At 43.9% G+C, this 144,179-nt stretch overlaps 3 protein-coding genes and 1 long non-coding RNA gene across 13 annotated transcripts; 3 read left to right on the plus strand and 1 right to left on the minus strand.

Moving 5' to 3' along the window:
- The first annotated feature begins 5,343 nt into the window (after window positions 1-5,343).
- creb3l1 (cAMP responsive element binding protein 3-like 1) lies at window positions 5,344-60,508 on the plus strand. 2 transcript variants are annotated; one of them, XM_068309034.1, is made up of 13 exons: window positions 5,344-5,613; window positions 14,263-14,395; window positions 15,389-15,475; window positions 36,031-36,164; window positions 36,245-36,326; window positions 36,429-36,622; window positions 37,296-37,442; window positions 38,477-38,535; window positions 53,175-53,243; window positions 54,535-54,637; window positions 56,442-56,583; window positions 57,506-57,671; window positions 57,801-60,508. In XM_068309034.1, the coding sequence occupies exons 1-13, from the start codon at window positions 5,380-5,382 to the stop codon at window positions 57,835-57,837; spliced, it is 1,587 nt and encodes a 528-aa protein (XP_068165135.1). In that variant the 5' UTR covers window positions 5,344-5,379; the 3' UTR covers window positions 57,838-60,508. The 2 variants fall into 2 exon arrangements, with proteins under 2 accessions (XP_068165135.1, XP_068165134.1); XM_068309033.1 differs by having other exon boundaries at window positions 36,245-36,622.
- Window positions 27,274-32,012, plus strand: LOC137591201 (uncharacterized). The gene is made up of 3 exons (XR_011034627.1): window positions 27,274-30,687; window positions 30,784-30,935; window positions 31,287-32,012. It is a non-coding gene; the product is annotated as an uncharacterized lncRNA (long non-coding RNA).
- Window positions 60,509-61,217: 709 nt separating the features above from the next.
- Window positions 61,218-75,626, minus strand: harbi1 (harbinger transposase derived 1). Of its 3 annotated transcripts, XM_068309041.1 has the most exons (7): window positions 75,494-75,626; window positions 74,856-75,021; window positions 74,583-74,785; window positions 73,152-73,239; window positions 72,866-73,073; window positions 72,428-72,603; window positions 61,218-61,695 (listed from the first exon to the last, which is right to left on the minus strand). In XM_068309041.1, exons 2-7 carry the CDS (start codon window positions 75,018-75,020, stop codon window positions 61,495-61,497), a joined length of 1,041 nt encoding a protein of 346 aa, XP_068165142.1. In that variant the 5' UTR covers window position 75,021; window positions 75,494-75,626; the 3' UTR covers window positions 61,218-61,494. The 3 variants fall into 3 exon arrangements, with proteins under 3 accessions (XP_068165142.1, XP_068165141.1, XP_068165143.1); XM_068309040.1 differs by having other exon boundaries at window positions 72,866-73,239; XM_068309042.1 differs by lacking the exon at window positions 75,494-75,626 and having other exon boundaries at window positions 72,866-73,239; window positions 74,854-74,986.
- Window positions 75,237-90,924, plus strand: atg13 (ATG13 autophagy related 13 homolog (S. cerevisiae)). Of its 7 annotated transcripts, none has more exons than XR_011034626.1 (20): window positions 75,237-75,356; window positions 75,799-76,026; window positions 76,481-76,561; window positions 76,675-76,755; window positions 76,936-77,055; window positions 77,596-77,642; window positions 78,284-78,424; window positions 78,579-78,619; window positions 78,740-78,836; window positions 79,020-79,127; window positions 83,889-83,982; window positions 84,133-84,231; window positions 84,382-84,453; window positions 84,821-84,930; window positions 87,582-87,708; window positions 87,791-87,868; window positions 87,977-88,084; window positions 88,186-88,320; window positions 88,396-88,526; window positions 90,767-90,924. XR_011034626.1 is itself a non-coding variant. In XM_068309035.1 (19 exons), the coding sequence occupies exons 3-19, from the start codon at window positions 76,493-76,495 to the stop codon at window positions 88,471-88,473; spliced, it is 1,605 nt and encodes a 534-aa protein (XP_068165136.1). In that variant the 5' UTR covers window positions 75,237-75,356; window positions 75,799-76,026; window positions 76,481-76,492; the 3' UTR covers window positions 88,474-90,702. The 7 variants fall into 7 exon arrangements, 5 of the variants coding, with proteins under 5 accessions (XP_068165136.1, XP_068165139.1, XP_068165138.1 ...); XR_011034625.1 differs by lacking the exon at window positions 90,767-90,924 and adding an exon at window positions 88,770-90,705; XM_068309035.1 differs by lacking the exon at window positions 90,767-90,924 and having other exon boundaries at window positions 88,396-90,702.
- The last annotated feature ends 53,255 nt before the right edge of the window (window positions 90,925-144,179 follow it).

The raw sequence follows: 144,179 nt of genomic DNA on the forward strand, positions 1-144,179 counted from the left end.
CATGAGTTTATATTCATTAACATGAGTGGATGTTCCAATGAATACACTAAAGTCTGTTAGCTGCGTCTGCTCAGCAAGTGAGAAACAGATTAAATGAGGACTTAACAGTCTCGTAGAACTCATCACTGGCTGAGGTAAACATAAAATGAGTAAATATAAAATCAGTCAATCAGTGAGGTAAATATAAAATCAGTAAATATAAAATCACTGTTCCTCCAATAAACCAGAACCAAAACTAAATATGTAGGGAGGAGTTAATGACATCACAGCTGTCGCCAGGGAGACAAAAGGCCAAAACCTCAAGTCATCTGTCTCAAAATAGATGATGAGTCATACATGCAGCATCACAACAAACAGCTAATCAGAGAGCTGCATGCATCATATATGTATATCCAATGAGAAGAGACAAAATCAAAAATAAAACTGAAAAAAATAGATCAGTATAGATGTATTTCAAATAAATTACAAACCAAATCTAATGCCCCCCCCCTTTTTTTTAAATAAATACTGTTTTTGCATCCTGCTCCCATCCCTGCTGAGAGAGGGACCTGTTAGATATCCTGGTGACGGTCAGCTGGGTCGCACACTCCTCCACAACCAGCCCCCGGACACCATCAGGGTCCATTGCCTTTTCATGTTCACTGCTCTCAGTTCTTTAAACGTCATGCTCTTCGAGTGTGTGTGTGTGTGTGTGTGTGTGTGTGTGTGTGTGTATGTGTGTGTGTGTGTGTGTGTGTGTGTGTGTGTGTGTGTGTGTGTGTGTGTGTGTGTTAGCATGTGTGTGTGTGTGTGTGGGGGGGCACAGACGTCTACCTCTCAAACCAGCTGTAGGAGTGCACAGGAGAGAGGTTGCCATCTGCCCAGGGGCTGCAGGGCTTGTAGTTGGTGATCACCTTAATCCCCTGCCATGCCTTCCTGGTGTCTTTACTTCTGAGGAAGTTCTGAATCTTGTTCCTGTGTGCAATCTCTCTTTATTCCTCTCCTCAGCTTGGCTCTGGCTGACCTGTAAAGTTCCTGGCCCCCTGACATGAAGGCAGTCTCTTCTCCTCAGTAAGCCCTGCACCTCCTCTGTCATCCAGGGAGAACTAAATGAAGAATGGAGAATTAAAATGTAACTTCCACTCCCAAGTTGGACACTAGCCTCCATTCCATCCAAAGCAGTGGTTCCCAAAGAGTTCCAAAATCAGGAATCCTAAAGCAACACATAAAATTAGACCATGGACCCCATCTGACACAAATTTGTGAGGTTCAATTAAGAATGTATTTTACTGCTATTTCCCTAAAACTAGGTGGACAAAGGTTTATCCAGGTCATATTTTACTGAAAGCATTTTCTATAAATATAAATTCTATACATTGATAACTGGTGTAGATTCCTATTCTTTCCAGCCATGGTAACCCTTCAAAGTTGAATTTGAAGCAGGGTCAGATTGAAACCTAAACAGAAGCGCCATTTTACATATTTTACATATCTTCTTCGGCACAGTGTGACCTCTTTAGATAGTGGTTGGACTGATCCACAGTCCAACCACTATTGATAAACTCCCAGGAGTACATTTAAAGTGTGATTAGGTTCCGGAGATGATAGTTGTCATGAATAAAAGGTTCCCATGGTTACACCAATGTGTCTGAGAAAGCAGAAACGCTCTGTCCCTTGGGGTTGGACACCCTCGTAAGCTGATACCTGGATGAAGAAAGGAGGCAGAGAGAAGAGGATGGGTGGAGAAAGAAAGACGAGAAAGCCTTCAGGAAAAAGCAGGTAAAAGAAGGAGAAAAGGAAATATAAAAAAGGTGGAAAGACGCCACAAGTACAAGCTACAGGAGATCATTATGTAACAGTGACTACTGTATGAAAAAGAACAGAATACACAATAAGAAGGGTGAGGCAGGTCCACTTCACCAATGAAGGCCTGAGGACAAAGGCTGATCAACTCTTCATGAAACTAACGTCGGTTTTGCTGCCTATGATCCTGTAGGACATTTTCAAATTTGTTGAGACAGCCCAAATGTCTCGATATATTAAGAGCAGGGATTTGCAGACATAAGTTTCTAAGCCTCCAATCAAACATTAAATACAAGGGCAGAACAATCTGCTGGAGACAGAAAACACTGGTTACAACCACAGACAACACACAGGACAGATGGATGACGAATCTATCAGACAGAGAACTCACCCAAACAGAGAAGGACGTCCTCACCAAAGGATTGAACTTTGCCATCACCCTACAAGCACGTACCAGTTGTGGACCTCATTACTGCTACAGAATCAGCCATTAAAAAGAGCAACCTTTCAGCAATAGAAGCACAGGGACTAAGGCTAAAGGTAACAGCATCCCTCTCCGAAGCTAACTTCTCCACCCAGGAACGGAAGCCGGTGACCGCGCTGAGTAAGGACCAGAACATCACCATCCTTCCAGCAGATAAAGTAAGATGCATGGTGCTCCTGAACACAACATTATTACCACAGCAAGGTAATGTCTCTACTCTGTGATGGCAGCACTTATGAGACCTTGAGGCAGAAACAAGGATGTGTCATGGGCTCGCCGGTGTCTGCCATTCTGGCCAATTTCGACTATTTACAATCAGATCCTTTCGAAACTCCCCAAAAGAACAACTCAGCAGTTTAACCCAGGTGATGTGTCTCATGCTAATGACTCTCATTAGTATACAAAGGCTCGGTGAAACACGCATTTCAATGACCACCCTTTGACACCCCCATCAACCACTGTTGAGGAGCCAGGCGGGTCTCGACAATGGTTGTTGGAATGTTGATAGCATTGACCACACCCCACAGGGTTAATAAACTGGAACTAGATCAGCCACCACCAGAACTGGAGAAGCCTCTAGAATTAGAGGAGAAACTTCTTCAAGAAACTTTCTGAAAGTCCAATGGATTGATTTAAACAACTTATGAGAACCATGACCTGGATTACTGAAAACCTACACAGAAACTCGATACATGCTTTACATGCATGACACTGCTGCGGTCTATGTGTTTCTGCTCGACAGGTGGGGAACAAGTACAGAAGATTGAAAATTCAAAGGCCTGAAAATCTCCCCTACTTCAGCAGCTAGAGCTCAACTATGACTGCAATTCCATCTGACCTATATGCCACTCTCTGTCTCTTTTCCTTGCCCTGTCTCTATCCCTGGTATATTTCCTGTCCCACCCAACCAGTCAAGGTGGATGACTGCCCTCGAGAGTCTGGCTCCGCCCTCCAGAGTCTGGGCCCTGCCCGGAGTTTCTTCCTAAATGAAGGAGTTTCTCCCCACTGCTCTTCTACTCTGGAGGCTTCTGTTGGGTTTCTCTGTCTGTTAAAGCACTTCAAAATGTCTGCTGATGTGATTAAGAGCTATACAAATAAAAGTTGATTGATTGATTGATTGATTGATTGATTGATTGAAGGGACTAGTACTACTGATTCTCTGCTCAGACCTCATTCAGGGCCAGATTGTAGAGACTCGTTCTACTCAACAGGATTCTTGGATGTCCTTGTGATTTTTGCTTGCTTGTCCTTTTTTGGACTGATTTTCTGACCGGCTGTTGTTGGATTTTCTTATTTTTTCTTAAAGCTGAATGTGGACTTCTCTCTACTTCTGTACTATTTTTGGGTCAGTGCTCCTCGACTTCAGGAAGAATAGGAGCACACCACAACCACTACACATCCTGTAAGAGGTTGTAGAAGAGGTCGGAGGACTATAAGTGCCTGGGTGTGAAGATCAACAACAGACTAGATAGATAGATACTAGACTGGAAATCCAATGTCGACGCTGTCTACAAAAAGGGGGTGAGTAGACTCTATTTCCTGAGGAAGCTGGGATCCTACACTGTATGCAGCAAGATGTTGAAGATTTTCTATCAGTCTGTTGTATCCAGCATACTCTTCTTTGCCGTGGTCTGCTGGGGGAGCAGCATCAGAGCCAGCAATACCAACAGACTTAACTAGCTAATAAAGAAGGCTGGCTCTGTGATTGGCTGTAGTCCGGACACTGTGGAGGCTGTGGTGGAGAGGAGGACTCTGAACAAACTGTTATCCATCATGGATGATCCCGCTCACCCTCTCAACCACACAGCGGAGCTCCTTCTCCAACAGAATGCTACAGCTCCGCTGTCAAAAGGACAGGTACAGGACATCATTACTGTCACAAGCAATCGCTCTATACAACAGTCTGAAATATCAGATAGAGTTCCACCAGTCTGAGCTTTTAGATATGACTTTCATTAGGTCCTGTGTATGGCCACAGAGTGCCACACTTAATTATAACTTAATGCTTGCCATGCTTGGGTACTATTATTATTATTGTTGTTAATACTTTTAATATTATATTATTATTCCATTTCCCTATTGTCTTAATTCTACTGTATCTATCTATCTATCTATCTATCTATCTATCTATCTATCTATCTATCTATCTATCTATCTATCTATCTATCACACCTGTGGACAGAAGGTGTGGTAATTTTGGGACTATATGGGCATCTTAGCAAAAGACAAGCTGTTTTCTGGTGTGTGTTCGTGTGTGTGTTTTCGGACTGAAGATCTATTTGTTCTGTTTTTGAGAATGTTGAGGACAACCAGGAGGCTATGGAGCAGATGATTCTTTGAATATTTGCCATAAGGAGGAGGTGGGGGGCAGATGAATGGTTGTCTGATGTGTGGAAATGATTCACAACCTCGGGATCTTACCATCCCGAGGTACGTATACGCACATGTATTAAGGACGTACGTGTTATACGTACACATATATGTCGGGTAAATGGAGCTTATTGTCATGCTCTACAGACTGTTAGCATTAGGCCAAATACCTTTGCCGTGTCGGTGTCTGTGGGCCTGAGACCTGATTAGGACATCTTTATCTTCTTCACCATCTTCATCTCCTTATCGTGGCCAGCACAGAAAATTAAATGTTTCATATCTTTTAAAGTTTGAGACGGACAGAGAAATCGAAAAATTCACATTAATATGAATTTAAATTATTTTAATGTTCAGCTGTTTTTAATGTAGATTCATGGGGCCTACAGCTGATCCAAAAAAGTCAGCCTGTTAATAGTTTTTTTAATGATTAGGTAAAACTCATTCCCTCCTCTTGTTTGTTTGTTTGTTTGTTTGTTTGTTTGTGACCCCATGGAACCGTGGCAGAGGCGCCTTCCTGTGCGGTACGGTTTGAACCTCTGCGCACAGCGGCGGTGCGCAGCGCAACTTGCTCCAATACGTCCGCAAAACTTTTTCGCACCGTTCGTTCACTTTAAACGTGGTAACAGAAGTAAATGACTACGTTACCCCACCATACGGGGTCTGGGCGCGTCATCTGACGCCGCGGGGCGGTTCTTCGCTGGATACGGAGAGACGTAGACACGGAGCCGCACGCGCACAGCTGGATGGTCGGGAACGTCTCCGGTTCGCAGGAGGAGGAATCGCCTCTGAGAGGAAGCAGCAGCGGACTTCACCGGCTAACCGGTTTGAATGCGGTGAGGACCGGATCGGCGCTGGTCGCGACAGACGCGATGGAGTCTCTCCTGGACAGCCTGGCAGCGGAGCGGCTCTACGCTCCCGACGGAACCAACCTGTTGGACCTGGAGGAGTTCAGCGACGGAGACTTCCTGTCCAATGAGGTGAGTCCTCTCACCCGCGCCGCTGACGTGTGAGTGAGATTAGGATGGTCACGTGACTGATCCCCTTTAGGGTGTTCGCGTGCGCGTCCGCATGACGTTCACGAGCATCCAGCGGGAAGCGCGTTCCGGCCGGAGCCGGACCTCAACGGGGGGGCGTATAGATCCTGACTGACATCCTGTGTGTGTGTGTGTGTGTGTGTGTGTGTGTGTGTGTGTGTGTGTGTGTGTGTGTGTGTGTGTGTGTGTGTGTGTCTGTTGGGTTGGGGTTGGGGTTAGGGTCCGTTGGTGACTCTACTAAGGCCAAATGAGTCTCTACTGTATTTTGAATATAATCTCAAGCTGCATCAGTGTTTAATGTTAAAGATGTTTAAAACAGCATTTGAAGTTTCGTTTCAAAATGCGTCATTCCTGCCACCAACCTTTGTACTAAATGTTTGAAGTTTCATTCACATCTCAAGTAAACAAAGCAGTCAGTGGGCACAGTATCCCGATGGATGGGTGGCTGTGAAGGTGTGTTTGAACAGTTAGTTCGTAGAATCCTGGATCATCCTGCTCACATTTATTTCAGGTAGTTCATGATTGGTCATAATCGACTTCAGTTTCATATTGTGTGTTTGGTTGTAGAGACAAGTTGGTTTTGGGTACCTATATGTACATGACGTCTTTTTTTCAGCCACCTCACTATCATAAATTGTGCATGATAAGTTTCTGGTGCCCTTAGTAAAACCTTAATGTGACATAAATGCAGACAACCCGCCTCGTGTTGTCATACAGGAAATGATCTGTGGAACATCACCTTCAGTAGATCCATATAAGTGTCTTTATTTCAGTAGAGGAAGAGTTATTGCTGTAATGATGATAGAAAGTGGCAGCACTGAGTCCATCATGGTTATCAATAGGATCAATATATTGATTAATGAATAAAAGGCATGCAACATGTTTCCAGTTGTTTTTCTTCCCAGTTTCTACCAGTGAAGGGCGAGGGCTTCTGACACTGAAGTCTTGCCTTTATGCGTTTTTCTTTTATAACAGACCTCTATTCTCGTCAGTGAGTCAGCCGCAGTCTGCTTGTGGTTTTAACCCCCCCATCTTACCCCCCCATCCTGTTCTAAATACAGTTTCTGCTCTGCTCTGAAGCAGCTCAGCTGGGAAAGGATGGAAGATCGACTCATACTGACTGGAGCTGATGTTCCTCCCCCCTCAGACACAGAAGTGTTAAGACCACGCCCACAGGTTACTGGAGTGGGAGGGGCGTGGGGGGTGGGGTGTTGGGGTGGTGGAAGAGCTGATGATGAGGAGCTGATGATGAAGAGCTGATAATGAAGAGCTGACGATGAGGAGCTGACGATGAGGAGCTGATGACGAAGAGCTGATGATGAGTAGCTGATGATGAAGAGCTGATGATGAGGAGCTGACAATGAAGGTGAAGGTGTGTCGCTGTCCTGGTGGAGCATGGACGTCCACAGAGAACACCTGAACAGGTTCACGTCTCTGGGAAACGGGATGAGACTGAAGCCCAGAGGCAAAGTTTATCTTTCCTGACTGAAGTCCGTCCATCCATTTCCTTGACAACAAAATGAGTGTAGTCCAATCCCAACAGTGTACAGATAGACGCCCATGGGTCCAGGTGTTAATGGTTCCAATCTCAGCGGGCTACGGGCAGAAGCCGGGGAGACATACAGAATTCCCACAACCTTCCTGCTATGAGGCGACAGGAAGGAGGTGTAACTTTAAGTGGAAGTGAAGACTCCACCCTAAAGCATCAACACAATGAAATATGGGTATCACTGTAGCGCCACCTAGTGGTAACAGGAAATATCACAATTCACCTTTTGGAAGACTGATACGGAACACATTGCCCGGAAATTCACAAAGGACAGTGGAACAAGTTAGTGATAAAAAGTGTTGTTTGGTTGTTTTTTTTTGTTTTTTGTATTTAAACGTTAAGATGTTTAAACAGTTAAAGGTAAGAAAGGATGAAGCACAACAATCACGCTGATGCTCTATGGGTCCAAAAAGCTGACAGTAACATCAGTTTTGCTTCATTATGACTCTTTCATGAGGCACATTTTCATAGTTAATGTAGAATCTATATTAATCAGAATATCTATGTTATAGATGTTCTGATTTCATCAATACGACTCAGTTTATTATTATTAATAATATTAATTATCCTTTATTGTCCCACTGTAGAATATGGACAGGGTTCAATTAGGGATGCGAACACTAAGGATATATTCCGGCCAGAGAATCCTTTTATCAGCTTTATTGTGAGCAGCAGGTATATCTGTGTGTGTGTGTTTGTGTGCGTGTGTGTGTGTGTGTAGTCTAAACAGAAACAGAAGGAGAAAAAGCGATAATACAATGAGTATAACAGTCATATAAAACTAACAGTAACATTTGTAATAAAGATGTAAAACAATAGCATTACTGTACCTATAAACACATTAAAGATGTAAACAATGCAGTAAATACCCAATGAACAGTAAATGCACAACGTGTATGCACAGTTACATATAAACACAACGAGAGCATAACTCTAATTATACACGTTACAAGTCATGAACAACAGGTTACAGCATTTAACTGCACCAACTAGTCACACAGGCCCACACAGAGAAACTACTTAAGGTTAACACACATACACTGAAAAAATCTCGATTATACATTATGTAACTGTAGCAATGAACTTACTCAGTGTCCATAAAACGCACACAAAACTAAGAACGAGAGTTCTCCGTGTCTGCTTTCATCATCTCCAAGCATGAACACATTAGCAGCGCGTTGCATCCGCTGTTCACGTGATGGGGCGTTCCAAGCGCATCTTGTAAATACTAGCGCTGAGCGAATAGGCTTACAAGACACCCACAGTGGGTAAATTTGTGTGATTGTGGCAGCGGGGGTGGGGGGGTGTCATACATAAATACTTAAATAATATACATACATATTAACATATGCAACATATGAAATATACGTATTCACATATTGTAAACATATTAACATATATCATATTATCAGAAATTTACAATTATATTTACAAAACTATACACTACAGACTACAGAACTGCAGATTATACTGGTCATCCGGATTTAGAATGTTTTGTTCTCTGAGTTCTTTGAGTGGTCTGCTGGGAGGATTTCTGGTTATACAGTGTGACGGCCGTGGGCAGGAAGGACCTGCAATAGCGTTCCTTCACGCATCTTTGGTGAAGCAACCTATCGCTGAAGGAGCTCTCTAGTGATCTTAGTGTGCCCTGCAGAGGGTGAGAGTGGTTCTTCATCATCGATGACAGCTTGGCTGTCATCCTCCTCTCCACCACCACCTCCACTGAGTCCAGGGAGCATCCTAGGACAGAACTTGCCTTCCTAATCAGCCTGTCCAGTCTCTTCCTATCGGCCGCAGTGATGCTGCTGCCCCAGCAGACCACCCCATGAAAAATAGCTGAGAGAGTCTGCTCTGACCCTTTTTATAAAGTTAGTGACTGTTGGTACTCCAGTCCAGTTTATTGTTCAGGTTAACACCCAGGTACTTGAAAGAGGACACCACCTCGATGTCCGTACCCTGGATATTCACCGGTGTAACTGGGTAGAATGATCGCCTGCGGAAATCCACCACCAGCTGCTTGGTTTTACCTTCGTCCATCTGGCGGTTCCGCACCAGTCCACAAAGTCCAGCATCAGTTCTCTGTACTCTCTGTCGTCCCCATCGGTGATGAGGCCGATGATTGCAGTGTCATCAGAGAACTTCTGCAGGTGACATGTGGGGGAGTTGTAGGAGAAGTCTGCAGTGTACAGGGTGAACAGGAACGGAGCCAGAACCGTTCCCTGTGGTGCCCCCGTGCTGCAGACAACCGTGTTTGACACACAGTCCCGGGTCCTCAAGAACTGCAGGCGATTGGTCAAGTAGTCCAATATCGAGTCCGTGAGGTGATGGTCCAACCCGGTGATCTCCAGTTTGTCCCTCAACAGTGCCGGTTGTATCGTATTGAAAGCACTGGAGAGATCAAAAAACATGCTCCCAGGCTTCTCCAGGTGAGACAGTGCTCGATCATGAAGGAAAATGACTGCATCATCCACCCCGATGGCAGGCTGGTAAGCGAACTGGAGTGGGTCCAGTGATGGGCTCACCGGGGGCGGAGATGATAGAGGACCAGACGCCCCAGGGTCTTCATAAGATGGGATTTTAGCACCACCGGCCTGTAGCTGTTTAGGTCCTTGGGGTGCGGGGTCTTGGGCACGGGAACCAAGCAGGACGTTTTCCACAGCTGTGGAACGAACCCTTCTCAGCTTCAGGCTCATGTTGACCATGTGTCCAACAATCCCACACAGCACAATTTACCTAGTTCATACTAAAATATATATAAATGTAAAAGCTGGAAAACCTGTTGTGCTCTGCAAAAGTGTGAACTAATCATTTTTGAACTGTTAAGCCCTGTGGACTTGGGTTAAAGTGGGCAGGTTTGAGGAGCTTTTTTTCTGTTTTGAAACTAGTCCTCATCTTATCCAGCTTTTTATTTTACAGTGTCAATACAGGAATACCTCACAGTTCCAGAAACATCATCTCAGAATTGTTCGATGGATAATGACTTGTAGGTGAAATGCCTTTTGAGGGGGTTTTCTCTGCTTCCTTCACAAGCAGAGACTTGATTTCCAGAGCTGAAAGCTGCAGCAGTGGAATGATGGAGCATCATGAGCGTGTTCAGTTCCTCTGCAACGTTCCATTGCGGAAGACACAAACTCCAGTGTGATATTAAATGACTTTGCTCAGAGTGAAAACAGTTTAATTAGTTACAACAGTTAAACCACAGTTAAAGCAGTTCTAACACAGTTATTACACAGTTATAACCAGTCACCCTGCAGCAACAGGAAGAATGTTACCAAGTTCATTTGATCCAGAGAGAAGCTGCAGGTCTGAGGAAGTTAGAGCTGTGGTGATGTCATAGCTGTAGGACTAATCCTGTGATTCTACTGGTGTGTAGCTGTAGGACTAACCTATTCTCCCTGGCAGTTCTTTGAATGTTATAACTTGTTTCATATTGTCTCATTTCAACATGAATTTATTTCAACATAATTTCTGTTTGGTTAAATAACAGTCATCTCCAGTCACACACACACGCATGCACGCACGCACACACACACACACACACACACGTACACGGTGAGGCCAGGAGAGCTTGATTCATTCCTACTGTCCTCTAGTCTTTTTACCCAGAAACAGAAACCTGATGAATTATTACTAATAATTATTGATAATTACATCTTTATAGTAATAAACCCATTGGTTTGTCTTCATGTTCATATTCAGTTCCTTTTCTTCTGCGTCCCTCTTCTACTTCAGTGTTCTCTCCGTTCAGACCCTGTACTCCAGTTTTAGAAAGACACACCCGTCTCATTTGCATTCTTGTCACCGATTGGCCACTGCTACCAAATGGAATCTGAGCCGGCATGTGTATGTGTGTGTGTGTGTGTGAGAGTCAAAGACACAGAAATTGAGACAGCACTAGTTTTTGATTGAAGGATAAATATGACTACTTCCTAAACAAACACACACACACACACACACACACCACACACACACACACACACACACACACACACACACCACACACACACACACACACACACACACCACACACACACACACACACACACACACACACACACACACACACACACACACACACACACACACACACACACACACACACAAAACAACATAAGCTTTTCACATGTGCCTTCTTTTCCACACTGAAAACATGAACTATTCCCATCTGTCAGGTAGTTTTGTTTGGAAGTGAATGTCTGCCAATGCATATATAATATTTCCCCTTTTTTTAGCCAATAACAGTTTTTCTTAAAATTAAAACATAAAACCTTTGGGTTAGGGTTAATGCCATATTTACTATAAAACTGTGAATCAACTCATATTAAATGAATTTCTGAGGATGTTAATGTCGCTCAGGATTATTTTCTAGAGTAATCTTTTTCTTTATAAATTGTGTAAAAAGTCAATTTTCTGTGCTTCACTCTTATCTTTTTTCAATCTACTGGGTCACTGCCACAGTTTATATTCAGCTTTGTGGAATATTATAAGAAGTGATTATTCTGAATCAGTGTGATATGCTAATGGGTGCTAATGGCGTATGGCTGGAGGCCCGGGGACATGTGGTTAGGGTTAGACTGTCTCAGGCTGCTGTTAGTGAGTTATTGTTGCATCAATGGTGAAACCTGCCAGAGATAGAAGTCACTCTCATTTTTTGTCCATTTTAGCCCTGAGACCCCTGACCTATTTTGGCCGTTTTTTGGTACATTGATATTTGTCTCTATATACCACATTAAAAATGATTTAACATACCCATGCTTGGTATGTTTATCTTCAATACAACTTCAGCTATGTGAAGAGAGAGAATTATTTCCCTAAAACTTACTATATTGACATATTGGGGCAAAATGGACCAGTCATATTCGAAAATGTAAAAGCTGTATTTTATTGCACATAAAAACCAAAAACATGCTCATCAATTTGATTTTGAACTCCAAAAAGTTTGCCAAAGGCTTCGAACATAACCACATACAGTGTTTCACTTGTGCCACTCCACAAAGGAGTTTTTTAAAATAAGACACAGTGCCACATAAAGTGCATGAATTGGGCGGCATTTTTGCATCACATGACAGAATGCACCAATCACGAGACATGTTCGAATCACGTGAATACATGCATCACCGCTTTTACGATGGCGACTATATGGACATAAATACAGCTCCTGCCATCTGATTATAAGAATCCATTTGAACTGCTTGTCTTAGATCAAATGTAAACAATCATATCTTCGGTTTTACGTATGCAGAGACTGAACCTACTTTAATTACCACCAACAAGTGTCCTGTTTTCAGCTCTTTCCCAAACATTGTCACTAAAAATATTGAGCGATGTCTCACGTTAATAGTAATAATAATCAGATTTTTAAAGTGCCTTTCATGAGCTCAGACACTGTCCAGACAGTAAAAGCAAAGGAGAGGCAGGTGAAATGGGTGGAGCAGCTTAATGGAGGTTAAAATCTAGTTAAAACAGGTAAGTTTTTTTACCTGTTTCTTGAAATAAGATAGTGAGTTGGAGGTCTGGATGTGTGAGGGGAGGGTATATGAGAGAGTGTGGCCGCTATAGCAAAGTGAGGAGGTTGGAGTCAGACTGTGGTGGGGTGAGAAGCCTCTGCAGGGGTTTGTCTCTGTGCTCTAATTGATGAACTCATGGATGAATTGACCACCTAGAATGAGACCAATTCCTTAGATGAACTGATTGCCTTACCACTTCATTGAGACGCGAGGCTAAGTGAGAGACAGAGGGATAGACTTGGTAGGATGAGGATGAACCCTTTGACTCATACCTCATCCTCCTGCTCAGTGTGTTATTGACTGGTCGTGAAGATCCTTCTTCTGTGCCCCCTGGTTACCATGACTCTAGCATGTTTTTTGTGAGGAAAAGGCCCTCTCTCTTACTTCCACACCAAGCTTACGATTGTGCTACTGACCTAATCCCTGGTGCCAGTAGTAGACTATATAACCTCTCCAAGCTTGAAAAGGAAGCTTTGGATAGTTTCATTTCCAATTCTCTGGTACCACTAGGGGTACCCACCCCTTCCTCTTTGTCAACAAGAAAGATGGAATGCTCGGACCGTGTCTAAACATTGCTTTTGCATACAAATTGCAGCTGAATTTTCATCAGATCTTTAGTTCTTATAGATGACTGTAATGTGATATCTGTCGAGTTCAACATTTTCGGATTGCAAGTTCACCAGCAGCAAATACAGACTTCCAAAACAAATTGTGTATTAGTAAAATTGCCAAAGATACACTATTGCATGATTACAGTATATTTAGATGAAGTAGTAACCAAGTGAACTCAGGCCCCATCCACACGTAGCCGGATCTCTCCAAAAATGCAAGCTTTTTGTTGCTGTTATGCCTTCCATTCACACAGCAACGCAGATATCCGGGAAGAAAACGCAATTTTTTGAAAACGCTGGCCAAATTAGAGTTTTTGAAAATGCCGGGTCTGCTTTGTCGTGTGGACTTTGTAACCGAAACCTTTTCTATCCAGGGGGTGTGTTCCTGCGACAAAAAACTATCAGGTGTGTGTGACACATGTCTACATGTACACACAGAATGGACGGAGTTATTTACTGACGTATAACAGCTCCAAACAAGCTTGACAATTGAATATTTGTTCGTCTGTTTCCTTCTTTATATATATGTATAATTTATTTATTCATTCATTCACGTTCCTCGCCAAAGACGCAAACACCAGTTCTGGGTCAGACCAGGATGTGCTGCTCCCTGGTGGAGAACTGTGTGAAGGAGGTCGTCCTCCAGGAGGAACGACTTGAATTTCCACATGTCCGGGTCCTCTCTCCTGTTGTTCTCAGAGTTGTTACGGAGTTGTTCTGCTTATTAACGTGTTGATCAATGCACTTAAGCGGTTACGTGTCTACAGAGATTTTTTTCATAAACGCTGTCGTGTGGACACAAATTTTTTTCTATTCGGGCAAAAAAAGTTGCGGTTTCAAAAAGATCCGGCACCGTGTGGACATGGTCTCAATCTCTCAATGATAATCATTCCTGAATTATCTGTTTCTGTCTCCGTGTTTTCAGACTTTCCCAGGAGATCAGATGGAGGACTTCAGCAGTGAATTATTCAACAGTTTCTTCGATGACCATCTATTAGAGCGACCCCAACTGGCAGAGAGACCTTCATTCTTATACATGGAGATAGACAGCAGTCCAGGTCAGCTCCTCCTTTATTTATAAGAAAAATGAAAAATGCCATTCAACATGCCTGTGCATGTACTTCACATGAGCCTACACGGAAATCATGGATTTGTGGTTGAATTGAAAGGAAGACCATGTCAGCTTTGGCATACAATGCCAGAAATTACTGTTGTAGTTTTGACCTTGACTATTCATTCACATCAGGTGCTGTAAAGTTGATAAGGCATCAGTATATATGGTAACATAACTAATATGTCATCAGCTAACAAGGAACTGGCTGGGCTTTATGTTTTCACTTTATGTATTTTCAAATGTTGGGTTCAACAAATATTTTTAGTTGTCAAAGCAGACCAGCTTACACTAACAGTCAAAAGGTTGGACACACCTTCTCATCTGATGGTTTACTACATTTCCATGAGTATTTAATTGTAGATTCTCACTAAAGGCATTGCACTACGAATGAAAACGTAAGGAATAATGTAGTGAACAAAACTGTGGAATAACCCAAATCTTGTTTTATACTTGGACAGCAGTAGCTCAGTCAACCAGGTTTTGGCTCAAGACCAGCGTGCAACAAAAAGTTTGGAGTGTGAACTAGTACCTGGAGAAGTGTCACTTCTCCTTCTGAGCACTGCCAAGGTGGCCTTGAGCAATAAAAGTCTAAGATTAAGATTATCCATGGATCTTAGCATGGAAAATGTTTTTGAGAATGTTTTTGAGAATTCATAGTCTCACAAAAGAAAATGTGAGGCTATTGAATTGTATTGATGTGATATACCTATACATAATCTTTATCACTATTACTGTGCAGGCGTGATGATGCTCACACCCTCTAACTATTTACTATTTACGACCAATGTGTCTTTCAGTCCTATCATGTACGACTAAAGGGGAGAACAGTTATACAGTGAACACCTGCAGCATGTCTGAACGACTGAACAAGATTTTGTCAGACAGATGAAAGGTAGAAGTGTTTCATTCTGTATTTGTGGCTTTTTAAATCGCACAGATATTCAAGCAGAGCACAGCTACTCTTTGAGTGAAGAGTCCGCCCCCCAGAGCCCGGCCTTGTCAGTCAAAATGGACCAGGAGTCTGGTATGTCAATGTGGTCTTCAGTCTGTTTCAGTATGTTTCCTGGTCCCAAGTTTAGTTTGGCTCTTAGTCATGCTGGCTGTGCTCCTTTATCTCTCTTGTATAATATTTGGTAAGCAGTCAGGCTGTCTGCTGAATTGGGTTAGGGTTAGAGGTTAGGGGTTAGAGGTTAGGAGTTTGGGGTTAGGGTTAGAGGTTAAGGGTTAGGGATAGGGGTTAGGGTTAGAGGTTAAGGGTTTAGGGTCAGAGGTTAAGGGTTAGGGGTTGGGGTATGGTTAGGGGTTAGGGTTAGAGGTTAATGGTTAGGGGTTAGGAATGAACAGCCTGTTGAGGAGTACGAAGTGCAATTAGCTGTATCCAAGTTTAATGGTCGGTCTGGAATTCATAACTGTGATTTTCAGATCCAGGCCTTTTTCTTTCTGACAAATCATTCTCATAATCTGCCCCTCTTCCTTGTCTGTCTCCGCCCATCCTCTGCTGTCACTGTCTGTACCTGTCTGTTCTTTCTCTGCTCTCCATTTGTCCTTTGGATCCTGCTGCTTAGACAGTAGGATCTTAGTCTGAACAGTTCTCCTCCAGTTAAGCCCTGCCCACCTAACTCTCTCTCTGTCTCTCTGTCTGTCTCTCTCTCTCTCTCTCTCTCTCTCTCTCTCTCTCTCTCTCTCTCTCTCTCTCTCTCTCTCTCTCTCTCTCTCTCTCTCTCTGTCTCTTTCTCTCTCTCACTCTCTCTCTCTCTGTCTCTCTCTCTCTCTCTCTCTCTCTGTCTCCCTCTGTCTGTCTCTCTCTCTGTCTCTCTGTCTCTCTGTCTATCTATCTCTCTCTGTCTCACTGTAATCACTGTAAGTCTCTCTCCCTCTCAGCATATGGTTTTGAGCTGGCAGCTTTAGTCGAAGCAAGTGAAAATCTGCGTTTTTGAATTTCTCTCGCTCTCTCTCTCTCTCTCTCTCTCTCTCTCTCTCTCTGTCCTGTTTTCTATCTGTTTCTCTTAATCAGGTTAAATTCACATTATTGGTCTGGATATCAGATTTCCAAAATACCAAAATGACCATAAAGGTCCAGTTCAAATGAAAAGCAGCTGCAGGGATTTTATTCTTTAAGGCATTGAAAAAAATCATCATGAATTAATGAGTGTCAGAGTCACCATCACATCCAATCCAAACATGTTTGCTATAGTTGGAGGAAGTTGGAATGCAAACATGAACCAATGCCAAAGCAAATAATCTAGTTCTAAACAGTACTCACCAAAATGTATAACTTCTGGAGGAACATATCAAATTGACAATAACATTCATTTTAAATATATATAATAACAGAATTTTGTTCGTCCCACTGTGGGGAAACTTTCATGATTGCGGCAGCAGGATCCAGAGAGAACGAAACAATAAGATAGATGGCAATAGGATAGAGTGGTACCAGCACGTCTGGTCTGCTCTTATCAGCTGCATTTATGCCGCTCCACCGGCAGACCACCGCATTAAAAATAACTGAGGCCACCACTGTGTCGTAAAATTTCTTCAGGACTGCCCCCAGGATTCCGAAAGACCTTAGCCTTCTGAGCAGATACAGTCTGCTCTGACCCCGTTTGTACAGTGCATTGATGTCCACAAAGTCCTGGATCAGTTCTCTGTACTCCCTTTCATCCCGTCAGTGATGAAGTCGACAATTGCAGAGTCGTTAGAGAACTTCTGCAGGTGACAAGTGGGGGAGTTGTAGGAGAAGTCTGCAGTGTAGAGGGTGAATAGGAATGGAGCCAGGACTGTTCCCTGTGAGACTACCTGCTGCAGACTGCCATGTTCGACACACAATACAGGGGTCCTCACAAAGTGTTTGCGGTTGGTTAGATAATCAAAGATCCAGTCCGTGAGGTGATGGTCCAACCCGCTGTTCTTCAGCTTGTCCTTCAGCAGTACTGGTTGAATTGTGTCGCAAGGGCTGGGGAAATCAAACATGATCCTCACAGTGCTCCCAGGCTTCTCCAGGTGAGACAGAGCTTGTTGTTGGAGAAAGATGACAGCGTCGTCCACCCCAATGGCAGACGCTCCAACTCACTTGAATAGGTGTCCAAAGATCCTACTCAGCTGGTCTGTGCAGGATTTCAGGAGTCTGGAGCTGATGTTGTCTGGACCTGCAGCCTTCCTCACCTTCAGCCTCCAGAGGTCTCTCAGGCCTCTCCAAACCCCGTTGACATTCTGCTGCAGCTGGTCCACAATTTTACTCCTGTAGTCGTTCTTCCACTCGCTGATCTTCCTCCTCAGCTCCCTCTGGACAGCCCTCAGCTCATCCTTGTTTTGTGACTTAAAGGCCCTTTTGTTCTCCTTAAGGCAGACCTTAATGTCAGGGGTGATCCATGAGACTAGCATCCTCCCCGTGAGAATCACAGAATACATCCTCCTCTGTTCTGTGGAAACAGTCCTTCAAAACCTCGTCAGCCTCGTCAGACCATCTCCTCACTGTGTGGAACTCATCTGATTGCCTGTGTACGACTGGTTTGTAGACAGGCAGATAAACCAGGCTGTGGTCCAGTCTTTTACTGTCTCTGGTGCAAGCGTGTCACACACTGGGTGAAGGTGGGCGGAGCGGAGGACCGGGAGGCATGATAGAAATCCCCAGAGATGAGGACTGGGGGGGGGCAAACACAATAACATGCGAAAGTTCCCATGGCAGTTAATATGGCCACACGTTGACCACTAACAGTTCATAGTCCCTACAGCATTGCTGCTTCTTAACAGTGATGAACCCAGGGTTCCACCACCTATCGTCCAGGGTTCCACCATCTATAGTCTAGGGTTCCACCACCTATAGACCAGGGTTCCACGAACACTGCCACCCCTCCTTCTTTCCTCTTCCCATTTTCCCTTGTCCTGTCTGCCCACACCAGATTATTTCTGTCCGGTGTAGCGGACGTACCTGGAGTCATCCTTGTCAGCCATTCTTCCGTAAAGATCATGACGCTGCACTCTCACTTATCCATCTTATTGGGGAGGGGTCGTAAATTCCCCCATTATGATGGACGGGAGGACAGGTCTGAGTTATGAGTTAAGACCTTGTGGTATGAGGTTAGGGTTGGGGGTTAGGGTTAGAGGTTAGGATTAGGGATTAGGTTTAGGAGCTAGGGTTAGAGCAGGGGAGGGCAACCTTAAATGTTCAAAGAGCCAAATTGGACCAAAAAAACTAAAATCAAACCTGTCGGGAGCCGCAAACTCTAAGAGTCTATATTAGCCTACTATCAAGTTGATTAAGTAGTCTACAAATGAATGATGAGATTCATTATTTATTTTCCATGCAACGCATCCTGGATAGAATGACGCACCACGTGACTACTCTGTTGTACCATATTTGGTGCTTTAAGTTTACCTTCCATTACTATATTACTGTATTATGATTTGTTGCATTGATGAACACATTAAATGTGCTCCCAAATGCAGCTCACATATCGATGATCGCTCCTAAATACAGTAATACCCATTCAGTGTGTGATGGTGATGGTGTCTCTGGACTCTTTCAGGGAGGGGAGGTGAGAGAGCCTCACTGTCCATCCGTGATGAATACAGTCAGCTTGAGCTCCAATGACAAAACAGTGTTTCCGCTCCTGGAGACTTTTATTGAGCATGTTTAGGTAACGTGTTCTAAACAAGCAGTGCTATTAATTCCATCATTTCTTCTTGCGGAGTTTACATACTTTGCACAAAAGCGCTGTCTGTTCAACATCGATCACATCACAGGACTCATCACGTTTGATTGGTAATGCTGGAGTTGAATTAATGTCCTTGATTTGCTGATTGGTGATGTTGCGTGTTCTTTCCTTCACTATCTTTGCGGAGAGAAGCATGCCTTACTTTCTGTATTATCTCTGCTTTGTTTTCATTATTTTAATGAATGACTCCTTTGTGTAATCACCAATCATCTATTGGCGATATAGATGATTGGTGAGAGCAGGCACCACACAGGGCACAGTTGATTTCTGGCATTCAATCAATAACTTGTAGCATTACAGAACATAATTTCGTGCACAACTTGGTTTTGTAGTTCAGTGTGCTCTCCAGAATCACTTCCATCTAATGGATGCGTCCTCCTTCAACAGAGCAACAGGCACTTCTCTGGTCCTGAACCCGGTCCCAAGTTCACCCTTTATCAACAAAACCTGACTTGCAGACAAGGCCATACACACATAGTATTACACATAATAAGGTTGAACAAACCAAAACAGGAACACACTTGTTTTTGGTTAATGATAATAACTAAAGTATTCACATTGCGATTATTAACAGTGCAATTAGCAGTCGGAATGGCTGGCGCGATTCATGTGACCAGCACAAATAGCATGGCTAACAGAACCATCCTCACTAGCGCAGCTAGCATGTTTAGCGTGGGTAGCGCAATTAGCACGGCTAGCACGTCTTTCAATTCCCATCTAATCTGTATGAACTCACATACAGTATATGCACATACAGTATATGTGTACTGACAAGCAGTGGACCTTGTTCACTGAGTGGTCGCTGCGCTGCTGTCCTTTGTTAAAGAGAATGTGGAATCCTCGTGGCTCTCTCACAACTTGACACGGACCGGCAGCTTGCCCTCCAGGACAACATAGTAGTGACGCGGCTGACGGCAAGGAGTAGACCCAACCTCAGGTGGCCAAGGATGACGGGAGTTTCACCCGATTAGTCCAATCGAGTGATGTGGCGGGTGATGAGTTCAAATGAGTCCCTCATCACCCGCCCACTGTGCTGCAAACCAAATACCACTGCTTTCTAAAGCCAGGGCTACAATCGCCTAGGACTATACAGCGTATCTGAGCTGTCCTAAAAGGTGGTTGACTAAATTTTTAAACATCGCGATAACATCGATAACGTAACAAAATGTATAAACAACTTATTTACAACAATAAGTTCTGTTCTTTAAAATTTTTAGCTATGATTAGAATATCTGTCTATTTTTTTCTTTTAAGTATTATTTTTTTATTTTTGTGATTAATCTCCAGGGAACCGCAAGGGAGGCGCTAAAGAGCAGCATTCGGCCCTGGAGCCGTAGGTTGCCATCCCCTGGATTAGGGGTTAGGGTTAGGGGTTCAGGTTAGGGTTTTCCTCACAGTGTCTGGGCACTGATGGTGAGGAGTGGAGTGACTTCCTGACAGAAATATCAGATGCATAAAGATCGTGACAGGTGTTCAGGTGTCATGGACTAATGTTGTGAAGGGATGTAGGTCAGTTCTAGACGTTACTGAACTGACATGAAGGTAAATGACACAAGTGCAAGACAGACCATATTTGCAGTTCAACAACTTGAAAATGATTGGCTAACACAAAAAGCAGACAGGCTGAGTAAGAGGAGAATGAGGCATTTAAAAGTTGAAGAGTTAATAGAGGATGAGTGCAAACTGGTTTCCACTCATCTTCAGCTGTCACACAGCTACGCTGCTATCGACCTACCATTTTACCGTTTGGCAGGTCTGCAGCTGAGAGGTTCATTATGCCTCATAGTAGCGGCTTAAAAATGGCAAATCGCTGTTTGCCAGGACAAACACAGGGAGGTCTGTCTTCTTCAAACCTCCGCCTCCTTCAATGAGGTTTGAAGAAGAAAGCTATACATGAATATATCGTCACAGATGTAGGAACCTCAGGAGGTTCTGGTTCTCAAAGATACTGCGACATGAGGACCTAGTGCTCAACCCAGATCTCCAGAGAAGCATAGCACATGCTTGGTAGGATCTTTGTGCATGCTGCATGTTTCTGAGCATTTTCACAGGCGTTCAGGAAAATGTTTGACCATTCAGCTTTGGCTTGTCCTGAATTTTTGTATGAGTGTGTGCTCTTAAAAAATATTGGTGGAAATGAAAGTCCTCCCAGAGGTAAACGTGGATGGATGATTGCCCATTTGCGAGTTTGCCCGAAATATTTGTTGACAACGTCAAAGTCAGATTTCTACTTCAGCATAAAAGTACAGTAGTGCCTCTACTTACAAAATGAATTGGTTCCGGAAGAAATTCTGTAAGTAGAAAATTACGTAAGTAGAGACGCGTTTTCCATGCAAATACCCCTAATCCGTTCCAAGCCCACAAAAATTCCGACAAAAATGTTTTATAAAGCATAAAAATGCATCAAAACATGTAACAAACACACGATTACATTATTACACAATAAATGAGAGTTGTGCATAACGTAAAAAACAAAGGATAAAGAATAATAATGATGGTCATTCCCTTTTAACTGCTGTCCTCATTGTTTTTTGCCCTCTTTGGTTCATGCGCTCCTATCTCACGATGCCGAACAACAGAGTGAATTCCAGTCCTCCTTATGAACTTCTCCAATCACCCACGCAATGCCTTAAAAACCCCTTGAACTTCCTTTTGTTTTAATAACGTGGCGAATGTAGATGCATTTCGGCCATATTATTTGGCGAGATCAACCAAACGCATCCCTTTTTCATGCTTTTCTGTTATCTCTTGCTTTGTTTGTGTGGAAAAAAAACTCTTCTTCATCTTTTCTTTTCCTCTTTTCTCTGTCACTTTCTTGGGGTCCATAGCAAATATGTACTCAAAAAGTCATTATATTTGCACAAAACTATCTGAACACCTCACGGGTCGAGTGCTGAATGCCGAAGACACTCCATATTCCATAAGCACCGATCTAGCTCCACACAGAGGTGGAGTGGCATCCCTCTTAGCCAATGGGATGCCAGGAAGATACGTAATAGGTAATAGCCAATGGCAGAGCAGCTATGAGAATGTTGCGTTCAGGAACCTGTGGGAGATTCGAGTATCAGATGCTTGTTTTTACATCACGTAAGTCGGAATTTCTTTCGTAAGTAGAGCAATATTTTCCTGCTGAGAAATTTCCTATGTGGAAAATTTCGTAAGTAGAGACATTCGTAAGTAGAGGTATCACTGTACCAAATGAAATCCCAAAATGTTTGAAGAAATCAAACCCCTTCCAAGCAACACATGACAATGAATACTTAGGAAAGTTACCGATATAATAATAATAATAATAATAATAAACCGTTATTGTCCCATAGTGGGGAAATTTGTGCCATCGTGGCAGCGGGGGGGGGGGGGGGGTGTCATACATCCGTCCATCCATCCATCTTCCACCGCTTATCCGGAATCGGGTCGCGGGGGCAGCAGCTTCAACAGGGAGCCCCAAACTTCCCTTTCCCCGGCCACATCCACCAGCTCTGACTGGGGGATCCCAAGGCGTTCCCAGGCCAGTGTTGAGATATAATCCCTCCACCTGGTCCTGGGTCTGCCCCGAGGTCTCCTACCAGCTGGACGTGCCAGAAACACCTCCCTAGGGAGGCGTCCCGGAGGCATCCGCACCAGATGCCCAAACCACCTCAACTGACTCCTTTCCACGCGAAGGAGGAGCGGCTCTACTCTGAGCCCCTCGCGAACAGCAGTGTTTCTCACCTTATCTCTAAGGGAGACACCAGCTATCCGCCTGAGAAAGCCCATTTCAGCCGCTTGTATCAGCGATCTCGTTCTTTCGGTCATGACCCATCGCTCATGACCATGAGCGATGGGTCATGCGATGGGTAGGAACGAAGATTGAACGGTAGATGGAGAGCTTTGCCTCTCGGCTTAGCTCCCTCTTTGTGACAACAGTGCGGTAAAGCGACTGCAATACCGCTCCTGCTGCCCCAATTCTCCGTCCAATCTCACGCTCCATTGTTCCCTCACTCGTGAACAGGACCCCAAGATACTTAAACTCCTTCACTTGTGGAAGGACCTCATTCTCCACTTGGAGAAGGCATTCCACCGGTTTCCTGCTGAGGACCATGGCCTCAGATTTGGAGGTGCTAATCCTCACCCCCGCCGCTTCACACTCGGCTGCAAACCGGACCAGTGAGCGCTGCAGGTCACAGGCTGATGACGCAAACAGGACCACATCATCTGCAAAAAGCAGTGATGCAATCTTCAGGCCACCAAACTGTAAAGCCTCCTCACCACGACTACGCCTCGATATCCTGTCCATGAAAATCACAAACAGAATTGGTGATAAAGCGCAGCCCTGGCGAAGGCCAACAGCTACTCGGAACAAGTTCGACTTACTGCCGAGAACCCGAACGCAGCTCTCACTTTGGGCGTACAGGGATTGGATGGCCCTGAGGAGAGGCCCCCTCACCCCATACTCCCGCAGTACTTCCCACAGTATATCCTTGGGGACACGATCATATGCCTTCTCCAAGTCTACAAAACACATGTAGACTGGATGGGCATACTCCCAAGCCCCCTCTAGGATCCCTGTGAGAGTAAAAAGCTGGTCCGTTATTCCAAAACCAGGACGGAACCCACATTGTTCCTCCTCAATCTGAGGCTCGACAATCGGCCGGACCCTCCTTTCCAGCACCTTGGAGTAAACTTTCCCAGGGAGGCTGAGGAGTGTGATGCCCCTGTAATTGGCACACACCCTCTGGTCCCCCTTTTTAAAAAGAGGAACCACCACCCCAGTCTGCCACTCTTTCGACACTGTCCCAGATTTCCACGCAATGTTAAAGAGGTGTGTCATCCACGGCAGCCCCTCAACACCCAGAGCCTTCAGCATTTCTGGGCGAATCTCATCAACACCCGGGGCTTTGCCACCGTGCAGTTGTTTAACTACCTCTGTGACTTCGCCCCGAGAGATTGACTCTGATCCCCCATCATCCTCCAGCTCTGCCTCTGCAACAGAGGACGGGTCAGTTGGGGTAGTTGGATTCAGGAGTTCCTCAAAGTGTTCCTTCCACCGACCGACAACCTCCTCAGTTGAAGTCAACAGTGTCCCATCTTTGCTGTATACAGCTTGGATGGTTCCCCGTTTCCCCCTCCTGAGGTGTCGGACAGTCCTCCAGAACAACTTTGGTGCCGTCCGATAGTCCTTCTCCATGGCCTCTCCGAACTCCTCCCACACCCTCTGTTTTGCCTCCATCACAGCCGAGGCTGCAGTCCTTTTGGCCCGTCGGTACCCTGCAACTGCTTCAGGAGTCCCCAGGGACAACATGCCCCTGAAGGCCTCCTTCTTCAGTCGGACGGCTTCCCTGACCACCGGGGTCCACCACGGTGTTCGAGGGTTACCGCCCCTTGAGGCACCCAAGACCTTGAGACCACAGCTCTCAGCTGCAGCTTCAGCAATGGAAGTTTTGAACATCGACCATTCAGGTTCAATGCCCCCAGCCTCCACAGGGATGCACGAGAAGCTCCTTCGGAGGTGTGAATAGAAGGCCTCACAGACAGAGTCCTCCTCCAGACGTTCCCAGTTCACCCGCACTACCCGTTTGGGCTTACCAGGTCTATCAAAAGGTTTCCTCCGCCAACGGACCCAACTCACCACCAGGTGGTGATCAGTTGACAGCTCTGCCCCTGTCTTCACCCGAGTGTCCAAAACACACGGTCGAAGATCAGATGATACGATCACAAGATCAATAATTGACCTCCGACCCAGGGTGCTCTGGTACCAGGTACACTTATGAACATCCTTGTGTTCGAACATGGTGTTAGTTGTGAACAATCCGTGACTAGCACAGAAGTCCAACAACATAACACCGCTCGGGTTCAGATCAGGGAGGCCATTCCTCCCAATCACGCCCCTCCAAGTGTCTCCATCATTGCCGACGTGTGCGTTGAAGTCCCCCAGGAGAACAACAGAGTCCCCTGCAGGGATCCCTTCAAGGACCCCATTTAGGGACCCCAAGAAGGCCGAATACTGTGAACTGATATTTGGTGCATATGCACAAACAACAGTCAGCGTCCCCCCCCACAGCCTTAAGGCGTAGGGAAGCGACTCTCTCATCCACCGGGGTAAACTCCAATACAGCGGCGCTCAGCCGGGGGCTTGTGAGTATCCCCACACCCGCCCTGCGCCTCACGCCTGACGCATCTCCGTAATAAAACAAGGTCCAACCCCTATCCAGGAGTTTGGATCCAGAACCGAGGCTATGCGTGGAGGTAAGCCCCACCAGATCCAACTGGTAACGCTCCACCTCCAACACAAGTTCCGGCTCCTTCCCCGCCAGTGAGGTGGCATTCCACGTCCCCAAAGCCAACTTCTGCCGCCCGGGTCTGGTCCGTCGTGACCCCCTGTCGTCACTGCCACCCATATGGCAGCGCACCCGACCCCATCGGTCTGCCCTGCGGGTGGTGGGTCCACAGGGGTCATACATAAATACTTAAATAATATACATACATATTAACATTTATAACATATGAATTTGACATATTCACATATTGTAAACATATATCATATTATCAGGAATTTACAGTTATATTTACACATCAAAAACATACACTAAAGACTGGAGATTACATTGTGAATCCAGACAATGTTTTGTTCTTTGAGTTCTGTGAGTTCTTTGAGTTCTTTGAGTGGTCTGCTGGGAGGATTGCTGGTTGTAGACTCTGACGGCCGTGGGCAGGAAGGACCTGTGATAGCGTTCCTTCACGCATCTTGGGTGACGCAACCTATCATTGTAATATGATATAATATCAAAGTTACCAATATCAATGAATATTTTTTAGCAATTTAACACTCTAACAATGATCTAAATTAACTGAACACTACCAGTTCTAGGCTCTTCATCATGTAGGGCGAATACTGAAACACAAAGTCTGTCTGTCTGTCTGTCTGTCTGTCTGTCTGTCTGTCTGTCTGTCTGTCTGTCTGTCTGTCTGTCTGTCTGTCTGTCTGTCTGTCTGTCTGTCTGTCTGTCTGTCTGTCTGTCTGTCTGTCTGTCTGTCTGTCTGTCTGTCCGTCCGTCCGTCCGTCCGTCCGTCCGTCCGTCCGTCCGTCCGTCCGTCCGTCCGTCCGTCCGTCCGTCCGTCCGTCCGTCCGTCCGTCCGTCCGTCCGTCCACTCGTTCCTCTTCCTGTACCAACTGGCTCAGTCAACAGGTGTGTGTATTCTTTCTCTGACAGGAAACTGTGATGTGAAATACATTCCTTCCATTCTTCCTGTACACATCAGCCAAACAGTGCTTTCTAGGATTGTGGGAGGTCATCCGTCGCCATTGTGTTGCTCAGTTTATGTCAGTAGATTATGGGTCTTTGAATGCACCACAGTATTTGAACACGTTTTTCTTGATGTGTGCGATGTGTTGTTGTGCATTTACAGTTTAGCATATGTCTGTCATTTTGCTTTTTCCAGGTACCACCTCTTGTAACACTTTGGAGAGCAAAAGCATGGTTCATAAGAGTAGTGACAAATATGGCCTTGGTGTTATTTACATGTAGCATGTTGTTTCTAATGAATATTAATGTGTGTGCTTGGACTCTGTGGTAGAAGCTTAACACATTCTGGTCAGTCATGGGAAGGAAAACCCTCCTAGTTCCCTAAACACGATGTGCTTTTTGTGATCTTGCTGAAACCCTTATCCTACAGACATCTGTTTCTCTGAGGCCTTCTGATGATTTTTGTTTCACTCAGCTCTGGCTGTGCTGTTCCATCTATAGCTTTATGCCCTCGATGTCTCACTGAGAACAAACACAGCCATCACCTAACCACCGGCAAATCCCTCCATGATGACTGCTGGGAGCGTCCGGTCATTAGTCGTTACTATATGGATGACTTTGTGGTCTTTAGTAGCTATAAAGAGATGCCATGAAGTGTGAAAGGCTAGGATGAGGTTTTATTGCCTTCATCTCAGCGTCTTTACATTTATGTAACAATGAACACAGCAAAAATACACCAGCTTTAATTATTTGTGGTGTGTGTGTGTGTGTGTGTGTGTGTGTGTGTGTGTGTGTGTGTGTGTGTGTGTGTGTGTGTGTGTGTGTGTGTGTGTGTGTGTGTGTGTGTGTGTGTGTGTGTGTGTGTGTGTGTGTGTTAGTGCCTAGCCAATGCCTCTTGGTACTGTGTATTTCATGTACGTATTGCATTGTTCTATATCTTTTTTAGAACATTTTTTCTTTCATTTTAATAAAGTCATCATTGGAAAAAATACAGGTAAACAATCAGCAGCTTCTGGATTTTATTAAAAACGTGGTGAAGGAATTCCTGTCAAGCCGTGCTTTAACAAGGATGCAGGTCCTAATGAGGTCCAGGCCAGTGGCAGCAGGGGTCTCATTAGAGGACTTTCTAAGGGTTTTCCTTGTAATGGAAGGGATCCACCCTGTGGACACGCCCCTCCTGACGTCTTTTCATTTAGAGCCAGTGAATAAAGACTCCTGCTTGGATACTCGTGATGCTGAAGTCATTTTTACATTTGACTGTTGAACATTTTGGTCATGGTTACTCTAAGCATGAGTAGCCGGTCTGGCCCAACTTGTCCATTAATGTATCTGTGTTGTGTAATGAAGGCGATATAATTCTTGTCCTCTTCAGCCATGGGGACGTTGTAAAAACCAGATGTCAAGTCCATCGTGCTGAAATATGTGTTCCCTCCCAAGGCTGCTAAAGCGGTCTGATTGGTGTGGCAGCAAGTGGGCATCTTTGATTGTTCTCGCAAGTAACCGCCGAAAATCACTACAAATCCTCAGACATCAATCTTTTTTTCATATCACCAATGGTGATGCATACTCACTCACATATTTCCGTATGATCCCTTGCTCCTCCATTTCTGTCAATACTTGTCATAACTTCTGGTAGAGAGCAGGTGGTACTCTGGGGTAAGGAAGACGAAACGGACAATCATCTGTGGGTCGAATGTGATGGACAAAACCTTTTGCCTCACCACAGTCCAGAGCATGCTTGGAGAACACATCATTGTAATGTTCAAGAAGCTGGACTAGTTTTTCTTTTCCCGCACGATGAACATTGGAGGAGCTTACTGAATGTCTACATCGCCAAGACTCACGTCTCGCAGTCTTTGTTCAAGGTTGGAATAATTCGTTGGTGTGGAATGCCCCTCTAAAACTGAGTTGTCTACCTGGCTTGAGCTTGAAAAACCTCAAAATCTTCTACAGCTAGACAGAGCGAAACATCAGCCAACTTAAATTTTCTCCTCAGTGTGACAGGCTTGTCATACATGTTGGTGATCTTCATGAGGACCCACCTGTCACCCCACAGAGGTGTAACAATGCGACTAACCATGACATTCCGTGGCATAGACTTAGATGAAGTATGTTCCACTATCACCGTGCTTCCAGGTGACACAGGACAATCACTTGGTAGCTTACCCCAAACAAAGTGTTGTTGCCTAGCTAGAAGAGTTACTGACTGTTTGAGTTTGACTGTGCCAATTTTGTCTGGTGATACTTCACCTCTTCACCGTGATGTACTGGCCATCAAATCCAAAAACTGCTCACACTCAGGAGACACTAACAGATTGCAAATGGAGATAAGCTGCCAATAGTCATCACTGGTTTTCAACTGTCGCATGAGAAACTTGATCACGTTTGTGCCGGTGATAAAATCATTTCTCTGACCTGGCACAACAAGGACTGGAAGGATGCAACGCTGCCCATAAACTTTTAGTTCAACATTGTACATACATTTTGGTTTTGTGAGTTTCCCTCCACATCCTACTAAGACCACATCCTTTGTCATCACCTTGGGTTCTGATAACACATTTACTTCGAGCATTCTCTTCTCTGCTTCTTCACTGAAAGTACAGACCATGGATCCTGAATCAAGCATTCCTCGCATCTGATATTTATCATTAACACTAACTGGAGCATAGAACAGTTCATAGTAAGGCTCGATTCTCTGCGTGTTCTGTACCTTAGCACCTACTGGAACGTCCTTATACATGTTCAAATAACGCTGTTTAAGCTCACTTTCACTTTTGAGGGTTTGCTTATCGTCACACACATGTCCCCTCCTCAAATGTAGGCCAATTAGTTTAAACCCCGCTGCTCTTGAGATGACTGCTCTGCCTGGTGGCCTTGTCTGGAATCAATGTCTGGACAGTTTCTCTTAATATGACCAGGTTGAAACAAGACAAGCACAGATACTCCTGTCTGCAGTGTGCGAGAGTGGAGTGCTCTATGGATTTACACACCTTGCAGGGCTTCCTCTGCACAGATGGATGCTGTCTGCGGACTGCTTGGTTGTTTTGGCCAAAGATGCAGTCAAGCAAGCTAATCAGGGTCTTGATAAAATTATCGTCAGACTGAGGAAGGGGGCTGACAGTCATCTCTACTTGATCAGTAGGTGGCACAATATGGCTATTAGGAATTGACTCTTCAGATGCAGGTGTCTGAACATGAGCCTTCACCTGTCTGGCTAAACTGGGGTGACTTTGTTTGGTGAGTAATTGCTCCTTCATTTCAACCTAATAACAGTCAACATGCTCCTGTATTTAACATGCTAGCCACTGCAGCAAGAGAGGCATCGTGACAATATTTTACAAACATCATGGTTCCCGACTGGGATCATCAATGTCTCTTTAAAGGTCCCATATTATGTATTTTTAACTTAATGTCATTCAGCTTCCAGATGTCCAACTAGACTGTATTCCAAATATTTTGACCTAAAGTGATCTGTGGTCCTAAATATCAGCTTTTCAAAATCGCTTGTCGGAGCTACTCACAAAATGCGTCGTTTCACGCTGTAGTATGCTAATGAGCTCCGCTGGTCAACGCCTCCTTCACCTGGGTCACGCCCCTCTGAAAGAGAGCGTTCGGACACTGACCAGTATTACATTTGTTATCATTATGGTGTTCGGAGGCCCCATCGTGTCGCCGTACATTTATGACCCTGAGTCGGACCCAGAAACGGGGGCTCCTGAAGAAACACCAACTGTGCGGCTGCAGCAGGACGTTTCTGAATGGTTAGTACGTGTGAACGTTACTTAGTTGGTTCTGTTTTGCTTTGTTTTGTAACCTACGTCATCACAGGACCGGAGCATCTTCCGGTAGCTACTTTTTTTTTCTACTCCCGCCTCTTATCGCAAAGTAATAATATCTGTCTTATTATGTATGTTGTATATATAAGGACGTGTTGACTGCTAAAATGTTGCTGTACTTCTCTAAGTGACAGTAAAGTCTGATGGTGGTTCTGATAGTTATTACCATGTGGCTAATGCTAACTTCTGCTCACAGTTAAGTTACTTTATTTTTATATCACATTGATTTAACCCGTTACTAAGCTGCAAAATATTTGACGCAGTCCTGTGACAAGACACACGGAGCTAACACTTGCCACCATCCCACCAGGTTAATGGTGAATTGATGTAGCCATATTGCAGTGATGCCTTTATCTACTCTATTTTGAGATGTCTTCATCTTCTGTTTATTTTACAGGTGTTCCTGTGGACACTGAACGAATGCCAACAGAAGCAGAAAACATCTGTTTGGAGATACCATAAGTAGCAAGCTCACAGCTAAACCACAAAGTTATGCCTCTATTTGGCTACTTTTACAATTATAAATTCAAATGACCTCTACCATGTTTTTCACTGTAGGTTAGGAGCCGTCTGCATGAGGTTGATGAGGTTCCATGCATGACTTACCATTTTGGGTTCCAGCCTGTGTGCCTAAACGTGTAAACCCTACAAATGGCCGGTCACGTACTGAGGGCTGAGTACGGCCCTTCACATCTGAGACGAATACATCGGTAAGTCGTTCTTTGAAAAATGTCAGAATGAAAACTACAGTTATGTCTTATTTTACTTCATCAGGCATACCTTCATTAATGCAGTAACACATGACAAATATAGGTATAACAAAGTCTAATATATTGTATTTGCGACACCTTGATTTCTGTCTGATTAAAAGACATGTTGAACATTTTTTGGTATTCACGATACATTTCTGTTGACATATACAAGCATTTATTTACATAAAACAATACATCCAATAATAATAATGAGAACACGGAGCCATCCAATCAGGAAATCAACAACAGTTGTAATTCTCAGGATTCGAAACATTGTGAAATAAATAATTTTATGTCCTTTTTCTGTAGACGTTGCAGACTTCTGGCCTATCGCACCTTTGTTGGCTGGTGCTGGGGCTACTTAGGACGCAGAATCCGGGTTGTCATTCAAGCCTGTGTGGTCCTTCGCATACGCCGAGAGTTTCATGAAGACAAAGGCCACTACCCTGGATTTAGACTGAGTCTCGGTTGAACCTGGTCATGTAGCTGGCAATGACCTCCTCCTTGTCAGGACGCTCATACTGGGCAGACAGATTCTTGGGGACAGGAATGGCCAAAATCTCATTTGTGTACCAAGACTACAGTATGTAAAATATGAGGTCCAACATGTCAGCTACAAAACCTGTTTAATAAAACACCAAAGATATATCTTTACTGTTATTGATATTGTTTGATTCATTTCTTTGTTTAGACAAATTGAGTTCAAAATACCTCCTGGTACTTGCTACTAATTTATTTATTTGCATGATTACTTTTTACTGTATTTTGTTGTGAGCAATTACCAACAGAATTTCAAAAACATGTTTGTTTGAAATATTAAAATATTGCTAACAGAATGTTGGCTCTGTCTTGTGAGGTTTGACTCTGCATTGTCCCTTCAAAAGCCTTTGGAAAGCGGATCTTGTAGAGGGGTACACCAAACGTAACAAAATAAGGTGCCAAAACAATATCATATGACATACATGAATCTGTCTCAAAAAATTTTTTATGCTAAACTCTTCACTTCACTTACTGTCTTGCTGGAATATTCTAATACACAACACTTTTATTTTTTACTGAACTACTATCAACACATGTGCACTCATTAACACCTGTAGACAACAATATTTAGAAAATTAGTGTATTTAACCAATTTTATTAAAACATATTGTATGGAATATGACTTGCATATACCTTTATTTCTATAGTGGGAATGAAGAGTCCTGAAGGACAGCTGTGTACCAACAGTCAGGGTATCCACTGGGTCAGTTTGGCACGCCACCTCCTTTGACGCTGTAGGATGAATGGGTGCACAAGGAAGAGGGACACTAATTTCAGGACACCAATGTTCTTATTTTGGATAAGAAGGACAGACCTATGTGCCTTGTTGCTATGACGCCGAACAAACAATCACATGCGTGCGCACACACAATACGAAACAAAGCACAACTCCCTACTTAGCCTAGCATAAATTAACTATATTTATGCTGACAGATAATAGGATAGAAAATATGAGACCAGCTTACGTGTGCTTTAGCTTTATACTGTAATGTGGGTGAGATTAACCATGAAATGACGGACTCTGAAGCAGGGAATCTGATCAACGAAGGCCATTGACTTTTATACGCGTTAATCACATTCGCAGTGGAGTCTCATGAAAACAGAAGTACATGTCATTCATGATGCAGCTCCCAGATAAATGTGGTGAAACTTACCTGTAACCAGGGTGCAGTTCCTTGGTCTTGTATGGTTGGGAGTGATCCTTGAATGAGGATCAGTCTCAGGCAAAGCCACTTCTGTACTGACCCTCATTGCTAAAACAGGCTGGAGTGAAGTGGTTCCACACACAAACAAACGTGCAGGAGATGTAGCTGCACATTGCCATTAAAAATGAAATGCAACCACGCTGTCCTCTGTTCTTCTTTGGATGGGATTAAAAATAAACACTGGTGTTGATTTGTACAATCAACAACTGAGCAAATATCATGTCTCCTTCTCACGGGCTCCATTTCAACAGACTGCTGCCTCACATCCGACGCAAAGAACTCCGTCTTGGGGATGGCCACACCCTTGAGCATGTCAACCAATCCATATAGTCCAATATTCTGTCCAATAGCGCAGAATGCATAGTCTGACGTCAAGAATACCTATTCTAGCACTATATGATCCAGATTCTAGGAGTTGGCCGGTTTAGGGAGGACCACTATGTATGTGTAGAGACCTGAAAAAGTGTGATTATCATAATAGGGCCCCTTTAAGCCTTCCTCAGCTGCCTCAATAGCCTTATTAAGACGGAGCCAATACTCAATAGGATTTTCTGCGACTACAGGTACGGTATTATAAAAGTCCGCGAGAGGCATGGTTTAACATGCCACTTCACTGAAATGTTGTTTCAAAATGTCCATAATGATTTTTGGGTTCTCATGGTGTTTCAGCAACAAATTGCTGCAGAGTGTTATCTTCACTATGTCTCTGGCTCTACCCATTAACTTAGATAATATTTTCTGGTATTGATGCCCGAGCGGTATGTGTCCATAAGCTCCTCCCACTCATGTACTGAAAACTTGTCTGACCCATTACCCGTAAATAGCTAAGTTAACCAGCTAAGTTAAGTGGGGTATCAGTTACTGACAGGCCTGCACCTGGATTCTTGATATGTGCATCTTTGCCGTCATCTGCTTTAACCTCCCCTTTTAACTGAGCTGATATGGTCTGTCCTACCTGCTGGGCAATTTGTGTAATGAGGTGACTTAAAGCTGGATCATTCACGTCAGGAGTGATTGAGAACATGTTAGAAGATCTGTGGGTTGAAGGTGGATACATAGGTATGTAGGTGGAGCTAAAAACGACATTGCCTGGAGCTCAAGCTAGAGTTTTACAAACCTCCTTCAAAAACCTTCCCCTCCCAAAACCAAAGCTGGTACTAACATGAGAAACATCCTCTCCCTTTCCAAAATGGGATGCCATGCTTTGCTGTTTCTCACTAAAATAAGTGTTGCAACAATCAAAATAGAAATTCTCTTTTCACAGTGGAGAAAGTCTTCTCTTTAAAAAAGGTCTTGTGACAACAAACATAAAGGAAAAATTAAATTCAAGTAACAATCACGTATAAAACAGTGGACTTGAAAACGAAACTCAAATCACACTCTGACTTTGTTATAATGTCACTTTGACGTGACTGCCTACAGAAAACCCTGCGTTGATAGCCAGCAACCTCCTGTGATCAAGCTGAGGTCGATTCACGAGGAATCCGGGTCACGGCCCCAATGTAGCCGGTCTGGCCCAACTTGTCCATTAATGTATCTGAGTTGTGTAATGAAGGACCCTGGATGTGATGGTTTGAGCTGAAGAGCTGGCATATTTATTCTGCACAAAATGAAGTGACATGGTCACAAACTGTGCACATAAAGCGGGACAGAGCACAGCAACCTTCCTCATTCACGTTCCGGCGATGACAGTTTTCATATATCATCTGGAGCTGTCACTCAGAAGAAGGGATGGATATATGGATGAATGGATGGATGGAATGTCAGAAAAACAAAAAAATCCAAATGATAATTGCTTTTCAGTTGATGCTTCTATTTATTATGAGTGAGTTGCATTTGAACATGCGTGTACACGCATCAGCCTTGTCACATGACTCCTGTGCTGTTTCCATACACAGCAGGAGGCTGCTGGTCTGTGTGGGAAATAGTTAGTCAGTGAAACTTACTGTGTCTTTATTCACTAAAACCAGGAGCTATTTGTCCTCTGCTGTTTGTGAGCACACCATTCAAGCCACTACATCTGATGGTGGACTGTAACTCCTAGTTACAGAAAGGAGGTCAACTATCAGTTCATTTATGACCAAATACAGCCTTCCTAACCCAACCAACTCCTAGAAGCTGTAAAACAAACGCTTCCTGCATTAATAAATCAAAGCTTTGTGTGTTTTCTATGATGCTACAGAAAACAGTTAATAAGATAAGTTAATAGATAAGCTGCTATAGGCCTACAAGGCTGAGGGTATTTTCTCTGTCTCTTTAATTACTTTAGGAGCTTCTGTTGCTTCTCTTTCTTTGCTTTTCTTGATGATATTACGATATGCTTTTCTTGATGATATTAAATTAGACCTTTCAAATGCTTGCAAGATACTGCTGCTGCCTTTATGCTTCTGCTAGACAGGTGGGGAACAAGAATAGAAGACAGGAAATCCAAAGGCCTGGAAAACCCGCCCCCGCCCTGCTCCACTTCAGCAGCAACAGCACAATGTGGACATGAAAATTCAATCTGGCCTTTCTGCCACTCTCTATCTCTGTCTCTCACTCTCTTGACCTGTCTCTATCCCCAGTGTATTTCTATTTCTTTTATTTTCAACCGGTCAGTGTGGATGACTGCCCTCCAGAGCCTGGGTCCTGCCTGGAGTTTCTTCCTCAATGAGGGAATTTTTTCCTGTCGGTGTCTCTCGTGGTCTGGAGGGTTCTGTTGGTTTTCTGTCTGTTGTAGTGTTTTGAAATGTCTGCTGATGTGATTAAGCGCTGTGTAAATAAAAGTTGATTGATTGATGATTGTTAGGCTAACGCTGTGAGGTTAACGCTGTGAGGCTAACGCTTTGAGGCTAACGCTGTTAGTCCAGTGGGTCAGGACCATGATAAAAACCAGGTCACTGACAACGTGGACAAAGACTCACCCACCTGTCAGACGCGTGGCACTCTGTCAAAGACTGGAGGCTGTTTATCTCTCAGCAAGAAAGCTGTTAGTTCAATTCCTTTCTGTGTGGAGTTAGTATGCTCTCCTCGTGGGTTATGTCCGGGTTCTCTGCCTTCCTCCCACCTCCAGGTGTGATCAGTTTACGAGTGTTCTTTGTCTTTCATGTTGGCTTGTGATGAGCTGGCACTTCACCTGGGGTTTACCCCGCCTCTTGCCGTATCCAGAATCTGTGACCTGTAACTTCAGACTGGCGGCGTTAGACGAGAGGATCTTCAGGAAGATGAAAGAGTGTGTGATGAGAAGTGTGTGATAGAGAGTGTAATGAGGATAGTGTGATGAGGGGTGTGTGATGAGTGTGTTGCTTAAAGGCTTTTCCTCTCCTCAGAATTCCAGTGGAACTTCAGTCATGACCTTTCAGCCATCTTGGTGAAACAAGAGGAACCTGACGAATCACAGGGAGACCCGCCTCTCAAAGTAAGCCCTACTCCGCCTTCCAGAGGGTCGCCATGGAGACACACGGTGAGTATCTGAGTTCAGGCCACATGTGATCAGGACGTTCAGTCCTGATTCACTCAACGGCTGCTTGTGTGTTTGTGCAGGAGTGCAGTGAAGGGGAATTTAAGTCAATAGCCATCAAAGACGAGCCCAGTGAGATGGGACAGTATCCCAGCATGCCCAGCGGTACACACCCAACACATCTCACGCACACAAAGTACTTTCACTCCACTGTGATATACTCACCAACAACAGGACAAGCCTCATTAATACCCTCCCCTTCTTTAGAAGATGCCCTCCAACTCCCCCCCACACCCCCTAGCAGTAACCATGGTGACAGCGATGGCTCCCTCCCACCCTCTTCCCCACACCTTCCTCTACCACCATCATCCCCTCCCCCACAGCACAGGCCAGGAGGTCGAATGTCCTCCTCCTCCTCTTCCTTGGCCATCTCCTCTTCACCTCTCCTTACTGCTCCACACGTGAGTAAGACAGCTGTCACTCTGATCTACTCAGCATGTCCTGAATGCCCCTCAAACACAGAACAGCTGGATACTCAGTGCACCAGCTGTAATTCTCTTTAATATCCTCTTATTGACATGTATACAGGGAGACATGCATACAGAAGTGGTTCAGAGAGATTGTAAATCATTATTTATTAAAATCTAATCCATAATGTCTATGTGAGGTCATTTAAATGTCATAAATTACCCCTCATGGCTGCACCACTGTCTCTAATCCATCATGGCTGTCCCTACCACTGCCTCTAATCCATCATGGCTGTCCCTACCACTGCCTCTAATCCATCATAGTTGTCCTCACCACTGTCTCCAATCCATCATGGCTGCCCTCACAACTGTATCTAATCCTTCATGACTGTCCTCACCACTGACACCTGACTCTTTCCTCCACTGTTCCGTCCTGCTTTGCATCCGTTTCTTCTCCTCTACTTCTCGTCTCCAAGTATGTAACATCCTCCACCTTCACTTCTTCTTCTCCCTGTAGCCTCACTCTTCCTTCTCCACTCCTCTCATTCCTCTCATTTATACTCTCTCACACACACACGCACACACACAGACACACACAGACACACACAGACACACACACACACACACACACACACACACACGTATAATTTATTTCATTTTTGTGCAGAAGCTACAGGGTTCAGGTCCCCTTATGCTGACAGAGGAAGAGAAGAGGACCCTAGTTGCCGAGGGTTACCCAGTGCCAAACAAACTTCCTCTCACAAAGAGTGAAGAAAAAGCACTGAAGAGAATCAGACGGAAGATCAAAAACAAGGTAAAGGATTCGGGTCAACACCTGGAGGGGGAGCAGAGCCAAGAGAATGGACTGAGGCCCTGTCCACACGATGCCGGAACTTTTTGAAAAAGCAACTTTTTTTTACCCGGCATCGAAAATGATTCATATCCAGACTACAGCGTTTTCAAAAAAAATCTCCGTCATCAGTGCGTTGATCAACACATGTATAAGCAGAAAAACTCCGAGAACGACAGAAGAGAGGACCGGGATGTGCGGAAATTCACGTTGTGCCTCCTGGAGGACGACCTCCATCACGGAGTTCTCCCAACAGCAGACAGCGTATCCCGGTCTGACCCTGTTCTGGCGTTGGCGTCTTTGGAGAGGAACGTGAATGAATGAATAAATAAATACATATATAAACTTTATGACACGTAAATAAAGAAACAGACGAACAAATATTTAAGTGCAAAGCATGTTTATCAACGCATCTTCGACGTGGAGCTGTTATAGCCTGTCTTAGCTCCATTTGTACATATAGACATGGGTCACATCCATGACGTCACAGCGGTTTTCCTCGCAGGCACACACCCCCCGAACACAAAAAAGTTGCGGATACAGTGTCAACACAACAACGCATACCCAGCGTTTTAAAAAAAATCCACCTTGACCAGCGTTTTCAAAAAGTTGCATTTTTGTTCTGGATATCTGCGCTGTCGTGTGGACAAAAGGCATAAACGCAACAAAAAAGTTGCGTTTTCAAAAAGTTCCTGCATCATGTGGACGGGGCCTGAGCGAAGGCAGTAGTGTTAGGGTTAACACAACTGGAGGGGGTTGGGGTTAGGGTTATGGTTAACACCTGGAGGGGGTGGGAGGAGAGCCAACAGAATGGACTGAGTGAAGGCAGTAGGGTTAGGGTTAGGGTTAACACCTGGAGAGCGTTAGGGTTAGGGCTCCAAATGATGCTGAATTCAAACCAGTTGCATAGGTTGTAAATCAGCTCCATCTGAACAAGTTGGTTCTTATAGTAAATAGGAATAATTCCACAATTATCTGGCCTAAATGTTTCTCTCCAGATCTCGGCTCAGGAGAGTCGGAGGAAGAAGAAGGAGTATGTGGAATGCCTGGAGAAAAAGTAAGTTTCAGAGGACATGTGTTCCAGTTTCCGTAGCTTTTGATTGGCCCGTGGTTTCCACTGTATGTTTTATCTGTTTTCCATCCCACAGTATCAAACTTTAATATACAAGAATATACTAATAAGATTATAATCGTCCAGTCTGAGGTCTCGAATCACATTTTCACTTCATTCAGAACGGGATGTCGTGTGAAATGAAACAGCGTTGTTTAATGTGTTTGGTACAGTTGCTGAGTCCTTTTTTGCTCAGAGAGTTGCCTAAAATTCTATTGTTTTGTATTGTATTCTATTTTATTCTATTCTAGTCAGCTGGAGTAGATGTCATGACATTCCGGCTTCACTACCCATCCACCCACCCACCCATCAACCAGTGGTCCAGCTTATTTAAGCCTATGAAACACAATCAGTCAATAAAAGATGAATTGTTTGATTCCATTTATTTGAACAGTAGAAAAAGAGGTCATTACACATCAGATTACACACAAGACATGTCATAGTGAGGATCAGATTCAAATGACAGTACTGAGTTTTAAATTATATGATACATGAAAAACCTTTATTATTATCATCACATTTTCAAATTTTTATGAATCACACTTTAATATTTATATATATTAACTTGTGATTCAATTTATATATACATATATATGTATATGTAACATATGTATATACAGTATATATACTATACACACGCACACACACACACACACACACACACACACACACACACACACACACACACACATATATATATATATATATATATATATATATATATATATATATATATATATATATATATGCATTCACACACATGGGGCTGCGAGTAGTAGCCCATAATGTATTTTTTTCCTTTCGTATCCTGAAATTTCTTTTCTTTCGTAACAAGAGCAATAGTTTTCGTAACTTGAAAATTTAGTATGAAGAGACGTTCGTTAAGTTGAGGTACCACTGTTTATATACAGTATATATAAATATATATATATTTTTTTTTTTTTTTTTAAATGTCCCTCTCACCCTCATGGGGTGGTATCTGTGTGTCATCCTCAAGCTCGGGTCCTCCACCAGAGGCCTGGGAGTCTGAGGGTTCTGCGCAGTATCTTAGCTGTTCCTAGGACTGCGCTCTTCTGGACTGAGGCTTCAGTTGTTGTTCCAGGAATCTGCTGGAGCCACTCTTCCAGTTTAGGGGTCACTGCCCCAAGTGCTCCTACTACCACGGGGACTACATTAACCTTAACCTTCCACATCTGTTCCAGCTGTTCTTTCAACCCTTGATATTTCTCAATCTTTTCGTGTTCCTTCTTCCTGATGTTGGCATCAGCTGGAATCGCCAGATCTATCACCACTGCTCTCTTCTGCTCTTTGTCCATCACCACAATGTCCGGTTTGTTAGCCAGTAGCTGTTTGTCGGTCTGGAAGCTGGAGTCCCACAGGATCTTAGCCTTGCCGTTCTCAACCACCTTTGGTGGTATGTCCCATTGGGATTTGGGTACTTGTAGTCCATACCGGGTACAGATGTTCCTGTACACTATCACAGCTACTTGGTTGTGCCTTTCCATGTATGCTGAGCTGGCGAGCATCTTACACCCTGCTACCACATGCTGGACTGACTCTGGGGCTTCTTTACATAGCCTGCACCTTGGGTCAGATCTACTGTGGTAGATATTGGCCTCTATTGCCCTTGTACTTAGGGCCTGTTCTTGTGCTGCCATGATCAGTGCCTCTGTGCTGTCTGTCAGTCCAGCTTTATTCAGCCATTGGTAGGTCTTCTTGATATCAGCCACTTCCTCTATCTGACGGTGGTACATGCCGTGTAGGGGCTTGTCCCTCCATGTTGTCTCCTCCTCCTCCTCCTCTTCCTCCTCAGGTTTCTGCTGTCTAAGGCATTCACTGAGCAGTTCATCTGTTGGGGCCATTTTCCTGATGTACTCTTGGATTTTTGATGTCTCATCCTGGACAGTGGCCCTGATGCTCACTAGTCCTCGGCCTCCCTCTTTCCGCTTAGTGTACAGTCTCAGGATCCTGGACTTGGGGTGAAACCCTCCATGCATGGTGAGGAGCTTTCTAGTCTTGATATCTGTGGCTTCTATCTCCTCCTTTGGCCAGCTTATGATCCCAGCGGGGTATGTGATGACCGGCAGTGCATACATGTTGATGGCTCGGACCTTGTTCTTGCCATTCAGCTGACTTCTCAGGACTTGCCTTTCTCTCTGGAGGTATTTGGCTGTGGATGACTTCCTTGCGGCCTCCTCATGGTTGCCATTAGCCTGTGGGATTCCAAGGTATTTGAAGCTGTCCTTGATGTCTTCTATCCTGCCCCCTGGTAGGTTGACCCCTTCAGTTCTGATCATCTTGCCTTGATGGGGTAGATTCCTTCTGTGGGTCTTTCATGATCAGGACTGTCCTGCCTTCAGTCAACCATTCTGGGTGTGTCCCATCCCTTAGCAGCTGGTTCATCTGTGCTGCTAGACGCTCGTGGAGTGCTGTCAGCTTCTTTAGCCAGTATGTATGGATCATATCGGGGCCCGGTGCTGACCAACTCTTCATCTTTGACACTCTTTCTTGGATGTCTGCCATTGAGATGGTTACTGGTTCTTGTTCTGGGAGGCAGCTGTGGTCAGTCCTTAGGTCCACTAGCCACTGGGCATCGGTGTTGTGTGATGCTACTCTTTCCCATATGCCCTTCCAGTATTTCTCCACCTCAGCTCTTGGTGGGTCTGGCCGGATGCTATTTCCCTGCCACTGAGAGTACACCTTTGCTGGTTGAGTGGAGAAGGTCTTGTTTATTCTCCTGGCCTCAATCTCCTTGGTGTATCGCTTCAGTCGGGTAGCCAGAGCTGTTAGTCTCTGTTTGGCAGTTTCGAGTGCTTCAGGTATGGAGAGCTTGCTGTATTTCCTGGGTGCCCCTTTATTCACCATGTTCCCCTTCTGTAGCTCGGCTAGCTGGCTGACTTCTCTCCGTGTCGCCTTTATCTTGGCCTCTAACCGTCTCTTCCATGGAGGGTATGGTTTGTTATGCCCTGTGTTGATCTTGTATCCCAGCATCTCGAGGATTACTGTTGCTGCACTGTGGATCAGCTTGTTGGTCTCAGTTATGTTCCCTGTGGGGATGGTTCTTATTGCAGCATTCACATCTTCTAGCAGATCTTCTGAAGGTACTTGACAACTTAGCTTCGGTATTTGTCGGAGGCTCCAGGTTTCCATTTGGGTCACGATCTTCCTTCGCAGGTCAGCAGCTCTTGTATTGAGGCTGTCTATGTCTCTTGGGGCTTGGTACCCAATCACAGATTGTGGGGGGGGGGGGTGATATCCCCCCGCTGACCTGGCGTCCTGGCTCCCCCTTGCCGTAGCATTGTTGTTGTATTTCATCGATCTGTAGTTGTGACAGCAGTTTTCGGTTACGGATGTTGGAACACTGGGCTAACAGCTGTTTCTTTGTTAGCCTTGATTGTGGGTTTCGAAGCATCCATTGGTCCCACATCCGCCCCATATATCCCCTCTCTCTGGGATTACTTGTGTAGTAGCATTCCAACAACTCCGTATTCTCCGCCCTTGTCCATGTGGGTCTTGTTCCAGTAGCCCATTTGTCATCAGATTGCCCTGGTTCCCTAGCATCTGACGTGGACCTTGTTAACCCGGGCGACGTCCGAGCCGGTATGACTCTGTCCTTATTGTGTTCACTCATGTTTGAGGTAGGCTCGTATAGCATTAAGGGTCTTGCCTATATATATATATATATATATATATATATATATATATATATATATATATATATATATATATATATATATATATATATATATACTGTATATACAGGGCTCGAAATTAACTTTTTTTCTTGGTAGCACTGGTGCTCCAAAATTTAGAAGTTAGTAGCACCAGCAAAGACTTTAGGAGCACCTACCCAAAAGCAAGGCAGTGACGGAGCTATAGAGACCGCTCCGTCCATCTCCGTTCCGCGCACCTCTCTCCCTCGCCCAGGAGAGCAGCTGCAGCTGCGCTCTCAATGTTTCCTGGCAGGACCGCAGGAGCGCAGTCTCACAAAAAAACGCGCACCAGATTTTTTTCCCTAGTCGCACCGGTGCTCCCAAATATATTTAATAGTCGCTGACTGAATATTCAACTGACTTGAATGCAGGAGGTTGTGGGTTCGAATCCAGGTCGGGACAAACACTATCCAGTCAACTTACACATATGCAGAAAGGGGCGTAGTCTGGAATGGGCGTGGTTTCGAACCCCAGACATGGCGGAGACTATCCAGTGAGAGTCCTTAGGCAAGACCCTTAATGCTATACCAGCCTACCTCAAACATGAGTGAACACAATAAAGACAGAGTCATACCAGCTCGGACGTCGCCCGGGTTAACAAGGTCCGTGTCAGATGCTAGGGAACCAGGGCAATCTGATGAGAAATGGGTGACTGGAACAAGGCACACATGAACAAGGGCGGAGAATACGGCATACATGGAAAGGCACAACCAAGTAGCTGTGATAGTGTACAGGAACATCTGTACGCAGTATGGACTAGAAGTACCCAAATCCCAATGGGACATACCACTGAAGGTGGTTGAGAACGACAACGCTAAGATCCTGTGGGATCAGCTGCTGGCTAACAAACCGGAAATAGTGGTGATGGACAAAGAGCAGAAGAGAGCAGTGGTGATAGATGTGGTGATTCCAGCTGATGCCAACATCAGGAAGAAGGAACACGAAAAGATTGAGAAATATCAAGGGTTGAAAGAACAGCTCGAACAGATGTGGAAGGTCAAGGTTAATGTGGTCCCCGTGATAGTAGGAGCACTTGGGGTAGTGACCCCTAAACTGGAAGAGTGGCTCCAGCAGATTCCTGGAACAACAACTGAAGCCTCAGTCCAGAAGAGCGCAGTCCTAGGAACAGCTAAGATACTGCGCAGAACCCTCAGACTCCCAGGCCTCTGGTAGAGGACCCGAGCTTGAGGATGACACACAGATACCACCCTGAAAGGGTGAGAGGGACATTTTATATATATATATATATATATATATATATATATATAAATATATATATATATATATATATATATTTATATATATATATATATATATATATATATATATATATATATATACACACACACATACACACACACACACACACACACACACACACACACACACAAGGTCCTCGTCAGTTGCTAGGGAACCAGGGCAATCTGATGAGAAATGGGTTACTGGAACAAGGCACACATGGACAAGGGCGTAGAATACGGAGTTGTTGAAATGCCCTTACACGAGTAATCCCAGAAAGAGGGGATATATGGGGCGGATGTGGGACCAATGGATACTTAGAAACCCACAATGGGTTGACTGAAGGCAGGATAGTCCTGATCATGAAAGACCCACAGACGGAATCTATCCCATCCAACTACCGGCCAATAAGCTGTCTCAATACAACAAAGCTCCTGTCAGGCATCATGGCGGCTAAGATGAGTAGGTACATGGATCAATACATGAGCGGGGCACAGAAAGGAGTTGGTAGTAACACCAGGGGAGCCAAGCACCAGCTACTGGTGGACAGAGGAGCAGTACACATAGACTGTAAGAATAGGCAAACCAACTTGTGCACCGCCTGGATTGACTACCAGAAAGCCTACGACTCAATGCCACACACATGGATACTGGAATGTCTGGAACTGTATAAGATCAACAGGACACTAAGAGCCTTCATCAAGAACTCAATGGGGAAGTGGAAGACAACCCTGGAGACTAACTCCAAGCCAATTGGAGACTGGGGACTAACTCCAAGCCACTATCACCACTGCTGTTCTGCATAGGCCTGAACCCCTTCAGTCACATCATCACAAAGAGTGGCTAAGGATACTGATTCCGAAGTGGGACAACAATCAGCCATCTCTTCTACATGGATGACATCAAGCTGTATGCCATGAATGAGCGAGAAATTGACTCACTGATCCACACCACCAGGATCTACAGCGATGACATAGGGTTGTTATTCGGATTAGACAAATGTGGCCGGATGGTATCAAGAAGAGGCAAGATGATCAGAATTGAAGAGGTTGACCTACCAGGGGGCAAGATAGAAGACATCAAGGACAGCTACAAATACCTTGGAATCCCACAGGCTAATGGCAACCATGAGGAGGCCGCAAGGAAGTCATCCACAGCCAAATACCTCCAGAGAGTAAGGCAAGTCCTGAGAGGTCAGCTGAATGGCAAGAACAAGGTCCGAGCGATCAACATGTATGCACTGCCGGTCATCAGATACCCTGCTGGGATCATAAGCTGGCCAAAGGAGGAGATAGAAGCCACAGACATCAAGACGAGAAAGCTCCTCACCATGCATGGAGGGTTTCACCCCAAGTCCAGCAGCCTGAGACTGTACACTAAGCAGAAAGAGGGAAGCCGAGGACTACTGAGCATCAGGGCCACTGTCCAGGAGGAGACATCAAAAATCCAAGAGTATATCAGGAAGATGGCCCAAACAGATGAAATGCTCAGTGAATGCCTTAGACAGCAGAAACCTGATGAGGAAGAGGAGGAGGAGGAGACAAAATGGAGGGACAAGCCCCTACACGGCATGTACCACTGTCAGACAGAGGAAGTGACAGGGTGTAAGATGCTCGCCAGCTCAGCATACATGGAAAGGCACAACCAAGTAGCTGTGATAGTGTACAGGAACATCTGTACCCAATGTGGACTAGAAGTACCCAAATCCCAATGGAACATACCACCAAAGGTGGTTGAGAACGACAAGGCTAAGATCCTGTGGGACTACAGCTTCCAGACTGACAAACAGCTACTGGCTAACAAACCGGACATAGTGGTGATGGACAAAGAGCAGAAGAGAGCAGTGGTGATAGATGTGGTGCTTCCAGCTGACGCCAACATCAGGAAGAAGGAACACGAAAAGATTGAGAAGTATCAAGAGTAGAAAGAACAGCTGGAACAGATGTGGAAGGTCAAGGTTAATGTGGTCCCCGTGATAGTAGGAGCACTTGGGGTAGTGACCCCTAAACTGGAAGAGTGGCTCCAGCAGATTCCTGGAACAACAACTGAAGCCTCAGTCCAGAAGAGCGCAGTCCTAGGAACAGCTAAGATACTGCGCAGAACCCTCAGACTCCCAGGCCTCTGGTAGAGGACCCGAGCTTGAGGATGACACACAGATACCACCCAACAAGGGTGAGAGGGACTTTTATATATATATATATTAATTTAGACACACACACACAAACACACACACACACACACACACACACACACACACACACACACACACACACACACACACACAACTTGAACGACTTTACAGGACAACTGGTCTCACCATCCATACAGAATTATACAATAACCATGTCTTAAGTTACAAGGAGGCCATTGCCAACACCAAAACCCAATACTTCACCAATATAATCACAGCCAATAAGGGAAACTCAAAGTCCCTGTTCTCCCTACTCAATAACATCACCAACCTCAGGACTCTCTATTCCCTCACCTGAACAAAACCTCCTTCTGCAACTCCATCATGACATTTTTTGATGACAAAATCACAAATACCCACCTGGATGTTTTTGACAAAATCAAAACCATCCATCAACATCTTGGATCCATCCCTCACCTCCATGTCCCAGCCAACTCTCACACGCCCTTACAACCTTTCTCTTCTTTCCAGTTACTTACTGCCTCAGAAATAACAAAATTCATCAGAAATGGTAAAACATCCATCTGTCAACTGGACCCCTTACCCACACAATTTGTCAAAGCCTGTCTCCCTCCTTGATCCTTCTTATCCATCATTCACTCCTCTCTCACCACTGGAACTGTCCCTACTTCGTTCAAAACTGCTGCCATCACCCCAATAATGAAAAAACCTCGCGCCAACCCCTCTGACTTCAACAACTTCTGTCCCATCTCCAATCTACCTTTCATTTCCAAAATCCTTGAAAGACAGTTGCCTCTCACACAGTAACCTGTATGAACAGTTCCAGTCTGGTTTCCACCCACTCGACAGCACTGAAACTGCCCTCAATAAAATCTCCAATGATCTTATGGCAGCTGATTCTGGACTTCTCACCATCCTCGTCCTCCTTGACCTGAGTGCAGCCTTTGATACCATCTGTCATTCTACCCTTCTTAATAGGCTATCTTCTATTGGCATCACCCACACTCCGCACTCGCCGCACTCAGTGCATTCAACTCAAGTCCGTTAAATCTCCCCCGCCCCTGTCACTTCAGGCGTGCCCCAGGGTCCTGTCCTAGGGCCCCTTCTTTTTATCATATACCTCCTTCCCCTTGGCAATATTTTTCGTACATTCAACATACATTTCCACTGTTATGCTGGTGACTCCCAGCTCTACCTCACCACTAAACCCTCGTCCACTCTTTTGCCCATCTCCCTTACTGATTGCATCTCTGAAATAAAATCTGGGCCACCCCAGACTTTCTTAAGTTAAACAACAATAAAACCAAGGTCCTCCTCACTGGCACCAAATCGACCATTTCCAAAACGAACAGCTTTTCTCTCATCATTGATGATTCCACCATTTCGTTTTCTCCCCAGGTTAAGAGTCTGGGTGTCATCCTTGACAGCACATTATCCTTCCAGTCACGCATCAGCAACATCATCAGGTCTGCCTATTTCCATCAACGCAATATCAATTGTCTCCGCCCCTCCCTCACACCCCACACTACTGCCATTCTTGTCCAAAGTCTTGTCACCTCTCGACTCAACTATTGCAGTTCTCTGCTATTCGGGCTCCCTCACAAATCCCTTCATAAACTATAACTGGTCTAAAATTCAGCTGCCCGCATCATAACTCGAACCCCTTCCATTCACCACATCACTCCTGTCCTTCAACAGCTTCACTGGCTTCCGGTCCAGTTCCGAATCAATTTTAAAATTCTCCTCCTCAATTTCAAGGCCATCCACAACCCTCGAGTGGCATTGTCAATACACAAACTGTTCCCAACACCTTGTAGATGTCTACTGATGTTAATTCTGTCTGACCTTCTTCATGTTACCACTCCCTCCCGCTCCCTCAGATCCTCCTCCTCCTTACAACTGTCTGTCCCTTCAGCCCATCTCATTACCATGGGGTGCAGAGCATTCAGCCGCTCTGCTCCCCGTCTCTGGAACTCACTACCACTCCAACTTAGAAACATCAATTCACTCCCCCACTTCAAAGCACAACTGACAACACATCTGTTTAAGACTGCTTATTCCAGCTGAAATCTATTGCTCTTTGTATTGATTTTATCTTTTTTATTGTTGATTCTGAAATGGAGTTTGTGTAATTCGGTATGGTGTCTTTGAGTGTCAAAAAAAGCGCTTTTTTAAAAAATGTATTATTATTATTATTAGTGCTGTCATGTGATTAAAAAATGTATCTAATTAATTGCAGGATCTGTAATTAATTAATCTAATTAATCGCATTTTATTCTCATACCTGCTTAAGGCCCCCAAATAAAGAATTTGAATTCTAGGACATTACAAAATTGTAGTGCATGACTAATCAATAGAATGCACCATGAAGAGAAGATTTGAAATCCACATTTTTTATTGGTTAAGTGTGCTCTATAAATGACATTCAAAAGAAAAAAGGCCAAGCACATCAGCAAACCAATTAGGCCAGGTGCATTTCTCAAAAAGGCAATACAAATACAGTTAAATAAAATACTTTTCAGAAATAAAATAAGGCTGAGTCTCAAATAGGCACATAAGCAGACTCTCAATCAAATGAATACTAAAGCTGACTCAGTACAGCAATTCAAAATGAATGCATAACATGCCTCTAAATAAGATGCCAACAGGCTTTTCCTTTAAAAGGGTAAGGTAACGTTTAACTGTGTCCTTGACATGTTTTGCATTTAAACGATACGTTAGGCTGGAGCTGCTTCGGTGATATGAAAATTCTCTTTTACAAAAGGTACACATGATAATAATAACAACATTATTATTATTGTTATTATTATTATTATTATTATTATTAATAATAATAATAATAATTATACTAATAACAACAATAATAATAATAATAATAATAATAATAATAATAATGGATTTTAGATTTATATAGTGCTTTTCTGGACACTCAAAGGCGCTCTACATCAGATCCATTATTCATTCACTCCTCATTCATACTTGGTGATGGTAAGCTACGTGTGTAGCCACAGCTGCCCTGGGGCAGACTGGCTGAGGCGTCTACAGCGCAGATTGGTAGCGCAGAATCACTGCATTTTTGTTGATAGTCCCGTCTTTGTTCTCTTTATAAAGGTTGGAGTGGGCTTGACTCACTCTCCTGTGTCGTGTCCATCTCTGTTGTCAGTCAACTTGCTTTTGACTAGTGGCGCAGGTACGAAGTAATTTGCAGCGTAATTAATTAATCTAATTGACGCGTTAAAGAGATAGCCCTAATTATTATTATTATTATGGACAGACAGTCAGGAGTTGACGGTCTGGACACATGGACCACACAGTTATTAAGGGATTAAATTATGAGGAACACAATAGATGGAGCCAGATATTTCTGATATTATCATTCCAACTAGTTGAAGGCCAAGTAAAAGAATGCTGATATTTCTAAAATTGCACATTTTTGGTTTCCAAGATGTGAAGCGACAGGATGTGCATTTTAAACACTGTCCCTTCATCTGGGGCAATAAATGCGAAATCACATGCAAACAATAGTAGATTCAACATGATATTATTTGAGTTCAAGAACACTGGTTGTTAGACTGAAGCGTCTGGTTTGAAATGATAGTTTACCTGCTCTTGGGTCGGGTTGACCTAAACAATGAGCCTGGTTACATCCCGCTTCAAAGCGGTGGTGCATTGCAATTGTCGGTATTTGTGCGGACGAATGTCTAATGGACGAACGTCCATTAGTCCATTCGTCCATCTGTCCGTCTGTTAGTCCACCACATATCTTCGCAACATTTCTAGATAGAAAGATGAAACCAAAAGCACATTACTCAGGCAGCAAAGGGAATGAAAATGAGATGATGACCTTGACCTTGAGAAAAATAGGTCAAGGTCAAATTTGAACTTTTTTACACTCAGGAACCGGGTAAGATAGACAGACGAGGGAGAAGGCCAGTGTGAGTGAGATCATAGATCAAAGCTAGTGTTTTGATCTATGAAAGTAGGTCAGAGCACTAGCTTTGATCTTTGACCTATGCAAGGAGGTGATGATGAGCCATACAATGAAGTTATGGGAGAGAACATTTGAAGCTAGACTAAGGGCAGAAGTGAGCATTTGTGAGCAGCAGTATGGTTTCATGCCAAAAAAGAGTACTACAGATGCCGTATTTGCTTTGAGGATGTTGGTAGAGAAGTACAGAGAAGGCCAGAGGGAGCTGCATTGTGTTTTTGTAGATCTGGAGAAAGCTTATGACAGGGTGCCCAGAGAGAAACTCTAGTACTGTATGAGGACATCTGGAGTGGCCGAGAATTATGTTAGAGCGGTGCAGGACATGTATGAGGACTGTAAGACAGTGGTGAGGTGTTCTGTAGGTGTGACAGAGGAGTTCAAGGTGGAGGTGGGACTGCATCAGGGACCAGCTCTGAGTCCCTTCTTGTTCACTATGGTGATGGACAGGCTGACAGATGAGGTTAGGCAGGAATCTCCATGGACTATGATGATTGCGGTTGACATTGTGATGGAACGAATGGAACGAGTGGAGAAAAGTGTCAGAGGTGATGTGTGCCAGAAGAGTTTAAGCTAAAATGAAATGAAGGGTGCACAAAACTCTGGTCAGGCCAGTGATGTTGTCTGGTCTAGAGACAGTGTCACTGAGGCAGAGCTGGAGGGACCAGAGATGAAGATGCTGAGGTTCTTTTTGGGAGTGACCGGGATGGCTAGGATCAGGAATGAGTACATCTGAGGGACAGCACATGTTAGAGGTTTTGGAGATCAAGTCAGAGAGGCCAGACTGAGATGTCCAGAATAGAGATAGTGAATATATTGGTAAAAGGATGCTGAGTTTTGAACTGCCAGGCAGGAGGCCTAGAGGAAGACAAAAGAGGAGGTTTATGGATGTAGTGAAAGAGGACATGAAGGTAGATGGTGTGAGAGTAGAGGATGCAGAAGACAGGGTTAGATGGAGGCAATTGATTCGCTGTGGCGACCCCTGAAGGGAAAAGCCGAAAGGGGAAGAAGAAGAAGTAGGTCAGGGTAAAATTTTGAATTCAATCTCTGACTGCATTGTTTCTTGTTTCATTCCGTGGTGTTCCTATTGGTGCAGCTGTGGCCCTCCGTTACTGCCTGTCCATTGAGCTTTTACAGAAGATTTGAAGTATTCCCAACCAACAGGAGGGTGTTGTATAGTTAGGATTAGGGTTGGTCCATTAGGTTTCTAGAGAAGACAAAGTATTCCCACCAAAGAGGAGAGTGGTGAACAGTTCAGCTGATGTGACACAAACCGTGGTGGGACTACTTTAAGTGGTGGATTTACAAACATGAATTAGCTTTTACAGCAGCAGGATGAAACTGAAGTAAACCCCAGTGGTTGTCTTCATCCTAGTCTGAGTAACGTCCAATGGAAGATGGATGTCAATTCACTTGTGCAAAACATCATTTCATGCTTGCTTTCACTTTCTGTGGAAGACAGTTCACACGCATGGTTTTCAGACAGGCAGGAACAAAAAGATCCAATCAGGTCCTTGTTCTTTTCAACTGAATCAATATTTGATGGGTCATAGGAGTCTTGTCTTTGTGTCGATGCTTCATTCTTGGGTATGAGACGAGATAACTGAGGGATGTGTTGCTGAATGGATTGTGTCTGAATGAGACCTATTCAAACACAGGAGGGGGCACTGGGATTACAATAGGAGGGAAGGAAAGGCTGATGAACAGCACAGTCTGGTAGTCACCTATCAGTGGACTTTGATTTCATTTATTCGTTATATTTGTTTTTCATTTTTATTTGTTTTTAATGACGTTATTTGGAAAAGGATTTGCTATAAAGATAATGGTACTGGAAGATGATCTTGCAATTTTACCTCCAGTCAACCACTCAAGATGACACCCTTCAGACATTGATATGTGGATTTAAATCCAGGTCCCAATCCAGATCAGATTGAACCTCCATGGGGAGGGGTCACCTTAGTATAGACCCGCAGAGGCACGATGCTGGCACCTACAGGCAGCAGAGACACTGCAGATTCAGTGAATACATATGGTATCCGGTAAAGGCTAGAAGCTCTGCCAGACCACTCAGTCGTCATGGCGACATCATAGTATGTTCTGGTCCGGTGTGCCAAAAACATTGACTCACCAGAGTCAATATTTTCCTCAAATATTTTCTGAAGTTTTACTCGTGATAATTATGGATTTCTGTAGCTGAGTTTGAACATGAAATAAGTGGAAAATAATCAATACAGACATAGACAGTTGATAGATAGATAGATAGATAGATAGATAGATAGATAGATAGATAGATAGATAGATAGATAGATAGATAGATAGATAGATAGATAGATAGATTGATAGAGAGACAGACAGACAGACAGACAGATAGATACTTTATTAATCCCAGAGGAAATTGTATATATCCACTGCTCAGGCATTACATAACGAATAAATACTGCATAAACACCAGGAGAAAAAGAAACACTGACATCACAGGACATACCGCAAGACATACACTACACTAACAGACACATGCAGCATTAACAGGACTTATATAATAAACTATAACTAAAATATAAACAGTATAAAATTAAAATATAAACAATATAAAATTACATTAAAATATAAACACTACATAATTAAAATATAAAACAGTATAAAATTAAAATATAAACAGTATAAATTAAATTAAATCCACTCAACCGCGTGCTGACCTCACCACCTTCCCCCCGCTCCTCTTGAGAGAGTCATTGTACCCCCTGATGGCACGGGGCACGAAGGAGGACCTCAGCCTCTCTGTGGAGGTGCCATGTGACAGCAGTCTGCCACTGAAGGTGCTTCTCTGCTGGGAGAAGGTGGTGTGTAGGGGGTGGCTGGTGTTGTTCATGATAGCCTTAACTTTAGACATGGTCCTGCTCTCCAGAAGCGTATCCACAGAGTCCAGGCTCAGCCCGACCACTTGGCCCGCACTGCGGATGAGTCCGCAGGGCGGACACATCCGCAGAAAATTTTAATGTCTTAGTGTCATGGAAATGCTTCCACACGGACCAATCAGTACTGATATCACACGATTACCTGACCGATGAGGTTTTCCCTCCAGTCAAATATCTGTTGTGGATATGTTGGCTTGAAATTAGTCAAACCAGCGCTGACTCTTGTTGGTCCTGGAGATGAATTAACGTTCACAGGTTGATCAAAGTCGAGAAAATGGAGCTCTGGTTGAAATGTTGCAGTTATACAAATGAAAACAAGAAGTGACAACAGAGCAGCCAAATTTAAGTCAGTATCGGCAACTACAAGTTAAAATTCAAGCCATTTACTAGCAGGAGGAGAAAGTACCAACAACCTCATGAGGCTTGTGTTCAACCAAGCCTCATGAGGTTGCTGTGCCTCTACTGCTTGATTTCTTCAAAATCTTTTTGTTCTGATCGAGGTGTACTTAGCAGAATATTTGTGTGTGTGTGTGTGTGTGTGTGTCTGTGTGTGTGTGTGCGTGCATGCGTGTGTGTGCCAGGGTGGAGAGCTATACATCAGAAAACAGCGACCTGTGGAGAAAAGTGGAAAACCTGGAAACAGCCAACAGGTGAGAATCCCACAGACTCAGAAACAGCTGCTGTGAGCTTCTCAGTGTGCTTTTACCTGGGAGTGGATATGGGAGAGTGGGTGGGCTGTCGTGGGGGGATCTGTCAATTTGTCTGTGGTGGCTTCAGCCTGTCATCCCAACCCTCCACACAAAGATGAAACAATGAGTTGGCAACATGAGTCAACAGAATCACAGAGTGTGGTTTCAAACTAAGGAACTACTTTTAAGTTCCTCATTTCTGAAAACATCCCAGAAGCAGCTATTAGTGGTCATTTTCCCCATGGTGGAAGTGGGTCAGTGTTTCTGGTTTATTAGTTACCCTAGAATAGGGATAACTCCACCCCATGTCCCAAAATAAAAGTATGTCCCAAAATAAAAGTGCTCACGCAGCTGGATTCTCCAGACATGTTGTTATGCTGTCTTGCTGGGTAGGGCACGTTGGGTAAATGAGATGACACTGGACTGGTTGGGATGGGAACGAAATATAATAGAAGACATCAAGAGACAGAGTCAGAGTGGCAGATAAAGGAGTAGAGGGGTAGAAAGGTCAAAGAGAGCCAGCCGGAGAACACACAAACATGCACACAAACGTTGCTGTTCAGATATATAAATGTAAATAGGTATTTGCTTAAAAACTGTTGATTTATGAATGTGCTTGTATACTCAGATTGATATTTCATTTTTGGTGGCTACTGATGCTGCAGTGGTTTGAGTTATGGAGTCTATGATTAGATGAGGTGGGTTGTCCTGCTTATGTATTAGTTCCTGAGTCCTGATTCTGAAAACTCCAGGAATGTCGGGGCTGGGTTTCCAGGACCTGCCAGAGACTGACGCGGTGTTGTTTGTCTTGTTGTAATCGGAAAGAGGAGATCTCATTGTTGGAAGACATGGGTCATCATGTCAGTCATTAGCTTTATTGTCAGATTACTTGTCTTGACAAGCTACTTCCTGTCAGTCAGTTGGAACTGAAGGCACCTCCACAAAGGACTCATGGAAAGGTCTGGGGGCTCCAGAAAGGACATTTAGGAGACTTCACATGGACACTGAAGGAGGTTTTTACTTTACATGGATTTATGATGGATTTCATAAATCAATGCTACAATATTCCGCTATTAAAAACTATTTAATGATACAGTGAGGTAAGAGAGATTGAAGTGGCCAGCTTTTGTATGTTCATGTTCACAGGACTTGGAAAAGATAACATTTTAATGTCTTGATGTTTTGCCTGCTGCATCTCCATATTCCACTTTCCGTTAAATCAAGTTTCTGCAATACTTCTTTTCTTTCTCAGGTCTCTCCTCCAGCAGCTCCAGAAGCTTCAGTCACTGATTTCAGGGAAAGTTGCTCCACGTTCTTGTAAAATGGCCTCAACTCAAACAGGGACATGCCTCTTGGTAAACGCATGCTGGTTGTTCTTGTAGATCTGAACTTACATTCATCCTGATAGTATTGTGTTAAAAGGGTTTCAAACACTATTAATGCCCCCACCAATACAGTGCGCCCTCACGCATACGCACATCAACACTCGCGACTTCACTTCATTGTGGATTTTTGGTAGGCAATCACTTGATACCGTACGCGCAATTCTGTTTGCTGACCGCATCCGGAAGTGCGCTACTTTCCATGAGTCTTGGACTTCCGTGAGACACAAAAGTGCTTTAAGACAGTCTATCAGAGATGGGAAAAGGTAATACAGATAGAAGGTGGTCTAATATCAGTATGGGGAGGGTTCATAAGCATTTAAATTACCGTAAATAATAAGATAGCTTGTTGCTCTATTACGGAATTTGTTAAATGCATGTGGTTCCTGAAACGCATTAACCACGAGGAACGAAGGCGCACTGTAGTGGAGGATAGAACTTGATGGATTTTCGCCCATACTTCTATGGGCCGTAAAAATGTGCACCTCATAATTGTTTTTTTCTTTGTGTTTACTTTTGCATAAGATGATGTTCATGTCATTCTGCTCTGATAGCTCAGCTCACTCTTGAACACAAAGACCAAGACGTTCACACATGAAACAAGTTCTGTTGCCTGCTTAAAGTGACAGTAAAGTTAATTTTAAGTGACATATATGTTATTTTTCATCACGTGGGCGTCCTACGTCACTGGGGCCAAACATACAGTAGCTTAGCAGCCATAACAAACAATGCAATACTACACAATTAACACCAGAAATATCATGGTTATCTGAGCGGTGAACGGTTGTGTCAACAGAACAGCAGTAAGATGCGACTTTCAAATAAATTCACTGTGGAATTAATAACAACTAGAGGTGTTATTAATTCCACACAGTCCAATAGTAATAAATGGCAGTGAGCTCAATGCTAACATAATATGGACAATCCCATTGACGGGCTAGCGCGTTAGCATTTTTAGCGCGATACCTTCCCAGAAGGTATCCTAAAGAACGACAGGTCCTAGTCTTCACGTCTTTTTGCCGTTCTGTTGAGACAACCGTTCACCGCACAGGTAACTGTTGGAGGCGATCTTCTTCAGCAGCCTCCACGTGTTCGTTTGATTTCGGGTGATGAGAATGTTGGTTCACGAATAAGGACTGGAAAATGATGAAGAATTCTTCAAAGCTTTATTACAGAATATTCCTGGCACAGAAGTCTTACAAGTAAAATAACAGAGCTTAAGTGCAACGAGACAAAGAGATCGCTTAGTATTTCTACTCTTCAGAAGGCGTATCTTAAGATGGGGTGACTTCTTGTGGAATTTTCACTGTGTGAAATTCAACTGTCTCACGCGATTAAACTGGCTGGGACCACAATTTCCCAAAACATGTTTAGTATAGGTCAGTGGGTTTCAAGGTGTGCTTTCAAACGCTAAGGACTTCTGAGGACACTTCTTGATTTCTCTGTCTCGCTGCTTCTTCCTACTATGGCAATATGTTATGCACAGAGCCCTTCATAACCGTAATATTTTTGGTGTAAATCGCATCTACAATTGCATTGTTTCTTATGGCTGCTAAGCTATGTTTGGCCCCAGTGAGGTAGGACGCCCACGCGACCAATGAATGCAGAAGCTGCTGCAGCGCAGATTTTAAGCTTTTTTGACCAAACGGATGATGCTACACACATAAAATTTATTTTTTCTTCTATATTTCATAATGATAAATAACATATACAGTATGTCACTGAAAATTAACTTTACTGTCCCTTTAACTTGTGTGTTTTGTGCCTTTCTGTCCAGATGGTGGCAGTGTGTTTTTTCCTGGTGCTGGGTTCTTTCTCTCCCTGCCTTTCTCCCTTCTCCTTTTTCACTGACACCTCCACTTTGTCGTCATCCTCCTCGCCTCCTCTTTTGTCAGCGGACCCCTACACCATCACTCAGGGTAGGTGTCTATACTACACATTATTATGTCCCTTAAGATTTTCACATTCACAGAGTCAATGAGGTTTTTTTAATTTGCCCATAAACTTTGCTTCTGCATTACCTCTTACCTACTTTGCTAGTTAAAAGTGCTAAACATTTCTGTGTATCTATGTAGAATCACCAGCATCTTTACACCGGTTGCATGAAATGTTGAGGTTGTGCCTGTCACCTGATCAGAAGTATTTGAAGCACACGTCAGCTACTAAGAACAGCACAGGACTGGCCACTTGACAGAAGGAGGACATGGTGTCTGACCACTTGACAGAAGGAGGACATGGTGTCTGATCACATACTTAAATGTTACTATTGTTTTCACACCTGGGACGATTACTGGGATTCAATGTTACATACAGTGCATTTCTGACAGAAAAAGACTGCAATCAATATTCCTGTAATTCAAATAATGTGGTATAGACAGTTGGGTTTTCTGAAGTTGGGTCGTATGTACAAAGTAAGTTACCATGTAGACAACTGTGCACCTGTGGACAGGTATGTCAGTCTGTTGGTTCTGTCCAGAACATATGCAGCAGTCTTTCTGGATCAGCCCAATAACAGGAAGTCAAAATAGTCCAGCCTGGAGTTAATGAATGCATGGATTCATGTTTCTGACAAGGAATTTCTTCATTATTATGCAAGTAAAAGAAGGGAGTCCTAGAAATGTGTTTCATATGGGAACTTAAAGGGCATAGCCTGATCAAACACAACTCCCAGACTCCACGGGGGCAAGTTGAAGGCCATGGTAATGATCCACAGTGGCTACGTTATAAGAAAGTGTGAATGGGCTGGTAGTGAATAGTACGATAACCTCAGTTTCACAGAATCAAGTAACAGAAAATGAGATGTCATATAGTTTTTCGTGTGTGTGTGTGTGTCTGTTCTAGTCCGTTCCCGCAGCCTGCTATTCTACGACAAAGGCTCCCCACTGGAGGAAAGTTTGACAACATCACAAGGGGAGGAGCTTCAGTCAGAACACCCGTCCATCCAAACAAGTCGGCACGCCACTGATGTACAGAACAACCAGACGAGTGGGTCCAACTTGGACCAGAGGTACTGAAACATTAAGACACACACACACACACACACACACACACACACACACACACACACACACACACACACACACACACATACACACTCTTTGTATACGAAACCCCTGACTGTCTGTTCTCTGCTCAGGGAAATAGAACCGGATCACGTCTCAGGGTTGTTCTGACCCAACCTGACCCTCCTCCATCAGGTCTGACCTCTGACGCCTAGAAAAACCACATCCCTCCAGACTCATGAAGGCAGGCTTCAAATAAACCGTCCACATTTGGTTATCATCATCATCACCATCATCATGACTGTCACCATCATCACTATTATCATCACTATCATCATCATCTTCATTATCATCACTATCATCATCACCATCATCATCTCTCACTGAGCTTGAACTAGTGCGACCCTCCCTTCCTGCCTATGGGTGGAGCTCACTACACCTGAATATACTTGATTTTAAAGGGACCAACTCATTGAAATTCACACTTTTACACGTATAAATGTTCAACATAAGCGATGTGTTCATTTAAGGCTGACATATAGAACAGAGTCATTAACCTCAATATAAAGACCTGCAGCATTTTAACAAATCAAACAATCAATCAATCAATCAATCAATCAAACAGTCAATCAAACAACTGAGACCATTAAGAAGGATTCAGGCTGTCAACTACTTTGGTTTGTAGCTCACTTTCCATACGAATGGTGTCAGGCTGCCACTAGAGGGAGGTCCACGCCCATGTCCGTCAAAAATGAGAAGAGCTGTTTGGGAAACGGGCTCTTGAAGGCCAATGTGTGGGATTTATTGGAAGACTTTAAAATAGAATCTTCATCATTGTGTTTTTGTTAGCTTAGCCTGGAGAGGGCCCACCCTCCTCCAAAGTGTCCACCATGTGTCTACAGAAGCCCAGAATGGACACAGCAAACACTCTGGAGAAGTTCTGGACACACAGATCACCTGACAAACCAAGTGCATCATAACACCCCCCAGGTGCATTACCCAACATTCTGGCTTCTCCAAGCAAATGAAGAATTCAATTTAACATGCGTCAAGCTTTCAATAACACATCCCGTCTGCTCAGAGGGTACTGCTCCTGGACAGTTAGCTGCTTTCTGCTACTAGATGCTAATTGCTACTGAAGGATCGAGGCTCGTAGATCTAGATGGAGAATCACGTGTTCATCAGTCACACTTTGAGGGACCTTTGCCTTTTTGTTTTAAACCTGTGCACTGGAGTGGAACAACCACATTTTTTGCACATAGGCATATAATAGACTTACACTGTGGGAATTTGCACATAACGCACACATTTTACTACCAAGGTCAGATGAACCAAGTTGTTCCAGGTCTAACCTTGTAATATGGTGATATAAAGCCGCAGCCAATATTTATTTGGATTTTTGCTTATTTGTCAAAGTTAGGAAATGAGAAACTATTTAGAATTGATATTTAATAATTGACCTAAGTCATCAAATATTTAATCAAAATGGTTTCTGATTGGTTTTCTTTAAATCAGCCACCTGAACATTGAAAAAATTTGGTTCTATATTCACAAAAGTACAGTCACTGTAGCTTAATCTATTTTTTGGAGAAGCAGTGCCGTTATAAGTGCCTTTCACTTGGTTGAGTCACGGATGACTCACTTGGCCTTCACTACTCCTTGACCGTGAACCTGGAGGAGCCGTTTAATCCCCGCTGGAGCTCCGAGCTCAGGATACGCACTAGTCAACAGGACCAAATTCATCTCTGCTACCAGCCAGCCTTGGTTTACAATCCAAACCAAACAGTTGTGTAAAAGAGTAAAATTTCTATTTTTCAACTTTTTAAATCCATCTCTGTCCACTTCTGACCCAATTAAAAAATATATATATTGTAGGGGAACCCATATTTTCACAACTAGGAATCATCAGAGGGAGCCTGACAGAGGTTGGGAAACATGACGTCAAAGTATTTTTATGGGATTAAGAATTGTACATATAATTGCAGCATTGAAAAAGAGCATGTTTAATTTATGCAACAAAAAAATACTGAACTTGTTTTTAAGAATAGTTTATCTTAATGTCTTTTTTTTCTAAATAATATTTTTAAAAAGTCAAAAATAAAACGTATATTCTGAGCATAAAAAAGAGCATATGAATTTATGCAAAAAAAAGCATTTGGTATTTAGGATAACGTGAAGTTTTACATGAGGTGTGTCGTTCACACACTGTCGTCTAAAACTCTGACAGGATCCATGTCTGTTAACTGTTTCACTGCTGTCACAAGAAAACCTTTTGTTGTCAGTAGCATCAACACAAAACAGCTCCAGTTAACCGTCAAGACACACACACAACCTTTATTACCCATCAGCACTGACTCTTCCTTAACACTGACTCTTCTTTAACACTGACTCTTCTTTACCACTAACTCTTTCTTAATACTGACTCTCCCTTAACACTCTTTCTGAACACTAACTCTTCCTTAACACTGACTCTCTCAACAGACTGTTAACAAATCACTTTCTTAAAACTTACTCTTCATTAACACTGACTTTCTTAATGCTGACTCTATAACGCTGACTCTTCCTTAACACTGACTCTTAACGCTGACTCTTTCTTAAGAATGACTCTTCCTTAACGCTGACTCTTTCACTGAAGCCAAACAATCGTACATATCTCTCAACGCCGTCTTTCACGTTAGACGCCTCCTACTTTGTATGTCCCACGAACACTTCACGGTTCTACCACACAGTGGCATCTGCCACCATTGCAGGCACATTTTTGGGAATGTGTCAATGTTAACGTGTGATTGGTAATGTATAGGTTCAACCAACAGCATTCAGATGAAGGAAAAAAGAAGAATGCTTTTAAGGGAAGGTAAACTTCAGTAGAAAGTAAAATTGTGAGGATCTAAACTTGACTGAGTCTTCTGCTGGCCCACAGAAACAGCGGCAGCTGGAGGTTGATGGTTAAGACGTATCTCCGATCAAACAAGGAACCACACATCAGCAGAAAGACTGACATTAAAATGCGTTCATGTGACAGCAGTGTACATCTGTTGTATTTATTCCTATTTGTAGAAAGTGTGTATATATTGATGAAGCCAATGAGATCAGGTCATTCCTGTAATAACACCACTAGCTTTGTTAGCATTTGAAGGAACAGACATGTTTTGTACACCACTACTCTGACGATATTGTGACACTAATGCTCTTTTGAATGTGATGGTATTCCTTCAAATCAGCTATGGAAACAGAAAGTCCCAGTTCACATCCTGAAATGATTGTATTACAATACAGAAACGCCTTTGTCAGCCTACAACCATTACATGAAAAATTTTCCTACTTGCTTGTGTTGTGGCCCATGCTACACAGAAGTTTCGTGCACAGACATGTCATGTCAGCCCTCATTGCTCCAGTGTACATAAGTAATGACACGTTCCTGTGTGTAAATAAAGGCCTTATTTTTGCTTAGTGACCGTACCAAATTTGAACCTGTAGAATCATGGGAAAGAGGGGGAAAAAAATCAACAGTTGTTCAAGAAAGAATGATGGGGGGAGTTGAACATGATGGGTGATTTTTTTTCCAACTTTATTATTCGAACTTTTCATGTATGATTAGAGAGAATAATCAAGCATTTTCCAAGAATTTATTTTAAAGTGTTTGAGTTTCATGTTGTCTTGTTATATAGTGTCTTGCATGTTCCTCTATATATACCGATGTTATCTTAGTGTAGCCAGTAGACTAGAAACCAGCAAAACATTAAAAACCTGCATCAGCAAAACTGTCTGTGGACTTCATTGATGGGATCCGTTGATTCTGGTCCCAGTCTTCACTCAGGCTTTAGTTGTTCAGCTGAAGTCTCTGAGTATGATCCGTTTCCGGAGCTCCTCTGCCTCACTGTCACGCTCCTCCGGCTCCTGTGCAACGCTGTCCGGCTGCTCCAGAGGGTCTGTCCTCTCCAGAGTCCAGGCATCTAGTCCAGACTGCAGCGAGGCGTTGTGGAGAACACAGCAGGCCAGCAGGATGGAGGAGCTCCTCTCTGGAGAATACTGCAGAGGAGAAGTGGATACTTCACTGATTCTGGAGCCTATCTGGTCTGGTTCACAAAGAACTTTACTCACAAAGGTAGGCTATAGCTCTAAATGTATGTATGTAATTAACCTTCATCAGGTAAGTCTGTTGAGAACTAGTTCTCATTTACAATGACACCCTGACGTCTGACACCAGCGTGAAACACTGGAAGCCAGGTGGGTGAGGTGCTTTGAACAAGCACTGGGACGGAGAGGGATTAAAACAAAATGTGTGATTGATTATGAATTTATTTTAAAAAGCTCACCAGAGCAATATAGCAAAAGCGTTTCCTGTCAAGAATACATAAAAAATGTAATTTTGCCCATCAATAAAATTCTGTCTTAAAGTTAACTTCTTCTTTTCCTTTCGGCTTTTACCTCCAGGGGTCGCCACAGCAAATCAGTTGCCTCCATCTAACCCTGTCTTCTGTATCCTCTACTCTCACACCAACTACCTTCATGTCCTCTTTCACTACATTCATAAACCTCCTCTTTGGTCTTCCTGTAGGTCTCCTGCCTGGCAGTTCAAAACTCAGCATCCTTCTACCAATATATTCACTATCCTCTGGACATGTCCAAACCATCTCAGTCTGGCCTCTCTGACTTTATCTCCAAAATCTCTAATGTGCTGTCCCTCTGATGTACTCATTCCACAGCCTTTTCAGCCTGCTGCCATCAGGTAGGAGACTGCAGAGTCTGCGGGCCAGGACCAGCAGGCTCAAGGACAGTTTCTTTCACCAGGCGGTCAGGAGGCTCAACTCCCTCCCTGCTCTGCTCCCTCCCCAGCACCTGACTACCTATCTCTCCCTCCCCCCGTCAACTCAGGGAAGGCGCACACGTCACTTCCCCTATGGGATTAGAGTGTAAAGAGATGTTAACCATCCCTTGTGTTTCGTGCTGTACTGTTAGATGTACTGTCTGTGTTGTACTGCGTGTTGCACTGCCTGTGTTGTCCTGCATGTGTTGTACTGTCTGTGTTGTCCCGTGTTGTACTGCCTGTTGTACTGCCTGTTGTACTGCCTGTTGTACTGTCTGTGTTGTACTGCCTGTTGTACTGTCTACCGTTGGTCAGACAGGACTGCAATTTCATCTGTGCTGTATGTCGTGCATATATGGTACATTTTACAATAAAGCTGACTTTGACTTTGATCCTATCCATCCTGGTCACTCCCAGAGAGAACCTCGGCATCTTCATCTCTGCTACCTAAAGCTCTTATCTCCTGTCTTTTCCTCAGTGACACATGTCTCTAGACCAAACAATATCGCTGGTCTCACCACAGTTTTGTACAATTTCCTTTCATATTAGCTGAAACTCTTCTATCACACATCACACCTTCCTCCACCTGTTTTATCCTGCCTGTACACAATTTTTCACCTCTTTTCCACACTCTCCATTGCTCTGGACTCCCTGTAACCTCACTCTTCCACTTGAGTCCCCCTCATTCACACACATGTACTCTGTTTTACTGCGGCTAACATTCATTCCTCTCCTTTCCAGTACAAACCTCCACCTCTCTAGCTTCTCCTCCACCTGTTCCCTGCTCTCACTGCAGATCAAAATGTCATCATCGAACATCATAGTCTATGGAGATTCCTGGGTCCCACCTGCAGTCCCACCTCCACCTTGGACTCCTATGTCACACCTACAGCACACCTCACCACTGTCTTACAGTCTTCATACATGTCCTGCACAGCTCTAACATACTTCTCTGCCACTCCAGACTTCCTCATACAATACCACAGTTCCTCTCTGGGCACCCTATCATAAGTTTTCTCCAGATCTAGAACAACACAATGCAGTTCCGTTTGGCCTTCTCTGTACTTCTCTATCAACATCCTGAAAGCAAATACTTCATCTGTAGTACTCTTTTTTGGGATGAAACCCTACTGCTGCTCACAAATGCTCACTTCTGCCCTAAGTCTAGCTTCCACTACACTTTCCCATAACTTCATTGTATGGCTAATCAGCTTTGTTCCTCTGTAGTAAAACCCAGTCAGAAACTCTACTGCCACCTCTCCTAGGTACTTCCAAACCTCTACAGGTAAATCATCAGGACCAACTGCCTTTCCACTCTTCATCCTCTTCAATGCCCTCCTCACTTCATCTTGACTATCTTTGCTACTTCCTGCTCCACAACAGTCACCCTTTCTAGTCTTCGTTCCCTCTCATTTTCCACGTTCATCAACTCTTCAAAGTGCTCTTTACATCTTCCCATCACACTACTGCCACCTGTCATTGACATCCATCCCCATCCTTAATCACCCTAACCTGCTGCACTTCCTTCCCATTCCTGTCTCTCTGTCTTGCCAACCTGTACAGATCAGTCTCTCCCTCCTTACTGTCCAACCTAGCATACAAGTCATCATAAGCCCCTTGTTTGGCCTTTGCTACCTCCACTTTCACCTTATGCTGTCTATCCCTGTACTCCTGTCGACTCTCCTCAGTCTTCTCAGTGTCCCACTTCTTCTTAGCTAACCTCTTTCTCAGTATGCACTCCTGTACCTCCTCAGTCGACCACCAAGTCTCCTTATCTACTAGTCCTTCTCAAAAAATTAGCATATAGTGATAAAGTTCATTATTTTCTGTAATGTACTGATAAACATTAGACTTTCATATATTTTAGATTCATTACACATTACTGAATTAGTTCAAGCCTTTTATTGCTTTAATATTGATGATTTCAGAAAAAGAAAAAAAAGAAAAACCAAAAATCCCTATCACAAAAAATTAGCATATTTCATCCGACCAATAAAAAAAGTGTTTTTAATACGAAAAAAGTCAACCTTCAAATAATTATGTTCAGTTATGCACTCAATACTTGGTCGGGAATCTTTTTGCAGAAATGACTGCTTCAATACGGCGTGGCATGGAGGCAATCAGCCTGTGGCACTGCTGAGGTGTTATGGAGGTCTAGGATGCTTCGATAGCAGCCTTAAGCTCATCCACAATGTTGGGTCTGGTGTCTCTCAACTTCCTCCACAATATCCCACAGATTCTCAATGGGTTTCAGGTCAGGAGAGTTGACAGGCCAATTGAGCACAGTAATACCATGGTCAGTAAACCATTTACCAGTGGTTTTGGCACTGTAGGTTGTGCTGAAAAATGAAATCTTCATCTCCATAAAGCTTGTCAGCAGATGGAAGCATGAAGTGCTCCAAAATCTCCTGATAACTAGCTGCATTGACCTTGCCCTTGATAAAACACTGGTCCAACACCAGCAGCTGACATGGCACCCCAGACCATCACTGACTGTGGGTACTTGACACTGGACTTCAGGCATTTTGACATTTCCTTCTCTCCAGTCTTCCTCCAGACTCAGGCACCTTGATTTCTGAATGACATGCAAAATTTGCTTTCATCCGAGAAAAGTACTTTGGACCACTGAGCAACAGTCCAGTGCTGCTTCTCTGTAGCCCAGGTCAGGCACTTTTGCCACTGCTTCAGGTTCAAAAGTGGCTTGACCTGGGGAAAGCGGCACCTGTAGCCCATTTCTTGCACACGCCTGTGCACGGTGGCTGAGGATGTTTCTACTCTAGACTCAGTCCACTGCTCCTGCAGGTCCCCTAAGGTCTAGAATCGGCCCTTCTCCACAATCTTTCTCAGGGTCCAGTCACCTCTTCTGGTTGTGCAGCGTTTTATGCCACACTTTTTCCTCCCCACAGACTCCCCACTGAGGTGCCTTGATACAGTACTCTGGGAACAGACTATTCGCTCAGAAATTTCTTTCTGTGTCTTACCCTCTTGCTTGAGGGTGTCAATGATGGCCTTCTGGACAGCAGTCAGGTCGGCAGTCTTACCCATGATTGTGGTTTTGAGAAATGAACCAGGCTAGGAGTTTTTAAAAACCTCAGGAATCTTTTGCAGGTGTTTACAGTTTGTAGATCTCTGTTCCATGATTAAAGGCCAATATCCTTCACTCCATAATTTTGACCCACCAACAATGCAAGAGGTCCGGGATATCACCATGTCACTAAAAAACACAGCTCATGGTCATGACGGTATTAAGAGTGTCCTTCTTAAGGAGACTATTGACTACATTATCAAACCCCTTACTCATATCTTCTCTCTGTCTCTCAAAACTGGAAATGTCCCCCAGGACTTAAAAATCGCAAAAGTCATACCCATTTTCAAGACAGGCAACTCAAAGGAATTCAGCAATTACAGGCCAATTTTTATTCTACCATCCATATCCAAAATCTTGGAAAAGCTAATCTATTCCAGATTATCAAATCACCTAGCAGTTAACAATATTCTATATCAACACCAATATGGTTTTCGCAAAAAACATTCCACTGAACACGCCCTTATACAACTCGTTAATTATATCTCATCAGCTCTTGATAATAAAACATTTGCCCTAGGAGTGTTTTTGGATCTTAGTAAGGCATGATCTCAGTCATGACATATTGATCGCAAAACTAAATAGATATGGAGTGGAGGATGTTGCCCTGAAATGGTTCAGAAACTATCTCACAAATTGAGAACAATATGTCCATCTAGCTGGTTTTTCCTCCAAGAAATGATCAATATCGTTTGGTGTTCACCAAGGATCAATCCTGGGCCCTTTATTATTTTTAATTTATATTAACGATATGGCCATGACATGCACCAAACTCCTACCAGTATTATTTGCAGATGATACCAACCTTGTAACGTCACACAAATATTTCATTATTTTAATTCAAACCGTCAATCAAGAATTATCTTCCATCGCAAAATGGTTTCATTTGAACAAACTCCCCCTCAATGTGAAAAAATGTAATTTCATGATCTTCTGTAATACAAACAAACATTATCCCATAGATGTAGCAAAAATAATTATTATCCATCTATCCATCTTCCACCGCTTATCCGTAGTCGGGTCGCGGAGGCAGCAGCTTCAACAGGGAGCCCCAAACTTCCCTTTCCCACATCCACCAGCTCTGACTGGGGGATCCCAAGGCGTTCCCAGGCCAGTGTTGAGATATAATCCCTACACCTGGTCCTGGGTCTGCCCCGAGGTCTCCTCCCAGCTGGACGTGCCAGAAACACCTCCCTAGGGAGGCGTCCCGGAGGCATCCGCACCAGATGCCCAAACCACCTCAACTGACTCCTTTCCACGCGAAGGAGCAGCGGCTCTACTCTGAGCCCCGCGGGAACAGCAGTGTTTCTCACCTTATCTCTAAGGGAGACACCAGCTATCCGCCTGAGAAAGCCCATTTCAGCCGCTTGTATCAGCGATCTCGTTCTTTCGGTCATGACCCATCGCTCATGACCATAGGTGAGGGTAGGAACGAAGATTGAACGGTAGATGGAGAGCTTTGCCTCTCGGCTTAGCTCCCTCTTTGCGACAACAGAGCGGTAAAGCGACTGCAATGCCGCTCCTGCTGCCCCAATTCTCCGTCCAATCTCACGCTCCATTGTTCCCTCACTGGTGAACAGGACCCCAAGATACTTCAACTCCTTCACTTGTGGAAGGACCTCATTCCCCACTTGGAGAAGGCATTCCACCGGTTTCCTGCTGAGGACCATGGCCTCAGATTTGGAGGTGCTAATCCTCATCCCCGCCGCTTCACACTCGGCTGCAAACCGGACCAGTGAGCGCTGCAGGTCACAGGCTGATGACGCAAACAGGACCACATCATCTGCAAAAAGCAGTGATGCAATCCTCAGGCCACCAAACTGTAAAGCCTCCTCACCACGACTACGCCTCGATATCCTGTCCATGAAAATCACAAACAGAATTGGTGATAAAGCGCAGCCCTGGCGAAGGCCAACAGCTACTCGGAACAAGTTCGACTTACTGCCGAGAACCCGAACGCAGCTCTCACTTTGGGCGTACAAGGATTGGATGGCCCTGAGGAGAGGCCCCCTCACCCCATACTCCCGCAGTACTTCCCACAGTATATCCCTGGGGACACGATCATATGCCTTCTCCAAGTCTACAAAACACATGTAGACTGGATGGGCATACTCCCAAGCCCCCTCTAGGATCCCTGTGAGAGTAAAAAGCTGGTCCGTTGTTCCACGACCAGGACGGAACCCACATTGTTCCTCCTCAATCTGAGGCTCGACAATCGGCCGGACCCTCCTTCCCAGCACCTTGGAGTAAACTTTCCCAGGGAGGCTGAGGAGTGTGATGCCCCTGTAATTGGCACACACCCTCTGGTCCCCCTTTTTAAAAAGAGGAACCACCACCCCAGTCTGCCACCCTTTCGACACTGTCCCAGACTTCCACGCAATGTTAAAGAGGTGTGTCATCCACGGCAGCCCCTCAACACCCAGAGCCTTCAGCATTTCCGGGCGAATCTCATCAACACCCGGGGCTTTGCCACCGTGCAGTTGTTTAACTACCTCGGTGACTTCGCCCCGAGAGATTGACTCTGATCCCCCATCATCCTCCAGCTCTGCCTCTGCAACAGAGGACGGGTCAGTTGGGGTAGTTGGATTCAGGAGTTCCTCAAAGTGTTCCTTCCACCGACCGACAACCTCCTCAGTTGAAGTCAACAGTGTCCCATCTTTGCTGTATACAGCTTGGATGGTTCCCCGTTTCCCCCTCCTGAGGTGTCGGACAGTCCTCCAGAACAACTTTGGTGCCGTCCGATAGTCCTTCTCCATGGCCTCTCCGAACTCCTCCCACACCCTCTGTTTTGCCTCCATCACAGCCGAGGCTGCAGTCCTTTTGGCCCATCGGTACCCTGCTACTGCTTCAGGAGTCCCCAGGGACAACATGCCCCTGAAGGCCTCCTTCTTCAGTCGGACGGCTTCCCTGACCACCGGGGTCCACCACGGTGTTCGAGGGTTACCGCCTCTTGAGGCATCCAAGACCTTGAGACCACAGCTCTCAGCTGCAGCTTCAGCAATGGAAGTTTTGAAAATCGACCATTCAGGTTCAATGCCCTCAGCCTCCACAGGGATGCACGAGAAGCTCCTTCGGAGGTGTGAATTGAAGGCCTCACGGACAGAGTCCTCCTCCAGACGTTCCCAGTTCACCCGCACTACTCGTTTGGGCTTACCAGGTCTATCAAAAGGTTTCCTCCGCCAACGGACCCAACTCACCACCAGGTGGTGATCAGTTGATAGCTCTGCCCCTCTCTTCACCCGAGTGTCCAAAACACACGGTCAAAGATCAGATGATACGATCACAAGATCAATCATTGACCTCCGACCCAGGGTGCTCTGGTACCAGGTACACTTATGAGCATCCTTGTGTTCGAACATGGTGTTAGTTATGAACAATCCGTGACTAGCACAGAAGTCCAACAACATAACACCGCTCGGGTTCAGATCAGGAACGCCATTCCTCCCAATCACGCCCCTCCAAGTGTCTCCATCATTGCCGACGTGTGCGTTGAAGTCCCCCAGGAGAACAACGGAGTTCCCTGCAGGGATCCCTTCAAGGACCCCATTTAGGGACCCCAAGAAGGCCGAATACTCTGAACTGGTATTTGGTGCATATGCACAAACAACAGTCAGAGTCCCCCCCCCCCCCCCACAGCCTCAAGGCGTAGGGAAGCGACCCTCTCATCCACCGGGGTAAACTCCAATACAGCGGCGCTCAGCCGGGGGCTTGTGAGTATCCCCACACCCGCCCTGCGCCTCACGCCTGACGCATCTCCGTAATAAAACAAGGTCCAACCTCTGTCCAGGAGTTTGGATCCAGAACCGAGGCTATGCGTGGAGGTAAGCCCCACCAGATCCAACTGGTAGCGCTCCACCTCCAACACAAGTTCTGGCTCCTTCCCCGCCAGTGAGGTGGCATTCCACGTCCCCAAAGCCAACTTCTGCCGCCTGGGTCTGGTCCGTCGTGACCCCCTGTCGTCACTGCCACCCATATGGCAGCGCACCCAACCCCATCGGTCTACCCTGCGGGTGGTGGGTCCACAGGGGTAAATAATTATTATTAAAATAATTATTAATAATGCTGAAATAGAATTAGTTCACCGTACTAAATTTTTAGGAGTTATTATAGATAGCAGTTTCAAATGGTCTGATCATATTGACCTTGTCTCAAGAAGATCTGCAAAAATGCTCGGCATATTGAGGAAGGTCTGTCCCTTAATTCACTCCACAGCTCACTTAACTTTATATTACAGTTTTTTGTTTCCATTCATCAATTAGTGCAACATCGTCTGGGCAGCTACATATACTACATACTTAATAAAACTATGTGTCATACAAAAAAATACCTTAGATTGATTTCCCACTCTAACAGATATGCACCCTCGGCACCCCTATTCAACAAATACCAAGTACTATCCATTGACAAAATAAATATTTATCAAACATGCTTATTCACACACAAATTTATATATAGGAATCAAGAACTTTCAGTCACCCTACAGAATGTATTCACCCCCACGACACATGTCCATACATATCAAACTAGACACAGCAACAACAGTCTACTTTTACCATATACCCAAACTTCAAAACACCAATTCAACATCACTTTTAGAGGTCCGAAGCTATGGAGTGAATTAAGCCCAACACTGCGATCAATATCCTCCTTCTCTGTTTTCAAAAATTGTCTGAAAAAATACCTTCTGTCTTCCTGATCTTTGCATTTGTTCTTCTGACAGATTTGTTAATCCATTTTTTGTACTGATTGTACGTTATTTGTCTTTGCTGCCTTCTTATTTTTGGAATTAATACGCAATTTTTTGTTGTTTTCTTCAGTTGATTGTTTAGCCTGCATGTCTTGAATTTGATACAGACAGGTGTGGAACTCTGTACAGGCCTAATAAGGATTCGTTCCCACCTTGCACAGTTTTGTACTCGTACTGAACATGTGCTAAACTAATAAACTAAACTAAACTACAGTTAATTTGTTGATTCAGATGATTAGGTTAATAGCTCGTTTAGAGTACCTTTTCATGATATACTAATTTTTTGAGATAGTAATTTTGGGTTTTCATGAGCTGTATGCCAAAATCATCAGTATTAAAACAATAAAAGACCTGAAATATTTCAGCTGGTGTGCAATGAATCAAAAATATATGAATGTTTAATTTTTATAATTACATTATGGAAAATAATTAACTTTATCACAATATGCTAATTTTTCGAGAAGGACTAGTACTTTCCTTCCAGATGACACACCAAGTGCTCTCCCACCTGTCTCCCTGATCACATTAGCTGTAGTTATCCAGTCATCTGGAAGCACCTCCTGACCTCCCAGAGCCTGTCTTAACTCTTTCCTAAAAGTCATGCAACACTCTTCCCTTTTCAGCTTCCACTATTTCGTCCTCTGCTCTGCCTTTGTCCTCTTCATTTCCTCACCACTAGAGTCATCCTACACACCATAATCCTATGCTTTTTGGCTACACTCTTGCCTACCACTACTTTGCAGTCACTGATCTCCTTCAGATTACACCATCTACACAAGATGTAGTCTACCTGTGTGCTCCTACCTCGACTCTTATAGGTCACCCTATGTTCTTGCCTCTTCTGGAAGAAAGTATTCACTATAGCCATTCCCATCCTTTTTGCAAAGTCAACTACCATCTGTCCTTCTGCATTCCTCTCCTGGATACCAAACCTGCCTATCACATCCTCATCACCTGTTTCCTGCACCAACATGTCCATTGAAGCTTGCACCAATGACAACTCTCACTTTTAGGTATGCTCTGCATCACTTCATCAAAGTCCAACCAGAATTTCTCCTCCTCCAGCTCACATCCTACCTGTGGAGCATACCCACTAACAAGATTGACCATCACAACTTCGATTTCTAGCTTCTTTGATTTCTAGCTCTGTTTCAAAGTTAACACAATGCTAATTGTAATTTGCATAGATTTCTCAGTCTGCAAGTCATTTTTTAATTTCAAATCATCTCAAAATAAAGATCACATAAAAAAGGTTAAATAAATCCCCAGTGGGATATCAACCTGATTTTGTTTCCTTTTCAGGTTTAATTATCACTGCAGCTTCTAAGACAAAAGAGCTACACACTGTAAGGAAGGTTTAGGGGTTAGGGTTAAGGGTTAGGGTTAGACTCTAGGCTCAGACTCTCATTCTCATGGAGACATGGAGAATTCTCTGTACATTGTTAACATTAATAACCGAACCCTAACCCTGACTCCTAACCCCTAACCTCTAACCCTTACTTCTAACACTGACTCTTGACCTTAACCATAACCTAACCTAAAGCCTAACATAACCCTAACCCTACCATAACCCTAACCCTCTAATACTGACCTAACCCTAACCTTAACCCTGACCTTAACATAACCCTAACCCTGACCTTAACCCTAACCCTAACTCTAACTGTAAACAATAGACTTGATTATAAACTTGGAAAAATAGAATGAGACAAAGACTAATGGCCAGAATGCTGTTGGCTGTTACATACAAGTGATGCTGCTGTACGAAGGTCCTATAAAGATCTTACATTTCCTCATGAACAATTCTTCTTCTCCTTTGGGCTTTTCCCTTCAGGGACTGCCGCGAATCAGTTGCCTCCATCTAACCCTGTCTTCTGCATCCTCTTCTCTCACACCAACTACCTTCATGTCCTCTTTCACTACATCCATAAATTTCCTCTTTGGTCTTCCTCTAGGCCTCCTGCCTGGCAGTTCAAAACTCAGCATCCTTCTATCAATATATTCACTATCTCCTCTGGACACGTCCAAACCATTTCAGTCTGGCCTCTCTGACATTTCTATGACATTTCCTCAAGAACAATACTGTTACTTTATTATTTAACATAATTAGAAAGCAGCAGAATACCTGTAGGTATCCTTTGGTTCCATCTAAACACCTAAATCTCGTCTGGATTGCTCGGAAGGTTCTGTCCACAATCTCATGAGTTGCTGCATGGGCCAGATTATATCGAAACTCTGCAGGGGATTCTGGGCAGTCAACTGGAGTCATCAACCACTTCTTTAGAGGGTAACGACGGTCACCTGGGAAACAAAATCACATTGACATACAGACCACCTCAGACTTCGAATGATGTTGCCTGTCTAAAATTGACAGTGGCTAATCCACTTTTGGGACCGGAGGCTGTGGCCCAACAAAGCTTAGGGTTTGAACTGGCGCCTGTTTACCTCCTAAGCACAGCTGAGGTGCCCATGAGCATTGCCCTGAACGCCACAAGCTGCTCCGACTTTAATGTGGATTAATACAGTTCATAAAATAGGCCAAGGATTACAAAACTGAAATTACCAAGTAGCCAGCCGTCCTCGATGCCCTGAAGCTGTTGGTGCAGAACCGATCTTTCTAGAACATCGGTGTCTTTGAGTCCGCCTGGCCAGCAAGTTTCGGCACTGAGTAACAATCCTCTGGCATCACAGACCAGCTGACACCCAACAGAGTGGAAGCCCTTTTTATTCACATACGAGGCGTCCTCACTGTTCGGGGCTTTAATCGTGACCTGAACGAGGAAGAGCCGTATGAGGAGAAGGACGGATGGACACAAAGTTTTCCTGAGTGTTAAAATGATATGAAGAACCTGAACGCAATCCAGCACCCCCAGGACTCCTGGGAATCCTGCCACCCTCCGAAACTCCTGGAAGGACTGCTCCCTGCTTGAATAATCTCTATTCAGGGAAATAAGATTGTTTTGTTATCTTTCTTTCTTGTTCGTTTTAAGTGATGCTTCCTCAGAAAAAATACTTTTAGATTAGTGGCTACAGTAAAGATTTCAACCTTAAGACAGGGTGTAGATCACAATCTTTTCTTGGACAGAGGAATTATGTCTTTGTTTCCTGTACAAACTAGTCTCCATTGTCTCTGATTGCTAAGTAAAATGCTGCATCACTGTTTTACACTGAAGCTCCAGGAAACTTTGGTGAACAAACAAACTTCACCTGACTACCATTTGCACTTCTGTTATTTCTAATTTAAGTACTTCTCAGAAACGATTTCTTATCATTTCATATTATAAAACTAGTGGGAACCCGTGGAAATTCCATGACAAAACAATAATATCAGACTTCATACCAAACATATGGAAACAAATGTATTGGTATTATAAACAAAGCGCACTCAACGTAGTCAAAAATCAATGTGGTGACATAACAACTTTGTGTTGGCAAATCATGGATTGTGCTGGACGGGCATTGCAAAGCCGTAGATGTACTGTATGTTAGCAGGCTGACTCGAGAAAGAAAGCCAACTAATGGTGAGATTGGGAAAGGAGCTAACGCTAAAGGAAAAGGCATCTGTCAAAAGAGCAAGTGGAAAAGAAATTTTAGAGAAGTGATAGTTCTATGAGCTGACTACATGAACACAACTGTACAGTATGTAGTTACTTAAAGAGCTTTTTTGTCAGATGCTCGAGGAGTATTTTGGATACTACATTGATTGTCCCATTCAAAACGGAAACCATAGCTGGACAGACTGTTTGTGCTAGCCAGCTAGTTTCACTCAGAAATCGTTGTCGTTCCTGTTGTTTGGACTCTCCGCACAAAAACATGAAAATTGTTGGAACAGTTATGACACTTCCCAGTTAAATTATATTAACTGGGAAGTCCATTTATAGTTATTTCGTCTCCTGACATAGCAGATGCCTTATGCCACATTGTTCACATCCTTCTGGCAGATGTGCCATGATCGGTTGGGCGCTTGATTGACAGGTGGAGTTGGTGACAGCATGACAGCATGAAATTTTTCAAGTGAGCTTATTCAAATGTATAGATGGGGGTAATCAACTGACTGAGTCTTCTCTGTAAATACTGTCTTTTCAAGTTCAAATGTAACACCCGATTTACTAAAAGCTAAATGGTAACCTACTTTTTGTTCCTTCGAGGCTTGGGAAGCTTCCTTAAGTGAAAATACAATCTACAAGGACAACTTCTACCGACCTGCTTGCGTTGTCAGGGGCACGCTGACCTTCACAGCATGGTAGTCTAATCATCTGAAGCCACCAGAAGAACCTTACCTGTTGAAGGTGATGAAATGGGGAGCCTTCTCCACCAGGGCTCTGGTCACATTGGACACACATCTTGACATTGAGGCCTGACTGATTCCTATCGTATCCCCCATAGACGTCTGGAATGAGCCAGATGTGTAGAAACCCAGAGCAGCCAACACCTGGACCTGAGGACTGATAGCCCTGGACCGCTGGGTACGCCTGCTGAGAGCCTGACAGCAGAAACAGTGTGAGCCGGGTTCTTTCAAAAGAACAGTTTACTGGACAAGGAAACACTCACACCTCTCTGAGGAGTTCCACCAGGTACAGAATAAACTCTCTGGGGAAGCCAAACTGTGTGAGGAGGAACTCGTCTGAGACAGAGTCCAGGTCAAAGCGGTCCAGGGTCTTGTGTCCTCGGCCATGTAAAAGTAGATCACAATCCAAGACGGCAATAGGGATTGCCATGCTGTGGGAAAGACGTGTTTACATCACATTATTCACATTATTCCCTGTGAGAATCTTATCTGATATTTAGGACGAGCTACTTTTACAAGAATAAAAATGGACTCCTTATATTCTGTCAGGGTTGTTTCAGGAAGCGTTTAGTCTTGTCATCCTGCATTTATCTCATTTCTTCTACGAGAGCAGCAGGTCGGCTCGCCTGTCAAGCCCCGCCCTCCTCTGACTCTCATTGGCTAGCGTTCAGCGATTAGCTGGGTGGCTAAACTGGGTTTTGGCATCAGGTGTGAAATTGGCTCCCGTTAAAGTCGGAATGTCACAAGATGAGCATATCAGATCCAGGTAATGGTCACCAGTGCCCCTGATGTCATTCAGCGCCTTATAAATAAAGTTTACTTGATTTGAATCGGATTAGGACAACGCTAACTAGCTAACTTGCCAGTTATTTAGCATTTGTAAATTCCAAAAGTCATGTTTACCTGCTTGTGTAGAGACACTAACGCATGTGACCGGTGGGCTATGACAGGATATAACGCATACATTACTTAGTCGCTAACACTTTTACGTTGCTAGCTTACCTAAAAAACACGCAGCATTTCCCAACGAGCGTCACGAACGAACATTTCCAACAACTGGCTGATTCGACACCGGAAGTCGCAGAACTCTGTGCAATTTAATAATGTCGTTATTACTGCACAGCAACAAGACGTGTTTGGGTTCTAAATCGGTTTCTAGAACATGGATTTCCCCTCTATTTTATTTATATATCGTGTTATTTTTACAGACCACGCACCTTGAACACTAATGACGAAAGTGCCGTCGTGAAATGAGTTCAGCTGAACACGTCGACATGAAGGAGGTAAACACGACAGGAGCAGTCTGGTGTCGTGAATAAATGACATATTTGGATGTTCCTTGGACACGACGCAGCTTCCGCATCTGATTTAGATTACATCGAAGCTCCACTGAGGAACCAGCGGATGTAAGGATCGTTTCTGGCCCCGCGGTCAAGGTAAATAAAGCTAGCAAGCTTGCATGCTAACCTTGGCCATGTGTTAGCCGCAGCTCCGATCAAACGCTTGGGTTTAATTCAGTTGTGTTGTTTAGCATCGGAGCTGGGTCCAGTGGTCCAGTTGTTCAGTGTCTGCAGGTGATTGTGAGACGTCGTGGTCGGACACTTTGATCCAGGGTTTAGGCCTCACCTGGTACCTGGTGTTAGACGGAGCCCTCATTCGGCGTTAACACGGAATAAATAGTGTTCGTGTTAATGTGTGGTCCTGGCTGTTGGGAACATGGAGCGGTCTGCTGAATGATGGATCCTTGTGCAGTTATGTGTTTCCGCTTTGAAAAATTCAAACATTTTCGGCTGCTGTAGCTAGATGACCTCATAGTTGAAGTCACGTGGACTGGAATGGACTCGACCCATGAGAAAGTGAATTCCAGTCATGACATCATCCTGTTTGCAGGGTCGTACCAACATGGACAGTGGTCTGAATCCCCAGGACAAAAAAGACCTGGACAAGTTCATCAAGTTCTTTGCTTTGAAGGTAGGAGCAGCTCTGGGTCTGGCGGGTCAGGAAGCCTCTCGCTTTGGCGGCTGGTCAGATGGTTGTTGGTCCTGCTGTCTGTGTGAACGCTGGTATCTTTCTTCTGCTTGCAGACGGTCCAGGTGATTGTCCAAGCTCGCCTCGGAGAGAAGATATGCACTCACTCCTCCTCATCACCTACTGGCTCTGACTGGGTAAATAAATTCTGTGTATTAATTCTAATTAAAACTTTTTTCTTTTGTCTTTGTAGAGTTGCTCAGTATAAAAAAAATTTTTTTTACATTCCAGTCAGTATCATTGTTAGTATTGTTAGTTTTCATCAGCAAACATGTGTTAGGGTAAATGCAATGCATTTAATTATTATTCCCGTCTAGTTTAATTTGGCCATAAAAGATATTCCGGAGGTGACTCATGAAGCCAAGAAGGCTCTGGCTGGCCAGCTTCCCGGTATTGGACGCTCCATGTGTGTGGAGATCTCTCTGAAGACGTCAGAGGTCAGTCGCCCCTCAACACAGAGTTGCGTTCTGCTAATCACATGAAGAAGACGATTATAAAAACAACTACAAGCAAACGTGATTCTGTACAACTCATAGTCCAGGTCTGCATACATCACTCACTGATTCAAGGGATGTTTTCAAAGTGCTGCCCTTTTTACCCAGAGATTTTACCCACATACTTAACGGAGGAGTCCTCACTGCTGCCTTCAAGTGCACAAGGATACATGTGTATACACCGGTAGTGAGGTCATCAGAAACTCTTTGAATGTAATTTAATTTACTGTAAATTTAAAGCTCAGCACGTTTCAGTGTTTACCTGCTACCTCCTACTTGTGGTCACTCAGCAGAGAGAGCTGCTCTGCCTGGTCTAGCCACACCTTTTCATTGTTGGGAGTACCAGGTTCTCTGTTTTTGTGATACTCCACAGAAGATCTGCTGACTAAGAACATCAACATTTCTTCCACCAGCATCAGTTCAGAGGATATGCACTGAATGTTCATATTTGTCTGAACTGTCTTCCCTTCTTTCCCCACTAAGGGCGACTCCATGGAGTTGGAGACTTGGTGCCTGGAAATGAATGAAAAGTGAGTGAAATTTGTTTTCAAATAAACAAAAGTGAATAGCTGTGAAATGAGTTGTGATGAACCCCATCAATGTGTAGTCATGGTTACTGTATTGGGATCAATGCCTGGCTGCCTGCAAATGTTTTTTCCCTGGACCATTCGAGTGATACGTACCAATCAGTCACAGCTGAGTGGTGACATCACAATTTGCATAGTGCACCCAAAGATCTTTGTGTGTGCTTACAAATTAGGGTCAAGGTTATGGTTATGGGATAGGGTTATGGTTATGTCTAAAGTTATGGTTAGGGTTGTCTTGGGTTAGGGTTAGGCATAAGGTTAGGGTTATGGGTTAGGGCTAGTGTTATCTTGGGTTAGGGTTATGGGATAGAGTTAGTATTATCTTGGGTTCTTGAGTTAGGGTTAGTGTTATCTTGGGTTAGGTATAAGGTTAGGGTTATGGTTTGAATTATCTTGTGCACAAAGCTACAGTATTGTAGGTGCAAAAATGATCTTTGGGCAAACTATGCAAATTGTGACGTCACAACTCAGTTGTGATTGGCTAAGGTGGGCGAATGGTTCGGGAGAAAAAAGTTGCAGTCTGCCATCACCACAATGAAACTTTGACATGCTATTAAAATTTTTTGATGTGTGTCTCCATCTAGGTCTGACAGAGACATCAAGGTGTCCTATACCGTCTACAATCGTCTGTCTGTCCTCTTGAAGTCTCTGCTGGCCATCACCAGAGTGACGCCGGCCTATAAGCTCTCCAGAAAGCAGGGACACGATTATGTCATCTTATACAGGTGGGTGTACTCCTCTTGTCCAAACCGCTGGGCTCATATGTATTGCTTTTAGTCGACTCCGTTCTTAACATCGCAGTTGTTTCACATTTGCTCCAATGTCTGTCAGCTTTCAGTTGTGTGATGCCTTAGTCTCTGCTGTCTCTTTCCTGTCCAGGATTTACTTTGGGGAAGTGCAGCTGAGTGGGTTAGGAGAAGGTAATCACACAGCTTTATAGAAACTTTACACTTTCTATAGTCTTGAATCTATTTCTTTTAAAATAAAAAATGTACTATGCATCTTTACTTTAGCATGATACAAACGTGTTTGTTGTTCAGGTTTTCAGACAGTACGTGTTGGAGTCGTCGGCACCCCCGTTGGCACAGTCACACTATCATGTGCCTACCGGACCAACTTGGCATTCATGTCCAGCAGGTAGCTCACGTGATCACATATGAAGTGGCAAAGTGATCTTAAGAACAGGATTTGCCTTTTTTAATTGGAAACATTTCTAAGCATTTCAGGACTTAATATTTTACTGTTGTATTTCACTGCTTTGTGGTCCAACAAGTAAAAATGTGCACAACTAATCAGCTCATCCACTGTGGTCTTCTACAGACAGTTTGAACGATGCGCTCCCATCATGGGGATCATCGTGGATCACTTTGTGGATCCCCCCTGCAGCACCCAGCGTCCTGCAAATATGGGGCAGCCTTGCAACTACAGGTAACTACTTATAGTAACGGCAAACCCACAGCAACGTTACCAGTGAAGCAGACACTTGTCACGTGTTATCCATCCATCCATCCATCCATCCATCCATCCATCATCTCCAGCTTATCCTGGGCCGGGTCGCGGGTGCAACAGTCTCAGGAGGGATGCCCATACTTCCCTCTCCCCAGACTCTTGCTCTAGCTCCTCCGGGGGGAGCCCAAGGTGTTCCCAGGCCAGACGAGAAACAAATTCCCTCCAATATGTCCTAGATCTTCCTCGAGGTCTCCTCCTGGAGCCAGCTGAGATGGCTCGGGCATCTGTTCCGGATGCCTTCTGAACGCCTCCCTGGGGAGGTGTCATGTGTTATGTGAACAACAATTAGCACTTGAAATCACCAAAGTGGCTCAAGCTGAGTGCAGATATCTGGGCTTGCATTAGGAGCTAGTATGACTAAGCCACTGTGGCTCAGTGTAAAAGAATTGAGCAAGCCACAAAAAGCCACACTCTGTGTCCAAAACGCACGGGCGGACGAACAACACTCGTCGTGGGGGGGTCCGAGGTGCCTTCCCTGGGAAATTTTTTGAAAATGGGGTTGTTTTCCTGCATTCTGAGGGCAAAATCTTCTGTTCAGTTTACCTACAAAAGTACACTAAAGTCAACAGTTCAAGCTGAACTATCTTTATATCTGTCCTACTTTATGCAGGTATAAATGTGAGATTCAACAATTGAAAACTTCCATTCACTATGTGAAGATACAAGTAAACATTGAGTAATATTTTGTATGAATGTAAGTTTTATTTAGACTAGAAGACATTTTAACTTTGACCACCACCAACACCATTGGTATGCCATAGTTTATTTTATTTATTTATTTTTAATTCAATAACATGATTTTTCATTTCAATTTAAAAAGGCATGGAAAAAAAGCAAGCGAGGTGAATACACATTTATATGTATCGCTGGTTATTCCAGCTTGTAACAAAACAATATTTTTGTTTTTCGTTGGACGAAAGCAGGTCATGACCCGATTGTATATTTAATGATTGGGAGCGTTTGGGTCACTTCGGCTAAATTCCGTCGGCATGCGGAAATAGCGGCGCTATTTTCGCTAGCGAGCGAAAAAGTTGTAAGTTTTAGCCTTTTTTCCGTAAAAATAAGAACGCCACTGTGGCTACACACTCTAAAAACCTTGTAGCCAATCTGGAATTTACTTCGCCTATGGCTAAGTGGCGAATGGTTAGCGCAAGCCCAGGATATAATTCTTTCTATTAGCAGGTTGCAGTAAACTCAGTTTATTCTTCTTCTTTTCCTTTCAGCTTTTCCCTTCAGGGGTCGCCACAGCGAATCAATTTCCTCCATCTAGCCCTGTCCTTTGAATCCTCTTCTCTCACACCAACCACCTTCATGTCTTCCCTCATTACATCCATAAACCTCCTCTTTGGTCTTCCTCTAGGCCTCCTGCCTGGCAGTTCAAAACTCAGCATCCTTCTACCAATATATTCACTATCTCTCCTCTGGACATGTCCAAACCATCTCAGTCTGGCCTCTCTGACTTTATCTCCAAAACCTCTAACATGTGCTGTCCCTCTGATGTACTCATTCCTGATCCTATCCTTCCTGGTCACTCACAGAGAGAACCTCAGCATCTTCATCTCTGCTACCTCCAGCTCTGTCTCCTGTCTTTTCCTCAGTGACACTGTCTCTAGACCAAACAACATCGCTGGTCTCACCACAGTTTTGTACACCTTTCCTTTCATTTTAGCTGAAACTCTTCTATCACACATCACACCTGACACTTTTCTCCACCCGTTCCATCCTGCCTGTACACGCTTCTTCACCTCTTTTCCACACTCCCCATTGCTCTGGACTGTTGACCCTAAGTACTTAAAATCCTCCACCTTCTTGATCTCTTCTCCCTGTAACCTCACTCTTCCACTTGGGTCCCTCTCATTCACACACATATACTCTGCCTTACTGTGGCTAACCTTCATTCCTCTCCTTTCCAGGACAAACCTCCACCTCTCTAGCTTCTCCTCCACCTCTTCCCTGCTCTCACTACAGATCACAATGTCATCTGCAAACATCATAGTCCATGGAGATTCCTGTCTAACCTTGTCTGTCAGCATGTCCATCACCATAGCGAACAAGAAGGGACTCGGAGCTGATCCCTGATGCAGTCCCACCTCCACCTTGAACTCCTCTGTCACACCTACAGAACACTCACCCCTGTCTTACAGTCCTCATACATGTCCTGCACCGCTCGAACATAATTCTCGGCCACTCCAGATGTCCTCATACAATACCACAGTTTCTCTCTGGGCACCCTGTCATAAGCTTTCTCCAGATCTACAAAAACACAATGCAGCTCCCTCTGGCCTTCTCTGTACTTCTCTATCAACATCCTCAAAGCAAATACTGCATCTGTAGTACTCTTTTTTTGGCATGAAACCATACTACTGCTCACAAATGTTCACTTCTGCCCTTAGTCTAGCTTCCACTACTCTCCCATAACTTCATTGTATGGCTCATCAGCTTTATTCCTCTGTAGTTGCCACAACTCTGCACATCTCCCTTGTTCCTAAAAATGGGCACCAGCACACTTCTCCTCCATTCCTCAGGCATCTTCTCACTATCTAAGATCCTGTTGAACAACCCAGTCAGAAACTCTACTGCCACCTCTCCTAGACACTTCCATACCTCTACAGGTATATCATCAGGACCGACTGCCTTTCCACTCTTCATCCTCTTCAATGCCCTCCTCACTTCATCCTGACTAATCTTTGCTACATCGTGGTCCACAACAGTCACCTCTTCTGGTCTTTGTTCTCTCTCATTTTCCACATTCATCAACTCTTCAAAGTACTCTTTCCATCTTCCCATCACACTACTGGCACCTGTCAATAGACTTCCATCCCTATCCTTAATCACCCTAACCTGCTGCACATCCTTCCTACCTCTATCTCTCTGTCTTGCCAACCAGTATAGATCAGTCTCTCCCTCCTTACTGTCCAACCTAGCATACAAGTCATCATAAGCTTCTTGTTTGGCCTTTGCTACCTCTACCTTCACCTTATGCTGCATCTCCCTGTACTCCTGTCTACTCTCCTCAGTATAGGCTCCTGTTAACACAAAATAGATTGTGCAATAATGGGCCTAATGATCTCTCACTTTAGAAACTGGAGAGAATAATAGTAACAATATAAAAATGACAGTAATAATATTTTAAGTCAAAATGGTCGCCGAGCGAGCCGACCACAGATGAATGATGAACAACAGTAATTACTATGTAACAAATAGGCCTATTTAACAAACTAAGTTATTAAATGGTAACAAGTATGCTACTCCGTCACAATTAATCAAAATAACATAGGCCCAAGTTCAACATCATATTTTCTCTTTCGAGTATGAGTCTCATTGTGTTCTTAACCCTCTTCTCCTGATGAAGTGTCCGGGTGAGTTTTCTGTGTTCTGTGCTCCTCATTTTCAGTTTCCCCTGTCTCGTCATCATGATTCTCTTTTTCCTGCTCGATTTCTTCAGCCTGGTAGACTGCACAGCTCTCAGTTGTGGCCAATGCATCCTGTCCTCTTTCATTTCTCCCAGATTTAATACCAGACAGCCTGCCCGTTTTCAACCAGTTATGCATTTCGGCATATTATTGTTGTTGCTATCACAACAAGCTAGCACGTAGCTAGGAGAAAGCCAAGTGCATTTTGGGTAATTTTTTTTATTTAAAATTTTCCCAAAAGGTTTTTTAATTGAAAATTACAAATGATTTCCGTGAATGAATTTAAATATTTAAACTGTTAGTCCTCCATTCAAAAGGTGTTTAAATTATTTAATTATGTATTTCAAGGTGCTCAGCTGCCTTTACACTCGCGCACCCCCTAGCGGCAGCTCGCGCACCACAGGGGCGGCGTGCACCACACTTTGGGAATCCCTGCCCTAATCTGTTCCAAGCTCACAAAAATTCCAACATAAATGTTTTATAAAGCATAAAAGTGCATCAAAACATGTAACAAATACATGTTACGATTAGATTATTACACAATAAATGAGAGTTGTGCATAACGTAAAAAACAAAGAATGGAAAAAAAACTCTTCTTCGTCTTTTCTTTTCCTCTTTTCTCTGTCACTTTCTTGGGGTCCATAGCAAATACGTACTCAAAAAGTCATTATATTTGCACAAAACTATCTGAACACCTCACACGTCGAGTGCCGAATGCCGAAGACACTCCATATTCCATAAGCACCGATCTAGCTCCACACAGAGGTGGAGTGGCATCCCTCTTAGCCAATGGGATGCCAGGAAGATACGTAATAGGTAATAGCCAATGGCAGAGCAGCTAGGAGAATGTTGCATTCAGGAACCTGTGGGAGATTTGAGCATCAGCCGATATTGTATTTTTACATCACGTAAGCCGAAATTTCTTTCGTATTTCCCTGCTGAGAAATTTCGTAAGTAAAAAATTTCGTAAGTAGAAGTATCACTGTACTTAAATCGTAGGTGGGGCATGGAGGTGATGGGATGTGGACTGTCAGTGTGTCGTCAGAACTTCTGGACACATTTCAATTAAATGTCCCACATCCATTGAAGGGGCCCTAAAGTGTGATTTTCATACTGATTTCTTCACCTTGCATTTTTGTACATTTTAATGCAGTTTGTTCATGCATTGCTGCTCTGATTGGCCTGTGATGAGGGTATGGACTGTCATCCAATAAAACGTCCAAAATTTGGATCAAATAGAATAAATGGATGATGTTTGTGTGTCCAGACCTCCAGAGGAGGAGGATGGAGGAGCATTGGCAGGAGTTCAGGACTCACAGGAGGTCTGCACCACCTCCTTCTCCACCTCGCCCCCCTCTCAGGTAGGACCGCCTCCCTGCCCCCCACCCCCCCCCCCAGCGTCAACTTCATTTTCATACTTCTTTTTATAACTTCACACTCTTTTCTCCCTTTTCTTCCCCTGTTTTGTGTGTGTGTGTTTGTGTCGGTGTGTGTGTGTGGCGTAATCTCAGTGCACGCGCACACTGAGCCCTTCACCTTCCAAACAGTCTAAGCCCCTCCCTCTTGACAGTCTGCAGCTCCCATTGGCTACTGGATTTTTCTCTCACACTGTGAGTGTGTGTTGGCCGGTGTGATAGTGTGTGTGAAGCGTGGTGTGTGTTCAGACCTGCTAATAACTGCAGTTGTAACTAGTGTGACCCCCGGCATGCGGCCTGATCCTGCGCCGGTGTCCCCCTCATTCACTGTCCCTCTGTCCATAGCTGCACACATCCAGGATGTCATACCAGCCTCCAGCTAGTGAGTCGAGTCAGCCTGCTGCCCACCCCAACCAGGTGATCAGCACACGCCACCACCCCACACCTGCGGTGTTAGAGCTGTCCACACAGATCACTGACCCCCACACCAGTGGTGTTAGAGCTGTCCACACAGATCACTACTCTGATGCCACTTTCCTGTGCCTGATTGTAATGCACTACAGGCACCTGTGCCTGATGGTGTCAATTGCTGATGCTCCTGACGTGCAGCTTGAGGCTTTTAGGTCCTGGTGTGATGAGGTGGATGTTGTGAACGCACTCCTGTCGTCATGGTGACCTGAAAACTTGCCTGGTCACCTGAAGTCCAAGAGAAGCACATCCAGACCTTGAGTACAGGTTTTAATTTAAACTTCTAGTCACTAACTCAGCTGTCCGTCCCCCTCAGGTGTTGCATGCTGGGAAGGAAGGTGGCATTGTGCTGGTTCCTGCACAGCCCTCTCATGGCGCTGATGCCCATTTGCAAGTGGATAACACCCTCAACACACCTGGCAGCAGGTACACCAGTCCTAGTACTGCGGCTTTCCTGCTTGTTGTGTTCATCATCAGGAGATGTTGTAGGACGCTGACCCTAACCCTAACATGACCCTAACCCTAACATGACCCTAACCCTATCATGAACCTAACCCTATCATGACCCTAACCCTAACATAACCCTACCCCTAAAGTGACCCTAATGCAGTGGTTCTTAACCTGGGTTCGATCGAACCCTAGGGATTCGGTGAGTTGGTCTCAGGGGTTTGGCGGAGATGGAGGTCAAGACAAAACACCCGACACAATGTGTCGGGTGTTTTTGCCAAACATACACGAATCACTGTGTACGTTTGACACATCGTGTCAATTCGTGATTGACATGAATTGACACCACTAGCCAGCACTACCTGCAGGTGATCACGCTACATCGATTAACCTGCCTGTGCTACATGGGATTTTGTGCAATCAGTAGTCGATTTACAGTTGTGTTCAAAATAATAGCAGTCCAACATGAATAACCTGTTTTTGGTAGAAATTATATTACTGCATGGCAAATAATTTACCAGTTGCTGTAGTAGGGTCATAGAAAACCAACAGAGCCAACATTCATGATATGTATGCTCCTGAGTCTGTGTAATTGAATAATGAATTGAAGGGGTGTGTTAAAAAAATAGTAGTGTAGAGTTCAATTACTGAAGTCATTCAATCTGTGAAAAACAGGTGTCAATCAGGTGGCCCTTATTTAAGGATGAAGCCAGCACATGTTGCTCATGCATTTCTCTCTGAAAACCTGAGAAAATGGGTCGTTCGAGACATTGTTCAGATGAAAAACGTAGTTTGATTAAAACTGTTGATTAATGAAGGGAAAACGTATAAAGAAGTGCAGAAAATGATGGGCTGCTCAACTAAAATGATCTCCAATGCTTTAAAATGGAACGCAAAACCAGAGAGACGTTGAAGAAAACTAGGGACTACGGTTCGAATGGATCGAAGAATAGCCAGAATGGTGAAAACTCAGCCAATGATCAGCTCCAGGATGATCAAAGACAGTCTGAATTTACCTGTGAGTACTGTGACAATTAGAAGACGCCTGTGTGATGCTAATCTATCAGCAAGAAGCCCCCGCAAAGTCCCACAGTTAAAAAAAAGACATGTGTTGAAGAGGATACAATTTGCCAAAGAACACATTGGCTGGCCAAAAGAGAACTGGAGAAACATTTTGTGGACGGATGAGAGTAAGATTGTTCTCTTTGGGTCTGAGGGCCGCAGACAGTTTGTCAGACGACCCCCAAACACTGAATTCAAGCCACAGTACACTCTGAAGACAGTGAAGCATGATGGTGCAAGCATCATGATATGGGGATGTTTCTCTTACTATGGTGTCGGGACTATCGCATACCAGGGATCATGGATCAGTTTGGATACATCAAAATACTTGCGAAGAGGTCATGTTGCCTTATGCTGAAGAGGAAATGCCCTTGAAACTGGTGTTTCAACAAGACAACTACCCCAAACACACCAGTAAGCGAGCATCTTCTTGGTTCCAGACCAACAAAATTAAAGTCATGGAAGTGGCCAGCCCAATCCCCGGACCTTAATCCGATAGAAAACTTGTGGGACGACATAAAAAATGCTGTTTCTGAGGCAAAACCGAGAAATGCATTATGGAACCTTGTGAAATCATCTTGGGCTGGAATACCTGTTCACAGATGCCAGAAGTTGGTTGACTCCATGCAACACAGATGTGAAGCGGTTCTCAGAAACGGTGGCTATACAACAAAATATTAGTTTAGTGATTCATAGGAATGCTGAATCCTGGATATTTTTCAGTTTTTACAGTAAATATTTGAGTTTGTAAAGTAAAATGCAGACACTGCTATTTTTTTTTAACAGCCCAATGTTCGTTTTTCTTCATTTTCTGTAAAGTAATTATAGAATTTCTGCTTTTTTCTTCATGTTTTGATTTAGAATATAATATGCAGTGTTCCCAATGCATGGAAATAAAAACCCATTATAAGGATTTTGGGCTTTACTCAGTTTTTTAAACAGACTGCTATTATTTTGAACACAACTGTATGCCTGTCATGATGGTATGTCATCTGATTGCTTTCTTAATATTTTAATTCATGGTAACTGTTGAGCAAAAAAAGAAAGTGATCAAACGAATACGTGCTACAGGAATTTACATGTACTATATAATGGGAGTCAGCGTTCTCCATGATTTACAATGTCAAGTTGAGCAACTCTAGTCTCGCACTGGCAAAAATAAAGGAACACTTCCTTAAGCTGCATGGAAAACAAAAGAAACGACTTTGCTGTGAAAATGACATAAGAGTAGCACTTGCCAATGTGAAGCCACGCATATCTGAACTGGTCTCTCAATAACAACAGCAGAAGTCACACTGATTTGCAGGTAGGTCATTTCATGTGAGTTCATGCACTGTCTTGGTTTTGTTCTTTGAAAAAGGTGACATTAATGCAAAATTCATTAAATACGCCGGTAAAACATAAACTTATGTCTTAAATTTGATTTTTTTTTAACTAAAAGGGTTAAGGTTATGACCCTAACCTCAACATAAACCTAATGTGACCCTAACCCTAATTTGACCCTAACGTGACCCTAACAACCCCCTAACCCTAACGTGACCCTAACCTAACATGAACCTCTCTCCCAGCGGTGAAGATGAAGGCCTGACACACAGTGGAGAAGGAAGGAGGAGCGTTTCTCCCTTCGACCCTGTGGAGTGTCTCAACGCCTTCACAAGGAATCCAGGAGCTTTTGTGAATAAACCCAGCACACAGGTGAGCATCAGGAGTCCTACAGGTGAGCCCCACCACTCCTGCAGGTGAACCACAAGGTGTGTGTGTCTGTTTGTCTGTGTAGATGACGGTAGCCAGTCTGGACCTGCCATTTGCTGCGTTCGCTCCTCGAGGGTTTGACTCCGAGGACAACGATCCAATGGTGAGACCAGATTTCTTGTGGTGAAGATGATTTGTTGAGATGGATAATGATAATTAAAATGCAGTTGGCCAAGTTTTTTTCACAGCTGTGATCTTTGTGTGGGTTCAGGTGCAGCCTCCAGACTCTCCTTCCTGTCCCTCACCCCTGCAGGCCAGCCTTCATTCTCAGGGCTCAGACACATCGGGACCGCAGGACGACTTCGTCATGGTTGATTTTGTGTGTTGACTCCAAAGTTCAATAAAATATCACTGTCACATTTAGGATGGAAACTTAGTTCAGAAATTATGAAATATTAATATGTGTGTGTGTGTGTTTAGCGTCCAGCCTTCTCTAAGGACGACTTGTTGCCAATGGATTTGGGAACATTCTACAGGGAGTTTCAGAACCCTCCTCAGCTGGCCAGTCTCTCGCTGCACATCAGTTCCCAGTCGATGGCCGACGACCTGGTGAGGGTGAGCGTAGAAACAGGCCTCGCACTGCTTCCTGTCTACGCGTGTGGCTAAGCTGGACTTGTTCTCTGTCTGCAGGACTCTCTGCCAGAGAAACTGGCTGTTTATGAGAAGAACATGGACGAGTTTGATGCTTTCGTGGACATGCTCCAGTAGCAGAGCAATGGATGATGGCCAAAGGGGTTCTAAATTTTTCAGAAGAAACCCACGTAAGCGTGAAACTTGTCATTTCTGCCCTCCCGCTCATGCCTATACAAATCCTACCGTAAAGACTCGACCATGTCACCTGACCTTCACACGCCCATCTGTGGTCTGAAGTTTTAAACATTCATGCTTTCTGTTCCATGGGACACAAATGTTCATCGCTAGTGTTTAAACACTGGTCATTTGGTCACTTTTGACAGTCTTGCGTCCAAGTCCCACCCAGCAGAACACTAATATCTGCTCTGTAGGTCTGTCAAAAGCTCAGAGATGAAGGTCTGACTGCAGGACAAAAGACAACCTTCAGGAACAGATTCTTCTGGAAGCGGAGCCTTTAGGAGCAGCTCTGCTAGCCTGACAGTGGAGGCTGGACCATTTCCCAGCTGGTCTGGCGATTTGTGTCAGCTGCAAAATGGACCCACTGGAATTCAAAGGAAATTAATTGTTATCTCACAGGTACACAAACATCTTCCATGCTGAAGGGTGTTTGCTCCGCTCTGATGGAGGTCTGTTAGATAGTTAATTGTTTAATCCCAGTGAAAAGGAACTGGGTTTCACATCCTAACTGAATTCCAGTTGCTGCTGATTCAGCCTTTGGTGATTAGCATCAGCTGGATTAATGATTGTCTACAGAGGGACTTTGTTTAAACTTCACGTTGGGTCTGAAGGCGGTAATTTGCTACAAGTCTTGTTTCAATTCTGAACAGGCATCAAACTCCAGATAGCAGGCTCCGCCGCTGTATTGACCACGTCAGCTGTAGCTGAGCAGACTTCCTGTAGTATATGTGTCATTTATCTGGGGTTGTATGAAGGTGGTTGAAAGCTTTAATTTAAACCTGCTTTGGTGTATTGATGTCTTAATAAAGCATGTCTGCTCTGAAGTAACGCCTGTCTCTTCCACCATGTATGAACAAGGGCTTTGTCATTTCTACTATATGAAGTGGGTGAAGACCAACAGGGCCCCTTTAGGTAGGCCTCGTTTGTGCTGCATGCTCCCTCGTCTGGCATATGCTTAGGCTTGTCCCCAAGATGAGGCAAAGGGAAGAATCTTCATCCTTTAATCTTACTCAAGAGAAAACAGCTCCAAGATACTGAGGGCCTGACTACCCTCTGCTGGCCTTATTAGACGAGACACTACTGGACACGACCACAAACATTAGACTGTCATGGAAGGAGGTGGATTAAGATGGATTACGTCTTCAGACAATTTACATTTTTACACTAATGTTATCTAATAACCTGATGAAATGTCAAGCCTGGCGTCTAATTTTGCCTAAAATTTTTTGAAGCACACTCAACAGGTTGCCTTTGAAATATGAAAAAGTTACGTGGCTACACGATCAAGAGACTGTTAGGGCAGATTGACAACTGTCCTCTTATGGTCTTCCAAGTTACTGGAAGTTATTATATAATATATATATACAGTATATACTGTATGTTGTTGATGTGTGTGTATGTGCTGCCACCTGCTGTTTTTCCTGAAGTTAATCTAATGACATAATGAAATTCATTCATCTTCTTACCGCTTGATCCGCTGGGGTGGGTCGCGGGGGGCCGGAGCCTATCCCAGCTGGCTGAGGGTGTGAGGCGGAAATTTTACAAGCCAGTGACTTTTACCCGTCAACCCTTTTTTTTTTTTTTTCGGATGTTGTTGATGTTCCGAAACTGATGAAAGTGAAGTCTGCTGTAATAACATGTCTGGAAAGAAAAAAACATAAACTAAAAAAATAAACTCTGGGCTGGACGTCAGTGCACCGTGGAGCCACACAGATTCTCGGACAAACACTCACTACAGTCAATTTGGAACTGCAGATTAACTTGAAGTGCATGTTTCTGGAGGTGGGAGGAAGCTGGAGAACCCACGCAAGACACGGGGAAAACACACAAACTGCGGAGTTTCCAATGTTAGAAAAATTAATCATTATGTAAAATTCCATTCCCTGACCAGGAGTCGAACCCAAACCCGCTGAGTCATAACCACCAGACGATCGGAGAGTGTTCAAAAATGTTGTAATAGAATAAATTGGTTTGAATAAAGATGTTATAAATGTCAGACTTGGACAGGTGTATTGCATGTTGATGTCCTGATGTCTAAGTTTGTTCACAGTGGTGCTGTCCTAAATATGACTGACGAAACCACCAGCAGCATTAAATCACTAATAACAATGCAATGGTATGATTATTGATAAAATAGATGCTTAACTCCATTTTGTTTGATGTAAATCTTCAAGCTTTGATTTGCCTGCAGGCCCAGAGGCTTCTGGTTGGCTGAGGACTGGTCAGGAAATTCACACTGTTCCTCCTGGAGGACGACTTCCGTCACAGAGTTCTCCCACCAGCGTGCAGCGCTTTCCGGTCCGACCCAGAACTGTCTTTAGCGAGGAACGGGAATTAACGAATAAATATATAAATTTGATGACTCATAAATATTATCGTGCAATACACTCCCCATCCAGCTGTGGCACTGCACTACGGTATTGAAGGTGATTGCATGAAGAAGGAAAGAAAACACGTTGTGAAAGTTACGGATTGTGTCTGTCCTGCAATCTACTTCCCTCCATCTACATACACAACATATTGGCGACGAGAATGGCTTGTATTGGAATCACACAACCTGCTTTGCTTGAAACCTCGGTTGAGCCTACAATGCTGTATACGACGTGGATACAGATGTTCGAAAATTACCTGCTAGCACTGACTAATAATGACATGCCGGACAAACGAAAGCGCGCAGTACTGCTTCACTGTTTAGGCACGGAAGGTCAGCGGATTTTTCTTTCCCTCCCCGACACTGGCACTTCTTACAAATCCACCTGTGATGCGCTTAAAACTTTCTTTGTGCCGAAGGTGAATGTCGTGGCTGTAAGGAGCAAGTAACGTCAGCATGCACAGAGACCTGGCGAAACGACAGTACAGTACATTGCTGCATTGAGAGATTTAGTAGTTAACTGTGACTTTGGTACGTTTGCTGATGATATGATTAGGGATCAATTCATTGAGAAGACATCCTCTACTAGGATCACAGAACGCTTGCAGTTGGAAACGGACTTAAAGCTAGAGAAGGCGATCGCTATTGCTACACAAATCAAATCAGCGATGGCAGAAGCTAAGGCTATCGCCCCTGTGCACGTTCATGACGTTACTGTGAAACTCGTGCAGCCGAGAGGTGACGGTGCACACAAAAGCGTCGGGGCAAAGGCAAGTCTCAGTCCACAGTTCAACACAAAACCTGCTACCGTTGTGGATCCAACTCTCACCTAGCAAACAACCCCGAATGCCCTGCTAAAAAGGCAAAATGTAATCAATGTGGAAAAATAGGACATTTTAGTAAAGTGTGCCGCAGCGTAGTCCCTACGCAATCAGTGCGTGAAGTTGCTGTTCCAGACCTTACCGTGTTACATGTAGCCCCTACAGCTGCAGCCTCAAAGCACCTTACCTGTACAGTTGCCCTTCATGTTAAGGATGAACAGTCTCTTAATACTGAGCTGCTTGTGGACACTGGTTCAGCTGTCTCCATTCTTCCAGAGAGCACCTACAGACAGTCTTTCATGCACGTGCCTCTCTCAAAGCCTACTGTACGCCTGGTGACCTACATGAAGAAGCCGATTCCAGTACTGGGCTGTCTTCAACTTACTGCCACATTCTGCAACCGGAGTACACAAACCGACTTCTACATCGTTCCCGATGGCAAACCACTGCTCGAAATGGACCTGTTCACTGCCCTACGCCTTCACATCCAAGATGGGCAGATTGCATCACCTGCTGCATCTGTGGTGAGTCACACCGTCAATGCCACCAGTGCTTTAGGCGTTGCCACTGGTTTCATACACAAAGTTAAAGTGCGTGCAGATGTGCCTCCAGTCCAGCAGAAGCTACGCAGGCTCCCATATGCCGTGCATGACAAGGTGTCGGAGGAGCTGCAGAGACTGGAAACCGATGGCATCATTGAGAGAGTGGACTCATCTGCCTGGGTGTCGCCTCTGGTGGTCGTGAGCAAGAAGACAGGTGACCTTCGAGTTTGTGTGGACTTACGTGAACCTAACAGAGCTGTGGTGATTGACAGTCACCTGCTGCCACACATTGAGGAAGTTTTCACTGAGCTCCGTGGCGCTACAATGTTCTCCACAATTGACCTACAAAATGCATACCACCAAGTGCAGTTACATCCAAGCAGCAGAGATCTTACAGCTTTTATAACACAAGATGGACTTTTTCGTTTCACGCGGGTGCCTTACGGCCTGGCCTCAGCACCCAGTGCCTTCCAACGCATGATGTCTCAGATCCTGGCTGGTCAAAAAGGTGTGCAGTGCTATCTGGATGACATCATCGTCAGTGGGGAGACGCCTGAAATATATGACACCAGATTGAACGCCGTTCTTCACTGCTTACAGTAGAGTGGGCTGAAGCTCAATGCAAAAAAATGCCATTTCAGAAAGACTGAGCTGTCCTTCCTTGGGCATCTCATCTCTGCCTCTGGCCTTCATCCAGACCCTAGCCACGTACTGGCTGTGGTTGAAGCTCCCCCTCCACACGACGCTCAATCTCTGCGGTCTTTCCTAGGCCTGACTGCGTGGTATTCAAAGTTCATTCCCAACTATGCCATGCTTGTGGAACCTCTCCGTGCTCTACTCAGACAGTCTGCTACTTTCCACTGGTCTGAGGAGGCGCAAGCGAACTTCTGCAAAGTAAAAGAAATCATCACTACCAGCTCTGCGCTTGCCTTGTTCGACCCTTCCCTGCCAACTGTCGTGACAACAGATGCGTCAGACTATGGCATCGGTGCTGTGCTGACACAAATGAAAGGCGACACTGAACAGACCATTGCATTCGCTTCCAGAACACTTACTGCATGTGAGCGCAACTACTCAACAGTTGAAAAAGAGGCTTTGGCATGCGTCTGGGCGACTGAAAAGTGGCGTACTTACCTCTGGGGCCGTCACTTCACTTTACGGACTGATCATAGCCCTTTGACCACTCTACTCACAACCAAAAGCCTTGGACGCACAGGCATGAGAATATCTCGCTGCTCTGCTCGCCTGCTGTGTTTTAACTACACTATCGAATAAAAAACCGGGCCATGAGAATGTTACTGCAGATTGCTTGTCGTGCTTGCCTCTTCCCATCACAGATGGGAAGAGCACGGTAAAACTGCAACCACCCGTACTGCCCCATTACAGCCGGTGCCTACCCCAACTGCAGCTTGGGAAAAGGTTGCTGTGGACATTGTCGGTCCCATTTACACAGTGCCTGCTGACTGCCGCTTTGCCATCACTCTCATTGACTATTACAGTCGATGGCCCGAGATTGCCTTCTGCTCAAATGTGACTTCTGCCTCTGTTTTGACTTTCCTTGCCACTGTGTTCAGCAGAGAGGGTAATCCACAGGAAATTGTCACTGACAATGGCCCTCAGTTCGTGTCAGCTGAGTTTGAAGCATTCCTTAGTGACAGGAACATCCAGCACTGTCGCAGCTCTGTGTACTACCAACAGGTCAACGGTGAAATCGAGCGCTTCAACAGAGTCTTCAGGGACGGCCTGCAAACCACCAACATCGAATGTAAATCACTGAAAGCCTTCTTTACTGAGTTTTTACACACATACAGAGCCACACCACATGCCGTGACTTCAGTGTCCCCAGCTGAACTGTTGCATGGTAGACCACTGAATACCAAACTTCACATCACAGGTCTGCACTCCATGCGCCCCTGCACTGGGAAAGCCAACATGCTACAAAACATCCAAAACAGACAGCAGAAGTCGAAACAATACACAAACGTCGTGGTGCAAAATCACCGACCTTCCAGATCAGCTCTGCTGTCCGCATCCGCAAACCTGGAGTCATTGCCAAAGGACACTCAAAGTTTACCCAACCACCGACAGTGGTAGCCCAAAAGGGTCTTGCCACTTACTTGCTGTTCGATGGAAAAGTGTGGAATGCCTTCCACCTTGCCCCCTCTTCTTCCACCTGTGCTGCTGCTCCAGCATCACTGCCAGCAGATGCTTGTCTCCTGCCAAGTGACCGAGATGCTGAGCCACCTGAACCTGAAACTGCGCCCTCACCGCATCAGTCTCCAAGTGTACCGAGAGTACGACATGCTCCCGCATGGTTTAAGGATTATGTGACTTAAAAAAAAAAAGAGAGAAAAGAAATGATGTGGAAATGTTTTTGCAATGTCATTATACTGTTTATTTATGACTTGTGATCTTCATACAGTCTGCTTACATTCACAATGTTTACAAAAGGCCTATGGCTTATCTTTGATAAATACTTACCTGCAATTTGGTAATCAATATGACACTAATGTTTTCTATTTGTTGATACTTACCTCAGAGTTACTGCTTATTTTCCAGATTAATGGTACTCTATTTGTTATTTCTAGTTGCTAATGGAGTAGATTCTTATGTTACTGTTTGAGGGATTATTCTAACTAAAGAGGAATATGTGGTATCGTGCAATACACTCCCCATCCAGCTGTGGCACTGCACTACGGTATTGAAGGTGATGGATGCATGAAGAAGGAAAGTAAACACGTTGTGAAAGTTACGGATTGTGTCTGTCCTGCAATCTACTTCCCTCCATCTTCATACACAACAATAAAGAAAGAAACAGACGAACAAATATTAAAGTGTCAAGCATGTTTATCAACACATCTTTGATGTGGAGCTGTTAGGCTCCGGCTCCCCGTGACCCGTTGTGGAGTATATCTCGGCAGCATAGGGCGTGAGGCGGGGGATACTCCGGGCACGCCGCCAGTGCACCATGGAGCCACACACAAAGACAGACAACCATGCACACACACACACTCATCCCTACGGGCAATTTGGAACGGCCAATCAACCTGAAGCGCATGGTTTTGGAGGTGGGAGGAAGCCTGGAGAGAACCCACACAGACACGGGGAGAGCATGCGAACTCTGCACAGATCGAGACTCGAACCCGGGTCTGTCGTGTTGTGAGGCGGCAGCGCTAACCACTGTGCAGCCAGGTGCCAACATAACAAACAAAAATATCCTAAATCAACCCTACCTTCCTGACAAAAGAAAAGGGACAAGTTACTAACCTACCTATCTAACTTCAAACAGGAGAAAAAGGGTTCAAAAGAAAATGGCATCTCCCACCCACCAACTGCTCAAATAGCCTTCCAATTATTTAAATTTACAAGGAGCTGCTTAAAAATTTCATTTATCTGATCGCTACTGAATTACTACTGCACAGTGTCATCAAGCTGGCGTTTCCTAGCGGTGGGAAGGCTGGAGAGGAGACAGAGTGCAGTTGACGGGCTGTTCAAATTGGTCAGGGGCCCGCCCCCTGACCAATCGCGCAGCAGCAATCAGGCGAGCCAGCCAATGAGCGGACACCACCTGCTCCTAATTCCCTCATTCACAAAAAGAAGACACACACACAAATCAAGGAGAGAGAGAACACTGCAGCACAACACATACACAACTGACCCGTGGGGTCATAACAGACCTGTTTACTCTGCTCTCTTGCTGCAATTGATGATAATTTCCTCAGGTTGGATCCTCTTCTTCAGCATGTCCTGTTTGGGATGCTCCTCCCGACTCCAGAACAGGCTTGGAGGCTCAGTTTTAAAGTTTCCAATTAGGGATAAGCAAGTACACCACTATCTGTATATGTATCTGTATCTGTTCAACCATCTAAATTATCTGTATCCGTATCTGTACTTGGAATGGGTGGGGCTTAAACCGGGAGTGGGTGTGGTTTGACCTTAAGTGGGTGGGGCTTAAAGTGCTACATTATTTTAAGTCTGAAATTGATATGGATTGATCAAAAGTTGCTATATTTATTGTTTACTTTAAAAATATTTATAGAATAGCCTCAAAATTGAGATTCAAATAAATGTTATTGATCACAAAAGAAGGAGACCTATTTACAGAACAAGTTTTTCATGAACTCAGAACATGAAGTGCATTCATGAATACAACACATGCAATAGGAAATTATGAACTACAAAGTATTCATGAACAAATATTGTCGTGATTAAAACAACTTTCTAAGTTTTTTTTAAAAATTTTGATTAAACTTTTTTTTCTCAATTTATTTGTACCACCTAATGTTGCCATTTTTATATATTATTATTTTTTATTTTGTTATTTTTTTATAAACAATGTTGATTAACACTCCCAAGGCAGTCATTTTGACTACTTAAAAAATCTGCAATGTCATAACTTGGTTTAAAAAAACTTATCTACCAACAGGAACTGACTTTTCCTAAATGTGTGCATATTTTATTCTGACATTGTTTGATTATTAAAATGTCAAAACACAAAAGAGATCTGAGTAGTGATTGCTCTGATATTATTTGTATATAATTTGGATTATCAGTAAAATCCAAGAATATGTGATGGGGGTTTCGTTTCTCTTAAGGACAGGAGACAGTGTATAAAATACAAGATATTTATTTGTCATTTCAAATCATGCATAGGTTGAGTAGCAGTATGTTGGGTCTAAATCTCGAACACTCACTCAAAAACTGTTCTAAGCTAGACCAGGGTCATCAGACAAAGGCACCCAGAGAGGTTTTAAAGTTTTACCAGCTGCAGCAGGGAGAGACACAGAAGAGATGCACTTGACTTGGTGCAATTTGAAGACTCTGACTCTGTCCCACCCGGCTGCTTTCTTTTATTAAAAAATGGATAGAGCAGGGTTAGATAAAGACGCGCGCAGGCGTCATAACAGTTTAGATCACACACAAGGTCAAGAACAATAAGATGTTTTTCTACATGTCGGGAATTAACTTGTGGTTATCTATGTTGGAACATTCTAATCGTCATCAAGGTTGTAGCTGTCTGCAGTAGGTGATTAACCGGAACAGGATGTGTTTGTTAGTACATTCGGGTGCAGCACTTCTAAGGTAGATTATGACACTTTAGAAACACACATATACTTCATTTAAATTTTAGCTTATCTTACACGGTACAATAATATCATTCACAGGTTGAGTATGAGTCCAATAATATCATCAATGATATTGACAGACAGACAAGTTCAACACATACTTATCTAATAATAATGAGAGCTCTGGAGACGATGGAACAGTCCTTCAGAATATTCTGGGTACAGGAAAAACTTTAAAGACGAGAGCAAAATATGAAAAGAATCACACATCATTTATACTCTAAAGGTGTGACTAGGGGGAGGTATTAACCTCGGCTCATCTGCCTTCAACCAGTTCTTTACGGGCTTTCAGTTGGTACGTCATGACCTCCAGACGTTACCAAAAATATCAAGTCAACAGTTTCACAAAACTATTTGATGACATAACATAATCAGTCACGTGAACCCTGTGAGGACATATTTGCTGCAGACATTCTTTGGATGACCCTGTGCAGAAACATACATTCTAATTTCAGGTATAGTATATGAAATGATCTGGCTAGCTGCTTCTGTCAGTGTCTTACTTCTTCCAAGGATACCGACAGTCATGCAAGTATTTCCGAATATGGTCTGATGGTAATTATTTTCATGCAGCGTCTTCATGACCTCGAGACATCCTGGGGCCACCTTCATTGTGTTATTGTGTTATTTTATTGTATTAAAAACTTTCCACCACAATAAATTGGTGGAATAGGTAAAACGCATCAGGACACTAAATTAAAACTATAATGATTGTTTTATTTATTTAATTTACACAACATAGCTATTCTACAATTACACATCCAAATTCAAACTTTGAAATGAAAACAAATGTAACTCTGTGAAATATAAACAATTGTATCCTGGTTCAAAATACAGTATGTTGGTGTCATCATTAGACCTTAACAATGAAAATTACTAACTATTATGAACATTCAATAACCCTGTGATGGCTGCCGACAGCTGGAGACACTGATGTTATGACGCCACAATGGTTTGCTTATGGCTCCCAATCACTCACAGTCAACACAGGTAACCTGTACCTTCCTTGTGCAGCTTCCACTACCTTATTGCATTTGACACAATTAAATTTTGCTTTATTTTTCGTACACATTCGCTTTATTTTTATAAAACATTCTTCACTTGGCACTGCCTTCTCCTCTCCATCTTCTGCTACTCCAAATGGGGCTCTTGCACCATCATTTGTCAGGCTTTTGCTTTCATGTGTCCTGAACAAAGTTCCTTTGCAAGTCACATTATGAGGTTCCTCTGTGACATCATCTTATTGATGCACTTCTTGAACAGGATCTGAGCATTTATGGCAGCCAGGTTAAGACTATTACGAATCACCACCAATGGTCATCATCATGTAGGAGCTTACACTGAATATTTCCTCCCCATTTGATCAAGCACATCTACTCCAACCTTGGTTAATGTTGTGTTACTGTACGTAACAAACTCCAGTTTAGCCTCATGGTCACTTGTGATGTTGACCGCTGTGTGGATTATGATTAGGATGGAGACATTTTCCTCGTTTAGCATTGATAGATTTTTAGGGTTGCACTGTCACATTTCAGCACCTCTTTAGTGTGCAGGGACCTTTGCTCCTCTACATATGGAGGAAGCTCTTGTCTACCTGGCACGTGAATTTTCACACGTTATTGTTCTCACCGTCCACATCCCTCCACGTGCGGACCCAGAGACTGCACGTGAGACCATCTGTGCGACCACCTCTGCTCTTCGGACCCCGAAATTTTCTCTGAGTCCATTCAACTGAAATAAATATAAAAAAAATAAAATAAACTACAAAAATTTATGGCACAAAGACAAAATAATACTTCCTTCAAGGTGACATCACATCTTGTAGAAACAAATGCACAAATTTAACTAAATTTAAAACTGAAAATACATTATTGCTCTGATGCTCACTTGTCTGAGGCTGACCCTGATATTTGATGGTGTCTCATGTTTCCTACAAGTTCATCAGTGTTTGGGATCAGCGGCCATTCAAGGGTCCCCCAGACTGCAGCGACTAACGAGCTACACGTGGGAGAACCTGGTCACGTGTGCTAAGAAGCTGCTCATGTGTGTATCCATCTGCATGCACCTGACACAAGATGGGCGTTAACATGCTAACAGACGTAACACTATAGGACAGGGGGGTCAAACTCATCTTCACCGAGGGCCACATCAGCATAACAGCTGTACTCAAAGGGCCAGATGTAACTAATAAATGTAACTACTTGTAACTCAGTGTAATGTAAAATGTAACTACTCCTTAATGTTAAGTAAGTAACATTACAGTTACCCTGAAAAACTTTGTTTCTCTGTTAAAACATAAATCCTTTTAATTTGTCAGGTTATTAAACCCACAGAACTCCATTAATCGCGGACCAAACTATCCAATGAATTAAAAAAATAACATCAAACACAAGTCAGGACATTAACTTTGTTCAAAATGGGCTTAAAAAATCGTTCAAAAGTATGCTTTGGCCAAAAACTTAATTTCACACAATGCAGTAATTAATTTATTTTTAGACACTCCGACCTTTAATTCTCTTGAGGGCCACATAGCATGATGTGGTGTGCCACATTTGGCCCTCGGGCCTTGTTTGACATATGTGCTCTAGGATCTGATACAACAGCGCTCCAACTGTGTGTCTGTTCTTTCAGTGCACATGACAGTGACGTCCAAGCGGCCAACAAGCAGAAATGCCAGCAGCCTGGTCAGCAGCAGCCAGTACAATCTGGGTTCCACAGTTCAGGCCAGACGGCCACCGTGGCCCAGCACCTCCAACGGACCGCCATGCAGTACACCCAGCAGCCCCTTCAGTCCGGCCTGGCCCATCCCCATCCCCACGGATCTGCCTCCGACCTCAGCCACCCTGCCAGCCTGCAGGCTCCCAGTGGTCCCCAGTATTCCGGCTCACAGACCATCACTACATCAATGGATCCAAAGTCCAGCAGGGCCTACCAAGTCAGCTTGTTACTACTCCTGAGCTGCTCCATCTTTTGACAGATGAGGGATTGATCTGCTGAAGCTACTGTAGGCAGAAGTATGGTTTTAATTTGAAGAAACTTGATTAGGTCAGTACAGAACCTTGAGACACAAGCTCTATGCAATGTGCAATATGCATAAGCCTTAATCTTCTGAAGAGTTTGCGTTAGGAAACTGTTTGGTTTGAGATGTGAATCATGAATGTTGTGAAGTGGCTGTTAGTCTGCATCTCTTCAACCACTGATGTTACTGTAGAATTTAGCCGCAGACCAAAACTTATGCTGAGCCAAATTACCTCAGAGGTGGAACCGGACTCCAACCCAGTGCTGTGGTGACCCTACTAAGATTAAAGGATAATTTAGCTTTGTGGTTGAAATAAAACAGCACTGATGTGGTATTGTTCCGTTTTTTGTTTGTCTTTCATAGCTTCAGTAAAAACAAGAAAAAGAAACATGCTTCTCCACATGTCCAGTGCTCCCAAATATATTAAATAGTCGCACTGATAAAAATTTGGGCACATACACGATCAAAATGGTCGCAATTTTGAGCCCTGGGTGGTTTAATATCAGCATGGGGAGGATTTATAAACTTTTAAATTATCGTAAAAACAGTGTGCCCTCGTTCTTTGCGGTTAATGCGTTCCAGGAACCACACGCGATTGAGATCGCAATGTATTTATCTTATTTACTCTCATGGATATTCCTGCGTAAGTTAAAATTTCACCTTGACCTAGTTTTCTCAAGGTCAAGGTCACCATCTCAATTTCATCCCCTCTGCTGCCTGAGTAATTCGCTTTTTGTTTCATCTTTCTGCAACATTTGCAAAGATATTTGGTGGACTGACGGACAAACGGATTAATGGACGAACACACAAACACTGACATAACCACTTTGAAGCGGTATTTAATAAAGTGGAACTATACGTTCTACATGCTCCAGCAGCTGGATGAGCGGCACAGGGCTGTGCAGATTATGACACAGGAGTTTACACTCCTGTGTCATAATCTGCATGGGTAGAGCTCCAACAGTCATCTACCCAAATGAGTGGAGGTTGGCATCAGACATGCTCACTGTTCTGAGTCCTTTTGAAGAGGTCACACGGGTGCTCTCAAAACACAGTGTCTCCATTTCTGAGGTAATCCCTCTGCTGCATGGCTTGTGCTCCATTATCAGGTCACTGCATTTGGAGGATAATGCAGCTGTTGAGGAATCATGTCAGGGCAGGTGATGATGATCAGGACACCATAGAGTGGCAAGACCAGGATGGTGCAGCTGAGTCCAGGGAAAAGTTAGGGGCAGCAGCAAGGAAACCAATCTGAGCAAAGACCTACATGGGCATTTCGAACCCATCTTGAAAAACTCCACATTTCTGCTCACCACTCTCCTTGACCCCAGACATAACGCAAGCTGTTTCCCAAGCAGTGTGGATGTGGATGCACTGAGGAGGGCATTATTCCATAGGATGCAGAAGACAGGGTTAGATGGAAGCAACTGATTCGCTGTGGCAACCCCTGAAGGGAAAAGCTGAAAGGAGAAGAAGAAGATGGAGCACTGTGACCCTGTGGCTGCACGTTCAAGAAACACAGGAGAGACACCTGACACCAGCAGCACTTCAGTCCTATCCTACCTGGAGAAAAAGAAATCAGCCACTCCACTGAGGACACATTTGCCATCAGGTGATGTGGAGGTCTACCTGGCAGATGAGACATAAGCTTTACTGATGATTCAGTGAAATACTGGTCAGGCAAGCTCCAGAGCTGGCTCCATTTGACACTTTGAATCTCACTTGTCCACTTATTAGTATCCAGGCTGAGCGTGTTTTTAGCACAGCTGGAAATGTGGTCAGTCCACAGTGAGCAAAGCTACACTCTGGCCATGTGGAACAACTAGTCTTCATTAAAGTAAATGAAGATCTGAAAAACAGCATAGGACTATTTTATTTGGTTAGTGGAACAAACTCTCTCCCTCTCACACAGTTACTCAGTCACACACACATGCAAACCAGAGACCTACAAAAACACACGCACACACCTTAATAAACATTGTTTAACTTGTGTAAAAAGAAATGGTAAGAAAATTAGGAGATAAAAATAAAAAATCGGAAAAAAAAGTTTGACCAAAAATTAGAAAGTTATGTTGAGTATGATAATTCTTGTTCATGCATACTTTGTAGTTCATAATTTCCAACTGCATGTGTTGTATTCATTAATGCACTTCATGTTCTGAGTTCATAAAAACTTGTTCTGTAAATAGTTCTCCTACTTTTGTGATAAAAACATTTAATTGAATCTCAATTTTGAGACTTTTTTAAAAATTGTTTTAAAATAAAAAATAAATTTAGCGACTTCTGATCAATCCGTATCAATTCCAGACTTAAATAATGTACCAATTTAAGCCCCACCCATTTATGGTCAAACCACACCCACTTCCAGTTTAAGCCCTGCCCCTTCTGAGTACAGATATAGATAATCTAGATGGTTGAACAGACACAGATAGTGGTGTACCCGTTCATCCCTATCTAAAAGTAACAATTAAAATGCATCAATACTTCAACAGCAGGTTTAACAGCAGCTTCAATAGCAGGTTTAACAGCAGCTTCTATAGCAGGTTTAACAGCAGTGGTCACTCGCTGCTGGAAATGTAGCCGCAAGAGATGGTGCTGGATTTCCGGCGGGCACCCCCCTACCACTAGCCAGTGGTCTTCGGGGGTAAGGAGGTGGAGGTAGTGGGGACTTATAAGTACCAGGGGATGCAGCTGGACAGCAGACTGGACTGGTCGTACAACCTGGACTGTGTATACAAGAAAGGTCAGAGCAGGATGTACTTCCTGAGGAGACTGGCCTCCTTCAACATCAGCTCTGATCTGCTTAGACTGTTCTACCAGTCCATCGTGTCCAGTGTGCTGTCCTACGCCATTGTGTGTTAGGGTGGTGGTTCCAGGAAATGGGGCACAGAATGCCTAGACAGGCTTATCCAAAGGGCATGTTCTGTGATTGTCCAGGACCTGGACTCTGTGGAGACTGTTCTAGAGAGGAGGACTATGTCCAAGTTTAAATCAATCCTGGGTAACACCACCCTGCACACCACCTCTGCCCAACAGAGGAGCTCCTTCAGTGGTAGACTGCTGTCACCGAGCTCCTCCTCTGAGAGACTCAGAACCTCCTTTGTGCCATCAGGGGGTACAACCATTCTCTCAGAAGGAAGAGGGGGTCGAACCTGAAGCCGCAGGGTCATCGAGGTCAGGCGAGAGGGGATAAACTAGGGGGGCCTGGGATGCACTGGGGATGCTCTGTGGGATACTTTGTGGGGGTCCTTAGTGTCGGTCTACAGTTCGGTTCATCCACTAATTCTTGTCCTATATCTTCTTATGCTCCTTCTATGTCTAAGATTCTTATGCTTCCTCTTTATGTTTTGTTTTCTGTTGTTGTAATTATGTAATTATTTTAATTATGTAACTGTGCAATTTATGCAACGTCTTTTTGTCTGTCAGTCATTGCTATGTGTATTTATGGCTCTTCTGATGACTCAGGTAAGCACTCAAACTGCTCTGAAGTGTTAAAAAGTGTTAAAAAAAAAAAAGATGATATATATTTATGTCGCACTTCCCCAAACTTCACCCACCACTAGGCACCCCCCTCCCTCCTTTTATTTTTATCTGTTTGTCTATATGTATCTCCATCCCTCCCTCTCCCATCCCCACTCTTTATAAAGCATGTGTTGGACCTTGGATCCAACACATGACACGTCATCATCATGATGTTCACAGCTCAGGCAGCCCACACAGACACACACTGAAATTATGTTACACCATCATTAATATGAAGACAGAACATATTTTCTTATGTCTAAGTTAAATTTAGTATCCTGGAATGTACACAGCATGAGCTCTAAGACAAAAATAATCCTTGACTGTCTCCAAACTAAAAGCAGATATTTTCCGCCTGCAGGAAACACATTTACTGCAATCAGAAAAATTTGTCACCGATCCAAATTATAATATCTTGTAATAACAGACAAAGAAGTCTCCATTCTAATCCATGATAGACTTTCATTCACTTTAAACGGCACAGTTACAGACCCTGATGCCAGATACACTATTCAGGCAACAATCTTTGATAAATTGTACACAATCGGTAATCTACATGCACCCAATAATGATGATCCGGCCTTTTTTCATACAGTCTTCTCTCATTTAGTTGACTTACTAGCTAAATCCACAAGTATTATTGGAGGGGACTTCAACATAGTTCTGAATCCCTCAGTGGATCGACCTAATATTCCAATAGTACCAGCAAAACAACTACAATCATTTAAAGTTCTGCAGGATTATATGAAAGATTTTGGATTACATGAGTTTTGGAGTCTTAAAAACCAAACAAAAAAGGAATACTTTTTCTGTGGCGCATCATTCATTTTCAAGAATTGACTTTTTCCTCAAAAATTCTATTGCACATAGAACGTCCATTAGAATCTTCTTTTCCTTTCAGCTTTTCCCTTCAGAGGTCCACTAACCCTACCCTGACCCCAATTCTAACCCTGACCCTACCCTAACCCTAACCCTAACCTACCCTAACCCTAGTCCTTACCCTACCCTAACCCTAACCCCTAACCCTAAACCCAACCCTAACCCTAACTCTAACCCCTAACCCTACCCTTAACCCTAACCCCTAACCCTAACCTTACCCTAACCCTACAGGAGGTTACCTCAGGACCCTGACCTATGACCTCTGGTATCCTCAACAGACTTAGCTATGATCAATAATTTATCTGTACAGAACGTGAAACAGAGAATCATTGCGTTTAGCTTCTGATTCAACCTATTGATCAGGATCAGTCAAGTAAAGTCACATTTTTAAAAGCTTTTTTAGAGGCAGATACAGATCCTAGACTCCTAACTTTGTTGTACAGTTTATTCCAAAGTTAGACACGAGTAAAAGATAATGAAAATGTTTTTAGTGTAGTTCTTGCTTTCTTCTGTAAAAATGCTGTGTTTCCTCTAAGTTGGTAGCTGGATTCGTTTTTCTGAATTTGTGCTATTATATTTCGTGGTTGTGATGGAGCGGTAGAGACCGCGCCGTCCATCACCGTTCATCTTCGCTCCGCGCGCCTCTCTCTCGCGCAGGAGAGCGGCTGCAGCGGAGCTGTCATTTTTTCTGGCAGGACCGCAGGAGCGCGGTCCCGCTCACTGGTTTGCCTGTGGTGCATTCGCGGGTGAGTTGTCCACCAAACTGTCGCGGTGGTGCGTCGGGGGTGCACACCCGGCGCCCATGCGTGCTTCCTGGATGCAAATGCTCACCTGTGGATGTTGCTCCGCCCCTGGAGTGGGCCAAACCGAGGCTCTACGGAGGTGAGCCTTAAATAGCGCATTGTGGCGCGCTGTTCAGACAGGACTGTACCATTTGGTACATTGTGGAACTGATTTGTATTTTGTTGACATTTTGCTTTATGTAAACAGCCATATGAGGGGAATTTATGTTTTATTCTGTTCTGGTTTTATTTTGTAAGAGGTTTTTCTGTTTGTAGATTATTATATTAGCTATTGTAAGAACAACCCCATTCAATTAATGTTGGTATGCCAGGGGAGGGGCATGGGGTTATTTAAGGGCTGCATTTTTGTTTCATAGGGGTGGTAGTTGGAGTCGGAATAGGGATTGGTGAGAGTCGGAGAGTTGAAAGGAGCGAAAGTAGAGCAATTGGTAAATGGTTATGGTTGTGGATTTCCTTTGTAGATACTTATTTTTGTTGCACTGGGTTTTTGGTTTGGGATATTTTATTTGCACTGTAAATATTTTTTCACGAGTTATTGTGGTGTGAATAAAAACCCCACCAAAAATTGAACTGTTGCGGCTGGCCATCAAGTTATTTCTTTACGGCATACACGAACCCGTCACAGTGGTAAACAATTATTTAATAATAATAATAATAATAATAATAGACCTTTATTGTCCCACAGTGGGGAAATTTGTGCGATCGAATTTGCTGCTTTATACATGAGCAGTGGTGGGCGGTCAGGGCCAGCAAGGCCTTGGTCTAACATAAGCAGAAATTATGATATTTATGATAAAAGTTCATTATATTTTCATGCAATTTCTTTAAATAAATATATTTAAATACGTGTATAAATATATAATTATACAGTGGGATGCAATATGACATAGGCCAACACTGGGTCAGTGTTCTATTTTTAGGTTGGAGAGGTTATATCCAATCACAATTCAGCTAGCTTGTGTTGCCAGGTTGAATGAAATCTACCCAGGACCTTCAGAATCTACAATGCAGGTCTCCCTGCACTGTGAGTGAACAGGAACGTATAGTTAATAGACAGATGTGATAGCCAATCACATCACGAGTTGGCGATGTTAAGGCATTCTAGCTGGCCTCATGTTCACCTGACATGTAAGTGTCCTGTGATTGGATACTCACTCCGAAAAGGCGGTGCTAAACAGACACTATGCAGACGCACATTTGAGAAGCTCTAGTGAGAGGAGGGTCTGATCCCTGAAGGAGCTATCCTGTTGTAGCTAACCTGTTCTAGCTAACCTGCTCTAGCTAACCTGAACTAGCTAACCTGTTCTAGCTAATCTGAACTAGCTAACCTGTTTTAACTAAATGAGTGTTCTTGAGGAGGAGAATGGATTTTGTATTTAAGTAAAATTTTTGATCAGCTGTTTTGGTGAGTACAAACATTTAATTTATATCAGTTTTCATTTTGAATGTTCTTGTAATTCACTTTCATTTATATCAAATCAATTGTAACGAAATAAAATGACAAATATACTTTAAAAGAAATTCTTGCTCTTCTGCACTATGTGTAAATAATGTGGTGTACTTGCGCAGCTGTGTGATTATAGTGGAAATACACAAAGAGACTTGTTTCCCTGCTGGAAAATAGCCTGTTTTATACATGATAGATTTGATGAAACATCTAGTAGTGTGTTAGTGTATGTCTGTATTTCGTTTCTCTAGCTGTGGTGTCATAAATGATGGTCATTTCAGTCGGTTTTGTTGTGACGTACTGGATTCTTCTGTGCCAGTGACAATAAAGGGAGTGGGGCTGACGCCAGTTTTTGTCCCATTTGAGAGAAGTTATAAATACCTCAGTCCTGAACGCTACATAGGTGGCAGTGGTGGGAGCAGCTTATAGTATTATGGGTTGTATTTATTCACGTTTGACTAAGGAGAACATCACTGAAGGCCTAGGTGTGAAATGCACAGCCCGCCACTGAGTTGAGCAGTTTTATAGCTTATGATGTCATGTATTTTGAGTAGTTTAGATTTAATAAATAATTGATTTGTATGAACTCTATAATGTTCATTGTGAATAATTCTTACAACTCTTTTCTAGATCAAAAATAAAGGTTGTAAGCCACTTTTGTATGTGTTTCCCCTTACTTCAGCACAGTAGTTAAGATAGGGCAGGACTAATGTACAATAATAAATTATATAAAGCACCTTCTGATTTAATAGTTTTTGAGTTTTCCAGAGTAGGGAAACACTTCTGGCCAACGTTTTTGCAATTTGTCTTACATGAGGTTTCGAATTTAGCATCTCATCAATGATCACTCCTAGCATTTTGAATTCAGCAACCCGCTCAATATTTACTTCATTCACCTTGAAATAAATTTTGTGTTTACAGCTTTTCTTCCCAAATAACATATATTTAGTTTTTGTTCGGTTCAAGGATAATTTGTTCATATCAAACTATAATTGCAGCTTGGCCAGTTCCTCATTTACTGTCTGGGCTAATTTATGTACCCTACGTCCCTACCCTATTTCCTTTGCAAAGGATAGTTGTATCATACTCCAAAAGTATCATTTTAAAGACATTTGAAACTTTACATAAATCATTTCTGTAAAATATGAACAATTTTGGGCCCAGCGCTGTACCCCAAAATCCAAATTGTTCCAGAATCGATCAATGAATAGATTAGTCAATCGATTGTTGTATGATCAGTGAATCAATCAGTGATTGGTTCATTGAATCAATCAGTGAATCAGTCAAACCTACTAGTGAAATAATGGTCAGTGAAATGATCAGTGAATCAGTCAATTAATCAGTGAATCAGTCAGTGAATCAGTCAAAGTCAAAGTCAAAGTCAGCTTTATTTTCAAGTGTACCATAAATGCGCATACACATACAGCACAGATGAAATTGCAGTCCTTTCTGACCCACAGTAAACAGGCATTACAACAGGCAGTACAACACAGACAGTACAACAGACAGTACAACACAGACAGTACAACACAGGCAGTACAACACGGGCAGTACAACGAGCAGTACAACAGACAGTACATCAGACAGTACAGCACAAAGTACAAGAAAAAACACAAGGGATGGTAAACATCTCTATACACTCTAATCCCATAGGGGAAGTGACGTGTGCGCAGTCCCTGAGTGGGGGGAGGGGGTAGTCAGGTGCTGGGGAGGGGGCAGGGCAGGGTGAGGGTAGAGTTCAGTGTCGTGGCAGGGTGCAATGCAGGGAGGGCATTGAGCCTCTTGACCACCTGGTGAAAGAAACTGTCCCTGAGCCTGCTGGTTTTGGCCCGCAGACTCTGCAGTCTCCTACCTGATGGCAGCAGGCTGAAAAGGCTGTGAGAGGGTTGGGTGGGATCAACTGCAATGCTGATGTCTTTGCGTATCAGGTGGGTGTTATAAATGTCTGTGAGGGAAGGGAGAGAGACACCAGTTATCTTTCAGCTGCTCTCACGATGCGCTACAGGGTCTTACAGCAGGAAACGGTGCAGGCGCCGTAGCACACAGTGATGCAGCTGGTTAGGATGCTCCCGATGGTGCCTCTGTAGAAGGTGAGTATGATGGGAGGTGGGGCTCTTGCCCTCCTCAATTTGCAGAGGAAGTAAAGGCACTGTTGGGCTTTTTTGACCAGTGATGGCGGTATTGTGGCCCCAGGACAGGTCCTCGGAGATGTGCACACCCAGGAACTTAGTGCTGCTGACCCTTTCCACTGCAGCGCCGTCGATGGTTAGTGGATCATGCTGGGTGCATACTCTCCTGAAGTCCACAACAATCTCCTTCGTTTTCTCCACATTCAGATATAGATTGTTGTCCTTGTACCATATAGCCAGGCAGCTCACCTCATTTCTGTAGGCTGCCTCATTGTTGTTGTTGATAAGACCCACCACAGTCGTGTCATCTGCAAACTTGATGAAGAGGTTGGAGCTGGAAGTTGGTGTGCAGTCATGGGTCAGCAGAGTGAAGAGGAGGGGACTCAGTACACATCTTTGGGGGGCTCCCGTGTTCAGCGTGATGGTGCTGGAGGTGTTGTTACCAATTCGAACTGCCTGTGATCTCCCTGTCAGGAAGTCTAGCAGCCAGTTGCATATGGAGGTGTTGAGTCCAAGCTGGTCCAGTTAATGGATGAGTTGCTAGGGGATGATTGTGTTGAATGCTGAGCTGAAGTCGATGAACAGCATTCTGGCTTATGAGTCTTTGGTCTCCAGGTGGGTGAGGGTTGAGTGTAGTGCCGTGGACATGGCATCTTCAGTCGAGCGGTTGGAAAAGGGTCCAGGGTTGAAGGGAGGGCAGATTTGATGTGGTGCATGACTAGCACTTCATGAAGATGGGAGTGAGTGCAACTGGGCAGTAGTCAATGCTTTCTGTGCGTTGGTCCTTCTGAGGACTTGACTCGCGCTGTCCGGAGAAAGCGTCAACGCCTGGTCGCCAGGAGGGGGTGGAGCCTTCTGTGCCGGGATGCTGTTGTCTGCTCAAAACACGCAAAGAAGTCATTCAGCTGATTCAGCAGAGTGGTGGAGCTGTCGCAGGACTGCGGATGGGGCTTATAGTCCGTAATGGACTGAATCCCCCGCCACAGGTTCCTGGTGTCTCTGCTGTCGCTGAAGTAGGTGGTGATCCTCCTTGAGTACTGTCTCTTGGCCACTCGGATGCCTCATGACAGGTTGGCCCTAGCTGTCCTTAGGCCCACCTCGTCCCCAGCTCTGAAGGCTGAGTTCCGTGCCTTCAGAGCCTGAGGACTTCCCCTGTCAGCCAAGGCTTCTGGTTGGCTCGAATGGAGATGGTTCTGGTGACCGTGATATCATCCATGCATTTCCTCATGTATGCAGTGACGGTCTCCATGTGCCCCTGGAGGTCTGTGGTGTTGTTGTGGGTGGCTGAATCTTTGAATATGCTCTAGTCTGTGGTGGAGAAGCAGTCCTGGAGTGCCTCTGACGACCCATCAGGCCACACCCATTATCTGCCTTTTCACAGGTCTGACGACTCTAATGAGCGGTCTGTATGTTGGCGTTAGCATAGCAGTAGTGTGGTCTGACGCCCAAGGATGGGGGTGGGTGTGGGCCTTGTAGGCATCTTTATGTGTCGGGTAGACATTGTCCAGGATGTTAGCTCCTCTGGTGGTAAACTTGATATTTGATGTAATTTTGGAAACACACTCTTGGGGTTTGCATGGTTAAAGTCCCCCTCCAGAATGAGGAAGGCATCTGGGTGGACTGTCTGCTGCTCACTGATGAGATGGTAGCGATCATTCAGTGCCTCACTCCTGTTGTTGCCGGAGGTTGGAGGGATGTATACTTCCACCAGCAATATGGCAGAAAACTTCCCTGGGCAGGTAGAATGACCGGCATCTGATGATCATAAGCTCCACCAGAGGAGAGCAGTGTGTGCAAACCACAGCAGCGTCGCGGCACCAAGCATCCCTGATGTAAACACAGAGTCCCCCGCCACGGGTCTTTCCCCCTCGGCTAGCGCTCGTCAGCCCGGTAGCACATTAGCCGGTCCAGCTGAATGGCACATTCCGGGACGCTGTTGGTGAGCCATGTTTCCACAAACACAAAGACACAACACTCATCCACATACAGTAGTACTTAGTTGATGATCGGAGCAGGCGGATGTAGTCCAGTTTATTGTCCAGCAAGCATACATTGGCGAGTGTGTTGGTCGGGATAGCCGGCCAGTGAGAGCTAGCCGCTAGCCTAGCTCGAATGCCTCCGCGCTTGCCCCGCTTCTGCTTTCGCATGTTCCACCTGTGGCACTTCCACTGTGGGCTGGGTGCAGGAATGGGGTCGGTGATTGAGCAGGCCTCCGGAGCAGGCTGCACTCGTGCAGCACTTCCGCATCTGCTGGGTTTAAGTCCAAAAAAGTTGTTCTGCGCATGTCGAGCAGACACTCACAGGAGTATGAGCGCCTTGGGGCAAGTACATATGACGAGGATGGATGTGACAAAAATGGACAAACACACGGAGAGACAAGACACAAAAAACGAAAAACGAAAAAAACGCCTTATCGGGACAGAGAGGAGCCGCCATCCTCTCAGTGAATCAATCAGTGAATTAGTCAATTGATCAGTGAATCAGTCACAAAATCATTTGGTAAATCGATCAGTGTGCTAGTGAATGGATCAGTGAATTGATCAGTGAATCATGGGCCCTGGAGACAAACGGTTGCTGCAGAACCTCATGGGGACTCATTCTCTGGGCGCCATCCAGGTGCAGCAGGTGTCTCAGATGTCTTTTACCTTCTTCATCGCTGACGATCCTCATCGCCAACTTTTCCTGTGTTTATACACATGTGCACTGTACCCAAGCTCCCTTTACCCAGCATCCTTTGCATAGTGTAGTGAGTGTCATTTCTGTACAGGTAATAGCCAAATAATGTTACGGATCTCTACGGGTTTATCATCTGTGGTAAGAGAACATTGAGAGAAGACCTTTAAATGTGTGTTTAACCAGTGAGTCATCCAGCGACACTGAGAGTGTTTCTTGGTGCATTCTTGTTCCTGCTACCAGAGAGACAAAACACTGACGAGACTCAAACCCAGCTTGAATATGGAAATGTAATCTAAAACAACGATGTGAGGGGCTCAGTAGGACAACCACACCGCAGTAAGATTGTAACCATTGAAAAAAAGTTCTCTAAATCCCTCAAGGGCCAAACAAATCCAGAACTTCTGTCCACTGGCTTCAGCTTTCAAAATGTTTAATTTAAGTTGAGTCCCAAAGCGTAGGCTTGACTTTAAAGAGAGACCGAACAGTGGGTCGTTCTCTGACCTGACAGTCCAAAAGTTTAGGACTGAAATCTTGATGGCTGCTAAAACAAGCTACCTGAGAGTGCCTAATGATGGCTGACCCGTGCTACCTGTTAGCTACCTGTCAGCTACCTGTTAGATGATTGCTACTTGTTAGCTACTTGTCAGCTATATGTTAGCTATCTGTTAGCCACCTGTCAGTTACCTGTTAGCTGTTTGCTACCTGTTGGCTACCTGGCAACTACCTGTTAGCTACGCTGCGCTTGCACAAGGAGGTAGTATGACTAAGCAACTGTGGCTCAGTGTAAAAGAATTGCGTAAGCCACAAAAAGCCACATTCTGTGTCCAAGACAGCGGTTTGCTATAATAGCAAGTAAAACTTACAAGTAAACATTGAATAATACCAAGAATCAAATTTATTAAAGTCAAAGTGTCTAGGTCAAAGTTAAAATGTTTTGTAGTCCAAGTAAAACTTACAGGTAAACATTGAGTAATGTTTTGAATGACTGTATCTTCACATAGTGAATGCAAGTTTTCAATTGTTGGGGGGTGTAAAACCAGACTCGTCGTGGGGGGCGGGGGCGCACGGGAATTTTTTTAGAAAATGGGGTTGTTTTCCTGCATTCTGAGGGCAAAATCTTCTGTTCAGTTTACCTACAAAAAATACACTAAAGTCAATTGTTCAACCTTAACTATCTTTATTTCTATCCTACTTTATGCAGGTATAAATGTGAGATTCAACAATTGAAAACTTGCATTCACTATGTGGAGATACAGTCATACAAAATATTACTCAATGTCAGTTTTACTTGGACTAGAATACATTTTAACTTTGACTTAGACAACACCATTGGTATGCCATAGTTGTTGTTTTTTTTAAAAATTCGATTATATGATTTTTCATTCCAATTTAAAAAGTCATGAATAATGGCAAGCGAGATAAATACACATTTACATGGATCGCTGGTTATTCCTGCCGGTCATAGAGATCAAAAGTTTAAGACTACAAAAAAGTATTGATGATATCTTTCATTTACCTTCTGATTGGTCTGTCACCACTTCTACTCCCTCTCAGAATTCACCATTTGTTGTTCAATTAGAATTTTATCGCAAAATCAACTATAAAAGACTCTATTCTCATTTTCTTTCAATCGATGGTCCATGCCTTATCGTACACCAATTCGCGGGTTTAGCTTGTAAAAAAAGAATCCTGTTTTATTTAGTGCTGTCAGGCAATTAAAAAACGTAATCTAATTACAGGATTTGTAATTAATTAATCTAATTAATCGCATTTTAATCTCATACCTGCTAAAGGCCCCCAATTAAAGAATTTGAATTCTAGGACATTACAAATTTGTAGTGCATGACTAATCAATAGAATACGCTAAGAAAAGAAGATTTGAAATTCACATTTTTATTGGTTAAGTGTGCTTTATAAATGAAATTCAAAAGAAAAAAGGCCAAGCACATCAGCAAACCAATTAGGCCAGGTCTATTTCTCAAAAATCTAATACAAATACAGTTAAATAAAATAAATAAAATTCAGAAATAAAATAAGGCTGAGTCTCAAATAGACACATCAACAGACTCTCAATCAAAATGAATACTAAAGCTGACTCAATACAGCAATTCAAAATGAATAGTAAAACATGCCTCTAAATAAGGCAACAAAATAGCAAGATGCCAACAGGATTTTCCTTTAAAAGGGTAAGCTAAAGTTCAACTCTTTGTCCTTGACATGTTTTACATTTAAATGATACGTTAGGCTGGAGCTGCTTCGGGGATATGAAAATTCTCTTTTACAAAAGGTCCAAATAATAATAATAATAACAACAACAACAACAATAATAATAATAATAATAATGGATTAGATTTATGTAGCGCTTTTCTGGACACTTAAAGATGCTTACATTGGATCCATTATCATTCATACTTGGTGATGTTAAGCTACGTGTGTAGCTACAGGTGCCCTGGAGCAGACTGACTGAGGCGTCTACAGTGCAGATTGGCAGCAAAGAATCACTGCGTTTTTGTTGATAGTCCCGTCTTTGTTCTTTTAAATTTTATAGCACGTTATTTGCAGCATAATTAATTAATCTAATTAATGCGTTAAAGTGACAGTCCTAGGTTTTTTTTATTGGGCGAGCGGAAATAGCAGCATGCTATTGTTTTCTTATGTTATCGCTCGGGGATTTTCGCGAGTCCAAAAGAGTTGTAAGTTTTAGACTTTTTTTCTTAAAAATAAGAACACCACTGTGGCTACACAAGCTAAAAACCTTGTAGCCATATGGAATTGACTTCGCTTATGGCGAAGTGCTACCTCTTTTCTGTTTGTTACCTGTTTGCTACCTGTCAGCTACTTGTTTGCTTCCTGTTAACTACATGTCTGCTACCAATTAGCTGTTGGCTACCTTTTAGCTACCTGTTCCTGATTATTTTTGATTGTGTGTTTGATTCTTCCTGTTCTCTGGACCTTGCCTGTTGTCAACTCCTCATCAGATCTGTCTGCCTAGTTTTGATTGCTATTGTGTATGACCCTGCCTGACTCCTGTCCACCCATCTGCCTCTCGATTATTCTGCCCTGGGATCTGTATATGAACCCTGTTTGTGAGATTAAACCTTTTGAGACCCTTGACCCGCCTGCTTCCATGTTGTGCTTTTGACTTCCCCTGCCAGTTGTGTTTAAGTCCTGACAGAACAATCTGGCCAAAATGAACTCAACCGACAGCAACTCGTCCCGGATGGAATCACTAACGGAAGCCAGCTTGATCCGGGGCCACAGCCACTTTTTTGGCCGAGACCATGCAGTTCATGGCCGCCTTCTTGAGGCGTAGCATGGATGCCCCCCGGGAACAGCTAGCTACGCTTTCGGCAGTGCTTCCAAGCTGTCCAGAAACTACTGTCTCAAGTTTAAAGTTTATTTATTTTTATATAGCCCAGATTCACAGAAAATGTCTCAAAAAGCTTTACTGCACATATCTCTCTGACCTTTGCGTACCACAAGCAGTACGACCACCCTCACATGGGATAAGGAACCATTCCCCCCAAAACCCTTTTAATGGAAAAAAAAATGGATGGGAGAAACCTCAGAGAGACTACAGAGGAGGGACCCCTCTTCCAGGAGCAGACACATGAAACAATAGAGATTGCATGTACAGATTACCGTATTGGCCCGAATATAAGACGATCGTGATTATAAGATGACCCCCTCTTTTTCAAGACTCAAGTTTGAAAAAAGACTTTTTGAACACCAAATTTAATTTTATACAGAACATAATTAAATAATCTGAAACAAATGTTTATAACAATATATTCGAGTGAAAAAGCATGTTATTTTTCCTCATTCAAATCATGCAAAAACTGTCTATTACATCTCGAGCTCTTGGAAACGGCCGCTGTGAGGACCATGGAAAGCTTTTCTCTGACTGTGATTATTTTTAGCCGATCTTTTTGAGCTCTCCATCTCCGTACATTACACTCTATGACAACATATTTCACAGCCGCTTTGCAATTGTTTGAAGACTCTGCCTCATTTATCACCATCATCTTGAAGTTTGCATCATAACTTCTTCTCAGCTGCCGGTTAACCTGGCCGATCTTCGACCCACTTTTTTCCAGATTGTCGCCAAGTTTCTCCATTTTCTGTTATCTCTTATTTTATTCTCTTTCTTTCTTACCACTATTTTTTTATTTTTCTTCTTTGTGCTACCGCTATTTTTTGTTCTTCTTCGTGACAGGGGTTTGCTTTCGCCTGGGGAGTTAGTTCACCATTCGCTTTTAAGATATCTGGTGCCATCTAGCGTTGTGACCCCCACTTTTTCAGTCGTATTTCAATGCAAAAAACACTGCCTTATATTCGGGCCAATACGGTAATAACAGAACTATCATAATAACAATAAAAATAATAAGTGTACAATAGAGACAGGCTGATCCATCCAGTAGAGTGAGACTACACTAGCCAATGAAGCAGAGGTCACCAATTGCCGATGATCCACCACTATGAGGACATAACCAAATAAATGCCTAAATCATTGCTCTTAAAAAAAAAAAAAAAGTATGATAACCTTTGCCAAAACCCAGACCATACCTGAAACCAAATGAAATGGAACCAGACTCCCCTAGCAGAAGGTGATGCTGATCCATCGTGTAGCTTGAGACACCACCAGCCGAGGAACCAGAGGTCATCGATTGCTGATGATCTACCACACAAAGGCTTGAGAGAGAGAACAGGAGAGGGAGGGAGAGAGATGGAGAGAGCTCGTCGATAGGACTAGGCTGAACCAAAACACTGTCTGTGGAGGCGCTGTGTGACAGCAGTCTGCAGCTGAAGGTGCTTCTCTGCTGGGAAAAGGTGGTGTGCAGGGGGTGACTGGTGTTGTTCATGATAGCCCTGACTTTGGACATGGTCCTGCTCTCCAAAAGCTTCTCCACAGAGTCCAGGCTCAGCCCGACCACCAAGCCCGCTCTGCGGATGAATCTGTTCAGACGGTCCATATTTCTTCTCCTGGCCCCGCCACCCCAACACACAATGGTGTATGACAGCACACTGGAGGCTACGGACTGATAGAACATGAGGAGCTTAGGACAGATGTTGAAGGAGGCCAGCCTCCTCAGGAAGTACATCCTGCTCTGCCCCTTCTTGTACACACAGTGCGAGTTGAGCGAATAGTCCAGTCTGCTGCCTAGCTGCAGTCCTAGGTACTTATAGTTTCCTACAACCTCCACCTTACTGTCCTCGATGATCACTCGCTGTGGAGAGGGGGGTGCCCACCGGAAATCCAGCACCATCTCCTTCGTCTTGGAGACATTGAGCTGGAGCTGGTTCTGTTGGCACCACTCCATGAAGTCATCCACCAATGCCCTGTAATCCCCTTCATCACCCTTATGCCACAATCACAGTGTCATTGGAGTACTTCTGTATGTGGCATGTATCCGAGTTGTGCTTGAAGTCTGATGTGTAGAGGGTGAAGAGAATGGGGGAGAGCACGGTCCCTTGTGGCGCCCCCGTGCTGCTGGTCACCATATAACCCCTGGGTTAAATAACCCCTGGGTTACATCCTCCCCCCCTTAAAATCTGATGTCCTCGGCAGTCTGTTGGGAATTCAGTAAACTTGCAACCTGCTCTTGCAAAGTTACTAAAAAGCTATACAATAGTGTTTGACATGCTGATGTGCAGCCTACAGGCAAAACTTGGAATCAAGCTGGTAGTCACTGAAGTAAGCTGGGGGAGCTCGTCTCCTCTTTGGCCTACTCTGTGTTTGGGATGGAGAGTTTTCAGATTCTGAAAACCCGGAGCAATCTGAACTAAATTCAGGGGCATCAGGACTCAGGGAGTTTTGCGACTGAGGTCCACTTTGTGTCTCCAATGTATCATTCTCATGAACTTGAACTGATATACGTATGTTCAGCTTCCCAGTTCTCCTCCTACCTCAAGATCAAAGCCTCTCTGTCCTCTCCTGCCACTGGTATCTGAGGATTCTTCGATGTCTTTCTCCTCACCAGCTGCTCTAGAGACCTGGCTAGTTACCACATCAGGCACACTGTCACTCTGCACATTCAAATTTGTCGGCAGAAATCCTCAAGAAAGCAACATGTCACGACGCAGGACTCTGTCATTGCCTCCTCCATCCTCCGGCCTTACCACATAAACTGGTATGGTCACATCAAGCTGTCTGATGATAATATGAACCACAGTTTCCCACCGATCAGAAATTTTGTGTGTCTTTCTCAGGCTCAAGTCACTTACCAGAACCCTTTCCCCGATTTCAAGAGGCAGAGCAGTCATTTTAGCATCCCATCGTCTTTTGTTTAGTAACTGCCTTTTTTCTGCATTACCAGAAGCTAGCTGATATGCATATTTGAGTCTCTTTTTGAGCCCACACACATAATGTGAATGTGTAGTAGGATTGTGGCTTTTGGGGGTTAATGCCGAAACAGGGGTCAATAGGAAGGCGAGGCTCTCTTCCAAACATCAAAAGAAACGGAGCTTCTCCAGTTGAGTCAATTTTGGGGCATGCCTACATTTATAGGCATGCACCAAAGGCCGGACATACTTCCTCCACTTCTCCTTTTTCATGTCTTCCAGAGTTCCCAAGAGGTCTACAGGGTTACATCTACAGGGTGGTATGGTGTTGTGAGGGATTTCACCCCAGAAAGTTTACACAACTCTGTCACTAGTTCAGACTCAAAACATGCACCTTGATCACTGTGAATTCTGCGAGGAAAGCCATAATGACAGATGAAATTTTCCCACAGCACCACAGCGACAGTCTTGGCCGTTTGATCTGTTGTTGGGTATGCTTGGGCATATTTTGTGAAATGGTCAGTTATGACCAGTATGTTTCTGGTTCTAGGGAAAGAAAATCAATGCAAATGAGTTCAAGGGGGCCACTAACTTGGATATTGAGTAGTTTTGCTACCCGTTGTGCCCTGGACTTTCTCCTCACACGCCTCTCACAGGTTTTGCATTTTTACTCAAATATACTGAGCCATCCTAGGCCAGAAAAATCTAGCTCTAGCTAGTTTCAAGGCCCTCTCAATACCCATATGCCCCATCTCATCGTAAACACCTTGCAAAGCTTGCTCTCTAAGATAACTCTGCAAAGCCAAGTACCGGAGCTGACGTCAGCTCAAATGCTTCCTGGCACGTACTGCTCCAGACGTCTGTGAGATAAGGGGACTTGGTTCTTTTCCAGTGGCTCTGACTTTTGCGTCTGGGAGCGAACTCTCCTTTTAAGAGGTCATTGAGGGGCCGAACAATCTCGGAATAATCATGGACAAATCTCCGGTAATATCCGGTGAAACCAAGCAATGATCTGAATTCTCTCACTGTCTGAGAGCGTGGTCACTCCCTGATGGCTGCCACTGTGGTGGAAAGTTTTTTACAATAAAATAATACTTTTCTTCTTTTCCTTTCAGCTTTTCCCTTCAGGGGTCACCACAGCGAATCAATTGCCTCCATCTAGCCCTATCCTTTGCATCCTCTTCTCTTACACCAACTACCTTCATGTCCTCCCTCATTACATCCATAAACCTCCTCTTTGGTCTTCCTCTAGGCCTCCTGCCTGGCAGTTCAAAACTCAGCATCCTTCTACCAATATATTCACTATCTCTCCTCTAGACATGTCCAAACCATCTCAGTCTGGCCTCTTTGACTTTATCTCCAAAACCTCTAACATGTGCTGTCCCTCTGATGTACCCATTCCTGATCCTATCCTTCCTGGTCACTCCCAAGGAGAACGTCAGCATCTTCATCTCTGCTACCTCCAGCTCTGTCTCCTGTCTTTTCCTCAGTGACACTGTCTCTAGACCAAACAACATCGCTGGTCTCACCACAGTTTTGTACACCTTTCCTTTCATTTTAGCTGAAACTCTTCTATCACACATCACACCTGACACTTTTCCCCACCCGTTCCATCCTGTCTGTACACGCTTCTTCACCTCTTTTCCACACTCTCCATTGCTCTGGACTGTTGACCCTAAGTACTTAAAATCCTCCACCTTCTTGATCTCTTCTCCCTGTAACCTCACTCTTCCACTTGGGTCCCTCTCATTCACACACATGTACTCTGTCTTACTGTGGCTAACCTTCATTCCTCTCCTTTCCAGGACAAACCTCCACCTCTCTAGCTTCTCCTCCACCTCTTCCCTGCTCTGACTGCAGATCACAATGTCATCTGCAAACATCATAGTCCATGGAGATTCCTGTCTAACCTCATCTGTCATTCTGTCCATCACCATAGCGAACAAGAAGGGGCTCAGAACTGAACCCTGATACAGTCCCACCTCCACCTTGAACTCCAGTCACCTACAGCACACCTCACCACTGTCTTACAGTCCTCAGACATGTCCTGCACCGCTCTAACATACTTCTCTGCCACTCCAGACTTCTTCATACAATACCACAGTTCCTCTCTGGGAACCCTGTCATAAGCTTTCTCCAGATCTACAAAAACACAATGCAGCTCCCTCTGGCCTTCTCTGTACTTCTCTATCAACATCCTCAAAGCAAATACTGCATCTGTAGTACTCTTTTTTGGCATGAAACCATACTGCTGCTCACAAATGTTCACTTCTGCCCTTACTCTAGCTTCCACTACTCTTTCCCATAACTTCATTGTATGGCTCATCAGCTTTATTTGTCTGTAGTTGCCACAACTCTGCACATCTCCCTTGTTCTTAAAACTGGGCACCAGCACACTTCTCCTCCATTCCTCAGGCATCTTCTCACTATCTAAGATCCTGTTGAACAACCCAGTCAGAAACTCTACTGCCACCTCTCCTAGACACTTCCAAACCTCTACAGGTATATCATCAGGACCGACTGCTTTTCCACTCTTCATCCTCTGCCCTCCTCACTTCATCCTGACTAATCTTTGCTACTTCCTGGTCCACAACAGTAACCTCTTCTAGTCTTTTTTTCTCTCATTTTTCTCATCAACTCTTCAAAGTACTCTTCCATCTTCCCATCACACAACTGGCCCCTGTCAATGGACTTCCATCTCTATCCTTAATCACCCTAACCTGCTGCATGTCCTTCCCATCTCTGTCTCTCTGTCTTGCCAACCGGTATAGATCAGTCTCTCCCTCCTTACTGTCCAACCTAGCATACTAGTCATCAAAAGCCCCTTGTTTGGCCTTTGCTACCTCTACTTTCATCTTACGCTGCATCTCCTTGTACTCCTGTCTACTCTCCTCAGTCCTCTCAGTGTCCCACTTCCTCTTAGCTAACCTATTTCTCTGTACACACTCCTGTACCTCCTCATTCCACCACTCCTTATCTACTTTCCTTCCAGATGACACACCAAGTCTTCTCCTACCTGTGTCCCTGATCACATTAGCTGTAGTTCTCCAGTCATCTGGAAGCACCTCTTGGCCACCCAGAGCCTGTCTTAACTCCTTCCTAAAAGTCATGCAACACTCTTCCTTTTTTAGCTTCCACCATTTCGTCTTCTGCTCTGTCGTTGTCCTCTTCATCTTCCTCACCACTGGAGTCATCCTACACACCACCATCCAATGATGTTTGGCTACTCTCTAGCCTACCACTACTTTGCAGTCACTGACCTCCTTCAGATTACACCGTCTACACAAGATGTAGACTACCTGGGTCCTCTTACCTCGACTCTTATAGGTGACCCTATGTTCCTGCCTCTTCTGGAAGAAAGTATTCACTACAGCCATTTCCATCCTTTTTGGAAAGTCGACCACCATCTGTCCTTCTGCGTTCCTCTCCTGGATGCCAAACCTGCCCATCACCTCCTCATCACCTCTGTTTCCTGCACCAACATGTCTGTTGAAGTCTGCACCAATGAGAACTCTCTCACTTCTAGGTATGTCCTGCATTACTTCATCAAAGTCCAACCAGCATTTCTCCTCCTCCAGCTCACATCCTACCTGTGGAGCATACCCACTAACAACATTGAACATCACACCTTTTATTTCTAGCTTCAGACTCATCACTCTATCCGACACTCTTTTTACCTCCAAGACATTCCTTACAAACTCCTTCTTCAAGATAACTAAGGGAGTACCTTTCTCTTCCCATCTACACCATGATAGAGCAACTTGAACCCTGCTCCTAAACTTCTAGCCTTGCTACCTTTCCACATTGTCTCCTGGACACACAGTATGTCTACCTTCCTCCTCTGCATCATGTCAACCAACTCTCTAACTTATCCTGTCATAGTTCCAACATTCAACGTCCCTACTCTCAGTCCTATACTCTTGGCGCTCCTCTTCTCTTTCTTTGTGCGAACGCACTTTCCTCCTCTCCTTTTTCAACCAACAGTACCGTATTTTCCGCACTATAAGGCACACCTAAAAGCCTAAAATTTTCTCATAAACCTGTAGTGCGTTTTATAATCCGGTGCGTCTAGTGTATGGATTAATATTCATATTAATATTGGTTAAAAACATGATTGCTGAAAAAAAGCCGGAAGTCTGGCCGCCAGTCATGCCGCACTTCGCCACCAGAGGAGCACCTTCACAAGGCACTCGGGCCTACGCCCCCTAACAACGGTAGTCAAGGGGTGTAGTCCCTTGACTTCCAAAGTCTCTGACTGAGCTGCTCTTAGACGGTAGAGGAGACTGTAGGAGCACCGGTGATTACGTAGGAAAACATAAGGAACTTTCAACAATTCTATTAATAAAGGCTGACTGACTGACTGATCTCTGTATTTCCTATTTGGTGTCGGAAATAACCCACTTTAAACTTAATTGGTCTTAAAAATGCCATTGTGCTGTCATCTGGAATCTAGTGACGGTCGATTCTATTAGTCTGTGGAAACACACGGAGAAACTGGCTTAAAGGAGAATTAAAGACCCTTGAAGCTGAACTTCCAGCCTTTTCTGAAATTCCAAGAGCAGAGTCACTGCTAGACAAAGGTGCTTGGTGTGCTGCATTGATTTACAAATGTAGTTGATAGCTCTGGGCGGGCAGCGGAGGGGCGCATTCAGGCTTGTGTATTCTGTCTGCAGATACATGCTGTGAGATTCACAGCGGTGAGACACCGACGGTAGAGTCAGTTCTAGGAGTACTGTAACAGCGTCACATTTGCCAGTAAATCCGCAAGCTGACATTAAAAACTAGTTAAAAAATTGTTTAGGACACACAGCATTAAATAGCTGCACCTCACCTCCGACTGGACTACCGATCGATCGAAACAATATTTAATTAATAAAAGAAGACGAATGTCGGAGCTTAAATATCTGCTTTGAACTTCAGATCAGGAAATAATCCGCTCTGTTCGCGCTGACTGCACTTGTAATGAATTTAACCAGTTTTTAATGTCAGGTTTTTTAATATGCGTGTTGACTTCTTTGTAAGATGGCAAAGTGATCAAGTGATCAGGTTTCCTTGATGAGGCTCAGAATGGCTTATTGACATAACAATAGGGGCCATTCAAAGGTAGTCAGGAAGTCATGAATGCAATCATTATTGCCTGAGCAGCGCGGCTCTATCTAGTGGACGGATTGTGCAACTGTAGCCGCTGCAGTTTATCAAATAAATTTTATTTATTTTTATTGTGTGCGCCTTATAATCCGGTGCGCTTTATAAATGAAATAAATCATAAAACAAACAAATTATTGAGGGTGTGCCTTATAGTGTGGAAAATATTGTAATCCAATTTCCACCGGCACCCTGTAGGTCAACAGCGCCGATGGCGGTCGTTGTTAACCCGGGCCTCAACCGGGTATGGAAGTCATAGGTTTGATTTGAATCTTTGATTTGGCAAAAGTTTTACTTAGGATGCCCTTCCTGATGCAACCTTCTGTATTTATCCAGGCTTGGGACCGGCACAATAAGACACTGGCTTGTGCCCTCTTGCGGCTACATTAAAATAATACAACAAAATAGTATAAAATAATATTGTTTTATAGAACCAAAGATCTGGATTGTTGTGTGTCTCAAATCATTCAGCGCTTGGGAAGATGGCACCGGGATGTCTCGAGGTCATGAAGACTCTGCACAAAAATAATCTACAGTTTGACCATGTCTGGAAATGCTGTCGGTATCTTTAAATAATTTTGTCTGCAATGGATGTGTCCTCGCGTGGTTTGCGCAACTGATAATGTTATGTCATCAAATAGTTTTGTGAAACTGTCGACTTGACATTTTTTGTTAACGTCTGGAGGTTATGACGTACCAACTGAAAACCCGTAAAGAACTGGTTCAAAGCAGATGAGTCGAGGTTAATTCTTCCCCTAGTCACGCCTTTAGAATATAAATGATGTGTGATCCTTTTCATATCCTTAGTACTTGAACACTGCTGCAGCTCTCGTCTGTAAGTTTTCCTGTACCCAGAATATTCTGTAATAACACTTCGAAGGACTGTCCAGAGATCTCATTATAATAAATATTTGTTTAACTAGTCTGTCTGTCTATATCATCGATGTTGCTATTGTACTGCTACTCAACCTATGCATGATTTGAATTGACAAATAAATATCCTGTATTTATACGCTGTGTCCTGTCCTAAGAAAAACAAAACCCCCACCACACCACTTTATCAGGATCTGGCTGAATTCCCTGAGCAGATATCACATGTCCGAGATATTTACTTTTGTCTGGAAAAAATTGCATTCACTTGGTGATAATTTCAACCCGAAGTCTGCGAGGCGTTTCAATACCTTCATCAGCCTTCCTTCATGTTGCTCCAGTGAGTCTGAAAAGACTATTGGATCATCAAGAAAAGCAACAATTTCCTGAAGATTTCGTCCAGCCATTACCTTCTCCATTGTTCGTTGGAAGGTTGCGGGTGAATTGGTCAGGCCCTGGGGCATTCTCCGGAATGCCCAAAAGGGGCCGTGAATGCTGTTTTAGGGCGATCAGATGGCCCTACCTCCAGCTGATAATATCCACTTTTAAGGTCGAGCACAGTGAACCATTTTGAACCTGACAACAATGTGAATGTCTCCTCAATACGAGGTAAAGGATACGCATCCTTTTTAGTGAGGTTGTTCAGTCTTCGATAGTCCACAACCATTATCAGGTCCCCTTTTTTCTTTCGAATGAGCACAATTGGAGAGACATAAGGACTGGTTGATTCTTCAATAATGCCTGCTGCCAAAAATTCCTGCAAATGGCTTTTTAGATCATTGAAATCTGCTGGTGATACACGTCGTGTTCTTTCTTTAAATGGGACATGGGGCTCTAACTCAATACGATGAGCGACTCCGGATATGCTGCCAAAATCCAGTTTATGTCGTGAGAATGCATGTGGCACTTCATTATCCACTCTCATCTGTATGTGTTCTTTAAATGAGGTTGATATGGGGCTATCACCAAAGTCAAGCTCCAGGGTCTCACCAGTCTGTGAGGCCTCTTTAGAAGGAGAGATCAAGAGAGTGTGTGCCTGTAGGGTTTCAACAACTGGTGAGGTCTTAGGCATGGTGTGCACCAGTGGTATGGGAGAACATTCTGCAATGACAGTTTTTGGGTGCAAAGTGATGTCGTGCTCTGGTTTTCAACAGCTATCTTAAACTTGTTACGAGACTCAGGTTTCACATCCACTATCTGATCATAGATTATCAAACCTTTAGGAATGAAGAACTCCTCTACGCCACTGACAAGAGCTTGAAACTGATCGCCTCTAGGCTGAGTGTGACATATCCTCTTTAATACCCCGGTCTCACCCTGTTTTAACCGCACGGGTGTTTTGCTGCTGAGTGTCACACGAAGAACACAAGCAATTTCTGTCTGGGGTTTGATGGTTTCACAATATTGTGCATATGCTACAGCCCAGCCAGCCTGGATTGGTGTGGTCTTAAGAAACTGTGTTCCTCCTCTCTTTGTGCAATCTAGTACTAAGGGACGTAAAACAATGGTTCCAACAAGGAGAGGGACTTTCTGATTGTATGACTGATCTGGGCCCACTAACACTAGGGCTAAAACACATTTGTCAGTACCACAAGCATGTTTGGAAAACTGAAGCTCCACTTCAATGTCCTGCTGCTCCCTCAATGTCGAGTACTTTCCCTATGGTGTATAGCAGTCTATGGGATAAATGTTTAGAGTAGAAAGATTGAGATATAATAGTGACCTGTGCTCCAGAATCTAGAAAACAGTGACAATGGACTCCATCTATCTAACCTTCATTCTCACAGGGTTCTCCAACCAGGCCAGCAGGGATTTGAGCCATGTCTGCTTGTGCTTGTGGGGGCTCAGACCTAATGTGTTTAGAGCAGGTGGAACTAGTTGGGCTGTGAGCTCCTGCTCATTCCTTAGCAGGAGCTCCTACTTGTTTAAATGTAACTCAGACTGGGGGGCAATTTGTTGCCGGCCGCGTCTGTTGTTATGTCTCTTGCACAATTTCCTTTGCACCAAAACAGCATTAGGTGGATCAGTGCATTTTGGCAGCATATGAGTCCTCTCCACAATTGTAACAGAAATTTTTCGATTTTTGTGCGTTGTTCTGTAGGCAGCAATGGGGTTGTATTATTGTTCTTGGGTTTAGTTGAGGGCTTCTGCCCATCTTTCACATATCTGGGTCGCTTTGTACTTGGAGAGGACAAATTGTTCTTGAGCTCAGCTTCTAACTGTCTGACTCTTTCTTCTAGTTGTTCCCGAATGGCAGCATCTGGGATCTGTGAGACATTACTGCCGGTGACATCAGACTCACCCATAGTCACCAGAGTCTTGGTATGAGCCTTTGTCGAGGTAACTCCCGTGTGTTGCTTTCTCCGTACTTCCTTTAACTGACTCTCTTTCTCATGAGTCCAGATTTTAAGGAGCAACTCAGAGAAGGTGCTGACGTGAAAGGGTTGCTGAGCGTTTCTTTAAGGTGCAATGCGGTTGTCAAACTATCATCCCAGCAGTCTCTAAGGAACTGCTGAGACTGAGCATCTTGTTTAACCACACCGTCTCTATGATCCCCTGTAATAATGCCTGAAAACGACGCAGTTAATCAGAAGCTCTCTCCATTGTTCTGGTGCGTTTCCAAAAATTGGATGTACAGCTCCTTCCTCCTGTGACATCGCCATAAGCATTGTCCAATTCCTATAGGTAGGCATATGGGGGCGCTTGAGGGCCGATGCTAAGAGCCACATTCAAAGCAGGTGTGTGTAGATTATCAGGTAGTGCACGGCGCTGCTGCCCTTCAGAGAGAGTACTGTCACTTACTACTTGTTTTGCACTAAGCCTCCAGAGGGTGGTTTTGGGAAGCTGCCCGAAAAGGGGCGTGGCTCTTTGAGAGTGGGAGCATATGGTTGTGCGTCGTGTTTTACAATGTCTTCAACGACAACACGTTGAACATCTGCAGGTACAGGAATAGTGAGGGAAGGGTCACCTTTTGGGGGCTATGCATGACCTGAGGCGTGGGCGGTGGCATTAGTGGCCTCAGGTAAAAGGTCAGAGGAAAGCTGTGGTTTGGGGCGAGGAGCAGGGGTTGATGTCACCTGGCTCTTGTTACTGTCCATCTTTCCACACAGGTAACTTGCTGCACTCTGGCTCAAAGTAGTGGGATTGACATTATAGGTGACAGCCAACTCACTCATCTACTCTTGAAATGTGACTGTCATATCATCAATTATATGAGCAAGGGGAGCTAATTCTTTAGTAGGTGCTGGCTTATCTACACTTTCTGTGTAATAATCCTCTACCAAAACAATCTCCCATTCAGAACCATCATTGTTTGACTTCCACAAGCAGTGGAATTACAGTCTCGGTAAACTGACACAGAATAGTATCAGACAGACCATCAAGGCACTGAATCTTCACTATATCATCCAAGAAAGCAATTCTTTTTTCACAGCATTTATGTTAACATCTGCCCTGACTCTCTTGATTACAACTGCGCATTCTGGATCAAACCCGTTTAATATTTACTTCATTCACCTCAATATTAATTTGTATTTGCAGCTTTTCTTCCCAAATAACATATATTTAGTTTTTGTTTGGTTCAAGGATGATTTGTTTATATCAAACCATAATTCCATCTTGGCCAATTCCTCATTGTCTGTTTGGGCTAATTTATGTATGTCATTTCCTTTGCAAAGGATGGTTGTATCATCTGCAAAAAGTATCATTTTAAGGACATTTGAAGCCTTACATAAATCATTTATGTAAAGTATGAATAATTTTGGACCCAACACTGACCCCTGTGGTGCCCCACACAAAATGTCTAATGTTTTTGATGTCCACCCGCCCAGTGTGACGTATTGTAATCTATTTTGTAAATAACTCTGTATCCAATCTAGTACTGTACCCCCAAATCCAAATCCTTCCAGTTTTTCAATGAATATTTCATGATCAATTGTGTCAAAAGCTTTTTTGAGGTCAATAAAGATACCTATGGAGTACATCTTTTGATCCATGGCATCAGTAATGACTTCTATTGTTTCTGTCAGCACTAATGCAGTCGAATGATCCTTCCTGAAGCCGTACTGACTACAGTCGAGCAGATTGTGCTTTGTTATGCATTTGAACAGCTTCTCTAGGATTTTTGATAACTGTGGTTTTTTGATAACAGGTCTGTAATTTGTAAATTCAAAAGCATCCCCATTTTTATATATCGGAACCACTTTTGCAATCTTCATTTTGTTAGGAAACACCCCAGTTTGAAACGACAAATGTGATGAGACCAGCGATGTTGTTTGGTCAAGAGACAGTCTCACTGAGGAAAAGAGAGGAGACAGAGCTGGAGGTAGCAGAGGTGAATATACCGAGGTTCTCTTTGGTAGTCACCAGGAAGGATAGGATCAGGAATGAGTACATCAGAGGGACAGTATATGTTAGAGGTTTTGGAGATAAAGTCAGAGAGGCCAGACTGAGATGGTTTGGACATGTCCACAGGAGAGATAGTGAATATATTGGTAGACATGAAAGAGGACATGAAGGTAGTTGGTGAGAGCGAAGAGGATGCATAGGACAGAGTTAGATGGAGGCAACTGATTCGCTGTGGCGACCCCACAGCCGAAAGGAAAAGAAGAAGGGTCAATCAGTTTAGAGCAATGGAGAGTAGGGCAAAGAGGTGAAGAAGCGTGTAAAGGCAGGATGGAACGGGTGGAGAAAAGTGTCAGGTTTTTCATTTTTCAGCTGAAAATAGTCATTTTGGAGCAGTTTCTGACTAATCCACCTGATATGAATGCAAACTGTTGTTTTAAGAGTGAAATCAGTCCATAAAAATGACTTACAACACAGGTTGCCTACATATATCTGAGCATGTGAGTTCCATCCATCCATTTTCAACTGTTTATCCGGGGCAAGTTGGCAGTGGCAACAGTCTCAGCAGGGATGCCCATACTTCCCTCTCGCTAGACACCTTCTCAAGCTCTTCCGCGGGGAGCCCAAGGCGTTCCCAGGCCAGCAGAGAGACATAGTCCCTCCAGCATGTAACAGGTCTTAGTCGAGGTCTTCTCACGATAGGACATGTTCGGAACACCTCCCCAGGGAGGCGTCCTGGAGGCATCCGGAACAGATGCCCGAGCCACCTCAGGTTGCTCTGCTCAAGGTGGAGGAGCAGCGGGTCTACTGTGAGCTCCTCCCTGGTGACTGAGCCCCTCACCCTATCTGTAAGGGTGTGCCCAGCAACTCTACGGAGGAAACTCATTTTAGCCGCTTGTATCCGGAATCTTGTCCTTTCGGTCATGACCCAAAGCTCATGACCATAGGTGAGAGTAGGAATGTAGATTGAACGGTAAATCGAGAATTTCGTCTTGCAACTCAGCTCCTTCTTCACCACAACAAACCTATACAGCGACCGCATCACTGCGGAAGCTGCACCGATCCGTCTGTCAATCTCACGTTCCAGCATATATCTGAACCCGTGACAATATTATTGTTTAAAATGAATGCTTTACATCAGTTATTAAATACATAGATGAAATGAAGTCATACACTTATCAGATTGAAAGCAGGCCATAATTGCTCAACAATGATGTTGTCACTTAAAATTAAGATGAAAATGATCTGTAACACTTGTTTTCTCTTTCACATGTCAAGAGAAGTGAAATCTTAGCTAATACCAATCGTTTTAACGTGTTACTGACTGGAATAGGGAAGATTGAAGTGAAAATGTTGATTTCAGACTGAAAAGTTAAAACATGTTCAGCAATGCTTTTTTCCCATCTATGTTTCCCCTCACACGTCAAAAGAAGTGACTTCTTAGCTAGAAAAAGTCGTTTTAGACGCGTTTAGGACTGAAAAGGCTAAAAATTGGGCAATATGTTTAAAATGAATGCCTTACATCGGTTATTAAATACATAGATGAAATGAAGTCATACACTTATCAGATTGAAAGCAGGCCAAAATTGCTCAACAATGATGTTGTCACTAAAATTAACATGAAACTGATCTGTAACACTTGTTTTCTCTTTCACATGTCAAGAGAAGTGAATTCTTAGCTAATACTGTGGTGGGGATTTCATTTTTCTTAAGGACAGGAGACAGTGTAAAATACAAGATATTTATTTGTCAATTCAAATCATGTTTAGGTTGAGTAGCAGTACAATAGTATCATCAATAGGTTGAGTATGAGTCCAATAACATCATCGATGATATTGACAGACAGACAGGTTCAACAAACAGACAAGTTCAACAAATACTTATCTAAGCATGATGAGAGCTCTGGGGACGATGAAAAAGTCCTCCGATGTGTTGTTGCAGAGTACTCTGGGTAGATGAAAACTTCAAATACCAACTAGAAAATGTATCACATCTCTTTTTATACCCTAAAGGTGTGACTAGGGGGAGGTATTAACCTCGGCCCATCTGCTTTCAACCAGTCCTTTGTGGGCTCTCAGTTGGTACGTCATGACCTCCAGACGTTACCAAAAGTATCAAGTCGACAGTTTTACAAAACTATTTGATGACATAATATAATCAGTCACGTGACCCCTGTGAGGATCTGCTGCAGGCATTCTCTGGATGACCCTGTGCAGAAACATACATTCTAACTTCAGGTACAGTGTCTGAAATGATCTGGCTAGCTGCTTCTGTCAGTGTCTAACTTCTTCAAGGATACCCACAGTCATGCAAGCATTTCTAAATATGGTCTAACAGGAATTATTTTCATGCAGCGTCTTCATGACCTCGAGATATCCTGGGGCCACCTTCACAAGAGCTGAATAATATGACACACACAACAATCCAGATCTTTGGTTCACTTAGATGATATTGTTTTACTATATTATTTTATTGTATTAAAAACTTTCCACCACATACCCCCCTTCCATGGCTTTTAAGCCATGGACCAAAACTGGGAAATTTAATAAAATGCAACAACCCAATTTTTAACAAAGATGGCTCAGATCTATGGCTACTATCTTACTATTCTTCACTACAGACGGAGGCGAAAACCCCGATGATTACATTCTTGGGGAAAAATTCCTCCGTAACCCTCACTGAGGGATCGCTTTCTTAGCCTGCAGAGAAGACAATCCAACCTTAGTAGCCTCCAAAACATTTGAACATGACCCTTTCATCTATAGATGCATTATGACATTTTGATTACTAAAAAACAAAGATTACTGGAAAAACTGAACAATATGTAGTAGTGAGTTTATGAATTATCACTGAAAACTTATTGGTGACACAAAGTTATCAGTCCTTCACAGTGTTCTCGTCCCGTACTTGGCTGCATGGCAATAAGGACATTCCCCCAGAGCTCAACCCCTAATGGTGTGAGGATCTCCCTGCTTCACTGACATCGAGACGAGTGGAATCTATACATCCACCCCCCTTTGTAGTCAGACTTCCCCTCACACCGGTGGGTGAGTTCTGGCAGGAGTCCCCACTGCCGCTGTGGGCGTTGTACAGGGACGCCTCACTCATCTTTTCCTCTGGGATGAGTTGTTTGGATCTTTTCCTCTGGGATGAGTTGTCTGGATCTTTTCCTCTGGGATGAGTTGTCTGGATCTATTCCTCTCAGACCAAAACAACCGACATCCTCAACGACTCAACACACGATGTTCTCAGTTGAGGCCGTTGCCTTTGTTGGTTCCTCAGCCGAGGAACTCTCTGGGGTTGCAAGGGCTGCAACCTCTGTTTTCAGATCAGGGTCTGGAGTGGCACCTTCACCAGCCGGTGGAGGGAGAGCAGATCCTTGGTCGGCTCTGGCTGGTCTGGTAGATGAAGTGTGGCAACATGTGTCCCCCTTTCCCAGCAAACGGACTGCAGTTCCCGTTCGCTCAGTCACTTGGAAGGGACCTGTCCACCTAGGTTCAGAGCATTTTTGTTTTGTTACTTTCAGCCACAACACTTTCACACACATCCATTTCTCTGGAGACATCCGCCTGTTTTTCTGTGAGATGGGAGAAAGTGATAGTTAGTTGTCTCAGGCCTGGTGGGCCTTCAGCACCTTTGGCTGTCAATGGAGCTGTAGGAGCTGGAAAAGGTCTGTTAGTGTGAATCCAGCCTGTGGAAGAGTTCAGTGACGTCCAGGACCACTCCTTATCTCCCTTCTAGTTCTGCTCTGTAGATTATTAACATCATTATTGGTCTCACTTTCTCTTTGGGGAATTGAATAACTGGAAACTGTGCTGTATCATCATCCCCATCATAGCCAGGAGGAGAAGAAGGAGCATTCCCCCCTTCCAGGGAGTCCTTCCCCTGGCCTTCATCTTCGTCACTGACAATGTCAATGGGTGCTTTTAAGCAATGCTTTAAATGATACCACGTAGGGGATCCTTTGACCTGCACTGCAGTGGAAGTGGCCCTTACCACCTCGTACGGACCCTCCCGTCGGGGGATGTTCCACTTCCGTCTGAACACCTTTATGTACACCAAGTCTCCTGGTGTCACTGAAGGTGGAGTCTCCTCACGGTCAGCTTTTGCCTGTAATGAGATAACAGAGCAGAGATGCTCCTGTGGATGTTAGTCATTTGTCTGACATACGACTTCATGTCATTTGTCAAAATATCAAGAGAAGGTCCCTTAGCTGTTTTGTAAATTGGAGAAGGCATTGACCTGCCAGTTACAGCTTCATGTTTTTCAAAATCCCATTCACTCTCTCCACAATACCTTGACTCTGAGGATTGTACACACATCCAAATCTCTGCTTGATTCCTAACTTCTGCAACATGCATTTCACGGTTTTATCCACAAACTCCTTTCCATTGTCTGAACTTATTCTTAGTGTGATCCCGAACCTCAGAACAATTTCACGGCACAGAAACTTTGCAACAGTTTCTGCATTTTTGTGTTTTGTGTTTTGTGACGGTGTCGCTTCAACCCACCTGCTGAATCTATCAATCACCACCAACATATACCTCTTCCCTTGCACTGGTCTCACCATATCAACATAGTCCATGAACAGGTGTAGAAAAGGTCCTTCAGGTGCTGGAATATGTCCAGCAGGAGGTGTTTCCCCTTTTCGAATGTTACTTTTTAAGCATGTTTCACATCGGCCAATTACTTCATCAACATGTTGTTGTAGTTTAGGAGCCCAAAAATTCCATTCTCGAATTTTTCTCATCACTTCGCCTCTAGACTCATGGCCTACCCCATGAGCCTCATTGATCAGTAAAGGTAGGAGTCCACCAGGTACAACAAATAGCCCCTCGTGGTTTCTCCACAATCCTTCAGCATCTTTAGAAGCTCCTCTCTGAAGCCATAAATGGCATTCTGCTTCTGGAGCCTCTTCCTGTAACAATATCAAATCTTTACAAGTTATTTGTTCCTCAAGGTCCACAGCATGAGTTACCATTACAGCTTTATTGTTCACTGAAGCTGCACTTTTAGCTGCTTCATCTGCTGCTGCATTTCCTTTGGCAACCCATGAATCATTTTTCTGATGTGCAGCACACTTTATTATGGCTAAGGATCTTGGTTTCATCATTGCCATTAATAATTTCCTGATCTGATCACGGTGCTGAATGGGAGAGCCGTCAGTTTTTCTGAAACCTCTTCCCTTCCACGCTGCACCAAACAAATGACACACCCCATGTGCATAGGCAGAATCTGTGTAGATGTTAGCGTTTTTACCCTCTGCATACTCACATGCAGACGTCAAAGCCTTTAGTTCTGCCAACTGGCTGGAACACGGCTGCACACACTCTTCCATTCGAACAATCTCAGTTCTGCCATGTTTTAACTCAATAATTGCACAACCTGCTCTGAGTGCTTCCCCATCTCTGTAGCAGGAGCCGTCCACCAACAGAGTCATGTCGGCTGACTCCAAAGGGATAGCACTCAGGTCAGACCTTAGTTTAGCATATCTCTGCCTCAGCCACACAGTCATGTGGTTCTCCCTCAAACAGGAGTGGAATGGAGTCTGCTGGGTTCTTCACCCTGCAGATATGCAATGTCACATCCGGGTATTCAAGAAGTCGGTGATAGTCAGTCAACCGTTGTGAGGTTAACACAAATTTTCCTCTCTCAATTCAGTTTATCAACTTGTGATGTGATAAAATCTCTATCGAATAGCCCATAGTAAGAGCTGATGCTTTTTCATACAACAAATGAGCGGCAGCCAGGTGCTGATAGCAGTCTGGCAAACCTAGTTCTACCGGCGTTAGTGCAACAGAATAATAGGCAATTGGTTGAGCATGTACCTGTTTTCTGGCCTAACATCCCCACTGCATGTCCCTGACGACACGACACAAACAACTGGAACGGTTTCTCGTGGTCTGGAAGGGTCAAAGCCGGCGTCTGCTGTAGCAAAGTTTTAATAGTCTCAAAAGCAGCGTGTCCCTCTGATGTCCAAAGTAATCTGCTTCGCAAATTTCCGCTCCATTTTCCTTAATCATGTTTCTCAGAGGCTGGACAATAGCAGAATATCCATCAACCCATTCTGAACTGTACCCCGTCATCCCCAGAAATGTCATTATGTCTTTAACAGTGGTTGGCTTAGGAGCTTTTGACACCGCCTCCAACTGGGAGGGAGAAACTGATCGTGTCCCTTCTTTGATCAACCTACCCAGGTACTCTACATGATCCATGCAGTACTGTAATTTCTCTTGTGAGGCCTTGTGGCCCTTTTTAGCCAGCATAGTTAACATCGTTTCTTCATCAGGGCGTGATGTAACAGCCAGCTGATGACCCCCCTTAGGATCCTCAAGGCCCCCCTAGTACCCACCAGGAGGTCCCTGCCAGGGGTTCACAGGTCCCCTAAAATTTTGTTGGTAATTGTTCTGTCCTTGCATGTTTTGCCAAGATCCAGTATAATGAGGTGCCCTGCAATTGTTGCGGACGTGTCCTACTTTTCCACAATTATAGTATCTAGGTGGTCCCATCTTAGGATTGTTCATTCCTCTTGCTGTCATTCCTCTGCTTCGTCCCATTGCAGGATCTACCCAGCCTGGATGCTGCACATATACCACTTGGGGAGGTACAGGTATTGGGGCACTTGGTAGTGTCTCTTGTGATGGGGCGACTGGTGCCACAACAGCTTGTATCTTCTTCTTTCCTTCCGTAAGCTGCAGCTGCGTCAGTTTTCTCATGGCTTCTTCATCAGCCTGCTTTTGGTGAAGGATCTTAGTTCTTGTCTTTGTCACAGCATCCACCACATAATCTGTGAACTGATTAAATGGCATTGTATATAGTCCCACAGCATCATTCAGTCTGCTCTGAGCTGCTGTTGGCAATCCATCAGCAATGATCTTCCTGAGAGCAACGTTGTGGAAAACGTCTTGATCTGGTTGTGTACCAGTTTGTCTGATCCGCTCCTTCCGGGTGTTGTGAACATAGGCCTGTGGGCTCTCACTGTCTTTGATTGGAGAAATGATGATGCTGTCAGGTCTGATTCTGGCAGGAAATCGCTGTCTTAACGTTGTCCACAGCACATTGCGATTACCTGTTGAAGATGTCTCCATCGTGTACCTGAGTCCCCACATACTGTTCCAGTCCAGAGCCTCGTAGAATGTCTTCCATGTCACTCTTCCCCACTGTTTTTCCCCAAAGAGCTTTAAGATCTCCCATTGCCAAGATTGTAGAGATTGTTTCTTCTTCAAAAGTAGCAATCCATTTTCCCGCTCCTTCATGAATACAGGGAAGTCTTTGTATTAACCCTTCCAGGTCCATTGTAGCCCAGGGAGCATATTGCAGATTTGGTCCTTTGGCCAGCAGGGGGTACTCTGATCCCTCTTGCACTGCTGTAGCAACAGGTGGTTCACGGGTCACAAATGTGATTTCACCATTCAAATGTCCTCGTTCCTCCACAAGTTCATTACCGCTAAATGGTAAAGAAGTTTTTGGTCTTGGCGTTGACATGTGTTCTGGAATACTTGGAGGTTCAAAATTCCCCGTTTCATCGTGTTGTCTGGGTCTGTGTCTGCCTGTACGAAGCCTCATTGATTCTTTTGGTCTTGCCCCTTGGCCTGCTCCTGCTTGCCTGGGTGTTGGTGGAGGAAGTTCAGAATAAGAGTCTGATGATTCTTCTTCATCTGCCTCTTCATTGGCTTCTTCCGGTTCTTCTTTGTCATACTGTCCACCTGCTGCCTCAGCCTTTTGAAGACTCCACTTGACTCTGGTACTGAAGCCACTTGTACGTCTGCCTTTCTTTTTGTGGTATTTGCCAGAGCATAGGTATTTCATTCTCTTGCTCTGTTTTTGTTTGTTTTATCGAGTCTAATACAGGATAAAGTGCATCCTTCTCCGACTTCATTACATAATCTCCCATTAGCGATACTTTTCGGATCGGCATCTGAGACGAGTACGTAGGAGGAGACACTCTCTTTCCCGCATCTATTAACTTTTCTACATGTTTTTTAGACATCTCTTAGACGTCTCTTAATTTCTTTCCTTGGGTTTGAAACATCTGCAAAATAGCTAATTCTCTATAGCATTTTTGAACACGTTGAGATTTTGTATCCTTTGGTTTATAGTTTTTTATTAAAGCCTCCATCCCTCTACACGGACTTAAGTCAAATGTACCATCCGCAGGCCAGGGAGACTGATTGCTTCGCGTTCGCTTGCTCCATTTTTGAGAAACTTTATTTATTTCATCAGACAACAGTGGGTTCAGTTTACTGAGAATCCCCACTGCAGTCCAACTCTGAGATTCAGACCCCATGATTCACACAGCACAGACAATGTAAGCAGTTATGTAGTGATGTGAAAAAATGGTGTAAAATGACACCGACACACAATTACAGAATACACAATTTAACTGTTGTTTTAGATCAGAGTGTAAAATGATAAACAGACCAACAGTGAAAAAATCATTTTATTGAATGCAGTTGATTAAAATTAAAATATTTCTAAATGTTTAGAATTATGTATGTATGTGTCTATATGATGTTTATGTATAAGTATTATAGTGTATTTTGGTGTATATTTCTGTGCTGTGTGACTCTCTATCTACCCCACATTATTAAACTGCCAGGATCACTATAGTATCAAATCTTTATGTAAATCACATGATAATAACTACAAAAATGTTTTAAAAAAATGTATTCAGATATCCCAAGCCAACCACAGACAAAGAACAAATTGTCAATTTACACGTATCTAGGATGTTTTTGTATTATCTTTGCACACACGCTGCCAGCACAGCTCCTCCAGACACCGAAACAACCAACCGCTCACAATTAGCAATGATAAGCTAAGTAATGCTAAGCTTATTATGCTATCCAAAGCTACTAGGTTATAGTTTTTTTTTATGTAAATGTGCTATTTTATGCTAAGCTAACATGCTAAGCTAACATGCTATCTTTCTAAGCTAATATGATAAGATGATATGCTAACATGCTAAGCTAATATGTTAACACGCCAATGTATGCTAGTCTATGCTAATATATGCTAGTTTATGCTAATTTGTGTCCAGCTCAGTCAGAATTGTCTCAGTGAGCATCTATGAAGTGACACACTTATCAATCAACCCAATTTTCTGACAAAAATGACTTTTAACTCCACATTAATTTTTCACAAGATGGTGTTTGTAAACTGGATAGCCTCCAACATGAACCACAACAGTGTTCTTAAGTTGGATAGCCTCCAACGCCAAACATCTAATCCTTATCCACTATCAGAGAATTTAATTCCGCGCTTACTCTGAATAGTCAGAAAAAAAATTGAAAAATAAATTGTGCAACAAATGAAAATATTAGAGATAACAGTTAAAATCAATTATTGGGGGCTTTTGGATAAATCTTTAACTGCGTCTAACGCAATAAAACAAAGAGAGAAAGGCAGCTATTGGCTTTCTCTAACAAAAATTTAAAAAAAATAACAGCGCTGTTCATTCACACCAGAGTTATCATGAAACAATCTTAAGTTTAGTTGCCAACAACTCATTTTCTATTTTCCTATTACACACTGGACACCAATACACCAAAATATTACACATAAAAATATGACGGCTTATCACTCAGCACTAACAATACACACACACCTACACACACACACACACACACGCACACACGCACACACGCACACACGCACACACACACACACACACACACACACACACACACAGATCTACCTACCGCAATTATCTCACTTCTGACCGTCCTTGTCAACCGCACACACACACAAATCCACACACACAACAAATTCCTTTTCAGACAAACAGAGAAGTAGGGTGTGAGGCCAAGGGGAGGGGGTGAGAGAGAGACGAATAGAGAATAGAGCAGAGAAAGAACAAATAGACAGGTATTTATAGGCAAATCACCAATTTATCAATCTCCACAAACACTTAAGCAATTTCTATGGCACTAGAAAGAGTCTAATAGGAACATAAAATTATCCCACCCCAGTCCGGACAACTATTTACAGAGATCTCAGGTGGACCGGCCGTACTTCACACTCCACATGGGAATCCAGCTCAAGGCTCTACGCAACAACCGGAGATGAATCGATCATTGACGCACTCCATGTGTTCATCACCCCGTCACCTATGGAAACCGGCCTGAACGGCGTCAAAAACTCTTCATCAATCATCAGCTCGACAAGACGTTATGACCTCATAGGTGCAGTTCCACACGATTCCACCAACCCTGAAGTTAGACAATCGTATGGCACCCGATCTGAACTTCCGTCCTCCACAGCAAACAAGTCTCTAATTTTATTGTGGCTTTCGAAGCTTTGTTTGTTCTTTAACGATTCAAACAAAGGCCACCCGTGGGCTTTTACCGCTGTGTCCCACCAGGACGGAAAACGTCGGACATTAACAGTCAAACAAATAATTTATGTGTACAAATAGACTGTCAGCCAATCACCAAAGACCCATAATTTACCGATTCAATATTGGATCTGACATCTTCACAAAACTTTCTCGCTGAATAGACTGTCTTTTAAAACCTCAACCTCAACCTTTTTATTTTTGTTTTCTAAAGTTTATTGAAAGTCACCCATTTAATAAGAGAAAAGAGCAGACAAATATTTTCATGCAAAGCAAACAAACAACATAAATTCAGACAAATACTCAACCCACGATGACCCAGACAGGTAGTTTTGGGAAGACTAACTAAACAAATTCATTTTAAAATTATGTTTATGTAACAGACAAGAAAAGATTGTTTAACTTTGGAGTTTTATTAATTTCACCAAAATCCCTCACGATGTGTTTTGATTTCTTTTGAGGATGTGAAATTATTTATCTCAGTTTTATATTTTGTATTTCCTTTGCGCTTACGGTCAGCACCTTTATTTTGAAGAATAAAGGAAGTGATGTCCGTAACATCCGGTCTGTCCGACTCTCGTCAGTCTGCCTTGAACCTGACTGCAGGAGGTACGTGCACCGAGCCGCTGTCCAGAAAAAGTTTTAGTTACAAGTTTTGATGGCGATTTCTTGCGGTGATGCGGGGTGGCGTTGTTCGGTGACATGTTTGTGGTGTTTTCTGCTGTGGAATGTAATCGATTAGCTGCTATTGAATGGGAAAATGTGTTGCATGGAGGGCATGAATATTCACACTCTGTTTTAATTTCATCACGCTGCAGGAATAAATTCCTACCAAACAAGTCGTCTCTGTGTCCAGACTATTGCGCACCAGAACACAACGCAGGGTAGTCGGAGCGTACGGACCGCCCCGGCTACATTGGTGCCGTGACCCGGATATTTCTTCGTTGGAGATCATCGTCAGACTGATCAACGGTGGTTGCTGGAATAAATAGGGACTTTCCAGAGATCTTGGAAAAATATGTTACAAACTGGGTATATTGAGAGTTATTGATGCTCAAAATTTTATAATTTGATCTTCCTGAAGTTTTTGCATTGATTGTGTGTATGCTAAGTTTTATTTACCTCTCTTTATTATTTTCATTTGAATGTCAACATACTGGGTTAAAATGGCTGATGATCAGGGTGCTAAGAGGCCGCACAGTTATGATGAGAGTATTGCAGTTATGACTCTAGGGCGAGGCAGATTTTTGGGTGATTGCACTCCAGTTAAGGGTGTCGGTAGAGTAGGTCATCCTCTTTTATAGTCAACTCGCATGCACCTTGACGGTATTAGCCCACAACATAAAGCACCAACACCTACTCCAGTCACCAGCTTTGCAAGCATGGGAAGAGGTGCAAGTGCGGTACATCCGCACATGCCCACTGATGCATCTTCTCCCAAGTCACTCAAGGCTAATGAAGACAACAGTCCTCCAGACCTAGGAAACCTCATAACTCAGTTAGCCCATCAAATTGGCGAGAGCATTGCAAACCAGATACAGAAGACTGCAGGTAATGGGAATGACAGAAGTGCCCCCACATCAAGTATAAATGTGGGAGAGGGACATCCTGAGTTGAATCTGACAGAAGTGAAGTTTGTAATGCAAGCAGATGTCAAAGAGCCGCCACACTTCAGGGGCGATGGGACAGACAAACATACAGTGCATGAGTGGGAGGAAGTTATGGATGTCTATCTGAAGAAAAGGGGTATTCCACCCCATGAACACTCCCAAGAGGTAATGTCAAAACTGGGGGGAAAGGCAAGGGATGTTGTTAGAGTGACACTGCGCAGCATCCCTTCTTTGAAACCTGCTGAAGACCCCAAGCTAGTTTTTGATATTCTTAAACAGCATTTCAGTGAGGTAACATATTCGTCAATGCCACTAGCAGATTTCTACAACACCTTACCTCTGACTGGGGAAAGTCCAATGGATTATTGGATCCGCCTGAACAAAGCGGTGGACGTAACTGATGAGTGTCTGAGAAGGCAGGGAAAGAATGTTGAAGACCCTGCTCATGAAGTCACCATGATGTTTGTGAAGCATTGTCCTGACCCTGCACTTACCAGTATCCTGAAGTGCAAAACAGCAGAGAAATGGACATCACATGAAATACAAGAACACCTCATTGAACATCAGAGAGAAACCAAGACGAAAAATTCAGGCAAAGCATACCGTCCAGCACAGCACAGGCAGGTCGGTTCCCATGTTCAGGTTTCAACACTGGAAGATGCAACTACTGATAATGTGCAAGAGCCCATCTGTGAGCAAAACAAGTTGAGGCCTTCCTCCATTCCTCCTGTTGAAAGTGCTTGCATCCAGTCACTTATTGGCCTGCTAGATCGTGCTTTGGAGCAGAAGGCTCAGTCAGTAGTTAACACAGGATCAAACAGGGACAAAGCAAATTTTCCCCAGAGGAAATGTAAAGTTTGTCAGGCAACTGATCACTCCACCACAATGCACTGCAGGCAGGAGAACTTGTGTATGAGTTGTTTCAAACCAGGGCACTGGAAGAGAGAATGCCGACTACGTGGATCAAGACACAATGCCCCGCCCCACCTTAGTCGGTCTCAATCCAGAGAAGAACAAGGTACAGCACCTTTAAACTAAATGGCTCACGCCTGGAGAGGGGAAGTGTGGGCAAGAAAGAAATAACCCTCGAATGTGGTGAAGATTTGAAGGAAATATATGCAAACGTATGTAAAGTAATGCCTGATGACTGTACAGTAATTACCCAAAATACCCACAGAGTTGAAGAGTTTGGGGAATTATTTCATGCTCCGGTGACCATAAATGGTTCTGCCCAGCTAAAAGGGCTGCTCGACTCCGGATCAATGGCTTGCACAATAAGTGAGGTAGTGGAACAGAGACTGTTATCTGAAAATATTCTGACAGAACAGCAAGAAATGACACAGAGCATTGTCCTTGTGGGTTGTGGAGGAGTGCAGGTGAGCCCTAAATGCATGTATGATATGGAATTGGAAATTGTATGGGATTAAGTGCATGGTACTAGTCCTAGTGGTTGCTGGTCAGAAAGATGAGGTTATCATAGGCACCAACCTATTGAAATATGTAATCAGTCAGATGAAGAAAGATAACACTTACTGGAAACTTATCGCATGCACTGCGCAAGAGACTGCAGAGTGCGAGCAGTTCCTGGAGATGATGGCTGGCCTCACAAGGTGGAAAGGGGAGGATATACCAGACAAGGTGGGCACAGTCAAGCTGACTCAGGCCGTGACATTACAACCCAAACAGGAATACTTATTGTGGGGCAGGCTACCAAGTAATGTCCCCATGTCACCTGGAAGTACGGTGGTGGTGGAGTCAACCTCATCTAAGTGTGCCCCCCGAGGCATGATGGTAGGCAGAGTGATCACCCATCTCTGGGAAGATGGTTGGACTCCGATGAGAGTGACTAATGTCACTGAAAAGCCTCTCACTCTAAAAAGAAACTGCAAGCTGGCAGATGTCTCTCCCTGCATGGCAGCTGAAGACTTCACGGCGCTTCAAGGCTCCTGCCAGAGAGAAAATGATAGAAACAAGACAACATGTGACCGACCGAAGACTGCTGATAAAACTGACCTGAAACAGAAACTGACGGACCTTGGATTGGGAGAGGTTGACATTGATGGTTGCCAGGTGAGCCCCTCTACCAAGAATCAGCTGGTGGAAATGCTGGAACAATATCAAGATGTGTTCTCAAAACACCATCTAGATTGTGGGGAGGCCAAGGGTTTTGTGCATAGGATCCGGCTCACAGATGACCGTCCCTTCCGTCTCCCATATCGCAGAGTGCCTCCGGCTCACTACCGGAAGCTGCGTCAAGTCCTCACTGAGATGGAAGAGCAGGCAATCATTAGAAAATCAGTGAGTGAATTTGCTTCTCCCCTGGTCATGGTTTGGAAAAAGAATGGTGATCTCAGGAAATGCACAGATTTCCGGTGGTTGAATGCAAGGACCATCAAGGATGCTCACCCTCTGCCTCATCAAGCAGACTGCCTTGCTGCCCTTGGCGGGAACTCTGTCTTCAGCACCATGGATTTAACATCAGGATTTTACAATCTGCCCATGCATGAGGAAGATAAAAAATACACCGCCTTAACAACACCTTTGGGCTTGCATGAGTATAATAGAATGCCACAAGGCCTCTGTAATAGTCCTGCATCCTTTATGCGAATGATGCTGAGCATTTTTGGTGATCTCAACTTTAGTACACTGCTGTGTTATCTTGATGATCTTTTGGTTTTTGCCCCATCAGAGCAAGAGGCCCTCAACAGACTGGAGGTTGTTTTTCAGAGGCTGAGAGAGCATAACCTGAAGTTGAGTCCTAAGAAATGCCACTTGTTGCGACAGTCAGTGAAATTCCTAGGTCACATTATTGATGGTGATGGGGTGGCTGTTGACCCGGGTAAAGTGGAGGTCATTGTTAGGATGAAAAAGAAAGACTTGATGGAGGATGATGGTTGCACACCTTCAGTTCGGAGAGTGAAGTCATTCCTGGGGATGATTTTTTATTATCAACATTTCATTCCAAACTGCTCCTCAATTGCAAAACCTCTGTTTGCTCTCACAGCAGGTCAAAAACGGAGAGGGAAGACTAGTAAGTCAAACCAAAGGCCAGGTGTTTTTAGAAAATTAAAATCAACAGATTGGACTGATGATTGTGACTCTGCCTTCCTCAGCCTCAAGGAGAAGCTTTTGAACTGTGTGGTCCTCACCCACCCTGACTTCTCCAAACCGCTGATCCTGTCCATTGACGCCTCTCTCGATGGTCTTGGGGCAGTTTTGTCTCAGATACCGGACGGTGAGACAAAAGCCCGTCCAATCGCCTTTGCAAGTAAGACTCTTACTGGTTCACAAAAGAGATATCCTGCCCACCGCTTGGAATTTTTAGCACTCAAGTGGAGTGTTTGCGAAAAATTTGGTCATTGGCTGAAGGGCCACTCTTTTACAGTGTGGACTGATAATAATCCTCTGACTTACTTAATGACAAAACCAAAACTCGATGCCTGTGAACAGCGGTGGATGGCCAAGCTGTCCCCATACACGTTCAATATCAAGCACATCCCTGGAACTAAGAACATAGTGGCAGACGCTTTGAGTAGAGACCCCTTCACCAGGTCAGTGAGTAAAAGGTTGATCAGTGAGCCATATGAGGATCTTTTGGCAGAGGCTGAAGGGACAAAGGAGGAAGGTGTGCAAGATGTTTTCCGGTGCAGAGTTCAATGCGTTCAGACACTTGACCCTGTTT

The sequence above is a fragment of the Antennarius striatus genome, chromosome 24 (assembly GCF_040054535.1).
Source record: "Antennarius striatus isolate MH-2024 chromosome 24, ASM4005453v1, whole genome shotgun sequence".
NCBI classification, from domain to species: domain Eukaryota; kingdom Metazoa; phylum Chordata; class Actinopteri; order Lophiiformes; family Antennariidae; genus Antennarius; species Antennarius striatus.

Coding starts and splice junctions, on each gene's coding strand:
- harbi1 (XM_068309040.1), bottom strand. CDS start 75,020: ATGGCAATCCCTATTGCCGTCTTGGATTGTGATCTACTTTTACATGGC. Junction 73,240..74,582: donor CATTTCATCACCTTCAACAG/GTAAGGTTCTTC, acceptor TTCCCTGAATAG/AGATTATTCAAGCAGGGAGC. Junction 72,604..72,865: donor CGAGGACGGCTGGCTACTTG/GTAATTTCAGTT, acceptor TTTGTTTCCCAG/GTGACCGTCGTTACCCTCTA.
- creb3l1 (XM_068309033.1), top strand. CDS start 5,380: ATGGTCGGGAACGTCTCCGGTTCGCAGGAGGAGGAATCGCCTCTGAGA. Junction 5,614..14,262: donor GAGACTTCCTGTCCAATGAG/GTGAGTCCTCTC, acceptor CCGTGTTTTCAG/ACTTTCCCAGGAGATCAGAT. Junction 56,584..57,505: donor CCCCTACACCATCACTCAGG/GTAGGTGTCTAT, acceptor TGTCTGTTCTAG/TCCGTTCCCGCAGCCTGCTA.
- atg13 (XM_068309035.1), top strand. CDS start 76,493: ATGGACAGTGGTCTGAATCCCCAGGACAAAAAAGACCTGGACAAGTTC. Junction 76,562..76,674: donor TCAAGTTCTTTGCTTTGAAG/GTAGGAGCAGCT, acceptor TTCTGCTTGCAG/ACGGTCCAGGTGATTGTCCA. Junction 76,756..76,935: donor CACCTACTGGCTCTGACTGG/GTAAATAAATTC, acceptor ATTCCCGTCTAG/TTTAATTTGGCCATAAAAGA.